The sequence below is a fragment of the Colossoma macropomum genome, unplaced genomic scaffold (assembly GCF_904425465.1).
Source record: "Colossoma macropomum unplaced genomic scaffold, Colossoma_macropomum, whole genome shotgun sequence".
Classification (NCBI taxonomy): Eukaryota; Metazoa; Chordata; class Actinopteri; order Characiformes; family Serrasalmidae; genus Colossoma; species Colossoma macropomum.
Genome location: NW_023494798.1, coordinates 5,641,400 through 5,776,096, shown reverse-complemented (window position 1 = coordinate 5,776,096; position 134,697 = coordinate 5,641,400). Strand labels below are relative to the sequence as shown.

Below are 134,697 nucleotides of genomic sequence, written 5' to 3'. Positions count from 1 at the left end.
AAAACGTTTTGTCTTTCCTCATTTTCTCCTTGTCTAAAGATTTAAAACCATTTAGTGTGACAAATATGCAGGTATAGGAAATCAGGAGAGGGCAAATACTTTATTAGGACACCTCAGCTCTGGTTTCCACCGCTATATTGATAAGGACATAAGAACTTACATCATTCTTTATGTCATTCATTTGGACTGCTAACTTTCAGCCAATGAACTCAAATGGCTGATTTTCCAAGATTAGGCTTAGTGTTAGCTTAAACTACACTCTTAGCAAAAATAGTTTACATAGTACCAAAAAAGGTTCTATGACATAACATTAGCAGAACCCTTTTGTGTGCTATAGAACCAAGTTTCTCTGAAGAACCATGTGTCAGCAGCTTCTCCATCATTGAAAAGAGCTGTTTTACCAGGCAAATAGTTATTTAAGTTGTCACAGCTCTATATTAAGTGACTTAGATTAGATTAAGTGACCCTTATTAGTCCCACAACGGGGAAATTTCACCTCTGCATTTAACCCATCCGTGCAGTGAAACACCACATACACACTAGTGAAGACACATGCTAGGGGGCAGTGAGCACACTGGCCTGGAGTGGTGGGCAGCCCTATCCACAGCGCCCAGGGAGCAGTTGGGGGTTAGGCGCCTTGCTCAGGGGCACCTCAGTCATGTACTTCAGCTCAGGGGATCAAACCTGCGATATTCTAGTCGCAAGGCTGGTTCCCTAAACTCCAGCCCATGACTGCCCCTAATATACAGTCCCATGCAAAAGTTTGGGCGCCCCAGTGAAATTTCACATTTTGTGGATTTTCTGAATGACAATAGGATAACACATCCTCTACAAAACGTCTGCACATTTTAATACACAATTACTGTTTATTTGCTGAATTTACCATATTAGGAACACAATAAAAATGTGTCCTGTACAGAGTTTTTTTGTTTAAATAAATAAATTGAGATAATAAATAGAAATTGAGCATTAAACTGATAGAAATATGACATTATTAAGTCTCTTTCCTGTGGCGGATGTGTTAACTTTCACTTACAAACTCAGCAAAACATGTCATTTGTTCAGTCTTTTGCATAAACCTGTGACCCAACCACTGCCTAAAAGAACCCCAACTTTATTAAGTATGTAGGCCTTCAATTGAAAATATGCCCAAAATATAAGCATGAACAGACAAACTAGAATAGAGGGGAAAAAATAATAATGGGTTATTATTACCAAGCCTAATGGTGCGTTTTATTTTCACCACCAGAGAGCGCTGATGTTCCAGTGTTTCAGTAACAGATAAGCAAGTGAGCTGAGCCCAAAACAAATAGGGGTGAATAAAGCATTTCAGGATCACATCATCACCTAATGGTGGTCTGCACAATATCCATCACCAGTAATAGCTGGCATTCATGAATGCTGGTGTTGCTCCAAAACCCTCCAGCATGTGTTTCACAAACTGTGAATTTTGTCCGAGAACTATTAAAAAAAGACATGCAAAAGACGAAAACATGCAAGTATAAGTTTATATAATTAATTCCTGATAACATATTAATCACTAATAATAATATATAATATATAATAATATATAATAATAATAATAATAATAATAATAATAATAATAATAATAATAATAATAATAATAATAATAATATCCCATGCCTAAAACCTAATCTAAACTCTTAGCTCTGACTTTCCTGAAGAGTGACGTGGCTGGGTCTGCTTATGTCAGAAATCATTTTCAATTTCCGCCATAGCTACATTGGTTGCTATGGTAACGACGGAAGCATGGACAACACTGCCTACTAATGTGTTTACCACATGGTAGAGAATATCACATCAAATAAATATAAATGATTAATGAAATATAAATGAAATATGATTAATGAAATATAAATGATTTTCAGCATATTTCAGCGATTGAGATATAAGAGGGTGCAATGTCTACAACACAAATACAGCCATTCTATTTACTGTACAAACAGAGCAGCTAACATTAATGCAGTTTTTACATCTAATGCTAATGATAATAAAATGTGTAAATCTGACATGTTTTCTTTGGGGACTGTTTTGCATGACAATGGCCTGCTTGTACTTCTCCACCACGAATGTATTTTGAGCCAAGAGCTTTTTTCTAAACTATCGTAAAACAGTGCCTCAGGCATCAGACAATGTATTTGTTACCATTTTGTGTAACAATTGTCTGTGAGGGAGCTTTTAAAGGCATGAAAAACTTTAGACATCGGGTTCCTATCACCACTACAGTGAACAATCCTGACTCAGTAAGATTGAATGAAGTGTTTCACATCAAACCACTCTGACTCACTTTTTTACCCCTTAATGATGGATGCAGAAAATCAGAGAAATTCTAAAAAGGTTGGTAGGAAACATTTTAGTAGCTCAGCTACTATCTTTCTCTTCTCACAGCACTCGACGGTATATGTAAAATACATAAGAGATATAAATAAACAAGACAGATTTTTAAAAATATATTAGGCCTAATCTTAATTTATAACATAAATTAGACCATCATGTTATCAAAAAAGTGCAAAGGAAACTAGTTAACATAAAAGAATGGACAAATTTTCATTTTTTTATATTTTATATTTTTATATGTCTTATGTTCAATTTTATTAGAGTGCAGTGTCCACACTGTTCACTCTGGGTGTGCCCTGGTGCTGTTACCCCTATGAAATCGTCAGCAATCTATTCTGAGAATTTGACGATGGCCCCTCAAACTCACAGAAAGAGGAGACACAGCATGTACACATCAAAGCTAATCAGAGTGAAACGTGTCGGCACGTACTATGTTTTCTATCACTGTTTTAAAGATGCACAAGGCTTGTTTTTATGCTGATAACTGATGTAGCCTTTACTGCATATATATGTATGTATATATATATATATATGTTGTCTGAAGAAAACCTTGTATCTCCATATCTCCATTTTTGTCATTTTTCAGTTTTTTACATAATTTGAAAATACCTGTTGCCCTTTACATTGTGTGTAAATTTCATGAAGAATGGAGTAAAAGAAACAGCCCAAAATGACAGAAATATATAAATATGTATATACATATATAAAAACCTGTCCAGGGTGTATCCTGCCTTCCAATCAATGACTGCTGGGATAGGCTCCAGCTCCCCCTGCGACCCAGAAGGATAAGCGGCTTGGAAGATGTGTATGTGTGTGTGTGTGTATATATATATATATTATATATATATATATATATATTAACACACAATGTAAAGGGTAACAGTCATTTTCAATTTATGTCAAAAACTAAAGAACAACAGGTTCTGTTGTGACAGCAGACGTGTATATTTGTGCTCTGTGGTGGTCCTGTAGGGGTCTACATCATTGAAAAAAGGGTATAAGGGGGCTGACAAAGTAAAATGGATATCAATGAGTGCAGATGCACGGATGATACAATTGGCAACATATGTTTACTGATACTATTACTCATTTCCAATTTGGGATTTATTATACAAAAAAAACCAAGATCTTAGTGAACCCCTACCATGTGTTTCTTAAAATGAGGTGTTACCACATGTTCAAAAAGTCACGGGTTTAGTGGGGCATCATAATGATTGGCTAGTGGGGCATGGTGACACTAAATGACCCCCTGTGAAATCAGTCCTGTGATACAAACTGAAAAAAATCATCCAGGGTTATCAGATCAGGCTCTTTATATATCAAACAGACACAACAACATCACTGAGAAATCGTATGATTAGCGAAGAAAAGCAGATTAAATAGCAGAAATAGCCACAGCGGCTCAAGAATCAGCCTAGACGGGTAACGCACTTCCTCCCACAGAACTGAAACATCAGGGTCGATTGCCTGTAACAAAGTCATTACACCCTCCCTGCACACATTTATTTCCAGCGGTCCAAGGCCTTGAGATGGCACTCATCATGCCAGTTCACAGGATGTCCACAAACGTGTAAAAACCCCATTTGACTGTTACATGAAGTGCCTTGCCTCAGGGTTTCCTATCGAGGTAAGAACACGTGTCAAAGCCACGGCCGCGTTCTCTTCACACCGCTCCGCAGCCGACTCCTCACACCTCTAATGGGTCGGAAAATGACTGTAAATAGCCCCGGGCGCCCCGCAGCCCTGATCCTGCTCCAGTAATGCACAGTAATCGCTCATGTGACCTCCCATTAGTCTCTGTGTGCATCCCATTATGCCTGCTCCCAATTTACATGCTTTTCTTTATATATTTATTTTCATTTTGCTGGAAAAGGGACATTGGAGTTACTGAAACTCAAATCCGTTAAACTATTAAGATATTGTTTACAGCTTTGTGGCTGCGGCAGGGCTGGGGATGTTGAACAGATGTGTGTGAGGCACTCTCCTCTGCCTAATTACCAACAAGGCCCTGCATTTCAGGAAAGCCGTGCCGGAGCGAGCTGACCCGTGCTCCGCATGTTAAATAAAGTGCCAGTGACTTTATTGCGTGACTGTTGTGTCTCATGTACCGGCCACAAAGCCTTGAAGCTTGGCTTTCATTGAAGTCTGTTTCTCAGCAGAACCAGCGGTGCCAGCGAGGTGGAACTTTGCTTTCCCGTCACCCCATAACTCTCTTAGTGCCTCTGAGAAACACATAGCCTATCTATTACCATAATCATCCTATGAAGGGGTGACACACACAACCCAGCTACAGTTACTCATAAAACTCAGCCGTACGACAGGGCATGTCCTGAGTACACAGCTTGGAATGCTGTAAGGGTGTTAAGTTGAGGGGGGGTTATTAAAGGGGAATTCCACTAATTTTTCACAACAGCTGCATAATTAAGCTGTTAAAATGGAAACAAAGTCATTCACAGTGGTTTAATGTGAAATGCGCCATTCTACACTCTTAGAAAGCGTTTCTACAGTAGGTTCTACAGTAAAGAAAATGGTTCTATATAGAACCATGAACACTCAAAGAACCCTCTTAATGATTGAAGGGTTCTTTGCATGGTGAAAGGGTTCTTCAGACTGATGAAGAGTGTGCCTGAATGTGCTGTAGACGGTTCTGCATTGAACCTTTTGGAATGGGTTTTATATATCAACCCAAAAGGGTTCTTCTACTGTTGCGAAGTCAAGCTTGTAACAATAGAAGAAACCCTTTTGGGTGCTATATAGAACCCTTTTCAAAAAGGTTCTATATGTAGAACCATGTAGAACCATATATAGCACTCAAAAGGGTTCTTCTGTTGTTATGATGTCAAGCTTGTAACAATAGAAGAGCCATTCTGGGTGTTATATAAACCCTTTTCAAAAAGGTTCTATATAAAACCATACTGAACCATGTATAGCACCCAAAAGGGTTCTTCCGTTGTTATGATGTCAAGCTTGTAACAATAGAAGAACCCTTTGGGTGTTATATAGAACCCTTTTCAAAAAGGTTCTATAGAGAACCATATTTAACCACATATAGCACCCAAAAGGGTTCTTCTATTGTTATGAAGTCAAGCTCGTAACAATAGAAGAACACTTTTGGGTGTTATATAGAACCCTTTTCAAAAAAGTTCTATGTAGAACCATGTAGAACTATATATAGCACTCAGGTGGTTATATGTAGACGTATTAGTCTTTATGACATCACTAAAATAGTTCAAAATAGGCTGCAGCTTAGTATCCGTACATGAACATTAATAACAGGGGAACGAATGGTACACTTTAAAAGCTTTAACATTCACATCACACATCAAACGTTATTTCAAAAAAGTGAGGAAATTACTTGATACGGGCCCCTAAAATACATGAGGCACAAGTGCCATGATTGATATTACATATCAAAGCTCAGAAGACACATGTAGGCTCACTGGTGATTTTAGATGGCTTATAAAATATATTGTGTTGTAGACGTGACGAGCTCTGGTTCCTAATCACCACCGCTGTAAAGAAATCTGAGCCATAAAGTTTCTCAGTGAACCATTTTACATCCTAACATTGTGACTTTGTTTACATCTCGACTGTTAAATTATGCAGAAATGTAAAATGACCAGTGAAATTCCTCTGATTTTGATGTCTCTCACATATTGGACAGATTGTTGGATACTATGTTGTGCGCACACATCCAGCTAATCAGTTCCCTCTGTGACAATCCCTTTAGGATTTCCCATGCATGCCGAGTCAGTGGCTTTCTCAGAGCGCAGTCCTGCGTATTTGCTCTCTTCCCATCTTTCATCCCTCTTATTTCCCCCCTGAAACTCCAGCAGAGATGAGTCTTACGTGAATTCCCTCCTTATTGTCTCCCACTAGAGATATTCTAACCGGGGGCAACAATGAGGCCATTCAGGGTGACTTTACTGGCGTCTTTGTTCAGCTCTGCCGGGTCAGTAATGACTGCGAAGCACTCAGGACCAGAGTGAGTCCTGATAACCCACAGCTCTCTCTGAAGTGGGGCTGAATAGACACTCTATCAGATCATGGCAGTGTGGAGGTGTTTAGTCTGTGTCAGCCAGGGACAACAGGACAAGAGGAGCGTTTGTGCAGTATCTGCCTGGCGTGTGGTTTTGGATGACAGTAGTGGGGGTGGGGGGAGTGGTCGATGAGAAACCAACAGAGGGATAAGAGCATTGCAGACCATGCCAGCATGTTATTTTTCGCTTTTCTTAAACACAAGAGATGTCTCTGGAAGAGCATAGCAGTTAGGGGTCCACGCACCCTGTAGGCCCACTTGCTCTTTTAATGTGAAACATTAGAAAAATTGGAGTAGTGCTACTCAGCCACTTAACAAACATCTTCTCTGTCTTTTGAGTTTTGAGTCAGTGGGCTTCTTTTAGTTTGAGATGTTTGTGTAAATGTGGATGGACTGTCCTGAACATGTCAAACCCAGCACAAAAGCTTTGCTTTAAAATGAATTTTCCGAGCTTTACATGACAAAAAGAGAACGTTTTTACAGCACATAGAGTTTACCCATAGTACTGTGCAAAAGTGATAGAGGTACCTGAACTTGAGGATTCTCAGACTTCTTAGTTTAGTCAAAAAAAGTCAACTACTGGTCAATTTCTAGTTGCTCAATTAAGTTGCCAACATACAAGTTTTTTTCTCCACTAGATTAAAACATGTCAAAATGTTTATATCTAAACAATGTGTCCCAGTTTAAATGTTTGTTTTAGTCATTCTTAAAATAGCTTATCAAAAATCTCAATTACTAAAATGAATATTTTTTTTTTCCAAAATATAAAACACTGACTTATTGGGAACTCAAGTCCAGATGACTTTTCTTTTTATTTGTTCTTTATTTCACTCTTTTTAAATTAAACATATAAAACATAAAACACTTCTATCTTTTATTTCATATATATTATTTTATTACATATATATTATTATTGGGGGGGCATTTCCCCCTACATCATGACAAATATGCAATAATTTCAAAAGTAAACAGACAATAAAATAAGATATATATATATATATATATATATACATATATACATATATATATATATATATATATACACATATATATATATATATACACATATATATATATATATATATATATATATATATATATATATATATATATATATTATGTAAACGTAATTGAAGTTTTACACCATGGCATTCAGTCTATAGTCTATACAGTCCATATGTGACAGTCCATAAGTCTGTTTTGCCTTCATTGTTGTTCAGCCGGCAGTGTTTAAGCTCCGCCTCTTCACACTGAGGTTACAAGGAGTGTTGAATGAGGCACAATTCAGGGCAGCCAATCAGAACAGAGCCCATTTGCATATCATCGCTGTCAGAATCTCCAAAATGACGACTTTACAGGAGGAGGAAAGAAAAAGTACTTCACTTTTGATGTAAGTCAATGGAACCAGACCATCACAGGGCAGACACACACTTTGACACCTAAGGGCAGTTTAGCATCTCCATCTGGCTGAACTGCATGTCTTTGGACTGTAGGAGGAACCCCACACAAACACGGGGTGAAACATGCAAACTCCACACAGAAATGACCCTGGTTATCCAGCAGGGGAATCAAACCCAGGCCCTTCTTGCTGGGAAACAACTGCGCTACCCACTGCCCCACAGTGCTGCCCCCAGCATCTTTAAATTATGTTAAAAAAAAAGACAATATGAGCTTCTGACAGGGACGATATATAAAAGCACAGTAAACAGCCTGTTTAATTCTAAAGGATTAAGAGAGGTTGGAAATACACACACACACACACACACACACACACACACACACATTTTCTAAGCCACTTATCCTTCTGGGTCGTGGGGGGAGCTGGAGCCTATCCCAGTGGTCAATGGGTGAAAGGCAGGAAGGTTGGAAATAGTCATGTATAAATAAATGATGACTGTCTTGCAAACCTCTATATTCACAGCTCTAGAAGTATAAAGACAAAGTCAAAGTCTTTGTGTAAAAGTCCTCTATTTGGCCATCATGTTCTTTTTTGTGTTCCTCTCTGGTCTGAGTAGTATTATGTAACACTTTGGGGCAAAGATGCACAGTAGAAGGCCGTAACTGGAGGCCAGGATAGCAAAGACCTCCACAGCCACGGTGTACTTCCCCGGAGAGCTGACGTATGCTGGCACAAAGGCGATCCACACTGCACAGAAGATCAGCATGCTGAAGGTGATGAATTTGGCCTCATTAAAATTGTCTGGAAGCTTCCGGGCGAAGAAGGCCAGCAGGAAGCAGATGGCAGCCAGCAGACCGATGTAGCCCAACACCAAGGAGAAGCACACGACCGAGCCCACCGCACAGAGCAGCACCACTCGAGCTCCAAGCTCACCTCCTGCAGTTTCTGTAGGCAAAGGTGGAGCAAGTGCCACCCACAGCACACAGATGCCCACCTGCACCAGTGTGCAGACGAAGATACCTGCCCTCTGCTGACCAGGGCCGAAGTACCTCATTACGTTTGAGCCAGGCAGAGTTGCTCTGAAGGCAACCAGGACCACCACTGTCTTACTGAGAACACAGGCCAGGCACACCACAAAACTGATCCCAAACAGCGTATGGCGCAGCATGCAGGACCATGGCACCGGCCGGCCAATGAAAGCCAGCGCACACAGGAAACACAGTGTAAGTGACAGCAGCAACAGGAAGCTCAGCTCTGAGTTGTTGGCACGGACTAAGGGGGTGTCTCTGTGGTGGAAAAAGGCACCCAGGACGCTTATGGTAAGGACTGCCCCAGCAACAGACAGCACAGAGAGGATGATGCCCATGTTATCTTGAAAGGACAGGAACTCTACCAACATCGGGATGCACTCTGTCCGGTCAGTGTTGGACCAGAACCGCTCTGGACATTTGATGCATTCTGTTGAGTCTGGAGGGAAACAGTTGCAACAATTGAAAATGGACATGTTTACATTTCAGTTAAACTGTTTTTGTAAATCAAACCTAATTGCATGTGTCAGATGTTTATTATCTGATGCTTTTCTTTGTTGATACAACTTAAAAAATGGCAATTTTAATTGAGTTTGGTAACAATTTATAATTACAACTTAATCATTACCAAATAGTTTGTTGATGCTAACAATGCAATGATTATACTATTGTTACTTGTGCATTAAAAAGTGCCACCATTTGAATTATTAACCATTTACTGACACATGAATAATTCAAGTACTGTGAGCGCTTTACATAAATGTCTTATATTTAAGTGTATATTTTTATAATGTATTCATAAAGAGATATTTGCAATAAAGTTTACATATAGAGTCAGAGGGAGAGAGAGAGATTGTATTGTACTTATATATTATCTATTATATACAGTATCTATATACTATTGTATGAATGATTTAAGCATATATTTTTAATGAAGTTATAAAGACATTTGTAATAATATTTTGAGAGAGAGAGAGAGAGAGAGAGAGAGAGATTATTGTATTGTACCTATATGTTAGTGTATAGATATAATGTGGTAGATAACTAAATGTGAAGGAGTGGCAAGTTACTGTGTATCAAACAGGACACAATTCTAAATAATTATTGATTATTTTTATGTCACTAAAGAAATGGCTAGTCAAATTGTACCATTTATGAATGTATATAGAACTGTTATATAATGATTAACATTCATTAACAAACTATTAGGTAATGATCAGTTTGCTGTTTATTAGGGCCAGTTATTAAGTTTTACCTTGAATTAAAGGGGATTTTTTTTTTTTATTTCTTCATAATTAAATATATATGCTGGTTAAAGTGTAATCAATGTCATTCAGAGGGGTTTGACTGCTCTGTTCTAGAAAAAAAAATACTTACAGAGTTCATAATTATTCATAGTGGTGAAGCTACCATGGAACCAGGCATCTGAAGAGTTTAAAGCTTCTAAAAGCTCACTGCTTACGTATATGTTGCCTAATGCCTGAGACACTACGATAGTCCGGGGACAAAATACAACAGTTCTGTACTTGAGCAAAAGTAGATGCACTCTAAAACTAGATGTACTCGTTTGTACACACAAGCACAAAAGTACTAAGTACTAAGTATCAAAAGTATAAGTACTTCGATTTATTGTAGACATCATTATATTATATTTTTTGATAAACAAGTTCTATTTAGGAGACTTAACCTTACACTTAATCAATACTTAATCATATAATAGTTTACAAAGATTACATATTTATTACAAAGATCACATCTTTTACTCAAGTACATAATATTTGTACTTTGTAATAGTTTTAGGTAAGGGTTTGGCCTAAAACTTATTTTTTTAAATGCATTCATGGCACAGAGGTACCTGCAGAGTGTTGTAAGGCAGTTTTTTTCAGATTTACCACTATTTTGCCATCATCAACATCACATCTAGAATCTCAGGAGACTTGTACCCTCACAGGTTGTGTTGCATAGTAAAGCTATACTCACAGTGAGGACATCACAACCACTGGTTCGCATCAACACCTCTCTACAAGTCTCTACAATGAACCATTATACATTAAACCACTCCAAATGACTTTGTTTACATCTCACCCATTGACTCATGCAAAGACTTTTTTAAATGAATAGAATCCCCTCTGATAAATGGGGTCAGATGTTCTGTAAAGAGGGTGAGAGATGACAAGCAAAAACCAAGACCCATAAACTTCTCCCTTTTTCAAGGTGGTTGTACTGTACCTGTAGCATTGCTGATCTCCCCTGTTGCGCATGGTATACAGTCATAGCAGCAGACTGGCTTTCCTTTCTGCACAGCCTTCCTGGTGCCCGGGGGACAGCTCTCACTGCACACAGACACCGGCACCTCGATCGCAAAAGAAGAAGTTTCCATCAGCTTCACAGAAACATTCCCAGTGCAGACAGGTGCACCAGAGGAGACCAGGACAGATTGCTTTATTTAGCTCCACAAGAATGAGATATGCAACTTCTTTCATGTGTAAGATCAACAGACATGCACACACAGGCTTGTGAGTACAGAACACCCTCTCCCACATCTGCAGGCACTCTACGCTAGGATGCTATCTATTTCCCAAACAGAGATGATAATTAGGTTTCCTCACCACACAGTACCCTCATATCATGGCTTTGTTATGTGTAGGCCAGTTCAATACAACCAACTCTTTGCTTGCTGATGGGTTGCCCTCTCCCTGACTCAAAACCACAGCGCAGCTCTGCTGTTCCCACTAGAGCTCTGAATATGTGAACAATGTGTCTATATAAATACAAGACCCTTCGCAACGAAGTGTGAGTGACGTGCTATGCTGCAGAAACCTCAAACTATTGTTCTCTGTTTATTTTGAGTCTTTTTTGCCAGTCGTTTGAAATGTGTTACATGGAACTGTCCTCTGCATTCTTACCTCATCATCCCAGCCGCCACCCCAGACCACTTTTCTGAGGTCCAGCTGAAAATCTTGCTCTGGTCCTCTTGCTGCATCAAATTGCCCAACCTGGACAAACTCCATTTTTCCTTCAGCCCCCATGTGCCAGTTAATTATGTCGTATGAGGCAGATGGGTCCCCATTTTCATCAAAATAGACTGGCTCACCCACTGGTGTTGTGAACTTTACTGCCTTGAGGTAGTACAGAAGCTGTAAACAAACAGTCCAATTAATTACATACTACAAGTTGAAAAATATGAGAAGGTTCCCTATCCCAGTCCTGGCACCAATTAAAAAGCTCCTCATAGATTGGGTCTAATGAGTAAAGTAGGGAAAAGACAAAAATATGCAATAATGGAGTCACCAGAACTGGAATTGGGAATCCTTATGTGGAAAAAAAGACTTTAAGGTCAATGTTTTTTTTTTTTTCCCTTTACCTGTTTGGGTCTAATCGGTTTAATATCAGGACACTCCCCATTCCCAAAAGGTCCTTTGCCAGGCTGACAGGTCAACATATTCTGAATAGCATTTGCAATAGCATACACAGCCTTATACACATTATAGTTGATGTCAGAGTAGATCTCCTCCCGTTCTTCCACTTTCTCCAAGCCTGGGCAAAGAGATCTTAGTGATCCTGACTGAGTTTCCTCCCCAAATCTGCACCCAAACAGTTCCTCCAAAACATTCTGTACCAGTGGTTCCTTTCGGTGTATGTCAGAGCCCAGTTGGGCCAGATAGGAGCCCAAACCCTTGATGTCAACCTTCCGCAGGGCGAAGCCAAGGGTGCCTGCCAAGCAGGTTCCACTCAAAGCAGAGTGCTGGCTGGAGGTGCTCCAGGCTTCAGTGGCAATCCACTGCCTGTCAGTCACATTCTGCTTCACCACTTCCCTCAACAAGACCTCCATGTCTGGGCTGATGGCAAAGGTCACCACCACCCGAGCCTTGGAGCTCTGGATTCTTTCTACAATTCGCCTGATCCTGTTCGGTGCAAAAGATTTGGGGATGACCTCGATGTAGTCCACGCACACATCTGATCCTTCTAGTTCCTGCAGCAGTAGCTGCACACCACTTTTGCCATATGCATCATCTCCAGAGATAACCCCAACCCAGGACCAGCCCATCAAGCGCAGGAGCCTAGCCATGGCTTTAGCTTGAAAGGCATCACTTGGAACTGTGCGCAAGAAGGTAGGGTACCTGGTGCGGTCACTGAGACATGCACAGGAAGCAAAGTAGCTAACCTGGAGCAGAGGAAAACAAACAGATCAACAGTCAGTACTCCCATCCTTGGGTCAGGTGGATAATAAAGATGAACAAATTAACAAAATATGTTTGCCATTTACCATGGGGATGCCAAAAACACCAAGTGTTTCAGCCACTACTATAGAAGCAGAGGAACGGGCATCACCAATTATGACCGGCACGTTGGGAGCCTCAGTACACTGTTCCCAGGACACTGTTTCCTCCTGCCCTGTCACTAGTGACAGTGCGGCACTCAGAGTGCTGCGCTCAGTCAGACAGGTGTCTGCAGCAAGGTAGCCCAGAGTCAGATTGGGCAACAGGGCTGGGTCCCGGTTGATTTCTTCCACAGTGAAGATCATTGTCTGGAGCCAGTGGTATGAGCGCAAGTCAGCACTGACCCAGAAAGAGAGGAACATTTTGAGGTTGCATCAGGAGAAAGGTTTAAGCAGCTTTGGTAAATTAAGCAAATATAAAATTATAAAGAGAATATCTGCAAGAAAACCAAGTCGGTCTATACCCACCTTTGACAGCGCCCTGCCTGTACTCTTTGTGTGAATGTGTGATCGGGTTCGGGACCTTCAAAGTGAACAGGAAACAAACCCCCAATAATCACGTCTCCCTCCTTATACAGGCTCCCGGATATTGACCTGCTCTGCAGAGCACAGGAGAGTCCCAGGGAGTGCACCCAGACCGGCCCAGCGAGGAGCCCCAGTGTCCACAGCCATGCATCTGTAGCCATCACTTGAGGAGAGGACAGTAATGGTGAGTGAAAGGAAGAGGAGATAAGGGGCTCAGAGAGAGAGAGAGGATGGAGATGTAGCTCCAATTTAAAGTAGTAAATTTGCCCAGAGCAAAAAAATATAATTGGGAGAAGTCCTGGTGGAGCAATTTTCCAGGCCCACAACAACAACTAAGCAAAAATGTATTATATGCATCATATGTACAGAAATACAAGTTATGCAAGTTATACAAGTGGACTAACCTTCACATGTACTTCTTTATCTGTAATGTCGGGGTTCATACAGATGGCGAATCTGATGTTTGGGCATTTATGATTAGCAGGTTGTACGTATTTGTGGGTGTATGTTTTCAGTGCTCTTTGATCTTAGCCCACCGGGAAAATAGAGACAATTAAACCAAATTAAACAATCACTGTGACATCAGGGTTAATCGGTCTGTTTTCCTGAGCTGTGAGCACATAATCTCGATAGTCCTCAACGGGTTCTCCTCCAGTTCACACACACAAACACACAGGACCATTGCAGCATGCATGATTTCAGCTTGAGAGCTAGTCTCACTGGGCCAAGCCTGGGGCAGAATTAAGTCATGAGCAGGGACATATGTAAACGGTGAAAAGGCTCAAAAAACAAGAGCTACATATTATTCAGAAGCGAATCAGCACCACAACCAGCGAGCAGAGAGACACATCAAATTTCTACATTAAAGTAAACTGTTTCTCAAGGTCTTTTTGCAAACCTCAATGGTAGCAATGTAGAGAACGGTATGCCAGTAAATAATGTTAATATCTATGAGCTGAAAATTTTTGTAATCGCACACTGTACAGTCCCGATTGTTCTTTCCAGTTCAATTTTACCCACAATCTTTTTTTGACTGTCTCTTAAAAAGTGACATTTAACCAGCAGAGCTTATGTGCTGAACTTTTTTCACCTCCATCCTTGATCGAGGACCCACGGCAGAACAAGCAGAACCCATGTCCTGCCATAGGATATAATGGCGTTTTGCTCTCTGAAAGCATTCTTAATCACAGAAGCCTATTTCACTTTCTATTTTGTTGTTTTTTGACACTAGAGAAGCATATATACACTGCAGTGCGTTTAGTGGGGCATGACTGGCAAGTGGGGCATTGCAGTAAATGACCTACTGATGCTAGGCCTGCACTGGGCCAGACACCATCTTCTGGGCAAAATATGGGTGGGAATGTCGACTGAAGATAGGGACAAGATTGAGTGGGACATTTCTAAACCAATCCCATGTCTTGAGAAGAAAGCAGGGGTCAATGGTGTGCTTGTCAACATTGTCTGACAGACAGTGAGCCTGTCATTAGCTCAAGGATGTAACGTAAGTTAGCATGGCTGAAAATGACCTTCAGCAACCTTCCCTCTGCAAGGGTTCTGTTAGGTAACAACGGCATTGTGCTAGATAGCTTGTACTTCGTATTGTTGATTGTACTCTGGACGCTAAAAGAACACTAACTAAAGAATTTTGGGGCATGCTTTAGATGGGGTGAACACCATTTGCCACAACCCAGTACCCCAGACTTGTATTCTCGTTAGACGATAATGTCTGGCCCCATGAGACCACTTGAGATCTTGTCATATAATGAAGCAATCTGTCAAGAGTTCATAAGAGGCAAGAAGGTAGATGACCTTCTCATCTAAGAAGAAAGGTTTAGCCCCAGAGTGCAGGGTCCTAACTATGGCACCACAAATGAAGTAGGACCCGTCTGAACAGGAAAGATAAGAGGAAGAAAAAAAAGGAAGAAGGTTCAGGTCTTTCTTTAGCTTGCTTTTCTGTTGCAGAAAATGACGCTGCTGATTGTAGTGCTCTCACAGGCAAGTGCACACTAACTGTGCTCTCCATTGATCTCCACTTGAGTTCATTTTGTGTGGAGAGCTGCTTTCATAACAAACTTACTTCCATTTATTTTTAGCCATAAAGGCAAAAGGTGAAAGAACAGCTCTGGACAATGCCAGATTCCTTTCACAGACTCCTTTCACATTCACACATGTTCAGTCGGAAATTGCAATCCAGCCTGAAGCTCGATCTCTGAATTTGACAAGTCATTTTCTGCTTTACAGTCAAATGTAAATGTTTGGGGGCTGCTGGCCAATTTCATGTTTTGTTGATTTAGTGCAAATAAATTCTCTACACTCTAGAAAAAAGATATAAAACTGTCACTGGGGCAGTGCCCCTCTTGTCACAGGGGTGGTACCCTCAAGGGTACATTTCAGTACCTCTAGTCAGGGAAAATATTTGTACCATAATCCATTGAAATTATATTATCTATGTTGTATTGACTCCACACACCCCGTCTCGTCTCCCGGCTTTTTATTTTGTTGTTCTGTTTTTAAACATTAGATTATGAAGTGGCCCAAATAAAACTTATTTAAGGTACAGAATTGGACTTCACAACCACTGTTGTACCTTTGAGGGCACATTTACATTGCTTGTACCTTGATGAACAAAAATATACCTGCACAGTACCTTTATTTGTCACAGTGTACAGAACAAATTTCTACACATTTCAATATAAAATTACTAGTTATTTGCCAAATTTGACATATTAGGAAAAAAACGTAACCTTAAAATGTGGCCTGTGCATAAATAATGGCACATAACTAACCTGCCCTGCTTGTGTTTTCTGAATGCCATTATTTTCAACACATATGTACAATACTTATAATACTATATTTACAATATAATACTGATTCTATGCTGGCTTATGCCATTAGTTATTAACTTCTTATTTGAGCTTAATTATCATCACATTCATCATTATTGAGCTATTTTGCTAAAATTTTTAGGCTTAATTGAAACTTTACTTTCACTAAAATAGAATATCTATACTAAAAACACTGTTAGAAACAAGGGTTCTGTGCAGGTACAGTTTATTGTTCATCAAAGTACAAACAACGTCAAAGGTACAACAGTGGTTTAAAGGTCCAATTCAGTACCTTAAATGAGTTTTTCCCAGTGAAAAAGCACAATTAGTACCTTTTCATAACCGATGTTTTAAAAACAGAACAATAAAATTAAAGCCTGGAGACGAGACGTGGGTGTGTGGAGACAATACAACTTAGAAAATATATTTTCAATGGATTATGGTACAATTATGTTCCCTGACTAAAGGTACTGAGATGTACCCTTGAAGGTCCGACCTTCTTGTCAGACCGAATTTGTACCCCTGATTGCTGTTATTGAGTAAAAACATTGGCCCCTGTTCAACTATTCACTGCTAGTTGACTTCCCACAGGGAGTGCAGACTAAAGCCCAGCTGGAGGAGCCTCCCCTGGGGGAAGGATGAGGATGAGCCCTTGGGCTCTGCACAGCTGAGACTGCAACCCTCCCCCAACTGAGCGATGCATTAACAGCCTCTCACACACACTGATATACAATTGCATTCAGACATCATTCAGCACTGTGCAAAAATCAGAGACCACCTTTCATTTACTGAATTTCCCATGCAAACTGCCATTAAGTTACTCATTTTCAGGAGATCCGCTTACGTAAGAAGGAGGAAAGAGGAAAATAGGTGATAAAAAACATCAAATCAAAAAAAAAATTAAAGATATAAAGGAAAACAAGACTCCTAACAACCATGCAAGGCTTGGGAGACCACTAAAATTGACTAAAACCTATTTAAAGCTTTCATCTTTGGAGAATATTAAGCTCCATTCTTGCTTAAACCTAAAAAAATCCACCATCTTTCCACTGTCAGGCGTCAGCTCTACGCCCTGGGTCTGAAAAGGACGTGTAGTTGTCAAGAAGCTGTTACTCAGAAAAGGAAATGGACAATGTGCAAAGTCCAGACCTCAACATCACTAATGTATTTAGGATTACTTACATAGCAAGAAGCAGAAAATGCAACCAGCTTCTCAGACTGAACTTTTGAGGTGTGGAAAAATATCTGCGGATTTCTTATTTGCCACTTTGAGTAGAAATTAAAATAATGAAGGGTGGTCTCTGACTTTTGCACTGTGCTGAATGTATCTGTTAAATGTGAACAGATGCCTATTTAGGCCTTGATAGCTGACCCTACAACACAAGGGCTTCTATGTTTTGTGATATAATCAGTGATACAGTCTTGAGTTATTGAGTTATCTCGTAATATGAGCCTCTTCAGGTGAATACTCACATGTTTGGACACATGTGTACACTGACAAACAGCTGATGGACAAGCCGCCAGCCTGGCACAAGACTGCTCCCCTGAGCAAGGCTTTTCCACTTGGCCTCACTGTGTGTGTGTGTGTGTGTGTGTGTGTGTGTGTGTGTGTGTGTGTGTGTGATCATAGGATATAGCATCCCCCTGAGCAGTGAGGCACATTTTGGGAATTAAACAAGGACATTAGGGACAGTGTTTAGAAGTCCCATATTTAATACTGCCGGGAGGGATATGCATCATTATTATGGACTCTTACATCTCTGTGTCCATTGACTGACCAGCACAGAAGAATGGGCCCAAAAGGTAGGCCAATCCTGCTTCACTAGCTTACAGCAAAGCTTGTACTGTGGCTTTAACTAGGGGTCAATTTAGCTTGAGAAGGTAGACCTAATCTATAACATTATCTTTTGAGAGGTGCTGTATGAATAAGACACATAGACATATGCAAAAGTTTGGACACCCCTGGTTGAATTACATATTTATCATATATCATATATCATTGTTGGCCAAGCTTAATGTTCAGATGGTTTTGAATCACATTTATGCCGGCATGTACAGTATAATGTGTCTCGGGGTCTTGTTCACGAGTGATGTGAAGAGGGATTGTGAGATCGGCTGCAGGTTGGGACAGTCGGCAGCAGTAATGCACTCACTGTACCGGACTGTAGTGGTGAAGAGGGAGCTGAGCCATAAGGCAACCTCTCTGTTTACCGGTCGGTCTACATCCTGACCCTCACCTATGGTCATGAACTGTGAGTAATGACCAAAAGAATGAGATGCGGTGGAAATAAACTTTCTTTGCAGGGTGGCTCTACTTGATAGTGTGAGGAGCTCAGTCATTCAGGAGGGACTTAGAGAAGAGCAGCTACTCCTCCACATTGAGAGGAGCCAGTTAAGGTCATTCAGGCATCTGATCGGGATGCCCCCTGGACGCCTCCAGGTTTGGGTGTACGAGGCACAGCCTAATGGGATGAAACCCAGAGGTCGTCCTAGGACCTGCTGGAGGATTATATCTCCAAATTGGCCTGGGAGCGGCTCAGCGTCCCCCAGAATGAGCTGGCGGAAGTTGCGGGGGACAGGGCTGTCTGGGATTCTCTGCTCTCCCAGCTGCTACTGCGACCCTATCTGGATCAAGCGGTTAACGATGATGAATGAATGATGAATTATAAGTCTCAGTTAGTAAACCTGGTCATTATCGCCGGTTAACTTTTCTCACAGCTACAAAAGAATAAAAGACGACTGTAGCTTGGAAGGCAAGAAATGAACACGACAGATTTTGCATTTGGAGAGTGTCCTAAATCTACCTTTGAGTGCTGTACACACCTTGACCTTGAGGAAGTGAATGTAATGTACCTTTTCCTGCACTGTGTACTTATTTGAAATGTATTTTTGTTTTGAATGTTAGATAGATAATTAACATGCATGTAAATGAAATTAAATTAAACTACATTTTTGCCCCATGTAGCTGCTACTCAGGACTCCCCCGCTTTGCTGTTGCCTATTCTGCTGCTAGTGGGCTGGATCGTGGGCTGTGTGGTGGTCCTCTACTTTGTCTTCTGCTAGGTTAGTGCACAAAGGGAACTGTAAACCGTTTTAATTATTAAAATGTAATGGCAAAATATTACTTAAAAACTCCAATATAATGGAAAAAAATATTTTCTTAATGAAATGATACACTTTTGTTAGAAATACCTAAACAAATGCATTCTAAATTTAGCATCTGGCCCGTATGCTGCACGGTTTGGGGTTTATGCATGTCCATTTTAAATGGGAATTCTGTCGATTTAGTGAAAATAGCATCAATCGGTGGCTGAGATGTAAGCAAAGTCATTCAGAGTGGTCTGATGTGAAATGGCTCATTGTAGAGAAACTTACAGACTTTGATTTCTTTGCAGTGGTGCTGATAGGAACCAGAGGGTCCAATGTCTACAACACAAATATAGCCATTTTATTTACCGTCCAAAACCACCTGAATGTGTCTTCATGAAATGTTGAGGGTAAAATAGTGAAAAATCTGACAAAAGGAAGTTTTCTTTGGGAACTATTTTGGCCCACAATGCCCTGCATGTACCTTTCTGCCATGTATGGCCTTTACAAACATACATACATCATCTAAACCGCTTATCCCTCTGGGTCGCGCTGGGGTGCTGGAGCCTATCCCAGCTGTCATTGGGCGGAAGGCAGGATACACCCTGGACAGGTCGCCAGTCCATCGCAGGGCAGACAGACAGACATACACAGTCACACCTAGGGGCAATTTAGCCTGTCCAATCAGCCTGACTGCATGTCTTTGGACCGTGGGAGGAAACCCACGCAGACACGGGGAGAACAGGCAAAGTCCACACAGAAATGACCCTGGTCACCCGGCCGGGAATCAAACCCAGGCCCTTCTTGCTGTGAGGCAACAGTGCTACCCACTGCACCACCGTGCCGCCCCTTTTAAAAACATGTTTAAAAAAAAAAAATCTCATCTCAGTGCTATCATAAAGCACAATCCCAATCATCAGGCAGTGTATTTATAACCACTTTGTGTTATATAAGACGTCTGGTTCCTATCACCACCACTCTGACTCTAGTTTCTCTAGAATGGAGCTTTTCACGTCAAACCACTCCGAATGACTTTGTTTACATCTTAACCCTGTAATTACGCAGACATTTTAAGAAAATGGGTGAAAAAAGCCTTCAGCTTCTTATTTGTACCTTCAGTGCAGCACAATGTGTCCTCAAAAGGCAAGTCTGCTTGCACTAACATTGCTGCATTTGAGGTGTGTTGGGGAAAAGTTAGCTTTGGTCTGTCGTTTGTTTGCTCTTGCTCACATATGCGAGGCATAAACTCAGTACCGTGTCAGCGGCAGAGCACTTTTCTCCAACAAGCAAAATAGCACACAGGCAGAAATGTAAATCAGATGGAAATTCGCACCCCACTGAAACGGCACCCACTCGCATTTTGCGCTGGTGTTTTCGCCGGTGACATGTTTTCCTCAGAGGTTAAAACGCAAGGTCAGTCCGGTATGAGTTATTTTTAGGTTAAGTGCCTCACTCAGCGGTGCAATTGCAACAGCCTCGGCCCTTTTATCTCTCAGAACAGGCTGAATAGAGAATTCGCTGTCAGTGTTTGAGAATAGCAGCCGCTGAGAGTGCTGACTACTGTAGGTCTCCAACTGCTCATCACTTGATGTGTGATTTATCATCAATCCTTTATCCTCTAACCACTGTTGTTGGTTCTCAACAGGGTGGACGAAGAACCTCCAAGCTGATGTTTCTCACGGTTTCTCAAAGGACAGCAAAGACCATGCTGAAGAGCTAATGTCCCTATTTGTCCACTGAGTAAAGTAAATTTGATTCTGCTTTTCTGATTAATGCCTTTACATGGAAAGAGGATTGTTTTTGGACAGATTGTAGTATATAGGAAAAAAGAGCACGATAAGAAAATAAGCCCTGGAGAACATCACAGAGCGAGCCTGCGGATCATGAAAGAACAAGAAGTTGGGCTACACTTCTTAAAAGAGATGGTTCTTCAAGGGCTCTTCAGTAAAGGGAATGTTTCTATTTAGGACCATGAGTTCTACATAGAACAATTTCTTGCTTAAATGGTTCTTTGCATGGTGAAATGTTTTTCCAGATTGATATCTATGGTTATCTATGTATGGTTCTACATAGCACCACAAAGGGTTCTTCTATTGCCATGATGTCAAGCTTGTAACAGAAGAAGAAGAACTCTCTTTGGTGTTATACAAAACCATTTCCAAAAGGTTCTACATAGAACCATATACAACACATTCACCATCAATCTGAAGAACGATTCCACCATGCAAAGAACCATTTAAGCATGCAATGGTTCTATATAGAACTCATGGTTGTAAATAGATTCATTTTCTTTGAAACATGAAATATGAAACAAAAAATGACCATTTAAAACAAAATTTAAATAATAATAATAAAAAAAAACAATAAAGATTCATTTTGGAAGTTACCGGCATTTTGTTGACTCATTTTATTTACTAAAGAACTCTTGAAGAACCATTTTTTTGTTAAAGAAAGTTATATATTCCACTTAAAAGAAACTTGTAACTCTGAAACATGAAATGACCGTTGGCGTTATCTGGTTTTGCCAAAAAAACAAAACTGAAATAAAACAAAATCAATAAAGTTTAACCTTTTCAACTCCTTGGGACCACCAGTGGTTCCAAAATGCACTTCGTCATATTCTTCATAACTTTCATATTTCATAAGCTACATTCTAAAGGTGGGGGTCGTATGAGAGCTGTGACTGTCGTCTTTCCAGACGAATAGATGGGTGATGTAATTTTAAACCCTTATAATAAAACTCACAATTTTGTTTTTTCTACTAAATGTTGACCCATTTTTCCACAAATCTGAGCTATAAACTATAAACAGATGGCGTCTCTTCAGTGATCTGCTCTGTAAAATTAATTTTATAAAATAATACGAAGAGCGTCTAAGATTTTTGGCTTTCAGCAGTAAATTGTAAGCATATAGCAATATGTGTGCTAATTTGAGGGGAACTTTTACAAAAAAAAAAAAAAAATCTGTTATTTCATGCAGTTACTGAATAATTTGCCTTATGATTTGGTCATGTAAATTCAGATGGACCAACCAAAATATACCCTGGTCAATTTTGTAAGTTACCTGCATTTTGTTGACTCATTTTATTTACTTAAAAACCCTTAAACAGCATCTTTTTAAGAGTTTACCTGTGAAGAGTTCACTTCAAAAACGAGCTGACTGTGGTGAGTTATTCTAACACACGGCACATTCTGAACCTTAAATACGTCCCAAAGGCCGTTATTGTTCATTGTCAAGGCATTGCAGGAGCACATTTTACAGCAGAAACAGTCAAACGCCAGTGCTGTTCTTGAGCACAACCTGATAAATCCGATCAGCGAATCAGTGCGCAGTATTCAGGCCAGGTGATGCAACATAACTAATTTAGGCAGAATCTCAAAATTGCCCCCCTTCCCCCTACAAAGTGCTGTATGTCTAAACAGAGCTCAGTGTGTCTAACAGAGAACCATTCTGGATTCAGCCGTGTGCATAAGGACCAATATTTGGGTGTAAAAGCCAAAATTTCATAACTCACATAGTGCACTATAGAGGGAGCAGTGAGCCATTTGAGATCCAGCCTTAGGATTTTCCAAAGTCTGATCATATAGATGTTTAATGTTGCTCATTAATGAGCTGTTTTTTTGCAATTTTCAGCTTTTTACCTACTTTTTTATCTTTAAGAATATTAAATATTGTACTTAAAAGAAGCTTGTGTCCATTACATGGCTTTGTTTAGCTGTGAAACAAGAAATGACCATTGGAGCTTCCTGTCAAATCAATAAAGTTTAATTTTGTAAGTTACCTGCATTTCTGTTGAGTTATTTTTACTTAACCCTTAGAAACCTAAAAGTTTGGGGATTTTTTTTTGGTATTTTTGGGTCAATTACAATTATAATTGCAATTATATTGCAAGTATTTACATGTGACAGTCACACAGGCTATATGATGTTATTTTCAGGAGACCCTGGGCTGCTCTGATATGCTATTGTTTGATGTGAATGCCAACAGAAATTTAATATCTGTATGCATTTGAGTCATTTTTGATCAAAAATTGACCTAGCACCTGCTAAATTTAGCATTTTTTTGCATATAGAGATCTTGAAAACAAGTTGCACCTCAGAAACCTTTTTAGAAATTGTTAGTCTGGAGTGTCTGTAAGCTGAAAGTGCAATAATTTTGATGGTGATTCATTCTGTTGGTTATTATGAGTGAAAATAAACAATTAGCATAAGATGGACATGTTTTTTATTGATTTTCTGTAAGAAAGGCTTTATTTTTAATTACAAATTGAGCTGCATATTTAATATCAGATATTTTAAATACACAAAATCAACATAAACTGAAAACCCTTTGTTTATAATATGAAGGCTAAAAGCAGAGATGTAATATAACAGTAGTGAGTGGGTTGTGTGTGATTTTGGAGCTGGATCTCTGGCTGATGGACGGTCACAGGTGGATGAAATCACTCTGGATGGTGAAGCAGAGTCTGACGATGATCTGATGTGTGAATCATGTCGCTGTTTTAACCCTTTATTGGAACATGAAGCCCAACAGCAGAGCAATAATATTAGGATTTTAGGTGATTTTCTGAGCCCAATTACTCACTGATGCTGATGTCACAGCTCGATGAGGTCACATGAGCTACTTAGGGGCGGGTCTGCTGAATGTCTTGATATGAGTATCATGTTTGTATCTTAAACCGTTCTGAAGTTATGAAGGCTGGAAGTGACCTAACGTTTTGCCTGCATATTGTCAAAATAACAACAGCAGTTTGATAGATATGACCTGAAAGGCACCATAAAAAAAACATGATTTATGAACATTCATAAAACTGGAGATCTCTGTTTTTGCAAACGAATTCTCAAAGTTTTTTTTGTTTTTGTTTTTTCATTATTAGGTAATTTACTGTATCATGAGAATGACATAATAACAGGAAACTGCTCATTTGCGTGTTACAATAACAATGTCAGTATGAATTGCCTGTTCTATTATTGAAACAAGCAAAAAAGAAAAAAGAGCTGTATCATTTAATAAAGAATTACTGGAACAAACATGTTAGTCATTATGCTGTTTATCACCAGAGCCCATAATTACTAATCACTCATCCATTAATCCAACATCACGTCAACCCTCAATAACCTGTTCCCATTGCGCTGCTGGCAAACGCTCATCCACAGTATTAAATCATTAAAGAGAAATTCCATTGAGACAAATTCCGTATATAATTCACTCACTGAGATGTAAGCAGAGTCATTCAGAGTGGTCTGATATAGAGAAACGTACAGACTCAGATGTCTTTACAGTGGTGGTGATATGAACCAGGGGTCACCATGTCTACAACACAAATATGGCCATTTTATTTACTATCCAAAAATACCTATGCATGTCTTCAGAGTTTCATACACTCTCATAAAATAAGGCCTGAATCTGTCACTGGGGCAGTGCCCCTCTTGTCACTGGGGTGGTACCCGCAAGGGTACATCTCAGTCATCTCAGTACCTTTAGTCAGGGAAGATAACTGCATTGTGTCCATTACATGGCTTTGTTTAGCTCTGAAACAAGAAATGATCATTGGAGCTTTCTGCCTTCGCCAAAAAAAACAAATCAATAAAGTTTAATTTTGTAAGTTACCTGCATTTTTGTTGAGTTATTTTTACTTAACCCTTAGAAACCTAAAAGTTTGGGGATTTTTTTGGTATTTTTTGGGTCAATTACAATTATAATTGCAATTATGAAGTATTTACATGTGACAGTCACACAGGCTATATGATGTTATTTTCAGGAGACCCTGGGCTGCTCTGATATGCTATTGTTTGATGTGAATGCTAACAGAAATTTAATATCTGTATGCATTTGAGTCATTTTTGATCAAAAATTGACCTAGCACCTGCTAAATTTAGCATTTTTTTGCATATAGAGATCTTGAAAACAAGTTGCACCTCAGAAACCTTTTTAGAAATTGTTAGTCTGGAGTGTCCGTGAGTGTCTGTGTGTTATTATGAGTGAAAATAAACAATTAGCATAAGATGGACATGTTTTTTATTGATTTTCTGTCCTCTTGGATTCAGACTGAGTGCTAAAACTCTGATACACAGCAAGAAAGCCTTTATTTTTAAATACAAATCGAATTGCATATTTAATATCAGATATTTTTAATACTCAAAATCAATGTAAACTGATAATATAATCCATTAAAATTATATTTTCTAAGTTGCACTGACTCCACACACCCCGTCTCGTCTCCAGGCTTTAATTTTATTGTTCTGTTTTAAAACATTCAGTTATGAAAAGGTACAAATCTGTACTTTTCACCTGGAAAAATGTATTAATGGTTCACAAATGAACCTTAAAACCACTGTTGTACCTTTGAGGGCACATTTGCATTGTTTGTACCCTGATGAACAAAAATGTATCTGGACAAAACCTTTATTTCTAACTTGTATGTAATGTTGATGATAAAATAGAGGTAAATCTGAAAAAAACAAGTTTTGTTTAAGGACTATTTTTCCTTACAACACGCTGCAGGTATCACTCCACCATATACGGCTTTTAAATATATACCTCTTTAGGCAAAATTCATGTCTTAATACTATGTAAAGCAACATCTCAGGCATCAGGCAGCAAATCCATCCAGGGAACTTTCTGAAGTGTTCAACTCTTCAGACGTCTGGTTCCTATCACCACCACTGTGAACAATTCTGACTGAGTAAGTGTTTCTAGAACAGAGTGTTTCACACCAAACCACTCTGAATGACTTTGTGTAAATGTGTGTTCTGTAGTATATAAGTATGCGTACATACATTGGCCCCAAAAACTATTTGGACAACTAAGCAACAAAATGACAGACTCATCATTTTTGAAGGCAAATTATTCCTTCAAAAGTTGGCGGATGTGTTTCAGATCGTTATTTCTTTGAGGACTTTGTTTGGTTTTCATCTAAAATGTCTCAGTATATTTCTGCATTCATGATCCCATTAATGAACACAAGCTCACTGACACTGCTGTAAGAAAAACAGCCCTAGACTTGGAGGTTTTTCCACCTCTGTGCTTTACTTCCTGCAGTCTGGATGGAATTCTTCTCCAGGCTTTCTCCAGAAAGGGTCTTCCCTCAGTTTGATGTTGTGCTAAAAGTGTTTTTTTCTCAAACATATATCATTTTGTTAAACATTTTATGAGGTAAACCTCAAGATCTTGAAAGATTAGCAGTGGTTAAAAGGTTAAAGTGTTCAAATACTTTTGGGGCCACTGCATGTCAACATGAAAGTAATATCTCAATTTTGAATTCCTCAGGCGAGCCACTCTGGCCTAATCTTCAAATTTCGAGAGGTTTGATTAACATGTTTTGCAAAACAGCCAAATCTTTCCACTGCTTTTCACTTACTGTGGTTTGATATTAAAATATTTTGGACCCACTTTATATTAAGGGTCTCTATAACTGTGTAGTTACACATGAATAACATATGCAACAACAATGTCTACCGATGATTTAGTCAGTGTTACAGATGGATTACAGAAGTACAGCCTGTGTAATTACACAAGTGTATCTTTTTAATACACTACAGATCAGAAGTATTTTCCAGCAGTAAAAGGAAGTATGTTTGGCATAATTTTACATTTATGTTTTACATAATAACTGTGGAATAACAGTGTTGTGGCAAGGTAACCATTGATTAATACCATTCTGTATTACCATTATGTAATTACACTGTACTTATATAACAACTACACGGGAAATTTCCTGTAGTGTAGTGTTAAAGTTACACTTTAAAATAAGTGGGCAGTTCATTAGTAGTTACAATATTTTTGCATATGTAGTTCATATATAACTACAGTTATTAGAGACACTTAATATAAAGTGGGACCAATATTTTTTATGAAAACAATAACATTTTGATTAGAGTTTACTTTGGTTTGGCTGCTAAAATGACACCAAAATTTCCTTTATTGACTCTTACGGACAAATGTTTTTCCTAGCGTATTTTATATTTGCATTACCATAATTTTTACATGATTTTAACAGTCCTAATTTCTCCTGTTTTTGCTAAATGTACTAAATTTTTCAAACATTCTATTAACCCTCAGAAAGCTTCTGTCGCCAAATCGTAAGAGCGTTCTGTTTAGGCCTACTTCTAACTCAATGTCAAGTCAAGACTGTAAACTTTTTCAAAGTATCATCTGTGGTGGAAAAATACAATATTCTGAATTTCACAACATACCAAACCACATGTTTACCTTTTACACTGCAAAAAATGGCATCTTGTCCAGTTTAATGATCTTAAATCTAGTCGATATGTCTAATATCTCCCGTTTTGAGATGGTTGTGCACTTATTATAAGATGATCTAGCTTATTTCTAGACACTATTTACTTGTTTAGGTAATTTATTATGTAAAATTATCTCACTATACTGGTAGATAATTTTGCTGGTTTCAAGCACATTTCTTAAAACATGCAAAATTATATGCCAATATAGTGAGATCATTTTACTAATAAAATTACTTAAAAACTGCCTAGAAGGGTTAAATTAGACTTGCTACAATCTAAATAGAACAAATATTAAATTTATTGACCATATTTAACAATTTTACTTGATAAGATGCTATTTTTTTGCAGTGTACAAACACACTTGCTCTGTGTTTTGGAGCAAACTCTATCATTCATGAAACTGATCTGTGATGTTTGTGGATGTGTTTGGTTTTTTAACATCTAACATGTTCAGTGATAAACATATTATGTAACCATGGGTCTAAATTTTCACCACGTTTTATGGTTTTTCACACGATGGTCCTATTTACTCCTTTTTAATCCACTACTCGACTTCCCCATATAATTTGTACTATTTTGCGTCACACCACACCTGATTTGATAATATATAATCCACCTTTGTGAGGTGGGTAATGTGTTTTGGTGCAGGGAATACATGAAGCTTCAGGATTTGTGTAGGTTTCCCTATTAAATGTTTAACATACAAATTTATACAATCATTTAATATGTTAAATGTATTACTTATATATAAAATAATGAATATGTACATTTTTGTGTGATAGACTCACTAATATCAGATAAATTTAAACTTTGTTCACATCATAAGTGAAAATTTTAAAACCCTTAGTTGCAATATTTCAACATTTTCCCCCAAAATCCATCCCACAAAAAATGTAGATATAAAAACTTTATACTATTTCATGTTTTGTGGCTTCCAAAAAACAAAAAAATCAATCAAAATCAAAGCTTGCATATATGGGGGGTCAAAGTAGAAAGCCAGCAATTTTTTCAAAGATTATGCCCAGTTGATGAGATCTGATCAGCTCAACATTTTTATGATGTTGGCTGTAATGTAAGTGAGTCTGTTTAATCCTTTAAACAGACGCAAGTGAACACACAGCAACACTGAAAATAAACGCTAAAATATTGAAATACATCATACAAACTCAATTAGCTTGGGTGATGGTGGTCAGGCTGGACTGAGAGGCACTAGTTAACCCCACTAATTCAGACTGGAGCAGCTACATTCAGGTGAGCTTTTCTAAATGGCACCTCAGGACTACTTTGAATTTGTATAGGATCATTATATATATATATATATATATATATATATATATATATATATATATATATATATATATATATTTATTAAATCAGGAAAACAGCTTTATGGAAAAGCTTGCTGGTAAGTGGTGCTGTAAAAAGAGTTTGTATTATTTTTTAAATGTTAATTCTACATATATTGCACCTACATGCTTTTGTAGCCCACATACAATTCTTTAGGCCCCTTCAATGGCAACAGTATGAACACCTATTCCTGTCATTTTTCCTGTTTCTGGTAGAAGTATGTAAAATTCTCAACATAGTATCTTGAAATAATGTTTTCCCAAAACATTAAATTACTGACTAATGACTTAGTGTAAGAATAGTGTAGCCTTTTTTTTTTTTTGAAAGTTTGACTTGGTGTCATAAAAATGACTTATTTTCTTAGTCTGACTTCCGTTAAAATATGACATTTTCTTTAAATATTGACTCACTATGTTGAAATAATGACTTAGTTTCTTGACATTTTTGCTTCCTACTGTCAAATTGAAATTGAAATTGAAATTGACTACTGTCAATTTTAATTTAAATGTGTTAAATTCCATTAAGCTGATTTTGAGAATTCTATTAAGTCAAAGCATTTTGAATTAATATTTTATAAAAAAAATAATTCAACATGAGCCAAATAAAGGTTAAGTAAGTCATTTTGAGATTCTAATTTAATATTTCCAAAAACACACGTCATTATTATGACATAGTAAGTCGTTCTTTTGAGAAAATATGTCATTATTTCAAGATACTATGCAAAATATAAGACAATTACTGATTTTGAGATACTAAATTAATATTTCCATGAAAATATGTCATAATTTTCAACATTGTAGGTCATTGTCTTAAAAATACTAAGTCAATATTTTGAGAAAGTAAGTTACTATATCGAGACTTTAAGTCAAATTTTTGATATACTAATGCCCGAAACAGAGGAGAGAACAAAAACAGCCCATTTTTCAACAACCCTTGTTTTGACATAGTAATTCTTTTGAGAAAATAAGTCACTATTTTAAGATACTATGCAAAATTTTAAGAAAATGACTGATTTTGAGATATTAAATTAACATTTCCAGAAAATATGTCATCATGTTCGACATTGTAGGTCATTGTCTTGAAATACTAAGTCAATATTTTGAGAAAGTAAGTCATTATGCCAAGACACTAAGTCAAATTTTTGAAATACTAATGCCCAAAACAGAAAAGGACAGAACAAAAACAGGCTATTTTTCAACAGCCCTTAACCTTAAAGAAAGAAGTGGCATGGATTTCCCCCTTTTTCTGCCATTTAAAAGACAAACAAATCTCGTCTGGGTCAAAACTCACCTTATCGGACCGTCTGCCTGCACCCATCCACGGAAATAACTGACGAAGAGGAAGACTCAAAAGTTCACCGCTGCTAATTGAGCTCGTTTTATATCGGTAAACAGAGCACGTGTGCACACGCCCAAATGCGTCATCTCAAATAACAAAAATCTCCCTGTTTTGTCACTTTACCAGAGGGAGATCGCTCAGAGTCAAAGCAGCTGCCACCTGCATTAGTCCTGTAATAATCTAGGCCTAATTGGCAACCTGTTACTCCTAAATTAGTATAGGCACCCTAGTGAATAGCCAAGTCGGCCTGTGGATTATTTTGGCAGCGGAGGAAGATTTTTGAGGTGGTGAATCAGACTTTTGCCACAGTAGATTACCGTGCGCATGAGAAACGGCTGTAAAATTGATTTATCAGAGCTGCCTCAGGCCTCAGCCTCATTATCTCTGCTTGTATGAGCTCCATTTCAAGTGGGGCTCAGATTTATTAAGGGAAGTCACTCTTGCGCCAAAACAAACTCCTCAAGCATGAGCGCCCCAGAACAATACAGGTGCACTGATGTCTCTCTCTCTCTCTCTCTCTCTCTCTCTCTCTCTCTCTTGCTCTTTCGCTCGCTCGCTCTTTTATTGAGTGCTTTGGTTGATGTGAAGTGCTTGCTGCTCGGCGTTGTGAGTGTACGGGGAGAGGAGCACTGGAGGGGTTGTGGAGAGCCAGACACTTCCCAAACATCAGGTGCTAGGAAGGATGCTGTTGCTATGGCAACCAGAGGAACTACTGGGCTCTTTTGGCAATTAGCAGTTCTGTAAGATGAGCCTGGCTTGTTTGGGGTGGTGTGGGTGTGAGATTTACCATGTGAGGTCTCCGGCAAGGTGAAGGCAAATGGGCTTTTGTAACTTGGCTTCAGTAAAGTGAGGCTTGGACTACATTTATGGCTAAATGCGGGATTGGCTGTTTGCAAAGTGAGGTGCCTTAGAACTCCAGCAGGGCAACAAATCCTACAAGTAGCTGAATATCTGTGCTTTTGGCTCAGATTAGTTTAATAGAATGCAATTCAATTGATCTTTATTATCAGTATACTTATGCACAAATGTACTGTGGCTTTTAGGTAGGTAAGCCCATTCTAATTCAGGCTAGGATGATTGGTGGCAACCAGAGTTGGACAAAATACTCTGAAAAAGTAGCCATGGCTGAATACTGAATACTGAGGACACTATCCTAAATCTATTTAGTAAAATATCCCATTACAATACATAAAAAAGTAACAAAGATCAATGTTTTAGAGTATTTCTATTGGTCCGTTCATCACTGACTTATTGCACAATGTAAAAGACAGGTGCTGCACTCAAATGATGTAGAAAAAAAATGGAGAGAAGTTTTATTGGACAGTGATATGTATTGGATGCTGATATGCTGGTCAACCAGCATGACCATGCTAGATGATGAGCTACGTCAGTACCAGATCAGTATAAACTAGCTTAGACCAGCATGGAATTCATGTGCCGTGCTTCCTTTTCAGCAGGGCAGCCAGCTACTTACCTAGTTATAGAATGAAGTGTGTAACACTTACCTAGTTAGCTATTTGCCTAGAACTAAGTACATAGTTATCAACTGATCTAGTTACCAAGCTGTGTACCTAGTACCTTGTTTGCAAGATAAGAACATAATACTTACCTAGTTAGTAAGTTAAGTGCCTAGTACTTACTTATTTCCTAGTTAGCCTAGTTAATTAAGTACATAATACTTACCTTACATGCCTGGTTATAGAACTATTAATAGCGAGCAAAGTTTCTAGTACTTACTTAGCTACTAACCTAGTTACCAAGCAAAGTATCTAATACTTACCTAGTTAACTACTTGCCTAGTTAGTGAGCTAGGTACCTAATACTTACTTAGCTACTTACCTAGTTAGCAAGCTAAGTATGTAATACTTACCTAGTTAGCTATTTGCCTGGTTAGTGAGCTAAGTACCTAGACTTACTTAGCTACTTGCCTAGTTAGTACGCTAAGTAAATAATACTTACCTAGTTAGCTACTTGCCTAGTTATAGAACTAAGTACTTACCTAGTTAGCTACTTACCTAGTTAGTACGCTAAGGAAATAATACTTATCTAGTTAGCTACTTGCCTAGTTAGTGTGATAAGTACCGAGTACCTAGTTAGCTACTTACTTAGTTAGCAAGCTAAGTATGTAATATTTAACTAATTAGCTATTTGCCCATTTAGTGAGCTAAGTACTTAGTACTTACTTAGCTACTTACCTAGTTTGCAAGCTAAGTACTTACCTATTTACTTAGAGAGCTTTGTACAAAGTAGAGAAGTACTAAAGAAAACAAGGTTCAGTACTGTGAAAGTTTCTATTCTATTCTATTCTATTCTATTCTATTTACCTAGACACATCTAATGCTTTAAAAGGTAGAACTCTGGTTACTTAGCCAATATTAACTGTGCTATTCTGTCAGTTGATATATATTATGTCTTTTCCTAGCTGGTCCCATCAACCAATAACCAGGCCTAAAATGAAATTCTGCCTACACCACTACGTTGACCTCTCAGAATTGGATCATCTACAGGCCTGTAAAACATCCACAGTTGTTAGGCCTGTAAATTCTTGTGAGTTTTTAAATGAATAGGGCTTGAAGCGTTTTCAAATCTTTTCAAATGGCGTCACTGTAAAAGTGTTTGCTGGCCCAGAAACATGGGATTAAAAATCATTTGAAACCGCAGATATTTGGAATGAAAAAATGACATATTCTACTTTCTGAGCTTAAATTATTTATCCCACAAAGCTCCTTTTTACAAAGGCTTAGAATAACAATGTGCTTATTCATGGAAATTTCAGTTATTGTAGAAAAACACTTATTTGTTTACCTAAAACTTGGGTCAAAGTGTTTTTATCTGCCAGCAACAGACATATGGCACTCATAAGCAGTCCTGTCTCTCATGCATTCCCAGCCTTACTGTCCTTTTCCCTGTAAACACACTCTGACATTTGGATGTTCAACCACTCTCCAGGTGTAGAGTCACATTTAACCACTCAGACAATTACCTGCTAATACCACACGACCTAAAAGCCCACCAATCTCTCCAACACATAGGAACAGAGTGGTGCAAAGCCACTTAGCCAAGTGCAGCTTAAAGGAACATCTGGTATGGCTTACAGGCCCATAGATCTTAATGAATACTCACGCTCTGGTTTAGAATGAGTGTTGTGTGAGTGCTGACTAGTTTGCCATCAGCCCTGCAAGTTAAATGGCCATTGTATTTGCGTAATGTTGCCCACAAATATCTGAGGAACGCGCTGTGCTGACCCTGAGGCATGACATGTTCTCTCCTCATGTACAGAGCATCAAGCGAGATGAAATATAGTGTTCATCTCTTATAGGTGGGAGTTGTAAGTGCTGCAGGTTTGGAACTGTGGAGAATGCCCTCCGGTATAAATTCCATAACGTTTTTAACGTCTACACACTAATCTAGGTCAGCAGTCACTGAATGGTTGATTTAAGAGGGACAGAGGCTCCTCAGCTAGGAAATATTGCTATGTTTTGTTATCAGGCTTTGCCTGCAATCCCTTACAGAACCACAAGAAAGCGCACTTTTGCACTGGGATTGTGCTTCTGGGGGTTACATGGCACATTTGTGGAAAGTTTATAATGAGAGCTAATAAAACACATCTTATCATGGTTTTTGCCATGCCTGCTGTATTTATCATTGCAAAACACGCAAGCTGGACGTTTGTCTTTTTTGACCCCTTAAATGTCCAGTGCCGACTGGCAGGACCAAAGTTTTATTACACACTTCTATATCCTATAGAATAGCTCACTGAGTTTGAATGAAAGTGCCTGTGGTTAAATAATAAGCCTTAGTATGAAATGAGACTGTAATGAGATTTCAAGGTGTTAGCTGAGCATTATCTTTTTTCAGTGTGTGAATCATCACTGGTGTTATTTATCTTTAGCTGGTGAAATAAAACTTTATATGTATATGCTATGATATTGGTTATGATCAGGAGGTGCTGCTTTTGTGAACTGTTCCTTCAGTATTCAGTATGCTATTCAATATGAATATGAAATATTGTGACATATATAGCGCTGCCCTTTATTTCTTTAACACCCAAAGCTACTTTTCCACTTCAGTATCCACGGTTTAATATCCATTTAAAACAGCCATTTTGTACATTACACATCTTTTATGCCCTTATTTTACTCATTGTCTTTTATTCTTAGCTTTTTAAGTTAAAATTTCCATTGCATTTTATTTTATTGTCTTTAATTATCATCTTTTATTTTTAGATACTTTATACCTTCTTTTAATTAACCACTGCACTTTATCTTAGCACCACTTTATTTTATTTTAACCTCCCATTTTATTTTGTTTGCTAGTTCATTATCCTTTTCATCATTTTTGACATCTAAATGTTCCACCTAAGCTTTTTCAACTCTTTGGAGTTTTTTAAAAGTTTGCTAGCATGGGTATTCAGTCTTCGACGTTGGTTGTGCTTTCTGCTTCTTACAATTCAAATAATTCCAATTACAACTTTAGCCTCTTTAAAACCTTGCTTCCCATTTCAGATGTCCGGTTTAGATATTTTAGTGCAAATATTTTTCTTTATTTTCTGTTTTCTTTTCTCAGTGAGGTTCTTCTTGACAGCTACACATCCTTTTGGACCCATAGCGCTGAGTCGTCTTCTCACAGTGGAAGGATGGACAGAAACACCTGTGGATGTTTTCAGATCTGAAGCAGCTTGATTTTCTCCTCTCTCTCAAAGATGGAAGTGCTGATTATCTGATGGGGACAATTTCAGTGGTCTACCAGGTCTTCCAGGTGGTTGTTAGGAGTCCTATTTTCTCTGTAGCTTTTAATCATTTTTTGAAATCCAGTTTTTGAAGCCCCTGTTTTTTCACTTACTTTCATTTTTCTCATATTTTCTGTTTACTTCTCAAAATATCACCTGAAACTTGTACTTAATGGTTGTTTTGGCCTTCAGTTCAGCCCCTGATGGCTTAACCAACAGGGAAGCTCACTTGGCCGTGTGTAACTAGACACCAAAGAGCGAATCCTGACGGGACAATTTTTAATTGGCCTGTTCATGATTTTAACCCTTTTGTTTTCAAACACAACCTAGCATTGAAATAAGAGTATTACTACAATACTTTCAGAGTTCAAATACAACAAGCACGATGATATTATTGAAGCAGTACTTTTTTTGTGAAATTGAAAGTAGTAAAATATTAAAAAAAATCATAAGTGTCAGATTAACATTATATTGATGAAGATATGATGACAATAGTAGATTTACATCCTCAAAAGACACATCCTTTACCAAGGTTTGACTGAGTTCTGATTGAATACTCGACATGCTCACAATCATCAGATTCATCCACTCGAGGAGGAAATCTGAAGCACAAGCTATGATAAAAAAATATTATGAACATTGCCTGCAGTTACACAAATCCACAAAACGTACACAGTGCATTTTACTTTAAATATAAATGAATTAAAAATAATATGTAGATTTTAAGTTTACAAAAATCATTAGACGTTCTCTGAAGTCCTAGAAGGCCCTGCGGGTTTAGATGTTAGTATACAAAGTGTAGAATATAAACCCGAGCTGCAAACATGAGCCTTCATTCGCAGTACACTTATGCCAATGTACTGGGCCTGTGTAAGTGAGTATATGTGTGTATGTTTGTGAGGAGGGTGGTGAGTGTGATAGAATGTGTGTGTGTTTGTGTGTGGATGGCTAAGTAGGTGTGCTGAGTGTTACAGTGAGTGTGTGTATGTGTGCCTGACGGATAACAGATTGCTGTGATTCGCAGAACGCCGTGAGCTGTGGACAACAAACCGCACTGCCTGGCCTTCCACACATGCCATGGCCTTGTGCCACCACATACCAGCAACCCTGCACCACAGGGGGTCACCAAAGGGTCAATCCACAGCAGGGGTCATATCAAGGGAAATAGCAAATGCTTGCGGAGAAGGTGTGGAGATCAGTTTTGGGCAGTTTTATTGCCCTGAGACATGGTCGCCTGCCCTGCGCACCCCTCAGTGTGCACCTCTCTCTTTCTGGGAAGTGTAAGGAAGGTACAGCTGAAACTTCAGCAGCCTCATTAGCGCCTGGACACTGCTGCTGCTGACTTCTGGACTAGGAAAGGTCATGCTGCTGGTATGGCAGGCTGCCCAAACTTTAACCCCACACTCAAATCCTCTCTGACACTCACTCTCTCTCCCTATCACTTGGTCTATCTATATAGCTACATACACACACACACACACACACATATATATATATATATAGTGCTGTGAAAAAGTCTAAATTTCTTGTTTTAATTAGGTTCAAACCTGAGAAGACCACTTCTGCATGGATTTTGAGGTGTGTTTGGGGTCATTATCTTACTGATAGGTCCATGTATGGCCAAGTTGCAGTCTTCTAGCAGAGGCAATCATGTTTGTCCTGGTATAAAACCTGGTGTCCAGTGCAATACATTACACAGTTGATTATCATAAAAGCCCCAGGACTACTAGCAGCCAAGCAGCCCCAATGCATCAGTTATCCACCACCATATTAGACTCTGGGTATCAGGTGTTGCATGCATGTGCTTTTCATTGTATGCAGCTTTCTGGAAGAGTTCTGCAAAAAAGTGCCTTTCCTAAGAGGCAGCCAAAAAAATGCAGTGCCTGACCTTTTACAAAATGTCTTTGGCACCTAAGCATATGGTTTAAACCATTTATCTTCGCAACAACTGTGCTTGTGCTGATAAAAAAACGCCATATGTCATTCGATTTACTGTGCTCATACTGCTATTTATGTAGCAAACTACTCTATCTGTCATGTATGCTGTAACTTGATCACTTTACTCTGCTAGCTTGCTAGTTTAGAAGCTACACACATAGCAAAAACAAAAATAAAGGCAGTCCACTATTCCAAGCTTATAGCCGGACAAAGCAATTGACTGCAAAATTATGATGGACACATTTTATCACAGTAGAACCTGCTTGGACAGCTAAACTACTTTACCAACATGCCCACAAAGCAGGTAACTGTTGGCAAGGCAGGCGTTGTGGTTCGCTGTAATGTAAATGCAATGTTAGTGGAGAAGGTATAATATCTCAAATGCCCTATGCTGATCATCTGGAAGGTGGTGCTGTTTTTATGTCATTCCTGAAGCCAAAAAAGACAGAGCTCCATGCTAAAACTAAGCTAAGCTGTGCTAAACCTTGTCTGGGTTACTGTACTTGCAATTTTAATGATGTCTAATAATAACATTACAGAAAAAGGTTAAGGTCTGTTAGCTAAAGGTACACTCTGTTCAGATTTCTCAAAGAGACAATTTGCATTATAAAGATGGATGGCAGGCTAATCAACTCATAGATGCTAACCTAGCCTAGAACAAGTGCAACATAAGTGTGATGTGCTTCCAAATTGGTGAGTCATAGCTGGCAAGAGCAAGGATCGGGAGGGTTGCTTTAAAAATGTATCCAATCACAGATTAATGATGACCTGTTTAAAAATGTAATCTGTAAATAATCTAATGGATTACTGTATTAAAGTAGCATAGTCTGATTACTGTCCAGTAATTTGGATTGCTTGCCTCTTTAAAGTAAAATAATTAAATACCAATGCTTTATCATCTCACAAAATAAAATAAACTAAAAAGACTTGCATTTAGCAGAAATTCAGCCCTCAGAGATGAGCAAAGCCAGAAAATTATTGTAATACTTTTTTTGTGTAATCTACGGAGGCCCTAAGGGGCCATGGTTAAAATAAAAAAAAGTTAATGACATTGCGTTCCCTCGCAAAGGATTTGCATTACGATGCAACAGTTTGCGTCCGCTTGCAAAAGCTGTGCTTTGCTTAAGCTCAGACATGAAGCAGCTCATTGAATTCTACGTTAATCTTGTATTGAAATATGAAGACACAGTATCGCTTCTCAAAATCAAACATGATTATGCTGTTAGTGACTCAAACTGAGACTGAGGTTGAGGGTCCTCGTACAGTAAAAACTACATTTACAGAGACTGCAGAGAATGATTGCTGAATAAACTCAGCACAGACGAAACTGGGAAAACAGCTTTTAACGTTAGCTATGCTAAAAGCAAAGCTCTGATGTAGACAATGTCGTTGGGCTCCTCTGGTCCTACGTTTGCTTGCTGTCTGACGAGCATATATTTTGCGAGGGAATGCAAAACATTTGCGAGGGAACGCAATGTCATTACATTTTTTTATTTTAACCACGGCCCCTTAGGGGCTCTGTAGTAATCAGCCAGTAATCACCCTATTTTTATAATGGATCTGTATTCTGATGACTGTCTGGTTACCATTAAGTGCGGTAAAGTTTTACTACCCTGCTAAAAGTCATATTGAATCAGAACCAAAAAAACTGCTTCTGCAGGTGGCCAGAAAATGAAAAACGTTTTTGGTGGAGAGTAATTGTTGAAATTTGGGAGCTCAGCAGGTAAAAGCAACTGCATGCGCAAGACGGTGAGTTGTGCTGAAGGGCACCGTGACCTGGCTCAGTTCCTCTCACTCTTTTGGATTTGGAGCACACTCCTGCAGTTCTGTGCACTCAGCTGCTTCTCACCTTCTCCTGTGTCAGTGATTGCTCATGAGAGCGCATCATCTACCCGTCATTTGCCCTTTCATTGACTTTGAACATGATAATCGCTTTAGCATGTATCAGTGCTCTCGCTAAATGATCTTGCTGACACAAAACTAGATCTCAACGACCCAAATCCTAATCTCCACCAGTATCACCTTTACAGGGATGGGGCAAACTTGTTCTACTGCAGCACAGAACTGAGAAAGAGAAAGAGGTGTGTAATTACAATGCCTGTAGGACTGTGGCGAGGGGCGCTGATCGGGTTTGAGTGGAATTGGCCCTCAGCCTTCTCTCCTTAGCAAAGCTGGCTCCCAAAAATGGGGGAATGTTCATGGGATTCAAATTAAAATGGGTTTTAGAATCATTAAACAGCCCTGCTGAGAGTCTGCACAGTTCTACCATCAGCCATAACATTAAAACAACTTCCTTGTTTCTACGCTCATTGTCCATTTTATCAGCTCAACTGACCATACAGGAGCACTTTGTAGTTCTACAGTTACAGATTTGAGTCCATCTGTTTCTCTGCATACTTTGTTACCCCCTTTTACCCTGTTCTTCACAGGTCAGGACCCCCACAGAGCTGGGATTATTTGGGTGGTGGATCATTCTCAGTAGTGACACTGATGTGGTGGTGTGTCAGTGTGTGTTGCACTGGTCTGAGTGGATCAGACACAGCAGTGCTGCTGGAGATTTTAAACACCTGAGTGTCACTGCTGGACTGAGAATAGTCCACCAACCAAGAATATCCAGTCAACAGTGTCCTGTGGGCAGCGTCCTGTGACCACTGATGAAGGATTAGAGGATGACCAACACAAACTGTGCAGCAGCAGATGAGCTATCGTCTCTGACTTTACATCTACAAGGAGAATCAACAAGGTAGGAGTGTCTAATAGAGTGGACAGTGAGTGGACACAGTGTTTAAAAACTCCAGCAGCACTGCTGTGTCTGATCCACTCGCACCAGCACAACACACACTAACACACCACCATCACGTCAGTGTTACTGCAGTGCTGAGAATGACCCACCACCCAAATAGTACCTGCTCTGTGGTGGTCCTTTGAGGGTCCTGAGCACTGAAGAACAGGGTAAAAGGGGGCTAACAAAGTATCAGAGAAACAGATGGACTACAGTCTGTAACTGTAGAACTACAAAGTGCACCTATATAGTAAGTGGAGCTGATAAAATGGATGAGTGTAAAAACAAGGATGTTATAGTTGATCTTATGTATGTGAAAATTCTGCATGTGATCTCTAAGTTTGTTATTCAGTTATTAAAGGGAAATTCTGCCATTTTTTCTAAGTATCTGCAGAACTAAATGGTTAAGATGCTCTGTTGTGGAGAAACTTACAGATTCAGAATTGTTCACAGTGGTGGTGTTTGGAACCAGACGTCTGAAGGGTTTAATGTCTGTAAAATCTCCCTCATTATGTATATTTATAACCTGAAATGGTTGAGAATTTGCTGCCTGATGCCTGATACAAAGGTTTTGAGTTGAAATTTTGGCCTGAAACATTTTATATATTAAATATTTTTATCTAAATGTATGGTGGAGGAGTACATGCAAGGTGTTGTAAGCCCAAATAGCTCCCCAAGAATTTTTTTTTCAGATTTATCACATTTTACCATCAACTTTACATATAAAAAAGAAGACGTGTAGATTTATTGGTGGTTTTGGTTGGCAAATAAGCTGGTTTTGTGTTGTAGACCTTGTGACCCCTGGTTCCTATCATCACCACTGTAAAGAAAACAAAGTCAGTAGAAGAAATCATTTCACATCAAACCATCCTAATGTTTTTATTTACATCACAACTATTGAATTATTCACACAGATTGAAAAATTGGTGAAACTCCCCTCTAATCTTAATCCTATTCAGTAACTGCTGTAAACTGTACAGTAACTAACATATATGTAGTTATGGGAGTAAAGAAGAAGTATTGACCCCCTGTTCCTAGAGTTCAGGGGATTATACAGTTAAAACACAAGCTATATTGGAAACTGAATCATGCCAGTTTGTGCGTGTTGGGGGAGTGAATATAAATTCTTGTGCATGTTCGTATATGCATACTTGTATTTATGAGCATATGTAAGAGACTGGGGCTGCATGCCATGCTGAGCTGTTGGTCAGGGGGGTATTACTGGCCTGCGGCTCAAATTTCAGCCCTCGCTGAGACCTGCCATCAGCATACCAGCAAAAGTTTTTCTAATCAGGTGTGGGGCAATGTGGAGTATATTTAACACCCCCCAGAGAGCCCCAATAAAGGAAAACGATTAAACTTTGTGCTGGTCCTGGCTGTTGGGAAGCAGATGCATCATTGCGGTCACATTCAAAACCTCATTTTTTTCTGTTATCCCTAAAGATTTCAGTCTTAAAATGCAAAATTTGGTAACAATTTATTTCGACTTCAGATGCTTTGTAGATACTTCATTTACTTTCGAGTTACATTCAACTAAATATCTACTAAATTTACCATAATTTTCTTGAACTCTAAACGTGGCTCTAATCCTAACCCTAACCTTAACCTCAACCCAAAACATAAACCCAACCCTCACCCTGGTCCTAACCCAACCCTAACCCAACCACTGTTTAGAATTGATTGGGTTTCAACAGACAGTTTGTTAACAATTTGAACATCTGTAGATGATCTATAGGGGACTATAGTGGACTATCCAAATAAAGTGAGACCTAACATTTTGGTTTACATTTTATCCTGGTGAAAGGAACCAGATGTCCAAATAGCCTAATGACTCTAAAAGCTACTTCACAAGAATCAATGGGAAACCCTCCAGGCCCTCTAGCTCTTCAGAAAGGCCGATGTTTTCCATGAAAATAAAAAGTATTTACTTTGCAGTTCATTTTCATTTAATATAAGAAACCATTTTTATTGTGTTTAAACTCTATCAAAGCTATTTTATTGTGAAGTTTTGGTTGGAAACAAAAGGTTTCTTGTGAAATTTAGGTAGATACAGCCAAGTGAGCTGGCTCCTGAATGCCTTACATGCCAGATCAACCATGAAAATAATTAGATACTGAATGTGGAATTGGCCATGTTTTGATTTCCAATGGCTGGGACCAAATTGTGAGAAAAGAATGAACTCTAGGCCATCTGGAAGATCTAGATATATCACTGACTGCAAATACAAGTAGTAGCCTAACCAAGGAAAATGGAAGTCCTTCAAAAGGACCTGCTGGCTAACGAGTAAAGACACTGACAGGCAGATTTTGCAATAACGATTTATTATTAAAACAAATTTCTCTTCTTGAAGATGCTTATTATTACAAAGTATCTAAATACAGGCATCTGAGGTATATCTGTCTGCGTGTGGACAAGTTGAGATGGATTTCGTCGGACTCAAGTGTTTGTGAGGATGAACAGAGGCTAAATGAATGGAAGCTAAATGTACTGAACAACATGAAGGCCCTTGAGGTGTATAAGTAAATAAATGAACAAATGCAAAAAGAAAGAGTAGCTTTTGTGGTTTTTGTTCCAGGTTGAGAAATCCAGTGGTAATTGATTCATAGCATTCCTTCAACAGAAGCCCATTGACTGCAGAGAGAGGAAGAAAATATACATCTTGTACAACTCATAAGCGAGTTATGCATCTCGTACAACTCAAGCAAGAGAAGCAAGCTAGCTGTACCTGGGGACTGTCTCACAAAGCAGGATTTCATGTTTTGCCAGCTAATTTTGAGCTTAGTTCGATCTAACCCTGGCTCACAGAAGAGATGGATCACTTTTAACTGGGCCACATCACCATGGCAACTTATCCTGATTGCCTAACCTGCTTCAGGGCCAGCCAAGTTTAAGATTTCAGATCATAAACAGCTCCTGGACCAATCAGGTTAGAGTTCCTGACCAAGCAAGCACAGCCTTGTGATGGAGACGGACTCCTTTGGTCATATGTCAGGCCACTGAAATACTATGACACAAGCTAATGTCAGAAAAACCTGACCAGACACACACTATATGGCCAATAGTATGTGGACACCTATGAGCTTGTTGGGCATCTCATTCCAAAACCATGGGCATTAAAACACAGTCCACCATTCACCCCGACTGTGGGAATTTGTGCCCATTAAGTCAAAAGAGGTCAGGGCTCTGTGCTGGCCACTGCAGTTCCTCCACACCGAACTCAGCAAGCCATGAATTTATGGAGCTCACTTTGTGCACAGGGGCTCAGCCATGCTTGAACAGGAAAGGTTCTTCCCCAAACTGCTGCCACAAAATTGAAGCATGTAATTGCCTAAAATGTCTTTGTGTGCTGTAGCATTAACCTTTAACATCACCCTTCACTGGAACTGAGGGGCCCAAACCCTGAAAAACAGCCCCAGCCCATTATCCCTCCTCCACCAAACTTTACTGTTGGCATTATGCATTCTGACAGGTAGTGTCCACTGGCATTTGCCAAACTCAGATTCATCCATCAAACTGCCAGATAGTGAAGCTTGATTCATCACTCCAGAGAACGTTTCTACTGCTTCAGTGTCCAGTGGTAGCATGACTTACACCACCCCAGCTGACACTTAGCATTGCGCATAGCGATCTTAAGCTTGTGGGCAGCTGTTCAGCCATAAAACCCACTTCATGAAGCTTCTTGTGCTGATGTTGCTTCCATGATGATACTCCTCTGTATGACCCATTCTACTGCCAGTGTTTGTCTATGGAGATTGCATGGCTATGTGCTTGATTAAATACACCTGTTAACAATGAGTGTGGCTAAAACACCTGGACTCAATAATTATGAAATGTGTCCGCATACTTTTGGCCATATTGTGTAGGTGTTGTGTCACTCTTTATGCCAGAATAATGCAATAAGCCTTTATACATGTTATATAAGTCCATGTTAGTTGCCAGTTGACAAGCTTATGTAGGTATTGTGTAGCATAATGAACACTGCCCTACAGCAAAGTGTTACCAAAAGTTGTTAACTGCTATTGTAGATCAAGTTAAGAGCATTCGCATTTATTAGGTTTTGTAAAGCTAAAACTCCCTTTTCAAGTTGAAAACATGCTTCATGAGACAGTCCCCCGATCACAAGTGAAACTGTTTGAATCATATTTGGCTATTTTTGTGATTGCGTGTGAGGTTGCACTCGAGAAGATGGAACTGTTTTGGACCAGCGGTTGGAAAAATAGCATTCGGGTTCAGTGAAATCCCTCAAGGTTGCAGGGTGACAGTGTAATTGTTAGCATCTTTGGCATGAATGGCAGTTGTTTATGTTGACGAAGCTGAATGTGTACAGAAGCTTGCAACTTTTGAAACAAACCATCGTGGCGAAAGCACTGGATTATCTTAAGGCATTCTCGCTTTGATGTTCAATAGGTAGAAGAACAATTTGTCACATACTCACACATACCTGCACACATCAAGGCCACCATACAGCTTAAAGGAAAAGATACCACACATACATCTCACTCACACATACACACACTGTGTGTATACCTATACATCTTGGCATATTAGATATATCCTTCCCTCTTTAAATCAATTACAGTGCTGTGAAAAAGTACCTGAGATACTCTCTATTACTGCATATTGTCACAGAGCTTTAATCAAAGATTTCAGACAAAGAAAACTGGGTAACACTTTCTATGAATGTCACGTTTGTAAGCATTTAAACACACATTTGTAACATGTTATAATGCCTTCATACGGCATTATGAACATGATTATAAACATTTATAAAAATGAATTGCACTGGATTACACTTTATAGCCATGTTTATTATACATTATGAATTGTTAATATAGTGCATTATAAGTAGTGTTGATAACATGTTATACTGTCAGTGCCAAAGAAGTCAGTCCCAGCTTGGAGAGTGCAAAGTAAAGTCAAATACCAAGCTAACGGTGGTGTACATTAACTGTCCCACATTGGGTAAAACACTGAGGGCAGCTCTAGTTTAAACTCTGTCATTTGAAGCCTGTAATGTGCTTTACTGTGAATGTTTTAGTGTTTTAGTAAATTCCTCAGTAAATATTTTAACTTGAAGCCTCACTCTTAACACTGGAGGAGGCTTTAGTACAGTACGCTTCACTTTACTTAGAGCAGACAAATACGACTTATGAGCTCTTATAATTTGTTATGATCAGTACTTATAATGTATTATGTTAACAATTCATAATGCATAATAAGCATGGCTATAACATGTAATGCATATTTATAAATATGTATAGCCATGTTTATAATGCCTTATGAATGCATTATAACATGTTATGAATGTGTTTATAGATGCTTATAAAGGTGACATTCATAGAAAACTGTTTCAAACACAAAACACATTTTTTAGAATTTGTTCAAACTTTTGACCTAACTGCAACCAACAGTTCCTATGATTTGATATCAGCCTTGCACACAGTTGCGGTGGAATTTGAGCCCACTCTTGCGTGCGGAACAGCTTTAATTCAGACATATTGGTAGGTTTTTGGGCAGGAACTACTTTTCCGAGGCTCTTCCACAGCATCTCTGCTGGTTCAAGTCAGGACTTTGACTAGGCCACTTCTGAACATTCACTGTGTTTCTTTTCAGCCTTTCAGATGTGGATTTTTTTTCTGTTTTCGATCATTTGTTTGCTGCATGACCTGATTATGTTTCAGCTTCAGCTCACGGACAAATAAACTGACACTCTCCTTAAGAATTCTCTGACACAGAACAGAATTCAAAGTTCCTTCAGTTATAGGAAGTCCCATGACAGCAAAACATATCCACACCTTCCCACTACCACCGCCATGCTTCAATGTTGGTACGATGTTCCCATTGTAGAATGCAGAACTTGCTTTACAGCAGATATGAAGGGACTTGTGTTGACCAAAATGTTGCACCATAGAACAAAAGTTAGTCCATAAAACATTATCTTTGGATTGTCCAGGTGCATTTTTGCAAATGAGAGATGAGCATTGATGTGTTAGTCCCTTATTGTGGAGTCATGGACACCGACCTGCCTAGCAAGGCCTGTAGTTCTTTTTATGTTCATCTGGAACTTTTGTTGACTGCCTGAATGTTTTCCTTTAATTTTGACAGGCCAGCTAATTCACTAATGTTCCTAAGGCTAACAGTTTGTTGATCCTTGCTCTCACTGTTGTAATGTTCTAGAAACTTAGAGGGATGGTGGTTGGTGAAGTGTAGTGCCCTCTACATGGCAGGATGTGGTTTAATTCCCACCTAGGCAAGCACACTATGCTACACCAATAAGGGTCCTTGGGCTAGACTCCCAAAGCTAAAAGTGCCTATGTAACATGATTAAAATGGATGTCCCTCTAAATGAGAGCGTCTGCCAAAATAAATGTTAATGTGTTACACTTTTCATCTTCCATTTGATCATGGCAAACTGCGCTTGGTAAAATTTTGTGCTTCATCACTCAGATGGTCAACTTCTACAATACAAACAAGGTTTATGTTTAACATAACTGGCTGCATTCAAATGTAACTGCGCTCAATGAGCTGAATCTCATTAACAATTACATTTGGTTCATCTTTTTGCTTGAGTACCAAAGTGGGGGGGCACTACTCACATGGGCGATTTACATGTTGGACAACCTCCCAAAATAAATGGAATAAAACATTTAAAAAATGTGTTTTGAGTTGGTTAAGATAATACTTCGTTGAAAGATCTTAAAGCACTCACCATGTCAAATATGCAATAATATAGAAAATCAGGCCCTTTTCACAGCACTGTATTTTGAAAAAAAAAAAATATACAGTTCTAAGTCAAATGTCATATACTGTGCAATGTACATATACCATTAAACATCCAGCATGTTTAAATCAATTGAAGAATCAAGAGACTAATATGGTTACAAATCTGCAGGTTTTCCAAATTTCTCATTTTGATTTTCAAATGACGTTCATAATCATACGATATTCACCTGCATCATTATTCATTTAACATACGACGCATCACACGCCATTCACTGATAAATATAACATTTCAGAGGCCTAATAAAATATATCCACATGTGATTTCAGCTCATTTTAAATCCTACTGCGTTGTTATCCTATTGGAATATACTCGTCTAAATGAACTAAGCTAAATTTACTGTACTGTATTTTCCTTATCATCTTCCTTGAGGCCAATAACATTACATTTTTTGGCATGTGCGAGAAGTATTTTATGTACGGGAAGTGTCTAATACTAAATCAGCTGACCAAAGATAATTAAAGTTGCTATATGTAGAAGTATTTACCATACAAAATGCTACTGATATCCCCCGTTCACAGTTTGACTTGATATTGACATGAATAGATTCAAATCTTAAAATAACTTTACATCGCCTTTAGATCTGATAGAACATCACCATAACATAAACAGCAATAACCACGGTTCCTGTGATGATCTCGCTGGCTAAAATCAACTAAGTAGACTGTTACATGTAGGATTAGACTGTGTCCCATAACTGTACATGATTGAAGTGCACTGGTGAAGTTGAGTGTTATGTACCCTGTGGAGAACATCAGAGAACATTTCCAGCCTGGACCATGGCAGTCACACAGTCAGAAGAGAGAACAGAGGGCATCAGGGTCATGAGGGTTCACTAAATGCCCCTATTCTCTCGATATGGGGAGTGATCACCACACCCGGCAAGTCTTTTCAGGCACCATGTAGTCGTTTCTCTGGCACTGGAAAGCTTTGGCAAACTCTGGGAAATTCTGCAAGGATCCTAGAACCCTGCAGGCAGGATTGAAAGCACTGATTATTCAGTAGCTGACCAAAAAAAACAACAAACTGCATTTGCCATTTCACATATGTGCTAATTGTCAGCAGTGGCAACCAATGATATTTAGAGCAACGCCTTTAGTTCACTCCTTTTAGTTCAACTTAGCACTCTTATTGGATTCAAGTATGTTAGCCTAAGGCTAACTGCTAGTTACATGAACACTGTCATATGTACATTTGAGCTTGTAAAGGACACTTGCTTTTTGGTTAAGTTAACATATGTAAAACATGAAATGTAATTTGTTCTAGCATCTCTTCCAGTATGTATGTTAGCATGAAGCTAACTTCCAGTCACGTGAACATTTTCACATGTACATGTGAAGCTTGTAAAAGACATTTACTTTTTCTTTGCTAAATTTAACAGATTGGGGAAAAAATAAAACATAAAATCGAATTTGTGCTAGCACTTCTATGGGATTCCAGTACGTATGTTAGCATAAGGCTAACTGCTTGTCACATTGACATTGTCAATACAATGACATTGTACACAAATACAATGACTTGTAAAAGACATTTACTGTTTCTGTGCTTAATTTAACAGACTGGGGGAGAAAATACACCTAAAATGTGGTATGTACTAAAGTTTTGGCACTACAACCTATTTTCACTTACAAAATCAACAAAACGAGTCATTTGACAAGACCAGTGAAGCTCAAACTTCGGCACACAATTGTATATTTAATCGAAAAAAGAAACAAAGTGCTGAAGTTGACCTGAAGATGACTCGTATTAGGTCAACATTTAAAACAAAGATGAGCAATTTCTGAGAAGGTTATCATACCTGAACTTCCCTGGACTGTGGACATCAGTTTTGATGGAATTAACAGCATGTTCCGGTCTATGTGTCCCACACCAAATCTGGAGAAAGAAAAGGTTAAGCTTGAAAAATGGTCAGAAATTTTATGTCATCACTGGGGACACATCTAATGTTTCGTCAATTTTTACAGCTTCCTGTTATTAATAAAAGCTAAAGTTGCAAAGACTAACATAAAAGAATCATTTTATACATTCTTCTGAAACCAAGTTGATTTTATATAACTGAAAAAACTAATTCTAAATTTTAAACAGTAGTACAAAAATTTTTTTCTCCAAATTCCTACATTTAGAGTGCATAAATCAGCATATCGGGAAACCTTTGGGTCCATTGGGTCAGTTGTTACAACATGCTGTCATTTTACCCAAAACAGTGTCATGACAAGCTAATGTTAAAAAACATTAATGTAGTCTGACATAGGCGTTATGTCAATGTGACATCGAAAGCAACTGACATCAACAGCCTAGAAACACCTTAGCAGCCACCTAGGATACCACAGCAACAGCCAAGCAACGCCTTAGCAGCTACCTGGGATACCATAGCAATGGCCTAGCAATGCCTTAGCAACTACCTGGGATACCACAGCAACAGCCAAGTGACACTTTAGCAAATATCTGGGATACTACAGCAACAGCCAAGCAATGCCTTAGCAACTACCTGGGATACTACAGCAACAGCCAAGCAACACCTTAGCAGCTACTTGGGATACTACAGCAACAGCCAAGCAACACCTTAGCAACTACCTGGGATAACACAGCAATGGCCAAGCAACACCTTAGCAACTACTTGGGATACTACAGCAACAGCCAAGCAACACCTTAGCAGCTACCTGGGATACCATAACAAAGGCCTAGCAATGCCTTAGCAACTACCTGGGATACCATAGCAACAGCCAAGCGACACTTTAGCAAATATCTGGGATACTACAGCAACAGCCAAGCAACACCTTAGCAACTACCTGGGATAACACAGCAATGGCCAAGCAACACCTTAGCAGCTACTTGGGATACTACAGCAACAGCCAAGCAACACCTTAGCAACTACCTGGGATAACACAGCAATGGCCAAGCAACACCTTAGCAACTACTTGGGATACTACAGCAACAGCCAAGCAACACCTTAGCAGCAACCTGGGATACCATGGCAATGGCCTAGAAGTGCCTTAGCAACTACTTGGGATAGTACAGCAACAGCCAAGCAACGCCTTAGCAACTACCTGGGATAACATAGTAATGGCCCAGCAATACATTAGCAACCACTTGGAATTCCATAGCAGCAGCTTTGTCAAGCCAACTTAGAGTTCCTTCACAAACTTTCCTTTTTAGTTTCATTTGGTTGTTTTATTTTGTCTCGTAATCTCACCCTGCCTTACAGCTACTGCACTTCATCAATCTCAAGCTTACACATCACAGTCTGTCATTTAATTGGTTGTCTAAGTAAAAAAAGAAGGAATTACAGTCACATCAGAAAGACCGTAGTTAAATTCTCACCTGGGCAAAGTTTAGGAAGAAAAGCTGCTCGTGGTTAAGGTCGAGTCCAGGCAAAGGAGCTTCCTTCCCATGCTTGTTGACGTATTTCTGGTATGCCTAGAACAAACATCCCGCATGTTTCTTTAATCAGTCTTCTCTCAGATCAGAATCGACACAAATCTGCAAAAGCTGGCAGGTTCTACTACACTGCTGTCAGAAATGGGACTGACCACAAACGCAAATTCCTCTTAAATTATTAAATAGGACACTTTTATGCATTATTTTGCAATTTTATGCAATTTTATTATTTGGGTATTTTCCTACAATTATGTTTTAAGGCCAAGTTCACCATCATAACCGGCCTGCAAGAATCTGTCCAAAAACAAGAGTAAACTAAACAGCTTTTTTCTGTGTTCTGGACATTATTAAAGCCACCCCTGCTTGATTTCTCACCATAACAAACATCAACATCGTGGACAAAGATGGAGCTAATAAAGTAGCTTGGCTGGAACGGCACTTTTTAACACATTTGAGCCCTGTCTGCTATTTTTTTGGGGGGTGGGGCGCGAATCTGGGGACCTAAGAGAAAGACAGAAGTGGCACCACCTGGATGCACATTTGTAAACTAGTTGAGGCTCTGAGATCCCGAATGATGCAACTGTCTACACACTGAAATAATCAATGTGTAATTAAAACTGATAAAATCTACAAAATAAACTATTTTTTATTATTTCACATTTACTGTTTATTTTGCTTGTTTTCAGTAGTTTTATTAAGTGAAATGATATCATTATACTGGCAGATATTTATGCTTGTTTTGACCCTAAATAATTTATTATCTTTCAAGGCCTTACGTCTCTAAATAAAAGATTGCTATTTTTGGTTCATTTTTAACAACTTTTCCTGATTTAATGGGAACAACTGGGTAAACATAAAATTAACATGATGATATGTTTTCAATGTTTCAATGGGGCTGTTTTAGCTGAGTAAAACATCAGAAATATTAATATTTTATGCACATTTGTTTGTTTGTTGTGCGTGATATTAAGGTCACTATAACATGCAATTTTATCATTTTCATTAAACTTCCCTCTGCTTTAGGGCCCCAATCTAACATAACCGTACCTGTAACATACCTGACCTAACACAACCGTACCTGTAACATACCTGACCTAACATAACAGTACCTGTAACATACCTGACCTAACATAACTGTCCCTGTAACATACCTGACCTAACAAACCGTACCTGTAACATACCTGACCTAACATAACTGTCCCTGTAACATACCTGACCTAACAAAACCGTACCTGTAACATACCTGACCTAACATAACAGTACCTGTAACATACCTGACCTAACATAACTGTCCCTGTAACATACCTGACCTAACACAACCGTACCTGTAACATACCTGACCTAACATAACTGTCCCTGTAACATACCTGACCTAACAAAACCGTACCTGTAACATACCTGACCTAACATAACAGTACCTGTAACATACCTGACCTAACATAACTGTCCCTGTAACATACCTGACCTAACAAAACCGTACCTGTAACATACCTGACCTAACATAACCGTACCTGTAACATACCTGACCTAACACAACCGTACCTGTAACATACCTGACCTAACATAGCTGTACCTGTAACATACCTGACCTAACTTAACCGTACCTGTAACATACCTGACCTAACATAGCTGTACCTGTAACATACCTGACCTAACATAACTGTACCTGTAACATACCTGACCTAACATAGCTGTACCTGTAACATACCTGACCTAACATAACTGTACCTGTAACATACCTGACCTAACATAGCTGTACCTGTAACATACCTGACCTAACATAACCATTCCTGTAACATACCTGACCTAACATAGCTGTACCTGTAACATACCTGACCTAACATAACCGTACCTGTAACATACCTGACCTAACACAACCGTACCTGTAACACATCTAAAAACTTGTACCAGCGCAACACGCACTAGCACAACATCACCACATCAGTGTCACTGCAGTGCTGAGAATGATCCACCACCCAAATAACCTGCTCTGTGGTGGTCCTTTGAGGGTCCTGACCACTGAAGAACAGGGTAACAAAGTACACAGAGAAACACATGGACTACAGTCTGTAACTGTAGAACCACAACGTGCTCCTATATGGTCAGTGGAGCTGATAAAATGGACAATGAGTGTAGAAACAAGTAGGTGGTTTTAATGTTATGGCAGATCAGTGTCATTTAGAATAGTTTATTAAAAAAATAAACATGTACAGTATATCTAATATGTATTTTTATGGGGCCCTTGGATCAGGGGGCCTCTAGGTGGCTGCTTACCTCTGCCTAATGCAACGACCACCCCTGATTGTTTGACTGGCATAAATCACAAGCCAGGCTTGATTCTGCATCTACTACGAAATGACTGAGCATGAAACGTTCACTGAATTCTCTGCAACACATTTCTGAGGCAATTTTCTCCGGCAGGATGAGCAGGACAACAAGGCACCGATGGACACAAAGGCCACGATGCTCTGCACTTACTTGATAAGCTTGGCGAATGCCCCCATTGTCCGCAATATTCTCTCCAAGCGTGTTATTCCCATTCAGCTGCTCATACAAAGGACAGGAGAGCGACAGAAAAGAGGAAAAAAAAGAGAAAATGATGAGAAAAGACAGAAAATAACAGTAATTTGAAGCTCTTTCTACTTCTTCTGAAAAATCGCAGCGTACTCGAGTTCCAGGAACGCGATTTGAGAAGACGACAGAAAAGAGCGCTGTTAACGGCTCAGCAGAAGGCGGCCGAGACACACTGACACAGACACAGACAAGAGGACCTGCTATAGCAACAAGAGCTGGAGTTCAAGAAAGTGAATATTTTTAAACCTTTTCAATTTTACCACAAACTTTTGCTCCAAATATGCGGCTTCAATATTATTAGGCTTTCTTACCATTGTCACTGTTAAAAACAGCTTTTTCTATTAATCCTTATTTATAAGCATTTATTCTGGAGTTTTTCTGCAATAACTTTGAATGACTTTGATGTTTTCTGTTCTTTATACCACTTTCTTTTAATTTTGAAAATGAATACATGTTACTTTCTACAAAGCAAAAAATTTGCTTGAATTTTGCCTTTGATTATTTATTTAACTTCTTTTTGATTTAAAAATCGGTTTGATTTCATTTCTTAAGGGTTCAAGCTGCTTTTTAAATGTATGAATTCTGTCATACTGTCAGAAAAATAGAATTTAAAAACAAAAGACTGGAGCCAAGATAGAACTTAACTGGATTGATTGATTGATTGATTGATTGATTGATTTTTAAATTTTACTCTTATTCTACTTAAATTGTACTAAAAGAGAACTGTACAATTATGACATAATTACATAACATACTAAATACCTAACTACATGTAATAAATGTGATGTTTGTACCCAAACAAAGTACCTTTTTTCATGCAGCATATATAATCGAAAACAAAAATATGGACAAATTCCATATTTTGTTGATTGTATACTTAAAAAAAATTAACTACAATGTACAATGCATTTCTTACAACGTGCTAGTAAATCAGTGTAGAGTCTTTGAGTTGCCATCAGCATTTTCCAATCATACGAAAGGATATCTTAAGTTAAGGGGGCTCCAGTTCCCCTGTGTTAAAATGACAATGTAATACCAAAATAATTATGATGGAAGGTCAGCACAAGCTTTAGATGGTTCAAAATGACTGGACCCTGATTTGGAAATAGGTCTGATGGTCTTCCTGAGGGTAGATATGAGTTGATGGAACGTTTTTGTCAATGTTTTACAACATGCGAATTTAGAATCATGGGTGGAAAGCGGCAGGAGAAAATGTGGATTGATAGTTTGGTAACACTTTATTTGGAGTGGTCCGTTGTAGATGATTAATAAACTCTTAACAGATTATCAGTAACACATAAACAGCATATCAGTGAAGTAGTAAATATGTTGTAGATGTGCTGTTGATATATTACTTACATTAGTATTGTTAGTGTTACTTCCATTACCCAAAACCTAACCCTAGCCCTCATATGCTTTTGACATGTTACCTGAGTGTTTGGGACCACTCAGGACCACTTGAAATAAAGTGTCACTGATAGTTTAAGCCTTTTTTAAAATGCAGCGATCAAAAGTAGCTTTCAACAAATTTACCCGTTATTCTATATGATTGTGCTCTCATTGAGTCACTGAATGCAGAATAGATAATATAACACCGTACATTCTGTCCGCTTGCCAGGTCCCAGGAGAAGCTGCTGTACTGGCCCACGATACATTTGGACAGATCCTGGAAATTCTGAGTGGAGGATGGAGTCCACCAGTCCTTCAGATCTCCATCTTTATCAAAGTTACGCCCTGTTGGAGTACAAGTCATTAGCATGATGTATAGTAGCTGAGGCAGGACTGAGTTTTGGATGTGCTTTATAAATCTGCAGGTAGGCCTGGCTGATCCAGGCAAACCATAATTGAGGTGTTTGCCAAGCATCATTCAAACAGTGCAGCAGGAGAGTAGGAGAGAAAGTCCACCAGAATATAAAAACTCAGAGCTCTTCTTTTATAATGACCAATATAACTTTTGGCAATTTATGCATTCAATGATAATGAGCTGGTAAATTACTGTCAAATGTTCAGACTTGGATAATAGTACTGACTGTGTTTGTCTAATGTAATATGACATGCTCACTATAAAACATTTCCAGAATTTCTACGATGATATGCTGTGTTTAAAGGTGCAGTGTATAAGATTTAGAGGGATCTATTAGCTGAAATTGAATATAGTATACAAAACTATGTTTTCATTAGCGTATAATCACAGGTAACTACAAAATGTGTCTTCGTTAGCTTAGAAAGAGCCCTTCATGTCTACACAGGGAGCGGGTCCTCTTCCAACAGAGGCTGCCGTGTTGCACCACCATGTTTCTATGGTAGCCCAGAATGGACAAACCAAACGCTGACTCTAAAGAGCACCTCTAATGTTTTTACATTGAAGCAGCAGCTTGATTTTGGCCATTGCACTGCTTGGAAGGTGTACAAAGAAAAAGAATCAGTGGTTACTGCCAGGGCAGGCTGACCATTTAGTGTTTGGAGAAGTTTGAGAATCCAAATTTTTATTATTTAGCACAAGAAAAAGCAAGAGAAGAGCAGAAACATGAAGGAGCAAAATGAAATTGGGACAAGCAATGGCAAAAAACAGGATAAACCCTGGTGGAGCCTTTCCAAGATGGAAGTCGCTAATAAAGAACAAATGTTTTCAGAGTGATGCAAAAGCTGCCTGTTTTCTTGCCGACGGTTATTTTAGCATACCAGTCTAAATGCAATGCACAGCCATAGGTTCTACTGAACATTTGGAAAGGGATGGATAAAGGAGGGGCATTCAGCTGGTTGCAATCTGCAGCCTCACCACTAGATGCCACCAAATCTTACACACTGCACCTTTAAGCTAGTCTGATGTTCCTGAGCTGCATTAATATCTATGAACTAGAGTAAATGCCACAAGTTTATGCTTAACTAGTGGTAAAGTTCTGATAGCATGCTAGGCGTCTGATAGCATGGTAGCTTACTGTGTACAACCTGTTCAAGTGAGTATATGAACTTTTTAATTTATTTTTTGTTTATGTTTTTGTTTTATTATTTATACATCATCATAGCAGATTTTTGCTCTGTAAGTATTACTTGTCTTTGTAAGTAACTGGTTATCAATGCTACGTTAATGCTCATTTCAGCTAGCTATGGGATTCAGCAGGGGTGTAGCCTGACCTGGGCCTCCAGGACTAAAGCCCTGAATATTTTTAAACAACCCCGAATCTAACATATCACACATTTCACTACGGCTCATTTGCACATCCATCTTATCGTCCATTGTTTCATTCAAGGGCACATTCACCCACTCCTCGAACTCCAGAGCTATTCCAACACGGCCACAGAGCAGATAGCGTGCTAGAGAGTGTGTGAGAGTGCACGAGAGTGCATGAAGTTTCTTTTTTAAAACAAAGAAAATCTACTACAGATTAAAATCACTTGTTAGAAAACAAGCCCAACTTAAGCCCAATTTTGTATATGAAATATAAAAATTGCAGAGATGGTATGCTTTGTTTTTGGTGTGTTTTTAATATTAAAATAATATATAAAATATTCATTCTAATTTACTGATATTCAGCATTTTTAAGTATCAGTAAAATAACTAAAAACAACAGATAAATAGCATCGTGTTAACAATTGCCAGTTAAATTTGGGTCATTTTGAGTGGGCTGATGATAAAAGTGGGTGGGCCTGCTTGAGGATATGCTGTTAGCTGCTTTTGTCCAGGAAATTCATGCATGTTTGTTCGCTACAGTAAATCAAACTAGACAAGAAAGCAAGCACCTGCTTAAGGAATCTTAAACCCTATTTTTACTTGTTTACAGAAGGCCATTAGGCATAATTGTACAGTGCATGTAAAACAAAACAGGTGTATTAAATCTCTACTGAGCTCCTGTACTTGTTATATCACAAAGTCAGCACTATCAGGCACAGAAGGGACCAGTTTTCTCACCATTATCGTCAAAGCCGTGGGTGATCTCGTGGCCAATCACCATGCCAATGCCACCATAGTTGAGTGCCCAAGGCTGGCCTTTACCAAAGAAAGGAGGCTGGAGGATTCCGGCAGGAAATACTGACAGAGCAGGAAAGACATTCAGTCAACCTTAACTTAAACAGTTCACCAATTCCAAAACTGCTTTTCATCAAATTTGCTTTCTTGTTACCTATTTGGTTTCTGCTGGATGAGTAGAACGCATTGACCACTGCTGCCCCTGAGATCCACCTTGGGTTAAAGGATGACACATTTCAAGTTAATGGAGTCCACATTCATGTTAATGTTTTACGACAGTTCTTCATTAATAAGGGTTTTATATAGCAGTGGCTAAACTTAGAGAATGACTTCCTATTTCTGAAAGAGCCATCTGTCATCAGTGTACATAGACAAGAAATGGCCAATTTTCCAGAAGCAGATTGGACTAAATTACACTCTCAGCAGGGACTTCATTTGTAGTCAAGGAGCCTTATTTATAAAAAATGCACTATAAGTTCTCACTGAATCATGTTATGTCCTGTTGGCTCTTTGGATTGAACCAGCGACCTTCCGTTTACGAGGCTGGTACCCTAACTTCTAGCCCACGACTGCCCCCAGTACTTATACACGAATTTGTCACATACAAAAATGTTCATACGTAAATATGACTTTTCATGTGTGACCATTATATGAAGGTTTCATAAATAAGGCCCCAGGACTAAGCCTAATCTGAGACTGGAAGTCAAAAAGGCAAGAAGTCTCTTACTCTTCTTTGTTCACTTTCACCCTCAACCTCTTCAGTCGTTTCTTCTGACCAAACTCCAGATTCTTCAGGATGTTCTCAAAGTACTCTTCTGATTTGTACTCCAGCTGGCAATGTTGAAAAGGGTATTTGCAAAAAGACTCTTAATTTGAAAAAGCATTTTTTCCCTTCTTTAAAAATAAAGGCTTGGTTTATGACCTTACTAAGTGGAGGTTTCCTAAAACTACAAAAGTTTTTCACGCTTATAATTTCACTCAAAAAGGTCAAAGACTTAAGGCTGTTTGAGATCAAAAGAGAAGTCCTACCCAGAGTACAGTGTACCTAATAAAGTGCTCGGTGAGTGTAGTTAGAACAGCTGATGAGTAATTGCCTATGTATGACTGACTATAACTTCTATGAGCACTTGTCTACCACAAGTCTGCTACCATGGTCTTGATTTGGCACAGTACTAGTTTCTCTTAGTGCATGCAATAATATTGTCCCATTGTGCAGCCCTGACATAATCTGTTGAGAGAACTTATGCCAGCAAATGACATCTGCCATGGTGTTTATGGCATAGTTTTGGCAAAGTTATGTAGCAGGGTTCAAGTAAAGTGTCACCAATATATCTCAAGTTCAAATAAAAGCTGACATTTTACTGTCTGATTTATGCAGACTGTTGTTTTTTTGCTTATCTATATTACACCAGCTAGTATCTTCTGTTTCCTGCTGTGGTTCTAACTTACGTCTTTATATTCCTCATCCAAGTACGTATTGTTCTTGATATTTTCCGAGAACCCAATTCTCTCTCGAATGGCTCGGGCCTGCAAGGAGTAAAAGTAAATATGAATCATCGACTTGTTTACTGAAAGTTCCACAAAGGCTGTGGTTGTTAGTGCTAAATCATACTGATTGCATTACAGGAACCTTGAACTCAGCAGCTGATGTTATCAAATGACAACTTCCATCACCATCTGCACAGCATTGTTTACGTTAAGCTTTCATTTGAGAAGCAATGATGAAGAACGAACTAACAGTGAGGGAGGGAAAGTGCTTAAATTAACCCCTGACACAGATCAGATTTGACTGAATGAGGCAGTTGAGGTATTATATTTTGTGCACAGGATCTTGCTAAGACATCATAATGACCAACTCACCTTCTCCTCAGCTGCTTTCTTGGTTTCGTCGTCCATCCAGGTGAGGTCATGAAGGTTGCTCACAAACACCTCTCTGATGTTGGCAATCATCTCATCCATCTGAGCCAATCAGAGAACAGCATACATTACATTAAAGCGGTTTTACCACAGTTAAAGGGTGTTGTTAGGCAATGCAAAGCATGATAAAGTTCACAATTTTCTGTTAAGAATTTAAAACTAACCATTCTTCCAGCAAGCAATGTAGTTCATTAAGAATAGGTTATGGTTGCCAAGCGACTCAACAATCAACAAGATTATTCTATTATAAGGTTGATGGTTTTTTAACTTGGTACATAAATACAAATTTAATACAACTGTTGTGTCCAGTTTGTTGATGTGTATGTATATTGAGTACGGCTTCAAACATAGCTCAGCCAATCGGAGGTAAACAAAGTCATTTAAAGTGATTTGATGTGAAACGCTCCATCCTAGAGAAACTAACAGAATCACAATTGTTTCCAGTGGTGGTCATAGGAACGTCTAAAGAGTTTAATGTCTCTAAACGCTCCCTCACAGAAAGTTATTATGTAAAACGGTTATGAATATGCCTGATGTTTGAGACATTCTCAACTCAAGACATGTGTAGGTTCACTGGTTGTTTTGAACAGTAAACAAAAATGGCTGATTTCTGTTGTAAACATTGTGACCCCTGGTTCCTATCGTCACTGTAGAGAAATCTGAGTGGATATTTTTTTCTACAATGATCCATTTCACACCAAACCACCCTGAATGACTCTGTTTACATCTCAAAGACAAAATTATATAAAACTTTGGGAAAATTTGAGCTTCCTTTTAACATACCAGTCTCCATAATCCAGTCTAAAACTCAAACAGCCTTTAATTAAAACATTCTTAAACCGTCTCATTTTGTCTTATTGGATGAGCGTGAACTGATTTTATGCAGGGGACTGATTGGCTTGTAATGTTCGAAAAAAAAAAAAGCTCGAGACAAAAGAGGAAATAAAGAGTGATGAAGAGACAAACATTCTACAGGGGTCTTATTCTATTCCAGCTAAGAAAACAGAGTTTGCAAAAAGAAGGACAGGAAGCACACATTGCAGCTGCATCATGCCTTTGTTCTCACCAGTGTTTTCTTATTTGGGATTTTTCTCAGGTAAGAACAGAATCTACATATTCAAGAGCACAAAGGTGTATCTGGCATAGACTCTTTGTTAGGACCCTTTACAAGATTCATGTTTCCTTCCAGGACATGTAAACGCCCCAGTACTGTTTGCGTAGAAGCTGGCCCCATATCATGATGCTCCCACCCTCATACTTCACTGTGGGTGTTCTTGGAATCATATGTGTGACCCTCTTTCTTTCTTTCTTTCTTTCTTTCTTTCTTTCTTTCTTTCGTCTGACCAGAGTACATTGCTCTCTAACAGTTCTGATATGTCTAAATGCTTGTGTGGACATTTTAGATGGACATCTCTGTGCTTCTTTTTGGTGAGGGGTATCATCCAGCAACTTTCTAAGTGACTTCTGGCTTTTCTCTTACCATCCTGAGAGAAATCTTGTTCTCTGTCTGTTGTGGTTCCATGAACTTTTCACTTGGATATTGTTGAACCAGTTGTTCTGGCAGATGTTGAAAGTCTCTGTATTTTTTCCTTTCAACACTCTTAGCAAAAAGAGCTGTATATAGTACCTGAAAGTGCTTCTCTGACTCTTTTTCAAAAGGGATCTGTGATGTACAACATGTTTCCATCGCAGACAAAAACCATTCGATCATGCAAATTATCTTTTTTTGTGTTCAAAAGGTCCTTTATGTGTTTTTATATAGAACCACTACCTTTACTCATGAACCCTTGAAGAACGGAAGCTCCTTCAACTTCACCATGCTTGCAATCAATGGCAGTGTCTTTCATAATGACCCCAGGTGCAATTATGCAGCATTAATGTGTGGAACTACATCAGGCCCTGAGAGTAACCAAGAAAAGTGAGTGGGATGTACAAAGTCCTGTCATATGAATATATGTGGTGGTAAAAGGGCAGATGTCGGTTTGTTGAGATGGATGGGACTTTTATGTCACATAAAACACATTGCTGAGTAAACAGACAATCGAGTAGTGCCCTATCTTATCTTGAGTAGTGTCTTAGCCTGGAGCAGCGAGCTATACTGACTAATGCTCTCACTTTGAACTTCCCCACCATATCAGTAAAAATATAGTGTAGAGTTTACGTCAGTGCCGTAGTGTTTTGTTTACATTTCTCAAAGGATTTCACGTGGCTCCCAGCGTAGGTGCCGGTTGAAACAGCAACTAGGAACCGAGCCAAGACTTGACGGAGACAGAGAGGAGATTACGGGAGAGTTTAGGCTTGTATATTTCTCTTAACACCGTTCCTTATCACACGGGGATAAGCTGTCACTTTAAATGTTATGAATTGCGCCGACGTGCTGTTAAGCGCGCAGTGTTCTTTGTCACCGGTTCAAAGGCGATTGTAGGCCACTATATCAATCCTAAAATAGCTGCGCATGCCTGGACTGCATTTGGAACCCGAAAGTCCTGCACGATCTATCGCTTATGATGGTGTACTACTTCATATCATGGGGTTGTTTTGATTGGACTCTCCTTCTCCAATTCGTAAAACCACTGGCAGCAGTTCAGACCTGGCAGTGTTCACCTTTAATGGAGGCCTGCATGTGGATATCTGTACTGATCCCCATGTGACCGAAGACATGGATGACAAGGATGGAGGGGTTGCAGCCAAAGGTGGCTTACAATTTGGCCAAAAAGAGGTCATTTGATCTCTTAGACACGTTCCCAAACCACACGCAAACAACAGAATATCCCATTACAGTGTACATGCTCTTACACATGCATCCAGGAGAACAGGAGAACACTTAAACCCCTTAAATACTCAGGCTTCTCACGTTTCACAGTGGCAGTGATAAGAACCAAATGTCTAAAGCATTTATGCCTCTTAAAAGTACATTTTTTGCATGCCATGGTTATGAATTTGCTGTTTGATGCCTGAGACACTGTTTTATGAGAGGCAGACAGGCACATGAAACACTCAATTTTAGCATCATACAAGCATTTTTTTGGTAATACTTTACTGTAGGGTAGGCTACTGTTTACTGTTCATAAGGCTTATCATGACAACTGATATAACCCTACATAAATGTTTATAAAGGCTTATTCCAATAGACGTCATCTGTCATACAGGCTACTTTAGCTAACTTTGATCAAAACTGGCAAATGTAACCTTTATAGTGAATGATGCCTTTTGGAATGAGCATTTATAAACATTTACATCAGTTGTCATGACATGCTTATGTAGATGTCATGTAGCCTTATGAACAGGACCCTAGTGCAGAGGTCGGCAACTCAAATGTTCAATTTTATTGAAATAACGTTTTACCATGCTGGCTGTAAATATGTCAGTATGTACTAATGCAGGCTAAAAATATAATAAATAAACAGACTGATGTTGCTCTGCTTTAAGCTTTAGCTCAGTTATAACCACTTTTCTTGCATCTCCGGCAGGAAACCTTTCCGCAAAAGTAGAATAGTTTCTTGTAAAATGTCTCTTAACGTTTGACTTTTTACGAGGCTGAGGTGAGCTTCTCATTCTTTTTGTTCGAATTTTCCCGTGCCACCTTAAATGGTGCAGCAGTTACATTCTGGCGCCTCAGGCACCATTTAAAAAAAAAATCTGAACAAGAAACTGACTTCAGTTTCGCAACTTTTTAGTCTTTGACAGTTTCTCCTTGCAGATTAAACTTGTCAGAAAACCAGCTGGAGTGATTATAAATGCAAATAAGTCCATTCGTCTATGAATTATCAATTCGTATGAATTATCGGTTCATATTAAATCTTTCTCTTTGCCTTTTCGTTAGCTACTAGGTGAGACTGGTGTCTGTGTTGCTATGGTGACCAGCAGTCTGCATGCTAACCTTCAGGGCTAAAGACCATTTATTGTTAAAACTGTGTTGAACGATCAGCAGAGCTTTATTTTACTGCCAAGGAGGATTATTTAATTTTTATCTAAAAATCTAATTCTGCTGTGGAGCCGCAACAAGGCAGTAAAAAAGCTCCAGAGTGGCAGGTTGCCAACCCCTGCCCTAGAGTAAAGTGTTATCCTTTTTTGAAACTATATTTTACACTATTCCCTGAGACTTAGATGTTAATATATAAGTAAGATAATAAAGTGAGCTGTTGCTAGTTTAGCTGCTTGGCTAAGCCTTGCAAAACACTTCAACCACTCACCTTTAGAGATTTGTTTACCCCAACTTTTACTTTGAACTTCAACTTTGACTACAAGATATCAGTGGAGGATTTTACGGAATATTTATTTATGAGCACCCATATATACACTGATCAGGCATAACATTATGACCACCTCCTTGTTTCTACGCTCATTGTCCATTTTATCAGCTCCACTTACTATATAGGTGCACTTTGTAGTTCTACAGTTACAGACTGTAGTCCATCTGTTTCTCTGCATACTTTGTTAGACCCCTTTTACCCTGTTCTTCAGTGGTCAGGACCCCCATGGACCCTCACAGAGCAGGTACTATTTGGGTGGTGGATCATTCTCAGCAATGCAGTAACACTGACGTGGTGGTGGTGTGTTCGTGTGTGCTGTGTTGGTCTGAGTGGATCAGACACAGCAGTGCTGCTGGAGTTTTTAAACACTGTGTCCACTCACTGTCCACTCTATTAGACACTCCTACCTTGTCAGTCCACATTGTAGATGTAAAGTCAGAGACGATAGCTCATCATTTGACTATTCTCAGTCCAGCAGTGACTCTGAGGTGTTTAAAAACCATGGGTCCATGGGGGTCCTGACCACTGAAGAACAGGGTAAAAGGGGGCTAACAAAGTATGCAGAGAAACAGATGGACTACAGTCTGTAACTGTAGAACTACAAAGTGCAAGTGGAGCTGATAAAATGGACAATGAGCGTAGAAACAAGGAGGTGGTCATAATGTTATGCCTGATCGGTGTATATAGAATATATAGAACCTTTACATCAAACCCTTAAAAAGTTCTTTACACTCATAATTCTCTTTTCAAACATGGTTATTTTGGGAACCAAAAGTGGTTCTTCTGACAGAACTCAAAGAATCTTCTGTGACACCTCACTGAAGAGTGTACAAGGAAAAAAATGCAATGATCAAACTCAGAAATGCATTTTAGTCCAGGCTTAAAAGCTTAGACTTAATCTGGGTCTGGGGAACTGGCCCAAAAGTATTAAACAGATGGTGAAAGCTATTGTCTCATGCCCTGTAATTGACTATGTGCCAAGTAGATTGTCGTTTGACATAATAAGCTCCTTGTTAAAATGATGAAATGCAAACAGGTCTGTCACCAGCAAGAAAGTCAAATATTAACAGCAGCATTTTACAGCCCCACAGCGATGATTAACCCCAGTGCTTCTGTAAGGTTTTTAATTAAGGTACTTGTGTACTTAAGGTGGACATGGGTTATTCTCCATTTGGAGTGGGAAACCATGTTGCAGGTCACAGGGTTTAAAAAGATGCTAAAATATTAGGCACAGCTCCAAAGGTCAGTAGGTACATTTACACAGTTGACCTAATATTAAATAATACTTTTCCCTTATGATTCTCTGATTTTTCATAGTCGCTCTGCATCTGTAAAACAGCTCATCACAAAACCAATTTTCAACCATTTTTAATATAAAACAATATAATATATATTAAAAGGTTTAACTTTGGAATTTGTATAAAACAGATTCATTTTTAATTTTCATATCATTAATGTTATATTACATTTTTATTTTATATTAGATTGTCGTCACTGATATTATCAGGACTCTTATATTTTAACACAGTATTTTCAGCTCTATTAAACTGCTTCTTTGGGTTGAGGCTTATCAGAGAGGAAGTGTCTCAATGCATGAGAAGGTGAGTCACACTCTCTCACTATGTGTCACAGGTGTTATGTGCTTTAATCTGGGTAATTAAAATTTTGTCAAAATAATGTCAAATATATAATTTTTATTACTCATTTTAATACACAAGGTCACCTGACCACCAATGAGTCAATTTACAAAATGCTCAGTTTTAACCAGAATGTCAGTGGAGTCATAGTCACTGGTTATACCATATTCATACAACACCAGTGACTGTAACATATGTTTGGAATTAAGCTCTCCTATTTGCATATATTATAACAGGAGATGTTAATGGACATATTAAGATTGTTTAGTTTTGGGATGAAAGAAATTGATTTTTTAAAAATGTAGCCACCTGAATTCCCACTCCAAGGAAAAGACCACCTGACATTTCGCACTAAAATACGTTTTCTCACTGTAATCTGACTACATCAGTATTACAGTGAAAACAACAGACACTCATATACACGTACACATGGACATGCCAGCTGTACTTGTTAAGATGTCTACACTCTGGAAAAATGGACACATATAGACGTATGCTACAGCAGGCCACGTCCGCTGCCCAGTCGAGAGGCCCAAAGGGGCCGGGTGATTAACGGGGTGTTAAGGGCTGTAGTTTACGACAGGTGCAGCAGATCCACCGCTCAGCTTCTCTTACAAGAATACGAGGAAACGTACGAGGAAAACATGAGCCCTCACATGACTGCGTGTGCTGCAAAGCCATGCGCTCCAAGAACTCTAAATCCTGCCTAGGCTGTCGTGGGCATTCACAAAATATAGACGGCTAAGTGAGCTCTCCCATGAACAGGAGTTCTATCCAGGTATGTCCTCGGCCGAGGCAATAAATTAATAATGATGAAACGGGACTCACCATGTCCTTGCTGTCTCCAGCGAAGGCCTCCTCCACATACAGCCTGCCCACAGCGTTCTCCATGTTGTTGTTGACGTAGATGGCACACTGTCTCCACACTGCTGCCTCTGAGGTGGTACCAGAGATAGCCTGAGAGAGGAGAGTGTGAAGGAGGATGTAGGAGTGAAGAGAGAAAGGGAAAAAGGAAGAAAGAGGAGAAGAGAAAAAAAGAGAAGAGAAAAGAAGAGAAGAGAAGACATAAGAAGAGAAGAGAAGAGATGAGATGATATAAGAAGAGAAGAGAAGAGAAGAGAAAAAGAGGAGAAGAGAAAGAAGAGAAGAGAAGAAGAGGAGAGATTGAATAAGAGCAAAAAAAGAGAAAAACAGAAGAGAAGATGAAAAGATGAGAAAAGAAAAAGAAGAGAGGAGAACATAAAAAAGAAGAGAAGAAGAGATCAGATGAGAAAAGAAAATGAAAAAGTAGAAGATGAGAAGAGAACAGAACAGAAGAGAAAAAGGAAAGAGAGAGAAGTGACAAGAGAAGAGAAAAGAAAAGAAGATATAAGAAGAGAAGAGAAGAGAAGAGAAGAAGAGAAGATATAAGAAGAGAAGAGAAGAGAAGAGAAGAGAAGAGAAGAGATGAGAAGAGAAGAAGAGAAGAGAAGATATAAGAAAAGAAGAGAAGAAGAGAAGAGAAGAGAAGATATAAGAAAAGAAGAGAAGAGATGATATAAGAAGAGAAGAGAAGAGATAAGAAGAGAAGATATAAGAAGAGAAGAGAAGAAGAGGAGAGATGATATAAAAGAGAAAAGAAGAGATAAGAAGAGAAGAGAAGATATAAGAAGAGAAGAGATGATACAAGAAGAGATGAGAAGAGAAGAAGAGGAGAGATGATATAAGAATAGAAGATATAAGAAAAGAAAATATAAGAAGAGAAGAGAAGATATAAGAAGAGAAGAGAGGAGAAGAGAAGATGAGAACAGAGAAGAAGAGAGGAGAAGAGAAGAGAAGAAAAGAGAAGAGAAGAGAGGAGAAGAGAAGAGATTATATGAGAAGAGAAGATATAAGAAAGAAAATACAAGACGAGAAGAGAAGAGAAGAAAAGAGAAGAGAAGAGATTATATAAGAAGAGAAGAGAAAAGAGAAGAGAAGAAAAGAGAAGAGAAGAGAGGAGAAGAGATGATATAAGAAGAGAGGAGAAGAGAAGAGATTATATAAGAAGAGAAGAGAAAAGGGGAGAAGAGAAGAAAAGAGAAGAGAAGAGAGGAGAAGAGATGATATAAGAAGAGAGGAGAAGAGAAGAGAAGAGAAAAGAGGAGAAGAGAAGAAAAGAGAAGGTAAGAGAGGAGAAGAGATGATATAAGAAGAGAAGAGAGGAGAAGAGAGATGATATGAAGAAAGAATGATGGAATGAAGTGCTGATGGCAGATTTCCAGTCAGTAAAACAGCTCACTGTCCACTGTTATTGATCTGCATCATCATTCATTTTAACCAAAATTTCTTTTCACTTTGAGAGAGAGAGAGAAAGAAAACAACACTGACTTTTCTGAAAGCTTTCCTGGTATCTCTGTACGGTCTGCTCAAGCCAACCACCATGTTCATGGCAAACCGCCACACCATGTAGTTCTGGATATCTCTGTGAATGCACACACAAAAACACAGTGGCTTTAGGTCAACTACCATCTCTTCATACTGTGCAGGGTAGTGCAGCAGACAGAAATATCTTTGCTGGCAACAAAAAAATTATAATAATAAATAAATAAAAACAAGAGGCATTGCAATCAACTGGTCTCCAGAAAAAAGTTATAAGTTCTCCCTACCCCTGAGGTCAAAAAAAGGCAAAGACTTTCAGTTCATGGTGTACAACACTCTCCAGTCCATACAGGCAAATAATCCACCCGTTTTGAATTTACTGTGGTTGTGAGGTCACAACCATCAGCTCATTCACATTTGAAAAAGGTTCATGAATTATGACTGTTTTTGGTACAAACAACACACAAACATTGTAAGCGGAAAGGCCAAGACTATCAATTCATGGTGTTAAGACTTGTGTACAACAACACCATCTACTTCACACACACACAAAAAAAAAAACACTCTAGAAATGCTTAACACACTCAAGGTAATGCTTAATAACATAGTAATAATCAGACTGTTAATTACCAACTACTGTTTTGACTCGACTTATTAAGTGCATTACAAGTGCTCTAGAAAAAGGTTTTGTTCAGCTATGTTACTACTTAGTAACATAGTTATAAGCAGACCGATAATTACCAATTTCTCTCGTAAATAAAATTAATAAATGCATTACAAGTACTCTGGAAAAGGCCTAATTTAGCTCAGTTACTGTTAATAACATAGTAATGACAAATAAGAACCCAACATTTTGATGCACCTTATCACCCTCAGCCCCTGGATCACATTACATTAGGGTTACACTGAACAATTCAGGTTAATATGTTCTCCAGGACCACCCTTAGGCACCCTTTCTGCAGACCCCTTTACTGTTTGAAGGGGGTTTCTGAATAACTCACCTCTTTGTGTACTTGATCAGGACTTGGTTGAGCTTCTTCAAGTAGTTGGGGGCATAAACGATCACTTGCTCAGTGTCTGTGATTGGAATGTTGACCGTATGCATGATCTTATTGGTGAAGAGGGTCCAGTTGAACACCTGAATGGGGCGAGGAAATTTTGAAAGTTTGTGTAAACTGAAGAAGAATCTGTAGAATTCTGTGAGGGGAAATGTAGGTCACTGATAAAGTTAACAAGCCAAAATACAGCCAAATGTGTGCTGATTTCGTAATTGAAACTTTGCCTTTAATAAGCAAGCTAGTGGTGAATCTTCTCATCGCTGCTGTCGGAAGAAAACCTTGTATCTCCATTTTTGTTGTTTTTCGGTTTTTGACATAATTTTAAAACACCTGTTGTCCTTTACATTGTCTATAAATTTCATGAAGAATGAACTAAAAGAAACGGCCCAAAATGACTTGGGAAAATGTCTGGTTCCATTGACTTACATTAAAATTAAAGTAGGTTTTTTCCTTCTCCTGTAAAGTTACCATTTTGGAGATATGGTGTTTTCTTCCAACAACAGCGTCATGCTTACTGTAGCGTGTTATGAGTAGGTAACACAATATAACTTTCATTTTTCATCTAACCACTCATATACCCAACTACAGAGCTTGTAGCTTGAAACTACACAGCTAGGCCAAAGCATGCTGATTCATGATTATGAGTTGTCCAAACAAAAAAAAAAACAAATTACAGAGTTAGAATTTGTTCATCATAACTATATTGTATGTCACCATATAGTATTTGTATTGCATAACTAAGGAAGTCAAAGCTGCTGTGGGTAGTGTAGCGATTTCGTACAGAGATAAACATAGCGGGCGGTTCAGTCGATGGCCAAACCAAGGCTATTCTGAGATCATCTGAGAATCCAGTCACTGCTGATTGGGCCTTGTCGATATTGTTCACTACTGAATCTCAGAAAACACCTCCAAAACTACTGAGGACCTAACTTAAGCTAGTTACGAATATGACAGTTGCTAATAATGAACTGAAGGCTTGAGGCAAAGTCGAATAGCAACGGCTGCTAAGCGGTGATTGGAGGCCCTCTTGTGCTTTATTGCTTCTATATAACAGTTTCGCAAAGTAAAGAGTAAATTCCTGAACACTGTTTTAAATATTTATGTTTATATGTTTGTCAAAACAACAAAAGTCATGATCATAATTTGTAGCATCCATTTGCGTGTGGCCGGTACAAAAGCTAAGGCACATTTTATTTCTTTCCTATGTATTAAACTCAGCAAATCGTGCAAAATGCCATATTTAAATTTGGTTCCATGAAGAGGATTCATTAACATATTTTCACTTAAAATATCAACAAAACATATGATTTGACTGAGAGTGTTCGAACACTTTGCATATGACTATAGATAAAAAATAATAATTCTGATAAGTTCAATAACTGAATAAATGTGAAATTGGTTGCATTTCGCAGTGTAGTGACATGGAATTTCCCAATTCCAATGCACCCATATCTGTATCCTTTTATTAAATAATTGCTGGCTGGTAGCTTTAAACATCATGTACCCACCCAGAAAAAAAGACTTTAAAAGAAGCTCAAGGCTTATTCAAGTACTTTTTTTTTTTGCAGCCCAGAACTTTGGCAGAACTCACGGGAGAATCAGTGTTGTTGATGCGGACGGCAGCTGATGTAAAATTCTCTTCTCTGGTTTCAGAGATTTGCTGTAAAACCCAGCAGGAATGTTTTATTCTAAAAATCAATCAAAACTGTTGTTCCCGCAAAGAGGTACAAGCATCTTACTGTGGATTCGAACTCCAGCGTGAAGTTGGTGTTGAGGGTCTCCAGGGGCATCTTGTTGTAGAGCAGAACAGGATTGTTCCTGTCTTCTGGCGTGTCTGTGGCCTGAGGGAGCAAGTGTCAGGAAATAAGAGAGGAAGGACTGAAATGCTGAAAGAGATATAAAAGATTTTGGTGATTACTGACATCTATTGTATCTACTTTAAGTGTGGCCTTAAAAGATGTGGAAGTCATTAACAACTCCCAGCGCTGCCTGTCTCTGAGCACCACTCATCACTGTGCCATTTACATATACAAATACGTAGGATGCCAAAAGGTGACCACAACAATCGACAGTAAAACATGTGAATTGAAATTATGTATCGTGAAGGACAATAAGTCAAATATTTAAAAGGAGCAAGTCACTTTCACCACAGCTGGGTTGGCCTAATAGTAGACATCTTGAAGCTACAAGACAGCTTCACAATCTTAAAGAAACAGTTTGTAAAGAGCCAGTTAGCTGTAGTTAAGTGATTTTCAGCAGTATTATTTAATCAAATATATATGAAGTCATGACTGAACCATGACTATTAAGGCGAAGCCTTCAGGTCAGGCCATAAATGTCAAAATGCAGTCAAAAAAGAGAAAACCCAAGGCTAATTTCTGCTAGGTTTCTAATAGTATGTCAGCACTAAGCTAATACTTGTGCACATGAACATAATACAACCAGTCTAGATTAAACTTAGACATTTTTAACTTGTAAAAGACATTTCAAATGTTTTACTTGCAGCTTGCGACAGGGATTAACATAGATTTTACCTCGTATGTATCAGTTTTACAGTGACTCTTTCACTAAAGACTCTTAGCACAGAGCTGCCGCCACTGCTTTTCACTCCAAACAACTTGAGTGAAACCAGGTTAGACTACTTGTATTCGCAGTCAGTGACATATTTAGAACTTCCAAAAGGGCTAATGTGGCTTTTGCTCTCACAAAATTGGTCTCAGGCATTGGAAATCATAATCGGTTGATTCCACTGTCATTTCCTAATTATGCTGGAGCCGAATGTGTTGTGTAAGGCCTTCAGTTTAGCTCCTGAAGTCCTAACCAATGAGAGAGCTCATTAGGCTGTATGTACCTGGATATTACAGAGAAAACAAATCCTGTTTGGACAATTTTTGGGTGGCTATTTCAAGATCTTAAGCAAAGCGTAACGATATCTAGAAGGTTCTCAGGGTTCTGCATTGATGAGTTTAGTGCAAAATTAGAACTATAAGTAAATAAAATAGTTCTATATAGAACTATGAACACTCAACTCTTTGCATGATTAAAGAGTTCTTTGCATCACAAATTGGTTCTTCAGATTGACGGAAAATGTGCTGTAGATGGTTGTATATAGTTTTTTTTTTAGGTAATCTTTTTTGAAAAAGGTTCTATATAGCACCAAAAAGGGTTCTTCTATTGTTAATATGTCAAGCTTTTAATAACAGAAGAACACTTTTTGGTGCTAAATAGAGCCATTTTCAGTAAGGCTCTATATAGAACCATCTACAACACATTCTCCATCATCTAAAGAACCTTTTCACAATGCAAAAAACGCTTTAATCATGCAAAGTCTTCTTTGAGTTTTCAGGGTTCTATATAGAACCATTTCCTTTACTGAAGTAACTCTTGAAGAACTCTCTTTTTTAAGAGTGTAGGACATGTTGGCCATTTTATTGTAATTTAGTTAAACTGTCTAACCCAAAATAATTACCTAGTACCTCGGAGTTTGTACCTCACACTCACCTGGTTAATACAGAGAAGCTGAGGGGCTGTAAAAGAAAGCATTGCCTTTATGGCCATAACTACGACTTTTCAGAGTTAATGTTTTATGATCAGGTGACGGTGAGCATCCACTGCACACTATGAACTGCAGCAGCTTGGCTATTAAGCTCTAATAAAGCTATAATTCAGTCTGTGTTAGTACGTGCACGTTCATAGCGCACGCCGACGACTCTCGGGCACAAAGTGTGCTTAGAGTGCACAGAGTACAGAGTTAGAGAGCTGCAGTTCGCCTGTGACATCACCTCCAACTCGAACAAACAGCTTTACAAGGCCTGCACTCCACACACTGTAAATGTCAGGACAGTCACGTGATCTCTGAATAATAAAACACAGCAGCATTACCGCATGTGGTGGGAAAACATGTCGCTGATTTTAGGACACAGATCTGATGACTTACAGCCTTTGGCGATTGTTTCAGTGCAGAGCACACACTGAACGTAACAGGCCGAATAAAAACACACTGTGCTGTTTTCCGTTATGAACCCACCTCATTCTTTAAGAACTTTTTGAACAAAATGATTGGTGTTTATTTATATATCCCTGCTGTTGGAAGAAAATCTCAAATCTTCAAAATGGTAACTTTACAGGAGAAGGAAAAAACATCATTTTCTTTCAATGTAAGTCAATGGAACCAGACTGTTTTCCAAGTTATTTTGGGCCATTTCTTTTGGTCCATTCATCCTGAAATTTACACACAAACTATGTCTAAAACTGAAAAACAAAAATGGAGATACAACGTTTTTGTTCCAACAGCAGCGATATATTTGTTTGGTCAGCTTTAGACTTTAAACATTTCACAATTGTCATTCTATACATAAAGTTAGTAACATTGCATAAAATGTAATAACATAGCTAGTTCTACAATTAATTACAATTACATTTGTAATTACATTTATTTTCAAACAGGGTGCCCAAACATTTTGCTTGAGGCCTTCAATGTAATATTTGTGGTGGTCAGAGGACCAGAAGGACAAAGTAGCTAGCTAACAGCTCATTAGCATTGTTTTCATGTATTGCCGTATACATGGAGAAGCTGTATTCTTTACATAATCCTGTAGGATTCCTTCATATAAAACAAACTGCCTTGACTTTAAATTCCATCTTCACACTGGTGGTCTCTAAATCTCCTCTTGTCCATGGATCACCACCTGTTACATTCGATAAACTCATAACTGCTAGCCGCACAATTGTTGTTTTATCTGTGCTGCAATGACTATTATATGATGTTGCGTGTTATAGTTTTTATGTGTTATTTTGTTGTCAAAGTACTTAAAAATAAAAATTAACAGAAATTTAAGAAGCTAAGGAATGAGTTACATGTTCTCTCATTGGCTGAGAGAGTGGAGGTTTGGGCAACTTTCCGGTGGGCCAAATCAAACATCTTTAAAGGCCAACTTTGACCATTGGGCCCCATTTTGGGCAGCCATCTTTTGTTTTAACAAGTTAGAATCAAGTTAGCAATGTTTTCTGAATGACTTTGCCTGCTTGCTAAGAAATGTTGCTGTGCGTCCAAAAATAAAAGGCAGATAGAATGCTTGTGTATGTCTGTATGTGTGTTTAGTAGTGCAGTTCTAAATGTATCCAGTAGGTGACAATAATGTAGTAATAGTGTAAAACGTGACTTCATTTTTTTATCTTTATTGGCCACATGGAAAACAGTGGCCAATAAACTAAATGGACCCTAAATTATTATTATTATTATTATGACCACTCACAGATGACATGAATAGTGAACAGTGGCACGTGTCAAGGTCTGGGATATATTTGATGGTTAGCTAGCAGTCAGTTCTCGTAGTCGGCTTGTTGGATGCAGAAGAAATAGCAAGGGCCAAATCAGAATGTCTGGGTTGCAGCATCTCCAAAATGGCAAGGCTTGTGTGGTGCTCCTGGTCAGCAGTGGTGAGTACCTACCAACCGTGGTCTAGGGTGGGACAAAACCATGAATCGGTGACAGGGTGCTGGGCACCCAAGGCTCATCGATGTGCAAGGGTAACAGAGGCCATCCTGTCTGGTCCAAACTGACAGGATGAACTACTTCACATTGGTCTGCATAGCTGCAGACCAGTCAGAGTGCCCATGCTACCCTATGTCCACCGTTGAAACCACCTGCAATGGGCATGTGAGCATCAGAACTAGTCCTTGGAGCAATGGAAGAAGGTCACCTGGTGCGATGGGTCCTGCTTTCTTTTACATCAGGTGAATGGCCAGGTGCATGAGCACCATTAACCGAAGTAAAGCAACCGGGATGTACTGTGAAAAGAAGACAAGCTGGTGGAGGGAGCATGTTGCTCTGGGCAATGTTCTGCTGGGAACCCTTAGACCAGGCATTCATGTGGACATCACTTTAACACGTGCCACCTAAATATCGATAGGGACCAAGCACAACCCTTCTTGGCAATGATGTTCCCTTGGATGCGTTGTGAGAAGGAGACAAGCTGGTGGAGGGAGTATGTTGCTCTGGGCAGTGTTCTGTTAGGAATCCCTGAGTCCAGGCATTCATGTGGACATCACTTTAACATGTGCCACCGACCTAAACATCGATACAGACCAGGCACACTCCCTGATATTCCCTGATTGACATCTTTGGCAAGAAGGGATGTACCTGGCTTTTCAGCAGGATAATGCACCCTGCCACACTGCACACATTGTTCAGGAATCTTGGCTCCAAAAATCCCCAGATCTTAATCCAATCAAGTATCTGTGAGATGTGCTTGAACCTTGCAATTTACAGGACTTAAAAGATCTCCTGCACATCTTGGTGCCAGGTAACACAGGGCATCTTCAGAGGTCCTGTAGAGTCCCTGCCTGGGGAGCTTGTCCTTTGCCAAAAAAGTATTTTTTGCAGTTTGGGCTACAAATAACAGTATAATGAACAAAAACTTGAATATTCAAATTAAGCTCCAAAGAAATTTAAAGCGACCTCCATTTCCTCATGCTGAGCCACTTTATTATGGCCAATGTGGACATGCACACGTGACTGACTTAAACAAGTTTAAGTGGTCAATGTATTGCCTCGTTTAACAGGGGTCAGTCACAACCAAGCACTTTCACCTAATCCCTCGACCTTGCTCCCATGTGGTTCTGAAGTTGCCCCAAAAATGCAAAATTAAAAATGCACTTTGCTACTTACATTAGCCAGCTCTTTCTCCAGCGCCATTACTCTGGTCACCTCCTGCCTGATGCTGCTCTCGTTGACCTCCAAGCCCTTGTCTCTTCGGACTAGCATAGCAAGGTCAACCATGAAGTTTTCATAAGTGGTGCAGGCCTGTGAATAAAGACCAGAACAGCTGTGACACATTAGCAAGAAGCTACACAGATTAGCTCTGTGTGGGTGGACGCAACTGTGTGTGAGACGGATCGAGAGTGAATGTATGTGTGTTAGAGAGTGTTTGCAGGAGTAGAAACACTGTTAAATTATGAACTAGTATGTGCCCTCCTGATGTTTCGCTCCCCAGTTATTTAGGAAGCATTCAGGGCCTCCTGGAACGCATTATCCAAGCTAATTGGGTTAATCTGTCTATCTCTCTACCTCCTCCCTCTCGATCTCTTCTCCATCCCCTGAGATCGTTCGATCTACCTTTGAATATTCATGCTTGCTGATTGGTTGGAGCTGGCAGAGGACAGGAAGTCCACTCCAAACGCTTCCATCTGCTGCAGTGCGTCCGGCCTCATTTCCACTCTGTGTTGGTTCTAATTACCCGCCAAATCTGGAAGGCATTACGGATGCGGAGCAGGCATGGCCTGATTTGAATAATAACCAGATGGGGCCTAACAATAGCTGTCCTCAGGGGCTGGACTGGACGCTAAAGTCCAAAGCGACAGGAACAATGGACGAGAGGGTTTGTTAATTATAGTTTACAGCAAGACTAAAGCAAGTCTAAATGCTGTTACAAACTATTATACTGTTATTATATTATAAATATAAATATAATAAATCAAAAATGTTCACATCAAGACTATAGATGCAGGATGCGACAGATGTTGTTATAGTCGTCCGGGCGACCCTATATGGGCGACCCTGGTCAAACGATGTTTTGGTGATTTTCTAAGAGAAAATAGGGTAACAATCCTCTACAGGACATTTTAACGGATAATTACTGTTTATTTGCTGAATTTAGCACATTGGGACATAATTGGGACACATAAGCAAAAGGTTGGAACAGTTATGGCACATTTTAGATTTTATATATAAATATGTCAAACTTAGTAAACAAATAGAAATTGCTAACTTAATTTCACTTACAAAATCAGCAAAACTGTAATTTGACCAGAGGTGTATTTATTTATTTATTTGTTTATTTTGCATATGCATATACACAGATCAGGCGCTTGTTTCTACGCTCATTGTCCATTTTATCAGCTCCACTTACTATATAGGTGCACTTTGTAGTTCTACAGTTACAGACTGTAGTCCATCTGTTTCTCTGCATACTTTGTTAGCCCCCTTTTACCCTGTTCTTCAGTGGTCAGGACCCCCATGGACCCTCACAGAGCAGGTACTATTTGGGTGGTGGATCATTCTCAGCACTTCAGTAACACTGACGTGGTGGTGTGTTAGTGTGTGTTGTGTTGGTATGAGTGGTTTATCAGTAATGCCTCTTTCTGTCTCTGAGTACTTTGATTTTAGCTCAAGGGAACAACTTAGAATTGACAATTCGCCTACAGCTATACATGATATGTTACTCTGCAAGTCAGAGATCACTTTTCATTTATTTTATTTCCAGTCAAAGCAGCCATCAAGTAATTTTTCAATATTTGCCATGTCCACCCTTTGCCTTTATTACAGCTTCCCTTCTTTTCTTTTAGTCTTGCACAGAAACCTGCAGGGATATTTTCCACACAACATTCAGTCTTAGAAGTTGGTTGCATTTTCTGCTTCTCACAATCCAAGTAATCTCAAATACATTTAGTGATGTTGAGATCTGGACTCTGGGGTGGCCAGTCAATGGTTCAGAGGACATCAGCAGCTTATTTGTTTGATAAATACGTCATGGTCTTATCAGCAGTGTGCTTGGGATTCCAGCACTCCTGCAATTTGCTCTCAATCAAACTGTTTCCTGAGGGTGTTACATGATGAATTAGTCCGTGCTTGTCTGCATTTATGATGCCTTCAATCAAAAGCAAATCACCGATTCCAGATGTTGCAGATCCTCAAACATGCACTATCCTGAGAATTGGGATTTTTTGCATGAATACAAAAGTAAATATTAAGATGTGTGCTACAGTTTCCCATTAGCTTGAATGACATTTTGCCCAGCAATCTTATTCAGTTATTAATCTGGTGACACTTTTGAGTCCTTTTAGATGAAATAAACACTGGTTCTCAATAACATATCAACAGAATATCAGTGAGGAAGCAGCAGTGAATACATTCAGTAGATTATCAAGAGACTTTTAATTAACTGTGTGAATAAAATTTGTTTATAATCTGCTGAATTCAGTTGTTTTTCACTTTATTTGGAGGGTCCAAGTTCATATCTGTAGATGTTTAACCTGAGAGGAACTGAACATGTAACAGGTTTAAAATAGGCCACCTCAACATCCTCAACACGCTGTGATAGACACACTGACACCATCCTGTGCTGGGAGCTTCACTGGATTAGGGTTAAGATTTAGGGCGGGGGTGAGGATTAGGATTAGGTATTTGAGTTAAAGTTAAGGTTAGGGTTAGGATTAGGATTAGATATATGAGTTGAGGTTAAGGTTAAGATTAGGATTAGGGCCAGGGTGAGGATTAGGATTAGATTTTGAGTTGAGGTTAAGGTTAAGGTTAGGATTAGGGCCAGGGTGAGGATTAGGATTAGATTTTGAGTTGAGGTTAAGGTTAGGGTTAAGAATGGGGTCAGAGTGAGGATTAGGTTTTGGGTTGAGGTTAATGTTATGGTCAGGATTAGGGCCAGGGTGAGGGTTAGGATTAGATTTTGGGTTGAGGTTAAGGTGAGTGTTAGGATTAGGTTTTGAGTTGAGGTTAAGATTAGGGTTAGGATTAGGGCCAGGGTTAAGGTTAGGTTTTTGGGTGGGGTTGGGTAAGGTTAGGTTTTGCTTAATGGAAGCAACATATAAACTCTTTCATGTAACATATCAACAATACATCTACTTAATGTAAGTAATCTATCAATAGTGCATCTTCAATTTTAATAAATCTTATTGTGCTCAGTTATTAATACTTATTTAGTAACTACTATGAAACTGATATGATAGTTCTGCAGTTATGAGATTTGAAGCATGGGCCGTCTGCATATGCAGTTTTAGCTACAGGGCAACATATATTTAACTAGACTTATCATCCTCCTAATGCATGTTTGGTTGTGGATGGAATCTGAGCCACAGGACTGGCTGGAGCAGTGTAACCTATACCTAAGCTTTGACAGCTAAAGAGATTTCCACTCTAAATGCAGTCCATTCAGGAAGAGTGACAGTTACCTTACTGTATAGGGACTTGTTGTACTGCCATAACTTTTATGAATGTACATCGCTATATGTTATCGCTGTTGTGATAAATTACATCACTGTGCACGTCTCTGAGTATATAATGGGTGTGGCTGGTACCACAACAACGAACAACTGCATGAATCTTAAAAAAGACAGATTTTGATCATTTATATAGAGGCTGTAAACAACAACAACCAGTGCACCGACATTATAAACTGCACAGTAACAAGTAGCTGAAGTTTATCAATTGTTTTCCACTTCTAAACTATTAAAAGTTGTACTGTTGTTTTGCTGGAAGAGTTTGCCTGTTCCAAGAGGAAAAAAAATAGGGGTGGGGGGGGGCTTTATAAAGCCCACCTGTGGCCTGAGTTGCTGTAATTGGCAGGTCTTACCTCCTCATAGGGCCCAGTGCAGACGTAGTAGTCTCGGGAGGGCAGGCCAAGGCTTTGCTGGTCGAACTGGAAGAGAGAATCAGAGCGACACATACAATCAGCCATTCATCCACTCAGCAGAAACCCAATCGTCCACACTACAGCCTGCCCCACTGAACCAGTATCAGTTACTGCGATTAAGATGGAAAAGCACTTTTAAGCCCCCGGTTAATCTCCCCACAGCTCCATAAACACTGGGACCGCTTGTTCCTAGAGATTTTGTGATTGTGGGTCTTTGGCTCATGTGTTCATTCGAACAGAACGGTTCCACTCGTTCAAAGAGTGCTTTCTGGAAATAAGAGCTCTGAAAGTGGGTGAGGTAGAGAGAGAGAGAGCGAGAGAGAGAGAGAGAGAGAGAGTGAGAGAGATTCTGGAAACAGCTGAAAGTAGGTGAGTAAGAGAGAAAGAAAAAGAGAGAGACTGATATGGATGGAGAAAGTGTAACAGAGACTGAGATGAAAAAGAAAGAAAGATAAAAGACAGAGAGAGCATGAGAGATGTTAAAAGTAAAGTCGAAAAAGGGAGAATGAGACTGAGAAAGAGACAGACAGAGAGAGAGAGACAGAGAGAGATAGAGAGAGAGAAAGAGAATAAGATGGACTACAATTGAAAGAAACAATACGATGAGGGTGTAGTAATTGCAGACACTGTGGTACAGTTTGAATCCAGTATGAATCTGCAGTGTGTGTAGTTTTACAGTCTGACAGTAATAATTGTGGAGTGATTTTAATCCATTATGAATCTGCAGTGTGTGTAGTTTTACAGTCTGACAGTAATAATTGTGGAGTGATTTTAATCCATTATGAATCTGCAGTGTGTGTAGTTTTACAGTCTGACAGTAATAATTGTGGAGTGATTTTAATCCATTATGAATCTGCAGTGTGTGTAGTTTTACAGTCTCACAGTAATAATTGTGGAGTGTTTTTAATCCAGTATGAATCTGCAGTGTGTGTAGTTTTACAGTCTGACGGTAATAATTGTGGAGTGATTTTAATCCAGTATGAATCTGCAGTGTGTGTAGTTTTACAGTCTGACTGTAATAATTATGGAGTGATTTTAATCCAGTATGAATCTGCAGTGTGTGTAGTTTTACAGTCTGACGGTAATAATTGTGGAGTGGTTTTAATCCAGTATGAATCTGCAGTGTGTGTAGTTTTACAGTCTGATGGTAATAATTATGGAGTGATTTTAATCCAGTATGAATCTGCAGTGTGTGTAGTTTTTTACAGTCTGACAGTAATAATTGTGGAGTGATTTTAATCCAGTATGAATCTGCAGTGTGTGTAGTTTTACAGTCTGATGGTAATAATTATGGAGTGATTTTAATCCAGTATGAATCTGCAGTGTGTGTAGTTTTACAGTCTGACGGTAATAATTGTGGAGTGGTTTTAATCCAGTATGAATCTGCAGTGTGTGTAGTTTTACAGTCTGATGGTAATAATTGTGGAGTGATTTTAATCCAGTATGAATCTGCAGTGTGTGTAGTTTTTGCAGCATGAGTGGTATAATTGTGAATTGAATGGACTTCTATATGCAGTTGAGCTCCCTCAATAATAGTAGTCCTCATGATAAATGAAATAACACAACCTGCTAGTAGCCGTGTTGTTATTGTTATTGAGGGTGACCTAATGTTCACATAAAAGGTGAGGCTATGACCTTTCCCTAGGAATTTGCACAGGAAATTACACAAATACATTATCCCATTTCTATCCATTCAAATCCTATAAATTACACTAGATCTTCCCAGCTCCAGCAGTGCTTAAGACTGAAACAGGATGCAGAGATGAAGAGCAGTTATGTGTGCGAGTGCACACCTACATGAATGATATGGGCGTTGGAGTCTCTGTCGTCCGTGCCGATGAAAAAGCTAATCAAGACCTGCTTTCCATATTTCTCATTCAGTCTGGCTATGGAGTCTTCTGCTCTCCAGCTTGCTCCTGAGCAGAAGATATGGCAGATATGGCAAAGACAGGATTAGGTCTTATTCGGTGGTGTTTGTTAGGATGATATGCATAACAAGTACACTCACATACCGTATGCGGTGTCCCAGTCATCCGTTGCTATGGGCCACTCAAAGACATCTGGCAGCATTGTAAGCAGAGGCGTTCCACCTCTCTGCTCAATGAGACCTGTCAGAAAAAGCAAAAATATTCCAGCGACACTCACTCATCTCAACGAGCCCTCAACAAGCTCATCTTCTGCCCTTCCTGAAGAGCCTTAGAATTATAACTCATGCTTAGAAATGTTTCACTTCATGAACGAGGGCATGTAGCATCTTGCTGTTACCTGACAAGCTGCTAATAGGAAGCAAAACCTACTTATTGAAGGTTATGCTTATAAAGAGAGCTCCTGGTCTTTGGTTACTGGACTCACTTTCATTGGTGCACGACCTGTAGAGGGTCTTGGCTTTGACTAAAGCGCTGCTCCCAGCACCAGTCCCATCATCCTCTCTCTCCAGCACTCCTGCAAAGATCAAGGAAAAACAGATTCAGATCAGCAGCTTCCAACTTTGACTTGCTTGCCTGAAGTTCTTGAATAGTATGTAGTATTAAAGGCTTAAATTATCATTGAAGTCATAATTGAAATCATGGAAAAGTCACCATTAACTGTTAAACCATAAATTGAATGACTACTGATAAATACTGAACAGTGCTCAGCAGAGCTCATTATGCTAACACTAGCTTAACAGGCTAACAACTTAGGTCAGCACACCAGATTAGACTCTGTCTTTTTGTCTCTCCAGCACCAGCCACTCAACTTCACTCGCTCATATTTGAGTTTTTATATCCCAAATTTGCAGATATTGAACTTGTGTTGTGGTGTATGAAACTGCTTTAGTCTGCTTGCTAAGCCTCGGATGCTACCATGAACCTTACAATGGAACAAGATTAGCGTAGCTAATGGCTAAACACACACAAAAAAAATCTGCCTTGGATTTCCTTAAAAGCGTCAATGAAGTTTCACTGAAGCCCAACTGAATGTGCTGCGAAGCTATTTTTTGGCCTAATTGTTAAGCTAATGTTAGCCTCTGGTGTTAATAAGGACAGTGATATAGCATTCTTAGCCGTTGCTACCTGCTACAAGGACAGTTGTATGGACACACCATATTTGACAAGGTCAAAATTTTAAATACTACCATTATGTATTTATTTTAGCCACCTATAACATCTAAACTTACATATATCAAAGTTGTGTTGTGGTGTATGAAACTGCTTTAGACTGCTTGCTAAGTCTCTAATGCAACCATGGACCATATATTGGAAAAATATTAGCATAGCTAATGGCTAAACACACACAAAAAAATGCCTTGGATTTGAATCTTTTTCCTTTAAAGCATCAATGAAGGCTTACTGAGCCGGAATTGAATGTGATGTGAAGCTATTTTTTTGGCCTATTTGTCAAGCAAACATTAGCCTCTGTTGTTATGAAGGACAATGGTGTAGCATTCTATGCCACGGCTACCTGATACAACGATAGTCCTACTCACTATTTGAAAGCGTCAAAATTTTAAGTGTTGGGGGTCCCAGACTTCAATTTCTCACACTCCTGACTACATTGTTTACTTTAGTTTCATAGTAAATACTAAGTAACTTACAGTAGCATCTACTAGACATTACTGAGTATCTACTACTTAGTTAATTGTAATTACTATTTATTGTGATAAATACTAGTAACCAAGGATAGGGGAAGGTTTTTTAAGTGGGCAGTGCTGAAATGTTAAGCAGCTTATATGTGAATGATGATGTCATGCAAAATGATGTGCCTTTTTTTTTCTTTTGTTAACATTAGAACGTGTCAGTGCAACAATTGGGCGAGACAGCAATATATATATATATATACATGAATTACACATCAAACCACTGACGAACAGCAGCACTTCACAATTAGTCTATAACTTTGCATAGACTTTCTCTCTTTGCACCTCAACTTGTGTGTGTTTTAGCACGTCCCTCAAACCAGCCAACAGTTGTTGATTTGTTGAGATAAATACAAAATAAGTAACATGATTGGGTATAAAAAGGCATCCCAGTCAGACATGATTCTGCAGTGGAAATCACTGCATGGACTCAGAAACACTGAATGTGAAAACAGTTTGTCACTGCATCCACAAATGCAATTCTTAAACACAAAGAAAAAATTGTATATAAACAGGATCCAGAAATGCTGCCACCTTCTCTGGGCCTGAGCTCATTTAAAATGGACTGAGGGAAAGTGGAAAAGTGTTCTGTGGTCCGACAAATCAAAATTTGAAATTCTTTTTGAAAATTATGGACACTGTGTCCTCCGGGTTAAAAACTGTCAGGCTTGTTAGCAGTGTACAGTCCAAAGCCAGTATTCATGATCGTATAGGGGATGCAGACCCGAACTGATGAGCAGCTGAAATCCTATATCAAACCAGAATGAGAAAAAAATTCAATTTCAAAACTACAGCAGTGTCTCCTCAGTTAAACGCTTAGAGTTGTTAAAAGAAGAGATGATGAAACACAGTGGTAAACAGGCCCCCGTCCCAACTTTTTTGGAACGTGTTGCTGGCATCAAATTTAAAACCGGCATGTATTTTTCAACAAACAATTAAATTTCTCAGTTTCAACATTTGATACATTGTCTTTGTAGTTTTTTCCTCTAAAAATATGGTTTCCAAGATTTGCATATCATTGTATTCTATTTTTATTTACATTCTGCATAGTATCCCAACTTTTTTGGAAATGGGGTTGTAGTTCAGCAAGTTTCGTTGTAGTAATTATTTTTAGCAGTTGCCTTCCTGAAATCTGGGGATGCTCCAGCACCCTTAGCACCCACACTTCCTAGATCCCTGCTATTAACTGAATCATTTATATCATTTATAATCCTTATCTAAAAAGTAGTTCACCAGCTAAGACATGTTTGTTGTCTAAGACATGTTTGGAGTTGCTACGAAGCTAATGAAGCTAAATAATGGAATATAATGATCACCCGCTTTAGTAAAACTGCATACCTAAATCATCACTTACCCCAAACTGTGGTGAGTTGTTTAGTAATCATTTGTTATCTATAGTTATTGGCATATTATTATCTATACAAAGCTGATCCTAAAATGTTATAATCCCTCAAAGTTTTATTACACGCTTCTATAACATAAGAACAGCTCAGCCAGTTTGCACTGAAGTCCCTGTAGTTACTGAATAATAAGCCTTGGTATTAAGTAATAAGCCTGAGATTATAAGGGGTTAAAAACAACATGAGTAACAGTCATCTTGAAACCTGAATTTTGTCCATATCTTTACTTTCAACCAGCGACCAACAACGATTAAACAGTAAAAAAAAAAAAAAGCTTGGACTTTGAGCCTAGCCTTGAACTAATCATCCTGTTAGTGGGACGTCTGAGTGGAAAATCATCATGATAAAAATCATCATTTGGGAAACAGAAGTGTTGTGAAACAGTCACGTAAGGAAAGGCTAAACTGAAAATGTCCTCAGAAAGGAAACTTTCTTCTTGTGAATAAAGTGCTGATCTCATACTAAGTCATTAAGCCCACAGTCACCAACATGGGGAACCCAGCCTGGTGTCACCTTAACACTTCAAGAATTGCTACACTGTTGGTGTTACCAACATAAACTTGGTTGCCAGCTGACTATTGACTTGAGAATGAAATATTTTAAAATAGACATATTTTAAATGGCCAGGGCCCAACGGCAGGCCCAAAGCTTTATTACACACTTGCATAATCTAGGAATAGCTCAACCAGTTAGCATTGAAGTCCCGGTAGTTACTGAATAATAAGCCTTAGTATGTAATGAGCCTGGGATTTTAAGGGGTTGATCACCATTGGCATATCTTGATACATTACTTATCCCACAATGTAATAGCTTGTAATAACAGTATGTAATTGGCTACATGCAACAACCTGCTTTTTTGTTAAATCAATAACTAATTTCTTAATCGGCAGCCTTGGCCTGGAGGTCTCACCTCTGTTTTCCTCGTAAAGCTGAGGGCTTTCTGTTGCTCTAAATCACTCCGGCGCCGTTTGCGGTGTTCGGGCTGTGATTTGGTTTTAATTAGGGCTTGCGTTTGAATGCTTCCTGAGAAAGGGCAGAGATCATGTGTGTAAGATCGGATTAGAGACCGCCTGGTGTGTGTGTGGCACGCTCCCCTACAGCTTCAAAACTATCTCTCTCTCTCTCGCTCTCTCCAAATCTCGATCTGTCTCTCCCTCACAGCCTGGCTCGCCCCGATTGCCTCTCGTTTTGACTTGCACAAGCCATTATTTTGTTGTAAGCTAAATCAAAGAGGTTTAAATGCTCATTTGGAAGCAGGAATTTCAAATCGTAATGATAAGGATGGCATGGAGGTTTGTAGACAGGCCTAGTTTACTATGTATCTTCATGTATTGTTGTGTACTATCAGGGCTGCATATGATGTTATAAGGTCAGGTTCTTATTGTTTACGTCTTCGTGATGGTCGACTGATTTACAAGTGGGTCGTTCTACAGAAACGTCCACTTTTCTATCTATCCATAGGAGTCACTGGTGTTACTGATCGTCATCAGTGTTACACATAAGAAAGGGTAACACCAGAGACATTTTTAATGAAAAATGCATTTTACAGAAATGGCTGCTACAGAGCATCAAACCGCATGTTGTCAATCATGGAATGTCCACTAAAATATGCAATTTAATACATTTGTATTCTATTTTTTCACAATGACCTAAGAATAAAGTCGGTCACACCAGTGACTTCAGCTAAAAGCTTCATATGAAATCATGAGCTAAATGAGAAAATCTCTGATAACTGAAAGACACAGTGGACTCACCATGTGCTTTTCTTCATAGATCCTCAGAGAACAGGTAAAAGGAAGTCAAGTGATGTCAAAAGACATTTTTTTGTTATGCACCAACACCAGTGACACGACTCCACAACTTTCAATATATATTTTATAATATTTATTTGCATTTGTTTTCTTTATGTCATTTAAATCATATATTCCATAGTCATGTATGGATTATTGTAGTTAAATATTGCAGAAAAATGTTTTTTTTTATTTCAAAATATGTCCTCACCCTTTACACGACTGTGGGGACAAGCACTTCTGTGAATTCTGTATCATTGATTTAAAAACCAATATTGCTAAATTGATGGCTGAACAAAGTGTAATTGTTAAAATAACTTCGTTTTATTTGAAAATGTAAAAAAAAAATTGAACCCTAACATGTTTTTCAAGTGTAATATATCTGTAAACGCTAAGAACACAAACATGGACATTTCTGTAGAAGTGTTATGACTATCATGCTGGACAGCCATGTTTTGAGCTGTCTTCGTTAACAAGGAATGGATTCAATCTTAGGTCGTCTGACTATCCTGACCTACTGTAGCCTCTTTCAGCAGCCCCCTGCTCCCCAGTGGCCATTCTGGTGTTTAAATATTTTTAATTAACATAATAATTTAGTGTCCCCATAACTCTGCTATCAGATTAATTAGGACATTGTTGGCGCTCTGTGTGTGGAACGTTGTGATGCTGTGTTGAGCTGCTAGCGAGCAATGGAAGATGAAACGGGAGGAGTAAATTAGGAGGGTACATCAGACATGTTTCCGAAATATCAGACATTTTTCCCGAAATATCAGACATGTTTCCAATATGGCTATGGTGAAAAATGGATTCAATGACCTTCTCATGTTTTCAAGAGTAGCTTTGTTGCAATATTTCTGGTACCAATACCTCCATACAATATTTTGTTGTCTAAACTTTTTGGTAACTTTTCGAAAGAAAACATTCTTAATTTTTTTGTGGGGGGGGGATTTTTCCCCATTTTTTCCCCAATTCAGACATATCCTGTTCCACCCACTAATTAGGAGTCAACCTGATACCACCAGCGCTAGGATGGTGAAAGCAAACAAAAGCCTTCTTCAAGACCTGTGAAGCGCCACCACATCTTTTCAAACTGCTGCTAACGCAACGTCACTGGCGCCAACCACCAGTTCTGTATCATCAGCTAACAGACACCTGCATAGACAGTGCGTAGTACCATGCTAAGTGATGGCGTGGAGGGGGGTGGGTGAGGTTAATTGTGCTTAATTGGACTCCCAGACACAGATGGCTATTGCATCACCAGAGATCGGACTCATGATCTGCTGATGTTGGGCCAACACAAGTTAATGTAACAAGAATTATTATTCTGAACCATTTTTATTGGTCCATTCTTCCAATGTTCCGGCTTTGTAAAAGCACCTAACATGTTCTAATGAGTTAAATATGAAAAATGAAAAGTTGTAAAGCTCTGATCTGACAGCGACAATTCAAAAATAAAGGCAACTAACTTGAAATCTGCATGATATCCAGGTCCAAAGTATCCAAAATTATGACAGGAAGGTCAAGAAACAGGATTAAAAACATTATATTTTTTCATTTGATGGATCAAAAGTGACAAAACATGAAGCATAGACCTTTACTAGTGGCAATGGTCTAGCAACACCTTAGCAACCACCAGGGATAGCATACCAATGGCCAGGAACACCATAGCAACCACCTGGAATAGCATAGCAATGGACTAGCAATGATCTTAGCAACCACCTGGAATAGCATAGCAATGGCCTAGTGACATCTTAGCAACTACATGGAAAAGCATAGCAATGGCCTTGCAACACCTTAGCAACCACCTGGAATAGCATAGCAATGGCCTAGCAACACCTTAGAAACCACTTGGAATAGCATAGCAATGGTCTAGCAACACCGTAGAAACCACTTGGAATAACATAGCAATAGCCTAGCAACACCTTAGCAACCACCTAGAATAGCATAGCAATGGCCTAGTGACATCTTAGCAACCACCAGAAGTAGCACAGCAGAGGCCTAGCAACACCTTAGCAACCACCTGGAATAGCATAACAATGGCCTATCAACACCTTAGCAACCACCTGGAGTAGCATAGCAGTGGCCTAGCAGCATCTTAGCAACCACATGGAACAGCATAGCAGCAGTCTAGCAACACCTAGCAACCACCTGGAATTGCATAGCAATGGCCTCGCAACACCTTAGTGTTGCTAAGGCCTAGTGACATCTTAGCAACCACTTTAACAAACTACTTTAAGTGATATTAGCTGGCTTTGTGAAGCCATCTTAAAGGTTTTTTACACTTTTTTTCTGGTTATGTATCATGAGTTATTGTATATATTAAGTATATACAAGAATAACGACGCTAACTAGCTGGTACCTGACACGTTCAAAGTGTTGCCCTGTGGCATTTGGCCAGTAATCATCTTGATTGAGAACCAGCCTGGGGACAGGAGGGGTTTAATCAAATGGTCAATAAGGCAGCAGTTTTTACACGTTCAAAACACTCCTTGCCCCAACATTAGCTAAACGGTGGAGTGACCTTTCACCTGAGGCATCACCACAACTAAAATTGTTGCATTCTATATAATCCAGGTCTCAGAACAAGTGTCAGCTATGAGGATTTAGTTGATCTTGTTGTTTAGACTGAACGAACAAGAACATTTTCACATTTCATCTAGAATGTTACATTCTTTTATTATAGGTGTTCTGCATTCACAAATATAGCATATACCACAACATTAACCACAGAGTTTCTGTGGCTCTAATTTTGTCCTCATATGTAGTAACTTTTGGAATGACCGTATCTGACCCACATCTCTTCACAAAGTCTTCTGTGTCCCAGGCCGGAAGCGGATCTTCCCTGGTGTGTCTCCACCATGTATATGCATGAGTTCTATCGCTGATTCTCCACCAGCTACCCTATTCCGCCACTCCCGCCGCCCGCTGGGCCCTGCACCCCCTCCAGTTCAGACACACTGAATGACTTGATGAGGGCCAGATTCAGCCACACTGTACAATCCTGTCAGTCACAGCCACGTCACACTTTGCCTGTATGCTTTCTGATAATCCAGGTAAAAGGATCGGGCGCGTCTCCAACTGCGGTCATTTCTTTGTCAGCTTGGTGCAGATCACGGAGGCGAAGGCTTAGCCCCTCACTGACAGGCTGTCATAGTCTGCAGGGGTAAAGGTGCAGGTCAAAAGCTGCATTTGAAGAAGGACACTGTGTTTTCCTGAGATGAAACGGCAGCAATTAGCATTTTGCTAACTAGTTAAGAAGTACTGTCGGTCAAAATCTGAGGAAAGTGTCTCTAAGGCCAGTTAGGAGGCCTGAATGGGGCACATGTTTTCTCTTTGTTTGTTTGTTTCTTTGTTTGTTTCTTTGTTTGTTCCTTCCTTTCTTTAATTCTTTCTTTCTTCCTTCCTTCTTTCCCTTCTTTCCCTCCTTTTCGTCCATCCTTTCTTGGTTGTTTGTTTATGCTTGTCAGTTTTGGTTGTCTTTCTTTCTTTTGTTTATTTTTCTTTCTTTCTTTCCTTCCTTCCACCCACCTTCTTTCTTTCTTTCTTTCTTTCTTTCTTTCTTTCTTTCTTTCTTTCTTTCTTTCTTCCTTCCATTCCTTCATTTCGCTTTCTTTCTTTCTTTCTTTCTTTCTTTCTTTCTTTCTTTCTTTCTCCCTTTCTTGTTCCTTCTGTCCATGCTTTCTTTTTTCTCTTCTTATTTCTTCCAACATCATACCTTCCTTTTAATTTTAAATCTTTTTTCTTTCCTTCTTTCTTTCTTCTTTCCACCCATGTTCCGTTTTCTTTCTTTCTTTCTTTCTTTCTCCTTCATTTCTTCCTTCCTTCCATGCTTTCTTTTTTCTCTCCCTTATTCTTTTCAACTTCCTTCCTTCCTTCCTACATTCCTTATTTTCTTCCTTCCATCTTTATCTTTCTTTCCTTTTTTTCTTTCTTAATTTCTTTCCCACCTTTTCCATTAATGCTAAAGTCCCCAGTTGATACCAAACATCATGGAATGCAAGATTCGTAGGGTCAACTGCTTAGTATTCCACATCTGGGAACAGCTGCATAACTCTCATCTGTCTCTTCCTCTACCTCCCCTCCCTCCCTCCCTCCCTCCCTCTCTCTCTCTCTCTCTCTCCCTCTCTCTCTCTGTGTAACTGTTTATTACTTATTTAGCACTCTTTGGCATGTGCAGCTGCACAATATCCTTCAGTAAGGCACCTACATGCTGGTGTTACGGCTCAGGTGTGTGTGTTTTATTGTGTTGACACCTCAGTATGGCAGTTATTACTAAAGCTAGTGTTTTCACATTGAATATCATCACAGTGCCAGTAGAAAGCATTAGCTTTGGCTGTTCAGCATCCAGAAAGTGAGTGGTCATGCTGAATACTGCACAATATGTACTTCATGACTGTGTGTTTATGCTCACTTCAGGCCCATTCAAGGTTTATAAGGCTATACTAACTGCCACTATTTAGCCATCAATCAGTGTTAGCTACATTAGCATTAGCCAAATGATCCATGTCATCATAAAAGGTACACCTGCAAGACCACGTGCATCTCTTGATATACTTGGATTTGAAGAGGTAAGACTCTTTTATGGACTTATGGGAAAAAGTGACTAGTCATATATACAGTATATATATATCTAAGCATATCGTTATCATCTGGCTCATGCAGTAAGTTGCGAGTCTAATCAAAGCTTTGACTGATTTATGATGTGTCAGCAGATATCAGCAAGTTTATTAATTTAACGAGCTGTTATCAGAAACCAGAAGACTCATTTCACGTGTACACATTTCAGTTCCCAGAGATCATCACACTAATAAAAACTCAATTTCACCTCGCAGTTTCCCAAGGAATCATTCTTATTTATAGCAGGTACAGTCATACAGCTGGTCCAGACCAGGCCTTTCACTTGCAGCCAGAAGCTGTCGTGATGCTAGTAACCGTGAACACATGCTGGCAGACACCAAGGACGGGCAGCCAAGGCAGCGGAGGCTCAAGTGCTAATTACATCCAAACCTCTAATCAAGCCTCCAAATATGCTCTTATTTTCACATCAACTTTTTATTCTATTCTTTCAAAGGTCAGCGCACTGGAAATGCTAACGAGGTCATTTGGCTTCAAAACGTTTGTTTCTCCTGGGGAAGTCGTGGCCCCTTTGGTTAATTCCCAGCCGCGGGTAATTATTTTCATTTCGCGCTGTTTGTCATGCACACTTGATGTGTATTCCTTTGACACACCAGTGATTAGCAGTAATAGACCGGTGGCACTCAAATTAAATTAATAAGAAGTGCTGATTTGCAAAACATCTCATTAATTTAATTACAACTTTGGGGGGTTGTGATGATAATCTTCCTCCCATTGTTGTTTAAATCAAACCTGATTGTTACCCCACCAAAAGCTCATCAAGATGCTGCTGATTGTGACGCATCGTCAGTGTCTGACAGGTCAGCTAAAGGCAAAAGGATGAAGAACGTGAAAAGGGTATACAAGGCAGATGTAATGGAACAGACATATACTACAGTATACACAAACCTTTTGGGATATATAGAGTAGACCAGTGGTCACCAACCCTCTTCCTGCAGATCTACTTTCCAGTAGAGTTTAGTTCCAAGCTACATCTAACATGCTACTTCCCATTTATCAAACTCCAATGCATCTGATCCAATCAAGGCCTTCCGAAGAAGCAAATGTGCTGGAGTACGTGTGGTAGATGGTGATTGGAACTAGACTCAACACAAAGGTAGACCTCTAGGACCAGGGTGGGTGGACATTACTGCAGACATATATTATACACCCAGAAGATTGGTAGATGCCTACTTCTCCAGCCCCCGTGACCCAGAAGGATAAGCGGCTTAGAAAACGTGCGTGTGTTTTTCTCCAGCATTTCTTCTGAAATCAAGGGAATTAATAGGGAGTTTGCCCCCCCTCTTCACTGCAGTAACAGCCTCTATGGTTCTGATAAGGCTTTAATGTGGACATTGGAACATGGCTGTGAGGATATGATTGCACTAAGCTACAAGTGCTGTGAGATACTGATGTCGGGATGATCAGTTCTGGATCACTCCAACTCATCCCAAAGGTATTGGATGGAGCTCCATCACTCCAGAGATTGCAGTTCCACTGCTCCACAGCCCAATGCTGGAGGCCTTGGCATTGGGCATTGTAACCTTAGGCTCATGTGCAGGTACACATGCAGGTGTCAGGGTCACATTCTATTGCCATTGCTTTTCTATGGAGATTGTATGTGGTGCCCCTTGTCATCTATAGTAGCCTTTACTGACCACTAAAGACAACATGCTATTATGTACGTGGAAGTGGGATGTCAGAGCTTGGAATTACATCATTCTCAACCTCTGTACATTCAAGTTACTAAGTGGAGATGCCTCCATGAAACAAGTATTGTTAGCAAAAAGCTCGCCAGCTAACGTTATATAACGTGATATGCATCATAACTTTCACATTCATGATGTATTTTCCTTCTTAAAACAGCAAACTTTTTGGTCAGTGTTATAGATTTAACCATCTACTGTGTCTGTATGTTGATTGATTCAAAGCAAGTCTTGGTGAATATTAGAGAAGTGCATTTTATTACTTCATTACTTTATGACTTTAGTACTTTATGACGGTGTGAGCAGCCAAGCTGATTTGAGGTCATGTACTGAACTTGGAGTTCAGAACACCAGAAGACTTTTCAAGTAGGCATTTCCACTTTAGGGGGCATTTTCTTTGATTTTACCCAGTTATATCTGAAAATAATTGGCAAATGCATTGTCACCACAAACAAAATGTGATGTTAGATAAAAACAAATATATTGTAGGCTGTTAAAGATAATCTATTAATGATAAAAAGCCATCTACCCAACAGACAAGGACGGGACTGAGAGTGTACACCATTGTAAAAATATATAGATACTGGCCACTGTTCTAGAGGTATCTGTCCATCATTGTTACATTGTTAGAAAGCACTACCATGGGTCTCTTCCAAAAACCTATTATCAGCCCAATTCCAGAGCTATTGCTACTTCGAGCTTTGCTCAGTCCACACAGTCCAAAGCCCTCCACTACCACATGTACCCTCCTCTCCCTGGGTTGCACCAGGACCATGCTTCTAATCAGGCCTCATGCTGGGGTTAATCAACCTCTTGGTCCTTCTGGCATGGTTGCCCCATCTCCATGTGCTGAAAGACCCCTGCTCTTCCTGCTGAGCAATCACACAGAGGCTCTGTCAATGCTCTAGTTTTGTGCTCTGTATGCTTTTTGTCTAAATGCAGTGGACAGGCATTGGACCTGGTCCAGTTTAGAAATCAATATGTCAATGTTATAACAGGCATATATATCTGACTGTCTTGGGAAATGTGTTGTTGGGGTCTTTCAGGAAGTGTGACATTGTGGTGATTCATGGCTGGTCAGAGTTGATTTAAGTTAAATCTGGTACTGCACCAGCAGCAATGAAGCTCATGGAACCAGAGTCAACCCCATAAGCTCTATTTCTAGGTGATGCTGAGCCTTGTCTTGCTGAAACAAGTCTTGAAGAACGGCCATATAAAACACAAATATCATACATGCCAACCAAGAGGGCACTTGTACAGTCTGAGGGCAACAGATCAGGGGCAGGAGCCCCCTCTGAGGCCTACATCTGAAGTAATGGATAAAGATTCAGCTCAGAATCTGCTCTATCATAAGGACAGGTTTGTTTGATTAGATGTATGCTTATAGAGGGTTTAGAATATTTAAAGCAAAGCACAATTCTGAGACCCGTGACCCAAACAGAGGTCCACTGTGCCATAAATAAATTAGCTTGCAGTAAACTATGGTCTATCAAATTGCTTAGTAAGCCAAAAGCCACCAAAGCAATGGTCCAAACTTGCATCTGTCCAAACCAGCAAACCACTCACTGCCGTTTCACCCATAAACCCAACAAGACCCTTAAATACAAGATGGGCATATAAAGTAAAGCTTAAATATACAGTATGACCTGTATCAAACTCGTTCTAATGAATAGCAATTTTTGCTTATTACCATTTTCAGTATCCAATTCCTCTTTCCTGAATTTAATTTGCTTCCTTTTCTCCTGACCACAAGATAGCATCTACATTTTGACCCGGCAAATCTGTGTTTGGCTTTCATCAGTTCCACAATAAAACTGTACTGGTTCCAGATGTCACTGTGAAACTCATAACAGCTGGTATTTGTTCAGAGAGGACAATGCTGTGGACTCATCACTGGCTTCTATTCACCATAAGAGGGGTTGTACCTTTGAGCACCACCTCCAGTTCGTCCCGGAGTATGTCAAAGGTGCTGTAGCGTGAGCTGGTCTCAGGGATGATGTTCTTCTTCAGCCAGCCTCCACAGGCATACTGGTAGAAGTTTTCACATGGGTCAACTGAAGTGTCCATGTTCTCAATGAGACGGGATGCTGTAATGCCAAAGACACATTAAAGCAGGGCTCTCAGAATGCTATCCTAGAAGGTTTCAGCACAGTGTAGAACATGTTCTCAGGAACGACTGAGAATATGTGAATAAGACCAAAGAAAGCATTGATCCTCATTTAAACTCTGAGCCAACTAAACCTTAGCCCTAAACAGGCCCTTTAAGACTATTCGGTGACTTGCCAACAAGAACAAATTTAATGTCCTAAATTCATTGATGTCATGTACTCTCAGAAATAAAGGTACATCACTGGGGCCGTCCCCCTCTTGCCAGTGGGTGGTACACTCAAGGGTACATGTCAGTACCTTTAGTCATGGAACAAATTTGTACCACAATCCATGAATTGGATTGAACGAATTGGAAACCATGAATTTATATTTTCTAAGTTGTACTGACTCCACACACCCCGTCTCGTCTCCCGGCTTTTTATTTTATTGTTCTGTTTTAAAATATTGTTATAAAATAGTACAAATATGTACTTTTCACCTGGGAAAACTTTATTTAAGGTACATAATTGGACCTTAAAACCACTGTTGTATCTTTGAGGGTACAGTTACATTGTTTGTATCTTGATGAATGAAAAATGTACCTGCACAGAACCTTTATATCTAACAGTGTGGTGGAAGAAGGGGTTCTGACCAATACTTCAAACTTTAACTTCATATTTTATATAACAGGTGCACCTAAATCTGCCTAAATTCTGCAGAATTTTGCTTTCTGGTACAAACAACGGCTAATATGACAGTTTGTTCGTCAAGAGGAAATCAGCCGGGCCCGGTGTATCTTTGCACATGAGCCCGCTCTTATAGATGTGTTCTCTGTTGTTCTCGTGAGTTCACTTTTGTGAGGTAGCTTGTCAAGAACATTCTTCCCAAAATTGCAAGTTGTTTTTCAGGTTCTTGGTGTTGAGATGTAAGCTGTGTGCTTGGAAAACGTTAAACTGTGTAGCACTGTGCCATCTTTTTAAAGAATCCTTTTAAATGTACTAGCTGACCATTACCCCTTCTCCCGAGATTCAAAGTCCAAAATCTCAAGTGCTTGCTTGACCACATTAGAATGCTCCTAAGTCTAATTTCATTCCCATGCATATATCTTTACGTGTCATACTAGGCTTTATTTGTGTTTAAAGTGTTTGCGCAAGTTTGCAAAATGTGCTTACCTGACTGTGTGCAGTCAGCTGTAGTGCAAACACCACCTACAATAGATCAAAACATGCAAGGGGTTAGTGCTTCAGAGGGCTAATGAGTTAATGTACAATGCTGAGTAGGCAATGTTCTTGAAAAACATTAATAATTTAGTGCAACCCCTAATCATGCTCTATGAATTATGATCATGAATAAGCAGGCTCCTCAGTGACACAACAATCAATCAAGCCGTGGGCTATTAGGAATGTTTTTTCCCCACATTCCCAACATTTTAATTGGCAGTAACTTATAGCGTGTTATTATATGGCATGAGGCACCTGGCAAAATCAGTGCTTGTTACACAACTGAAATACCGAGTTACTGCCCTTTCAGTCCACAGTCCTCTACCCTTGCCTCAACTCAACTGCCTCATTCTGACTGCCCCAACTTTATCCTTTTGGTCCATCTTAATCCCTTTGATCCTCACTCTCTACTCCATTCCTGCAATTCCGTTTACCTCCAAACCCCGCTCCTAATCTTCCACTCCCATCTCCATTCCCAGTATTCATTCTACCATTCCCAAATCTATTCCCAGTCCTCATTCTCTCACATCCAGTCACAATCTTGGTCTCCATTCTCTTGCTCCCAGCCCAATTTCCAGTCACAATTCTCTTGCTCCCATTCCCAATTCCAGTCTCCATTCTCCTAGTCTCAGTCTCATTCTCAGTTCCCATTCTCTTGCTCCCAACCCTTTTTCCCATCCCCAGTCTCTCGTTCCTACTCTTAATTTCAGGCCCCAGTCTCCCACCCCTTGCCACATCGCCAGTTCCCATTCTTTCACTCCCATTTCCAGTCTCAGTCTTCATCCCTCACTCCCAATCCAAGTCCCTGTTCTCTTGCTCCTGTCCTCAGTTTCAGTCCCCAGTCTTCTCATTCTCTCACACCCAATCCTGGTCTTAGTCCCCATTCTCCCACTCCTAATCTCATTCCCAGTCCTCATTCACTCACTACCATCCCCAGTCTCAGTACTCATTCCCTCATTCCCTATTGCATTCTCATTCCCTTATTCCCTATCTGTTCCCATTCTCCCACTCCCAACCTTTTCCCATTTCCAATACCCACTCTTTCCTTTACAGCTCTGCATTTAGCCTCTTAAATTTAGTCTTACCTTCCAACTCCCCCCTGCCCTCTCACCCCCAGCCAAGCATGGGAGGACAAGACCGTGCATGGAGATCATCTCCATCCCTGTGTATTCTGCCTTTCTGTTTAAACATTTATCCCATAGGATAATGACAGAGGAGTGAGATTTAGGACAAGGCTTAATCTCCACAGCTGCTGAGAACTGCCTGGAACTTGATTTTATTCATCAAAGTTTTATTTATTCAGGCTATCAATCTAAGAACAGATTGTTTATGGCCTGACAAGAAGCAAGAGACTAAGAGTCAGACAAGCATTAAGGAAAATAAAAACGTGACTACGCATCTCATCTCAAGGCAGCACATTGCACAGAAAAATAGCAGTCATTTTTAAGCTGAACCATTTAGAAAAGCGATTTCCAAATCTGACACTGCAGACATTTTGACATTGCTGGAAAATTGCTTGTCTGCCCAGTACAGAGTAAGATGTCAAATTTGGAAATTGCTTTTGAGGAAAGTTTCCACTTTTATAACATTTTGGAGTGGTGTGGGAAAGCACAGGAAAGAACTGCCACAAGCTAGAAATAGCATTTTTAGTGATTAATGATTCAAGAAAGTATATCCACAAATATTATATTTTAAATATAGTTTCCATCTATAGAAACATTCTCTACTATGTATTTGTACTGAATCATTCTCTAGTAGAGTAGGTCCTCCCAGAACCAATAGGTCAATCGCTGACTTTTAATGACTTTGAGGGTGTCCTTTATTGGTTATCCCAACATTGTTGGTCTGTACAGCCTAGAATAGCCTGAACAATTTCCAACAATCAGTTCTATTCCTCAGTACCTCATCAACTCATCCTAAAACACCTCAAAAGAAAGAAAAAACTTTAGACACCAAATGTCTTCACTGATTGGCCACTTTTGTGGTGAAAAGAGAATTGTGTCAGTTCAATTTTTTGCCAAGCTATGGTGTTTAAATGTAAGAAAAGGAATGCTATTTATTGAATTCTGGCATCTTTAAGCAAAGGCATGAAGAGCAGGGTCAGCAGAGATGTGACTGAAAGAACAGTTCAGGCAGATTGTTATGAACTGTGTTCACAAACAGTGGTTTTCCAAAGTGTCCCTGAGCCCATGCAGTGATTTCCACTGTAGAATCATGTCTGTTTTTAATGCAGTGCCACCTGAGGGCCCAAACATCATGGCCAGGCAGTATTGTTTTTCAGCCTTGTCCATTGCATACAGAGATTTCTCTGGATTCTCTGAATCTTTTAATGATATTATGTTCTGCAGATGATGAAATCACCAAGTTTGATTCTATCTTATGTCGAGCAACATTATTTTAAATTTGTTGCACTATTTGTCTGCGCAGTCTTTTACATCTCTTTCTGAAAGACTCAGCCTCTCTGTGATGCTCTTTTTATACTCAATCATGTTACTGACTTGTTGCCAATTAACCACCTGGTTTTTCTTTTTTAAGCATTACACAACAGGTTTTTTGTCGCCCTGCCCCAGCTTTTCTGAAATGTGTTGCTGGAATCAAATTCAAAATAGTTATATATGTTCAAAAAAACAATTTTCTCAGTTTCAGTACTTGATAAATGTTGTTTTTGTATAACCCCATTACACGCTGTGCAGAATGTGAATAAAAACAGAATGCAATGATGTGCAAATAATTTATACTCTATATTTAATTGAAAATAGCACAAAGATAACATATCAAATGTTGATACTGGGAAATTTTATTGTTTATTTGAAAAATCTGTGCCCATGTTGAATTTGATAACGTTCCAAAAAAGTTGGGACGGGGGCAACAAAAGGCTGGTAAAGTTGTGTAATGCTAAAAAAAACACCTGGTGGTTAATTGGCAACAGGTCAGTCACATGATTGGGTATGAAAATGCATCCCAGAGAGGCTGAGTCTTTCAGAAGTAAAGATGAGGAGGGTTCACCACTCTGTGAAAGACTGCATGATCAAATAGTGCGACAATTCAAGAAGAACATTTCTCAATGTAAATTAGCAAAGAACTTTTGCTTTTCATCATCTGCAGTACATAATAACTTTAAATGATTCAGAGAATCTCAAGGGACAAGGGACAAGGCAAAAAACAGTATTTGCTGGCCATAATATTTGGGCCCTCAGGTGGCACTGCATTAAAAACAGACATGATTCTGTTGTGTAAATCACTGCATGGGCTCAGAAACATTTCTAAAAAACCATTGTCTCTGAAAACAGTTCGTCGCTGCATCCACAAATGCATGTTAAAACTCTAAAACGCAAAGAAGAAACCGTATATAAACAGAACCCAGAAATGCTGCCACCTTCTCTGGGCCTGAGCTAATTTAAAAAGTGGGGAAGTGGAAAAATGTCCTGTGGTCTGACAAATCAACATTTGAAATTCTTTTTGGAAATCATGGACACTGTGTCCTCTGGGCTAAAGACCACTCTTTAGTGTTTATAAGATAACAGCTTGTTATCAGTGCACAGTTCAAAGGCCAGTATTCATGATAGTATAGGGGTGCATTAGTGCACATGGTATGGGTGACGTGCACATCTGTGAAGGCACCATTAATGCTGAATGATAAATACATGTTTTGGCAACATATGTTGCCATTCAGATGACGTCTTGTTTAGGGAAGACCTTGATTATTTCAGCAAGACAATGTCAAACCACATTCTGCATGTATTACAACAGCATGGCTTTGTAGTAAAAGAGTCCGGGTGCTAAACTGCTTTTTCAGTCCGGGTGCTAAAAAGGTCCCATCCATTGGAAATAAAAATGTGATTGAATTGATTCCTCTGCCAATTTGTAATTATGCTTATGGTTAATTGAACATGTGAGGCCTTTTCTTTAGCATTTGAAGTCTTAACCAGTAGGAGAGCTCGTTTAGCTATATTGTGTAAAGTACCACAAGGAAGAACAAATCACAAGAAGTATTCCATTGAATTAAATTACAAGACGTATTTATTACTTCTCAGAACGTGTTCAGCCATTTGTGAGGGTTTCCCTCTTCAAATTATATGTGAAATATAACCATCCATAAATTATTAGCTACACTAGACTTGTAGTTCCAATTCAAAACTAGTGAATCAAATGTTAGACACCAAACAAGTCTTGACTGACCAACTACATTTGGGGACTACATAAGGGCAAAAATCCTGCCTGACAGCAGCTGCACAGGTAACCACAAGCTACTACACTGTGTGCTTGTGTAATCCAGCAACACTAGCAAGCAGATGCTCAGACCTTTGCTCCCTCTTCTGTCCTTACACCTCCTGTACACGCCACGCTCTGCTGACTTTCTCCTCACTTTTTCAAAAACCCAACAAAATACACTGGGAAGTCACGCTGGACAGCAAATTCCTTGCTGTTCAAGGGGATTTGCTGCTTTCTGGGAATGTAAGCCTCCCCCCCCTAATCCTGCTAATATCCCGGCAAAGTTGCCTTGAAATTCATCTCAGTGGGTAAGGGACCGGAAAAGCTCCGGAGCAGCGGCTGCCAGGAAATCTGACTGTCTCCGAGCGTGCACTCACCGCTGCTGCTCTGCGTAGCGAAGAGGACAATGAGGGCCACCACAACGATGAAGAGCAGGGACACGATGGTCAAGAGGCCGATCTCCAGCGACGTCCAGCGAGACTTCTTCTTCTGCATGTTGTTGTCAGCCATGGCGCGCTGTCCTTCTGGAGCAGCCTGTAGCAACTCACCTGAGACGGAGAGAGAAGATAGTGTGAGAGGTAGAGAAAGCCAGAGACAGAGAGAGAGAGAGAGAGAGAGAGAGAGAGAGACTGAAGCACAGAGTTAAAAGCAAAAAGCTACACAGCAAGTTAACCTCAGCAGAGTTGCATGACTTTGTAGGACTCCTTGAAAGAGCATACCTCTGGAAAAGTAATGAAATGTTAAAGCTTCAGTCACGCAACTGTGTTGTTTTCTACCCCTCGGACAAACGAGGAGTCAGAACAGCTCTCGCTGCGCGCTGTTAAGTTTATCTCAACAGGCAATTAATCCTTGATCCCTCTGTGACATGTGAACGCGCACACACAGTTCGGGGCATCAGTGAAATGACCGTGCAGATGGGCAGGACCTGGTACATCCTGGCTGAGAGGAAAGGACCTAAGGCCTGGGGACAAAGTCTCTTGAAGACTCCCTTTGAAGGAGGAGTGAACACGAGGCCACAACACATTCTCTGTCTCTCACACACACAGCTTTTGTTTTATACAATGTGAGGACGTGGGGTTAGAAGTACGCCCTGTATACATTTTGTAAACATTTACAGAGCTGTGTAAAAGTCAGAGACCACCATTCATTTATTTAGAATGTCATTCTTTCAGTTTCTGAGAAAAGTAAACTAAGAAAACTAACTAACTAACTAACTAAATAAATAAATAAATAGTCATTTTAGATGAGAAAGCAACAAGGTTCTTAACTTGTAATGTAAAGAAATTTCATTTCAAGAATTTGGGGAGGATTTCTTTTAGTCTATTCATCATGAATTTTTCATACAATGAGAAGGAAGATTCCATGTTTAAATTATGGAGAAAAGAAAAATGCGAAAAATGCCTTTTTCATAAATAAAACCAGTTTAAATTTGATAAAATCATAAAATATGATTGTTGCCATGTGGCAACAGCATGCCAACTGCAATCTGCTGTGCACAGTGTATGTAAATTAATACACTCATAGGACACATTATATTAATAAATTACTTCCATACTTCTTTGTGTATGAAAAAAAAACAGTCTTATGCATTGATGGCCATTAATACACACAGTGTTGCCTTTAAGCCTAGATGTTGAATGTGGTAGTGTTTTATGGCAATGTACTTTTGCCATAAGATTAGATTGCAGATTGTAGATTGCAGTTCCATTGTTACATGCTGTTGCCATATAGCAACAAAATGCAAAGGAACCCCTAAAAATATATTTTTTTAAAAGACGAATTTGGATTTCTCATAAACATATCATTTTAAATAATAATACAAAATGAATTATGTGTATTTTATCATTTGACATCATTTGGATAGCAAAAGAGCAAAAAAATAGCCACTTTTCAACCTGTGCCTTTAAGACTGATATATGGAAATAACTCTTGTTCTGATTGGCCCAGTATTGTGCCTCATTTTAAGAGCAGTCCAGGCTGAAACACTCATTATAACATCAAAATCTATGAATGGGGCTAAACTGTAGCCTAAATAGACTTATATATGTAAATGAGTTGCTTCTTTATGACATCACAATGTCATAATTGTGTCTTAATTTCATTATCGTATGAACTGTGTATGTTTCGAAACATTACCAATGTTTACATCCTGCATCGTTCTTTAAAAAAGTAAGGAAAACTTAGTTTTCCACAAAACAGGCTCTTTAAGTTGACTATGATCCAGGAAGCAGGGGAAGATTGGCATTAGTCAGCTTATGCATCCCAGGCTGAGCTGGGCGTGTACGTTTGGGGGTATTTGAGTGTGTATGTGTGTGGGGGTCCGTCGTCTTTAGTCAAGACGGAGCGAGATGATTGCCCGGATGCCTCCTCGACGAGGCCTATCATTTCCCGTGAACGTGTAAGATATTAAAAGCCTCTAATCCTTCACTCTTAATCCCCTTCAAAAAGCACAGCCTGAAGTGAGCAATCAGTGGTCGGTTCCCTTAAAGTATGTATGAGTGTGGCTGTGCGTGTTCACACTGAAATGATTCTTCTGAGTGCAGATGTTTAACCCTTTTGAGTCCATCTAATCCTGTACATTGTAGATACAGCACGGCCGTCTATTTGGGCTGTGACATTAAACACATTAGCTCAGACTCTTTCCATTACTGAGAATGCTTTGGGCATTCAAATAAGTGAGATGCATTCCAGTGGGGGAAAAGTAGAGCTGATATAAGAATGCCGCAAGCTGGCCATGGTGAAATCGTTTAATTACGCCCTATAAATGCACAGTCGGTCGAAATGAGCTGCATGGGCTGGCACTGAACACCGCATTCACAGTTGCTTGTTAGCTGTTGTTGAATTTCATCCAATGACATTTGATACTGTACATACAGAAGCATGGCAGATTGAAAGCCTTTTAAATTGTATCCATTGGGCTTAAACACTGGGAAGGGAATCTCTCAGATGTTGCCAGCGCTCGTCTTTTAATGTTTGTTTACAGTGATACCATTATAATGTATTTTCACAAGACTACCTATTGACAGCAGCACATTACTGTTATGTTCTACCACTAATAAACATACAGGATGCAGCAAATGGTCTGAACTTTCAATGCAAGTCAATGGAAAAAAGTTTGGTAACACTTTATTTGGACGGTCCACTGTAGGTGCTTTGTAGTTACTCGGTCTGTCTTTAACTAACATTCATCTAAATATCAATGAAATGCAACTGAACTTGATATTGAGTCTGAAAGAATATATTAAATCTAACCCTAACCCTAAACCTAACCTTAACTTCAACCCTAAACCTAAACCTACTCCTAACCTTAATGTTGTTGAGACTCAACTGAGTATAGTGGAAAGTTTGTTAATAATTTAGGTATCTGTAGATCATCTACAGGGGACCATCCAAATAAAGAGTCCAAGTCAAGTTTTATTCCAAGTAATTTTGGAGCATTTCAAACTTGATATCCATATAGATCCATTCATTGTGAAATGTATGCACAATGTAAAGGACATTGGTTGTAAAGGAAATGGTTCTTCAGATGGATGGAGAATGTATTGTGTATGGTTCTATTTAGGACCTTTATGAAAATGGTTCTATATAGCACTGAAAAGGTTCTTCTCTGTTTACACTCTTAAAAAAGATGGTTTGTCAAGGGTTCTTTAGTAAAGGAAATGGTTCTACACAGAATCTTGAACGTTCAAAGAAGCATTCGTATGATTAAGGTTTTCTTGCATGATTAAAGAGTTCTTAAGAATGTGCTGTTGATGGTTCTATGTAGAACCTTTGTGAAAATGGTTCTATATAGTACCAAAAAGGTTTGTCTATTGTTACATTGTGAAAAAGATGGTTCTTCAAGGGTTCTTTAGTAAAGAAAATGGTTCTGTATAGAACCAGGAACACTTGCATAGCATCAAAATGCATACTTCTATTGTTACAATGTCAAGCTTGCAACAATAAAAGAACCCTTTTGGGTGCTTTATAGAAGCCTTTTCCAAAAGGTTCTACATAGAACTATATATAGAGCATTCTCCATCAATCTGAAGAACCCTTTCATGATGCAAAGAACCCTTTAAATCATTCTTTGAAAGTTCTTGGTTCTATACAGAAACATTTTCTTTACTAATGAAGCCTTGAAGAACCGTCTTTTTAAGTGTATACATGTTTGACATCGTAACAATAGCAGAACCATTTTTGGTGCTATACTGAACCATTTTCATAAAGGTTCTATATAGAATCATACACAACACGTTCTCCATCAACCTAAAGAACTCTTTCATGATGCAAAGGACCCTCTAATCATGCAAATGCTTCTATGAATGTTCATGGTTCTATATAGAACCATTTTCTTTATTAATGAACCCTTGAAGAACCGTCTTTTTTAAGGGTATAAGTTTGACATTGTAACAATAGCAGAACCATTTTTGGTGCTACATAGATTTTCATAGGTTCTATATAGAACCATACACAGCATATTCTCCATCAATCTGAAGAACCACTTCTCGATGCAAAGAACCCTTTAATCATGCATATAAGTGTTTATACAGTATATGTAACCCCTTATGCACACTTGCTCATAAACAACGGCTGTGCAACCACCTATAAACGCAGCGTGGGGCTTCTTTTGTACAGTGATAGAAAACATGGTAGAACATATAAAGCTCTGATTGGCCATCATGGACAGACACACCCACCAGCTACTCTGGAGGTAAATTTTAATGAGCTGAAGACAAAAAATTGGAGTTTATCGATTATGAGAAATTAATTAAGACAGAGTTAAAGGAGCTGCTTTATGGAATTAAACTATTTGTATAGCCGTAGCAAGCTCAGTTAGCCTGTGGCCATTACCAGATGGAGAGATTTGCTCCTTTCTGGGCACTTGAGCAACCGAACTGACCACATAGCCACCTCTGGGCATCTCCATGAGCTCATTTTTGTACAGTTTAACAAGCAAAACATGCTCTCAGTTTCATCTGAGTGAAAAAGTGTCCTCCTCACTGAAATATTTTTAGAGCCAGTAATCGTGTTGCTCTCATTGAATTTACTTTTATCCAGCGCAGTACATGCAGACAAACTTAGTTATGAGTTTATGAACAACTCGAACATGGCAATTATTTTCCATTATTATCTTCCTAGGACAGGCAGTGAACACATACACATCTGCCTTCTGCTAAGTCTTGTGGTTATCACTGACCACTGATGCTGCTGTCCATGGTTTTCCAAGGACAGCATGGTTCTCCATATTCTTCTCCAAGCTTAATAGAAAACAAAGGGGTAAAGTCACAATTTAAGCCATAAAAATAACCACTGTTGAAAAATACATTGTTAAATGTGGTTTTGTATTATTATCATGCTCAAGAAACCACTAAAAAATAGTCGAAATAAGAACGTTACATGCAAGCTAACACTGAATTGACATCATAAGACTGCCAACTATACAAAAATACCCTAAAACCACCAGCAAGCTCTGTCAAGTGTGGGAGTTAAGTAGCTTTGGCAGTAGTAGAGCACGTTAGGAGTAGCTAGGGTTACATGATAGTGTCGAAGTTTAATACACTTACTTTCATATTCTTGCTGTTAGCATTGATGTCGCAAAGTTTATAGTTCGACTCATTAAAGACCTCATCATTTAGAGGATCCAAAAACATTCAGTGGAAATATTGACCAGCACAGTCCAGCTTAGATTGTCACCAGCAAAATGGTTGCTGTCCAAAGAAAAACATGTATCTCCATTTTATTCTTTACTTTTCTACAACATTTGAGCGCAGCAGCTGTCCTTCACATTATGAGAAAAGTTCATGTTGAACCGACCAATAGAAATGCCTCAAATTTGCATGGAATAAAATCTATTTACATTAATTTACGTCAAAAGTAAAGAATGTTTTTGCCCTCTCCTGTAAATTTACCCATTTTGGAGATACTTACATTTTTCTTTGGACAGTGATGATATGTCATGTTTTGGGTTCTGGTGTGCTGGTCAGCAGCATTTGAAGCTGTTATGCTGAACACCACCAAAACCAATATATGTTGTGCTTTGGATGCCGGTATGCTGGTCAACCAGCATGACCATGCTGGGTGACAAGCTAAAGCAGCACCAGACCAGCATAAACCATGGAATCCACGCTGGTCTAAGCTGTTTTTTAGACAGTGAACATAGAACAAAACATACTGGGTTTGGGATCTTTTTGCAAAGCACAGGGCACAGTAATGTCAATTTTTGAAAATCTGATTAATTTTTATCTTAGAGAAATCCAGCCTAGACCAGGAGGTGCTACTATGGGCATGACATTAACTACAGAATGGCACTTGACTTCAGTGTGTTTGAACGGATCAGGCCAATGAGATAAAGCACAGTGGCAACTGAAAAAAGCTCTATAAAATCAATAATCAGAAAATAAACTAGTTAGACTGTTAATTCATCACCCAGTAAGTGTTGAACATTAACATAATTTAGCAACAACAATTGTTAATGCTGAACAGTGGTCAACCACAGTTCATACTGGTCAAAGCTGGCCTATGCTGGTCTGGTTCTGGTTTATCTGGTCAACCAGCATGACCGTGCTGCTACCATCCTCTTTGACACTATAGATGCTATTATGATGGTTTATTATCTTCACATACACCATAACACTGGTTCAGTTCCAGTGCTGCTGGTCTATGCTGGTTTTCTAGCAGGGCCTCTGGTTCAACACATCACAGAACAGGTTCATGTCTGTCTTTCTCTCACTTCAACAGCAGTCACTCCAATATTTTGCTTAGTTTTGAGTCTTTATTCTCTAAACTTGTCTTAGCTGAGCAGTGCACTGGAACTGAACAAGTGTTCTGGTGTATGTGAAGGTAATAAACCAGCATAATAGCATTTATAATGTCAAAGAGGATGAAAGCAAAGCAAGAGCTCAGCTAACAGCCCCACACACATCTGGGTGTGTCTGGGAGGTTTTCAACCTCAGATTTGATTCTCTGCCCTCTAAAATTTATCAAGTGCGGCCTTTTGCGAGAATCAAACCTGTGCTGTGGTGTTTGAAGCTGTTTTAGCCTGTTTGACAAGCTAAAATTAGCCTTGAATGCTAAAGAAAAGTAGGGAGACTAGGCTTGGACAGTACTTCACTAGCTTATTCAGGATGCTAACAGCTCTAGCACACATTTGACAGCTTTTTTGGCAGATAGGGAGCACAAATTAGACTAAGTTGCAAACTAAATACAACCATCTTTTTAGCTAACGGCTAACCGCACAGTCCAAACTCACACAGTCCCATTGTTATGTCCAAGATGTTTCTGTTGCTGCCCTCTGCTGGTCTTTTGTGTTTTTCCTTCTTTCTCTTTCTGTTTCCCAGGTGGAGATAATGGTGTCACTTGATCTTGAGATTGATGTCAGCTGATCTTGTCAGCTGATTACGACGCATGCTGTGATTGGTTGCTGCATGAGGAATCGCTGTTGAAAAGCAATAGTGATAAGTTTGGCCCACGGTGTTTTCACCCTCTGGTACATGGCGGTCTCTGGGAAAAGCTGTGGTAATGCTGCTCTAGTGATTTTGGCTCAGTGTTGTTTAGCTTCATCTGTCGATGCTTGTATCATGTTGCCTGTTTAACAGTTACTTTAACTTACTAGTCACAACTATGTAGGGGTGAGTGCTGTTTATGTTGATGTATCCTTTCCCCTGTTTACCTGTTCAGGAAGGTAGGCTAGCCGTTGCTGTATTGTGGACAGTAAAAGGGGGTCGTAACAGCCATCTCAAACATTAGAGCAGCAACATTAGCAACGTTAGCGCAGGCATGTTCTCTAGCTGTATGTTTCCTGTTTTGATGTTGTAATCCCCTCATTAGCATATTTTAGTATATTGGACTGTGATAGGCTCATGTTTGATCAAGATTTACTAGATGAGCTGCTACCTAAATCACTTTCACTAAGAAACCCTGTGTTTTCAAAAGAAAAATGACATTTGCACTGTGGTAATCCACTATGTAGTGGAATATATTTCCATAATGAGTCATCCATGAGCAGTTAGCCATTTTAAACCATTGAGGTCAGGGGTCCTAAATGAATTACTACAGGACATGAGTAATGATGCTGCATACCTGCCGCTCAAAATCAAGAGTGTAAAGCTGCAAACAGTCTAAATCAGCTTTATAATTGTTTGTTCATTTGTTCAAAATACTAAAACTCCTGGTTAAGGTCTTCATTTTTAGGGATTCTCTGTTTTACTAAACTAATTTGCATGTGCAGTACTGTACAGTGTAAGTGGCTGAGTTAGCACTGGCTAAATTTCTTCAGCATTTCCATGCTATCTTTAAGTACAGGTGCAGAGACAAGTTAAAGGAGCACTTTAATTGTGATTTCACTGAGAGGGCTAGTAAAAGAAAAACCTTTACCTCTGTTCAGAAATACTGCTGAGATTTGTCTGGTCATTCAGAAGCGTTTAAGGTTATTTCTGGAGCAGATCAGAAAGACATCATCAGAAACGAAAGACCCTGAGCTACAACGTTCTAGCCGCTGACTGAGCGGGGAAGTACTATGGAATCTGATAGGGTGGTGGGTGTGTGTGTGGCGTGTGTTGGTGGATGCGTCACTGTGTGCCAAGCCGTCATTCTGACAGAGTCCCGGCAGCCCTGGATAAGATATCACCTGAGGCATGCAAGCACAGGCCTGGCTTACAAGCTGTGGGGGGAGGCGGAGGCGGAGGGGAGGGTAGCCAGATAAAGTAGAAGTAATCAGCTCAACAGAACCAGTGTTTTTATTTTACTGCTATACAACGTCATACATGCTTAAAAAAGATGGTTCTTGGGTAAAGAAAATGGTTCTATATGGAACCATGAACACATGATCAATGGGTTCTCTGCATGGTGAAAGCATTCTTCAGATTGATGGAGAATGTTTTATATGGTTCTATTTAGAACCTGTTGGAAAATAGTTCTATATAGCACTAACAAGGGTTCTTCTGTTGTAACAGGCTGGACATTCTAAAAATAGAGGAACGCTTTTTGGTGCTGTATAGAACCCCATATCAAAAACGATCAAAGTTTAACGTCATTTCAGTGCATTATGGTTCTTTTCTTCATAGCAAGCATAAAATCACTAGTAGTATGCTGATGTCTTAGTAGCCAGTAAGCTACATGTCCTGTTCCACCTTAAATGGTGCAGCAGTTACATTCTGATGCCTCAGGTGTCAGAACTGCTGCACCATTTAAGGTGGAACGGGAGAATTCAAATAAGAAGCTGGCAAATAGCTGACATCAGCTTCATACCACTGAAGAATTAGGGGTTGGGTGACAATAAATAATTGTCCTCTCTTTGAAGGCATATGATGCCCTAAATGTAACTAAAGCCCAGCAGTGAGGAGCTGAACTTTACCCTCCTCTGCTGTCACTGCAGACTGGCAGGGTCACCTACAGAGCAGCGCTAGTAGCTGTTAATGAAGTAATGCTCTTTTATATTTGAGGGTCCCATTTCATACAGGACGATGTCCACCAGCACCCTTTGTAACTCAATGTCAAGGAGCAAGGCAACACAAAACAAGGGGTAGGGGTAAAAATAAGAAATGGGATTGGGCCAAAGTGCGCACTAAAAGTGCCATATTTAAGGCACAACTAGTTTACATTGAGGTCCTTGTAGTTACTGAATAGTAAGCCTTAGTGTGTAATAAGCCTGGGACTTTTAAGGGGATAAACTTTTGCATATGCCTTTATATTTACATCATAGACACTGCAGCTACTGGTTCCACCACTGTGAAAATTAGAGTCTGTAAGTTTCTCTACTATGAACCATGTCGCACCAAACCACTCTGACTCTGTTTACATCTCAACCACTGAATAACACAGAAACTTTTTGAAAATGAATGGAATTCCTCCTTTATTATGAGAAGTGATTCCAAACTTTTGAACAGAAGACATAAGAGGAAAATGATAACCCTCCAGTACATCATCATCAGACACAGAGAGAGAGAGAGAGACAGAGAAAGCTCTAGCTCTGACTCTCCTCCTCTCTGCGCTGGGTGAAGAGCTCAGCATGGGGCTGTAGTTGCTGCTTGCACATCACACATCACACATATACTGAGTGTCCGTGTGTAACGTCTCTCCCACAGACTTACTCACTGCCTTCAGAATGAATGACTGAGCCTCCAAATCATATCATGTTCAGCGAGTATGATCTCAGAGCGTACAGCAGAACGGACAGTTTCCACACACAGGCCTAGTGGAAGTGACACACTCCTCCACCACTCGCACAGTCAGCAACAGAAAGTCACACACCACCATCACACCCGCACAGGGATGTGGGGGAGGGGGGGGGCTGCAGCATCCCCAGTTTTCAGGCTTGTTTAACTACAACTGCTAAAAATAACAAATGGCCAGAACCTCTAAGCATAGCAAAGACCTACGTGTGCTCAGTGCAGGGATTTAGCATTTTTATGTTGTTTTATTTACAATTGCATACAAAAGTATGAACACCCCTGGGCAAATTAAAAGCTCTGTTGATTTTCTAAAGGACAATAAGTGAACATATCCTAAAGTAGAACTTAAATGTGGCATTTTCCAGCAAATTTTAGTGCATGATTTTAATTTATAGGGAAAAAATTAAACAAAGATAAAATGGGCCATAACTTTTGCACAGGCCACATTTTATTTTTATAAAAATGTTAAATACAACAAATAAACAGTTTTGTGCATTAAAATCTACAGAAGTCTGTTCTCTGTAGAGATTGTGTGCTTATCTTCACTAAGAAAGTCAACAAAAACATGTCATTCGTGGTGTTCAAACTTTTGCATGCAAAAAGTTCTGGTTTAGTAAATGGTGGGCTGCAGATTAGGGAACCAGCCTTGTGACTGGAAGGTCGCTGATTCGATCCAAACCGGCAAAAAGTTCTAAAACTCCATTAGTTCACAATGAAGTCCCTGTAGTTAATGAAAAATAAGCCTTTGTATGTAAAAAGCCTGGAAAGTTAAGGGGTTAAAACAGCATGGTATTTTGTATCACCAGCTGATTCTAAAGGGTTAACTAGGGCACCCTTTTATCTCTAAGTGTGAAATATTCTTACTCTATGTTGAGCTGCTAGTGAGCAATGATGGGTGAAAGGGGAGGAGAGCCCCTACTATGAAAACAATTTACACCTCTCCACAAAGACGGCCTTGCTGAGCTGAAACAAGGGTGTAACACCATCGATTTCTGCACTTCAATCCAACAATCTGATTGGTCAGACTGTTTTCATTTGCATATAGTTCACCCCGACTGAAAGACAGCACAGATCAGCAGTTGCTATATTACATGCAAAGAGCTGTATTATCATCTTTCAGCACGTTAAAGCACATTATGAAGTAGATTATCCAAACAATTCAAACAAAAAGCACATAGCATTTAGCACATTGTCACTCCCCACTGCCCCCCATGCTTTTTCCATTCCAAGAACCATCTCATACACAGATCCACTCTGGAGGACTCTATCTGTATGTCTCTGTTGCATGAAGATGATTACCACAGACAACTGGGCAAAAAAACCTGGTGACCCAAGACTCTCTCATGATAGAAGCGATGGGGTTGGAAAGTTGGATAAAACCTCTTAAGAACAGCTTTGGTAAGACGTTCTCTCATGTATGTCTCATCCTATTGTTAGAGTGTAATGACTGTAGTTTGAAATCAGCATTACACAGTCATCTATTTCAAACCTTTATGCACGGAATCCAGCAGCTGCCCGTTGGCTTCTATTATAAATTAGTTTCAGGTCAACAGGTTTTCTCTTCTTAACTTAGTACAGATAAACACAACAAAGCTGTTGAGTGTGGTGAGTGATGGTATAATACAGATGTGGCTACAGATGTGGCACATAGAGATTAGACTGGAAAACACTGTTCCATTCCTGCACTTCTGTACTGTGCACTGTGTATTACTCTGGCACAATGATAATGAAGCTGAGTTGGATTGAACTGAATTGAATTGAACTGCACTGAGTTTAACTGAACTGAACTGAACAGAATTGAACTTAACTGCATTGAGCTGAACTGAAATGGCTGAACGGAATCGAGTAGAGTCAAACTGAATTGAACTGAACTGAACTGATATAAAATGAACTGAACTGAAATTAACAGAATTGAACTGAACGTAGCCAAGCTGAACTGAACTGAATTGACTGAACAGAATCAAAGTAGAACCAAACTGAATTGAATTGAACTGAGTTGATCTGAAATTAACTGAATTGAAGGGAACTGAACTGATCTGAGATGAGCTGAACTGAACTGAACTTAACTGAATTGATCTGAAGTGAACTACACTGAACTAAACTGAACTGAATCTGATTGACTGAACAGAATCGAATAGAACCGAATTGAATTAAATTGAAATGAATTGATATGAAATGAATTGGAATGAAATGAAATTAAATGAACTGAAGGGAACTGAACTAAACTGATCTGAGCTGTACTGAACTGAACCGTGATCAGAATCGAGTAGAACCAAATTGAATTGAATTAAACTGAACTGATATAAAATGAACTGAACTGCAATAAACTGATCTGAATCGAATCTAACTGAATCAAGCCAAACAAAACCAAACTGAATTGATCCGAAGCGAACAGAATTTGCCTGAATTGAACTGAACTAAACGGAGTTGAGCTGAACTGAGCTGATCTGACCTGAACTGCAATGAACTGAATCGAACCAAACCAAATAGAAATGAAGTGAAACAAGTGGATCCGCATCAAACGGAACTGAACTGGATTGAGCTGAATTGCTTGGCCATGTGAAGCAGCTTCAAAGACCAAATTAGACTGAATCTCCTGAAGCGCCTCATCAGCAGCCCACGGCCAGTGAAGCCCACCGTATTACCCACCAAACTCAGCAGCCTTGCTTTCACCATTGCAAAGCAAAAAACGCCGGGTGGCCAGGAAAAGCTGACCTCCTCACTGCCCCTGTCTAAAGCCTAAGGACCTCAATTCCTCATTCTGAGAACTGTTGGTTTCAGAATAATTTCATCAGCTCCAGTAGTTTGTGGGTAATAATCTTCAGATTATTCAGATTCTTCAGATTAATCTTCACCCCGGACCTGCTTCCCTAAACGCGTGCAGAAACACTTGGGATGCGTTTGCGCGAGCGGCTGCATACATGCAGGCACCAGACAGCAAAGCGTAGAAAAACTTTAACGCTGCGTTTGCAAGCGCGTGCGTTTTGTGGCAAAGGCATTAAAAAGGTCACCCCAAGCGCCCCCCGCCCCAGCCCACCCCCAGCCATCCAGACTTACCAGGGGTCTCTGGAAATTTGCGGTCGATGATATAAATGGGCATCACCGAGCGGTCAGCCGTCCATCCAAAGCCGCGAGAAAGACGAGGAGAGCGCGCGCGCACCTCGTGCTCGGTGTTCTCGGCTCCGCTTCCCGCGCGCGCTCGGTGTTCGCGTTTGTGTGTTTGTGTGTGTGTGTGTGTGTGTGTGTGTGTGTATGTGACTGGTGCTCCTTCGCCACGGGCTCAGCTGGACCCTGCTGCTCACACAAGCCCACCACAAGCAGCGAGCGGAGCCAGATCTGATCTGATCTGATCGGGAGGGAGACAGTCGAAGCGGAGAGACTGAGTGTGTGTACGTGTGTGTGTGTAGAGAGAGAGAGAGAGAGAGAGAGTGTGCTGGTGTCTAATGCTGCCTCCCCCCACAGGAGCCTCTGAGGAGGGACCTGCGACCAGCGCGTGCGACTTAAAGAGGAGCAGGGAAGCACGAGCGGAGCAGAGAAGGGTTGGTTGGGTTAGGAGCGCCAACGCGCGTGTGCTTGTTGTGTGTGTGTGTGTGTGTGTGTGAGAGAGAGAGAGAGAGAGAGATAACGTGAACGTGAGAGAGCGTGTAACGGTGTGTGTGTGTGTGTGTGTGTGTGTGTGTGTGTGTGCAGGATGGGGAGATTCAGATTATTTGGCTTAGGGTCTTAAAGCCTAAACAGCAATCAAACAAATCTCAACAAAACATGTAATTTGACCATGGTGTTAATAATAGGACACACAGACACACACACACACACACACACACACACAACTTTTGTACCTCTATATGTGTCTATATGTAGTACAAAGTTGTATACGTACATACACACGTGTGTGCATATACATATATATATATATATATATATATATATATATATATATATAATGTGTGTGTGTGTGTGTGTGTGTGTGCATATTTATCGCTATCCTGCCTTCCGCCCAATGACAGCTGAGATAGGCTCCAGCACCCCCGATGACCCAGAAGGATAAGTGGTTTAGATGATGTGTGTGTGTGTGTGTGTGTGTGTGTGTCGCTGTTGTCAGAAGAAAACCTTGGTAACTTTACAGGAAAAGGAAAAAATCTACTTTACTTTTAATGTTAGTCAATAGAACCAGACATTTTGGGTCGTTTCATTTGGTTCATTCATCATGAATTTTACACACAATGTAAAGGGCAACAGGCATTTTCAAATTATGTCAAAAACTGAAAAATGTATTTTCTTCTGACAGCAGTGATATATATATATATAAATATATATATATATATATATATATATATATATATAAATATATATATACAAGATTTGGCTCTGACAGCAGTATATACATACATATATATACATATGTATATACATACATATGTGTATATATATATATATATGTGTGTGTGTGTGTATATATATATATATATATATATATATATATATATATATATATAGAGAGATAGATAGATATATATATATATATATATATATATATATATATATATATATATATATATATATACTTAAATACTATATACTTATATGTATGTATAAATGGTAACTTTACAGAAGAAGGAAAAACCATACTTCACTTTTAATGTCAGACTGTTTTCCCAGTCATTTTGGGCCATTTATATATACATACATACCTATACATAAATATCCTTCTAGATCACTTTCCTCCTGCTTTTGAGCTGCTGGAACCATCATAATAACCTCAGTGATGATCTAATTAATGATCTTTTTGGTTATGTTATGCTTACGGATCTTAAGCAATTTTGCCTGTTAGTGTTTGTTCTATCTTGCACTTACACAAATGTCCACGATTACACAGCATGATGTGTAGAATCAAACAAACCACACATTGATATCTGTGAAGAGTGAAAATATGAGTTAAACACTCGTTCTGTAGAAGCTACGTTGGCAGAGTCATAATTCGAGAAATAGTTACACATCAACATACTGTACTCGATTACATTCTGGTGCACTGATTACTGTTATTTTGTCTTCACTTGGAAAAGTAGAGAATAAACTAAATTGTCTAAAATATGGAATATAGAATTAAATATGGAATACAGAGTAAAAAAAATATATACCGTATAAAGCAGTGCAGTAGTCATGATCAGTGTCAGCCCATCATGTGAATCTAGTCTAAGAAGACTTTTATAAACAGTTAGTTTTTATTGGCTAATTTGTTTATTTGTTTGTTTTGACATTTTGTCTGCCTGCTTGCTGAAAGCACACACACAGTGCCCCATTATCTTAGGCATGCCGTGACCCAGGTGGAGGGAGTGTGGGGGGTTGCTGATCATTTCCCACATCCTTCACAAATGCTCCATCCCTGTGGTGCAGCAGGGGCCACCAAAGCCTGCCACATGCCACGGATTCAACACACCGAACAGAGTGCGAGAAGCACGCAGAGCACATCATTTCCGCATTGTCCCTCAGTGGTCAGCTCCTACACCATCATTACGGTTCTATCCTGGATCCTGCTGCCTTGTGATGTAAACCCCATCTACCTAAAATGGCTGATTTATTAGACTGAATCATCAAAGGCTTCATTTTTCTGTATTAGTGGTTTTGTTCTTAATTAACGAGTAGATGGTGAGTTCGTTTCTATTGTTATTCCGTTCTGTTATTAGATCCCTTTGACTATAAATGAATCAGGCCCAGAATTAGCATGCAAGGATGAGGTTAGCCTGAATTCGACAGCAGGAAAACTTTGTAGATGTTGTCACCAATTAGAGTGAAGTTGCGAGGCACTTAAAAGTGCTGAGAAAAACTGTATCAAGTGCTACAAACTACATTCTGAAAAATAAAGATTCCTGGTTCATGATTTGGACAAACTTTTAATTGGTATAGAGTATATTGTTCTTTGAAGTGGTTTTAAAGAGGCTCTCAGTTCAGCTAGCTAGCTAGCATTTTGTGCATTGTGTCTAAAGCACCACTGAATTACAGTGCCAGGCAGTATACCGCTGCTGTCGGAAGAAAACCTCGTATCTCCGTTTTTGTCATTTTTTAGTTTTTGTCATAATCTGAAAATGGCTGTTGCCCTTGTAAATTTCATGAAGAATGGACCAAAAGAAACGTCCCAAAATCACTTGGATAAAAGTCTGATTCCATTGACTTACATTAAAAGTAAAGTAGGTTTTTTCCTTCTCCTGTAAAGTTACCATTTTGGAAATACAAGGTTTTTTTTCCGACAACAGCGATATGCTTACATACATGCATGTCACAAACTTATACTTACTTAAAATGTATTAAATTGCATACATTTTTGTACATGACGAGCCAAAATACAAGATATTCGCTGCATATCTGTCATCAGAAGTTCAAAGTTAAAGGTGGTAGGGATGACAAACTGGGATAAGTGTGGATAATTGTCTATATACATGTATATACATAAGGCTCTGATGAGTAGATTAAGCCCACCTGTACTTTCTTCATAATTTCTGAGCTAGCCTAAAGTAGCCAGCAAATGCTAATGTTGCTTTAAGGTTTTTTGCGTATCATAGCCCCCTAGCCACTTTAGCATGGCGTTTACCTGCTTGGCCAAATTTCTACTTGTGTTGGTCACTAACATGTACCACCTTGGTTTAACATAACATAATCCAGACTCATGCGGATTCAACGTCAAACATCTGCCAGAAAACAAAAGCTGTCAAAAAGAAAAGCTGGGGTTGATTATGTTGGCGTGGCTACATCCTTATCAATCACCGTCCGGTCTTAAATGCCATCATCAGCCAAAGTGATAGAGTTTTTCTAGTCTTTTTAAATCTCCAACTGTAACTATTAGAGCTAAGCCTTGCAGGCAGTAACTGCTAGTGGTGTTGTGGGATTCTGCTAGAGGCACTGTGGGATTTCTAATAGAATATTAGCGCCAAGCTAAGGCTGATGCACATGAAAATGTTTGGACACTCTAGATTAAACATTGAAAAAAAATGGTTACACTCATTGTAAATCAAAATATGATTCCACTGTCAGTCCTGAATTACACTGGTAGGTAATCTAATATGTAAGGCCTTCAGTTCAGCTCCTGAAGGCCTAACCAGTGGGAGAGCTCACTTGGCTGTATCTACCTAGATTCCATAGGAAAAACATTCAGACTGCACAGTATTTTGTTAGGCATGCTAAGATTTTTCCAACTAAATGATGAAAAAATGATGAAATAAGAGTAGCACTATACTAATTGCAGGGTTAAGTAAAATTACAGACATGTTCTCAAACTCCAGGGGGTTCACCAGTATTTTAAGTTATGGTTTTAAGGTTTATATTTCTCAAATCTAACTTTGGCTAATGATCATCAAGTCACATATCTTTAGTATCACTCAGTTTTTGTATGGAAAGCCTCTTTAAGCTATCATCAAGCGTGTTTTTCACCCTCAGACATCCCGGTTCTCTTAAGGACTATCCATCAAAAGGTTCTTTAGGGAATCATAAGTTGTTCTTATATGGCATTACCTCAAAGAACCCATTATAAACAGCTTTAAAAAGTGTTCATCACAACTCACAGTCTATATTTCTGTATTCAGAACATAATGACCTCTCATGACCTCTTCGAGTAGTGTTGAACAGTTAGATCATGGTGAGAAACATTCTCTGACCTTTAGAGGAATCTGTGAATTCTCTGCTAGGTATTTGTCCCCTCTGGACACAACTCCAAGCAGTGGAGTGGTGGGCATCTGACTAGATACAGGCCAGAATGTTCCTGGATGGATCCTTGGGTAAGCCAGTTCTGGAATGGGTCAGTGTATCATTCCTTTTGCCGCTGGCCCTGAGCAAACCTCAGCCATTACAGGGGTGTTACAACATAAAGTGTTGCATCATGGCCCCCAGTCTTCTACATCCACACATGGGCCTTGAGAAAGACCAAGAAGTGCCCCCGTGGCTTTGCCATACATGGATTAAGGGGCTTTCTAAAAAAAAAAAAACACAGTTTTTAAAAATTCAAAACAGACACTGGAAAAAACGTTCTCTGACTCAAGCTGACCAAACCTCAGCTGCAAAATGAGTAACACATCCACACCAAGATTAGCTCAACACAACCCAAAACAGCTCAAACCGTACAGTTTTTAGAGGGTTACTTTTCTTTGTACCTCTGAAAAGGTAACATTTTCGGAGATGGAAAAATATTCATATATGCATACAAGTGGCTCAGATCAGGTTTGAACAGAATTTTTCAGGACTCAGGGCTGGAGTTGGCATTGGGCTCAAAACTTAAAATGGTTTGAGTCGGGTTAGGACAAAATTTTGTCGGGCGTGGGTCAGGTTCCGACTTAAAGCTTGATATGACTCGGGTGAGGTCAGGTCAGGTTCAGACATACTTTCTTGATGTGGTTTGGGTCGGGTTTGGCCAGTTTTTTTTCAGAATTCAGGTTTGCACTGAAACTTTGATATGATCTGGTCAGGTTGGTTTCAGACAGAAATTTCTTGGGCCTTGGCTGGATTCAGACTCAAAACTTGATATGGTTTGGATCAGGTCTGGTCAGGTTTAGATAACATTTTTTCTTGATGTGGTTTAGGTCAGTTTTGGTCATTTTTTTCAGGTATTGGGTCAGGTTTGGACTGTAACCTCAATATGATTTGGGTGAGGTCGGATCAGGTCGGTTTCAGACAGAATTTTTTTGGGCTTGTGTTTGGACTCAAATCTTGATGTGGTTTGGGTTTGGCCAATTTTTTTCAGCATTGGGTCAGGTTCAGACACAAAGCTTGATGTGTTTTGGGTTGGGTTGGGTTCGGACAAAATATTATTGACCTCGGGACCAGTTCCATCTCATAACTTGATGTGGTTTGGCCTGTGTTGGGTTCGGACAAAATTTTTAAGGGTTGGATCACGTTTGGATTCAAAGGTTGATATGGTTTGGGATGGGTTGGGTTCTGACAGAATTTTTTTGGGCTTGGGTCAGTTTTGGACTGAAAGGTTGAGCTGTGTTTGGACAGATTTTTTTTAGGGCTCAGCTTGGCATCAGACTCAAGGCTTGATGTGTTTTGTGTTGTGTCAGATTCGGACAGAATTCGGTCAGGTTCAGATTCAAAGCTTGAAGACGTGGTCCAGGTAAGGCCAGCTTTGGACAGAATTGTTTCAGACTGTGGTCAGGTTCAGACCCAAAATCTAATACAACGTGTCAGGTTGGGCTCTAACAAAATAATTTTAGGCTGTATTTGGGTTTGGATGAATCCTACAGGCTGAATTAAAGCTCTAGCTGACACTAATATCATTGTGTAATACACTCTCAAAAAGATTCTGAGAACGAGAAAAATACTAACCTGTTTCAATGAACTGAACAGACAAATATAAAAGCAAAGTTATCACCAGTGTGTGGTCAGGTGGCCACCAGCTCACACCTGCTGGAAGGAACCAGTTACAGTAAGGTGGTATCGCATGTTTAGCACATGACAGCTGCTAATGGTTTTGGTCTTGGCCTGTGCTTCCTTGGAAATTTACTAAGTAATGATTTATCACCACTAAGATGTACTGCTGTGCAGTCCGAGGTGCTGGATCCCTTGAGACCAAGACCCAGATTAAACGTTATGGCTTCTATTTTAGAAACTCTTCTATTTTAGACTGTCACGACAAGATCCTGACCAATCCTCTTTATATGTGTGGCCTGCTCTACACTGAAGTACTTCTAACATTTTTTCATTCCATTGGAGATCAAGAAATGTCTAATACATAGAAAAGGATACTTTTGATTCTACAAAACAAGACTGTACAAAATAACTTAATTAAATTCTAGTCACACTAAATTATCTTCTTTATACTTAAAAATAAATGTGGTAGGGGCTGGAACTTTTAAATATGCAAATTCATCAAAATTCCTCTGCTTGTTTCAGTGAGTTATGAGCAGAATGTCTCTAATAACTGTGTGATTAGATGTTGATAATATGTGCAACACTAACCACTGGTGATGTGTTCACTGTTACAGACGGATTAGTACCATCAAGATAACCAAAACTGAGAGTCATTTGTATTTACATAAGCTATACCACTATAATCTATTTGTGACAGTGAACACATCACCAGTAGTTCCATAGTTGTTGCATGTTACTACACAGCTGTTACTGACTTTAAACATAATGTGGGACCTACAACTTGCTATTGCCATTGCTGGTGCCTACATTGCCAGTAGTTACATTGTTGTTTCAATGTAACTACACAGTTATTACAGACTTTTAATATAAAGTGAGACCTACAATATGCTTTTGCTATTGCTGGTGCCTACTTTGCCAGTAGTTACATTGTTGTTTCAATGTAACTACACAGTTGTTACTAACATTTAATATAAAGTGGGACCTACAACATGCTTTTGCTATTGCTGGTGCCTAATTAACCAGTAGTTTCATTGTTATTTCAGTGTAACTGCACAGTTATTACTGACTGTTAATATGAAGTGGGACCTATAACATGTTTTTGCCATTGCTGGTGCCTACATCACCAGTAGTTACAATGTTGTTTCAATGTAACTACACAATTATTACTGACCTTTAATACAACTTAATACAAGTTTTTGCTATTGCCGTTGCCTTCTGAGCAGTAAGTCACCTGAATCAGGTGTGTCAGGTGAGGGAAAACAGCAAACCCAGCAGTGCAGTGACCCACTGCACTAAAACATTCTCCGTTTCTTTCTTCTGACTCTAAAGTGCCCCATCTCTTGGAGTGTCTCCCGCTCTAATCGTGCAGGCATTCTTTTAGGGAGCTGTGGTATTCAGGCTTTGGCCAGGGCTCAGCGCTCTTCCCATGCCTTCGTCTGGATGATCTGTTTGGTATTAGCATGCTGGCATGGCCTCCTCTTCCTCCAGGTCCCCAGAGGAAGATTTCTCAATGCGCCTTTCCGTCTTCGGATTACCGCAGGCAACGAGGAAGCATCGTGCCAGCCCCAATTTACCGCTACACTGACAACCGGCCGCCCCCAACTCCGCCACCCCAAGTGCAGTCAAGGTAAAATTCACCATAGGAAACCACAACAATGGCAAGTTACAGATACTTATGCTGATTTATGTCTTATGATTTCTGTTCTTGTTTAAATAGCTCTGATTAGAAATGGAAAAAAGGGTCTAAGCATGGGGGTAGAAGTATTCCGAGGCAAGAATGATCAAAGGGCTCTGGATTGATCGCTTAGAAAAGTCTGGGCTGCCTTTAGAATGGAACATTCTGTACATTTCTGTGATATGTGCCTCTGACTTACTGCCTAATGCTGGGATATAAATGAGAATTAGTTGCTGGTTGCATTTGTTATTCTCACTAACTGCTTCAAAATGACTTCAATTCATGGTTTCTGAGTAAGTCACTGCGTCTACAGTGCAGCACTGAGCTCTTGACTCTTAAAAATAGAGGTCCCATTGGACCCTTGTCATAGACAAACACTCTTCACTCCCCTAAAGAACCTTTCAGTGGATGGTTCTTCAGAGAACCATTTTTGTAAATGAGACTTGAGAGCGTAAAGAACCTTTGTCAATCTTAAAAATACAGGTGCTATGTTTTTTCCTTTTTTTCTAAGTTTTTGTTTGGATCAATGTCTTAAAAAGGGGTTCTTAGGACCCTTGTCATAGATGAAAACATTTTTCTTCCCTAAAGAACCTTTTAATGGAAGGTTCTTCAGAGAACCATTTTTGTAATTGAAACTTGAAAGTGGAAAGAACATTTTCAAAGTGTAAAGAACCTCTTTATAATGTAAAAGTTCTATTTCCTTTTCCTAGAATCATATGTTCAATCCAATAACTTTAAAAAGAACCATTACCTTCATTCATTTACATGAATGATGCCATAGAAGCCCTGCTTTTATGGACTTAATGCATTGGTTAAAGAACCTCCTCATAATGTAAAGGTTCTATAACAATGAAAGGGTTTTCCTTAAACCTTATGTCAAATCCAAGAACAATTCAAGAACCAAAATGGCCTTTTTGGATTCATAAAAGAACCGTTTTAGTAAAGGAGATGTGCGAGTGTGACATTTAAATAACCTCTCCATACTGTAAAGATTATATGTACCAAGCAAAGATTTATCCTAGAACCACATGTCCAGTCCAAGAACCTTTTAGAAACTTTGTCAATCTTAAAAATACAGATGCTGAAAGTTTGTGTTTGGACCAATGTCTTAAAAATTGGTTCTTTGGACCCTTGTCATAGACAAAACATTTTTCTTCCCTAAAGAACCTTTTAATGGATGGTTCTTCAGAGAACCATTTTTGTAATTGAGACTTGAGAGTGGGAAGAACATTTTCAAAGTGTAAAAAACCTCCACAAGTTCTATACCAAGTATTATTTTCCTAGACATGGAAAAAATATTTTGGCTCCCTAAAGAACCTTTCAATGGATGGTTCTTTAAAGAACTATATTTGTAAACATGTGAAAGTGTGAAGAACCTTATTAAAGATTAAAGATTCCCCACATGTATTGATCATAGAACCTTCTCATAATGTAAAGGTTCTAAAACAATGAAAGGGTTTTCCTTAAACCACATGTCAAACAACAATGTAGGAATTATAATGTGTTCTTTGAAGAATTGCCATGAAAGAACCATTTTTGGGTCCCAAAAGAACCTCTTAAAGGATGGTTCTTTAATGAACCATTTTTATAAATCAATGTTTCAGTTTGAAGAGTATTTTTTTTAAAGTATAAAGAATCTCCACATAACGTAAAGGATCTAAACCAAGCAAAATATTTTACTAGAACTATACGGCCAATTCAAGAAACTTTACATTCTTAAAAGCAAAGCCACTTTTGGTGGTTTAAAGAACCTCTCAGTTGACGGTTCTCTCACTTTTATAAACGAGATGTCCAAGCATGAAGATCGTGAGATTTTCTGGTTGTTCGTAAGTGGACATTGCGGCTGTACAGATAATAAAAAGTCCATTACTGTACTGTGACTAAGGGTCATAAAGCAATACTGCTGTGGGCCATAACTGTATTTGCTGTTTGGCTGATGAGATCATATCGGCTTGATGTGCCGTATGATTAAATGTGTTTTCACTGCAACCAAACTGCGCTGTTTTCAATGATCCAAGCAATTTGTAGGGGGTGTCTGGCGTTTGCCCTTTAGAGTGTCCTTTGAGTGTGGAATCATGAGAAACAGAGAAAAGGCTTGTATGACTACGATTATCTGCTGTACATTTACCTGTTTATGGCCCATTTTTCTTAACGCAGACTTGAGGCTGTCGTCATCTAAAAGTGGTTTTGCAGCAGAAAATTACCATCACTGGTGTAATTTAGTCCAAAACTTGGCTTCATTACTGCTCAGAAAACCAGGCCCACATGTTTAAGTTAATGTAGGCCAATTGGAGGCAATTACTGTTCTTTTCACGTTTTCCTATTTGAATCGCTGGTTGCAGAATGTTGTGAGCAACGTCTAATGGGGTTTAACAGCAGGAGAGACTAGCAGGCCCTGCTAGCAGACCGTGTAGAGAACTCCACTATAAGCTGCTCCAGTCTGTTGCACGAACAAGCTAACAAGCGATATAAAAAAACCATAATGCTTTTTTATTGGCTTGTTTTGTCATTATGCTATTTGCAGTAAGCTGTTTTGTCCCTAATGGTAATAAGACAGATGGTGTAGATTCAGAGAGGCCGCTAATTAGTGAAGTGTTATGAGCTCGTATTCAATAAATCTGGCTGAACAAAACCTTGCACACCAAGTCTTGTTTATGACATCTGCCTGGCATGGACACTGTAAGTGTTTTCACAGCCACTTTTATTACATTTGAAAGGTGAAGATTGCAGCTTGTTCTGAAAACATGACCTGCACAGCCAAGACAGCAGTTCATACAGAATTAGTAGAGACTCTTAAACAAAACTTTAGTTTAAACAGTTTAGTCACTGTTTAAAATAGCATATTCAAAGCATATGAAACAACTTCAAAGAATTTGTCTAATATGTACACCTGGATCGGACTCACACCCCAGAGACTCGAGGTCTGACTCGGACTAGCCCCCCAGAGACTCAAGGTCTGACTCGGACTTGCACCCCAGAGACTCTAGGCCCAACTCGGACTCACACCCCAGAGACCTGAGGCCTGACTCGGACTCACACCCCAGAGACTCAAGACTTGACTTGGATTCACACCCTAAAGACTTGAGACCTGACTCGAATTCGCACCCCAGTGGCTCTACACTCCACATGGGCTCACAACGCCACAGACTCTTGCAACAAGAAATTTGAGGCTTAACTTAAACTTGTTTCCCAAAGACTTGAGACTCAATTCTGATTTACACCCTAAGGCTTGTCTCAGTTTTGGACTCACATGAAAAACATCTCTGATATAAAATATACATATATTCATAAAGTAGTGTGCCGCAAGACGTCGTGCTTTACAGTAATTTTATGGATGTAGGGTGTTGTTAGGCACAAAGCTACTCACACTACTTATGGCAGATCTACAAAAAACATAGTCATATGAAGCTTGGAAGACAATCAAGTAACATTTTGCAGTGAATCCTTCAGTAAACACTTCGATTCACAGAAATAACACAGAAACCTGCTAGCTATCTGCAGTCTAGTTCTAGTTAAAGCTGGTCCCTTCTGTCAAAATGATTCAGGCCAGTAATATAACAGTGTATTGATACAGAATTTAGTTGTTGTGAGGTGGGCATAGATGTGCATATTGTTGCTGTCCAATTAGTAACTTTGCAGAAGAGGGCAAAAACATTCTTTACTTTTAGTGTAAGTCAATATAAAACAGATTTTATTCTCAGTAACTTTGGAGCATTTCTATTTGTCCACTCATCATAGAAGGTTTACATAGTAAAAAAGACAGCTGATGTGTTCAAAAGATGTAGAAAAATAACAAGTGAAATTTTTTTTTTTTTTGGAAACTGACATTTTACTGATATTTTACAGAGGCTTCGAATGCAGCTCTGCCAATCAAAATTTTAGGACCCGAACGACCTGTTTTATTTGAGCAATAGAACACGAGAGCGAGTGTGTTATCATGAAATAACATCACGTAGATCATCACAGCTGTGATGTTTTTCGCAATAACCCACAACCTCGAGTGTTCTATTGCTTTTATACAACAGTTAAATAAATAAAGTAATAAATTAATAAACTGGGCCGTGAACGCGGCGTTTAATGTGTTTTAATGTCAGCAATTCCTTCTGACAAATTATAGTTCCTTAAAAAGCAACTTTTTTCTATGTCAGAGTAACAAACCCCGCTTACTCGCTGCACAGCCAGCAGTTCGTTCTCCAGCTCCTTACACTAAATTCCCAAACTGTCATCACCACTGAGGAAGCTTTTCAGTCGGCAGCTGTGACAGAAGAACAGCTAAACAACCTGCAATTAGCCAGAAATCAACCGGATATCATTTGACAAACGTGTAGTCTGACCAAATCGGACTGAGCCATAAAACTGCCGCAATATCAAGTTTATCTCATTTTTGTTCCTTTTTTTTGCTGGATGAATATAAATGTTGTTTGTTCCAGCCAGTCTGTAAAGCATCTTACAGCTCATTCTGTTTGGTGAATGGCATTCGGTTCATACATACATCATCTAAACCGCTTATCCTTCTGGGTCGCGGTGGGGTGCTGGAGCCTATCCCAGCTGTCATTGGGCGAAAGGCACGATACACCCTGGACAGATCGCCAGTCCATCGCAGGGCAGACAAACAGACATACATACACATTCACTCACACCTAGGAGCAATTTTAGCATGTCCAATTGGCCTGACTGCATGTTTTTGGACTGTGGGAGGAAACCGGAGTACCCGGAGGAAACCCACGCAGACACGGGGAGAACAGGCAAACTCCACACAGAAATGACCCTGGTCGCCCGGCCAGGAATCGAACCCAGGCCATTCTTGCTGTGAGGCGACAGCGCTACCCACTGCGCCACTGTGCAGTGGGTTCATTTCTGGCTGATTCCAGGTTGTTTCTGTTCTTCTGTCACAGCTGCCGACTGAAAAGCTGCTCAGCGGTGATGACAGTTTGGGAATTTAGTGTCGTCTCATCTTCAGAGTCTGACCAAATCGGCTGTCGGTCAAATGTGATCTTAAAAGTGTCCATTTTTTTGTTTGTGTGCAAAATGAGAAGTAAAAACGTTTAAGTGGCTTGAGCGTCTCCTACAGCTGTCAAAGTCATTGCTTAGCAGGGTTAGAACACAATAACAGCACGGGTAGAACACTTCTCAACCAATCAGCTTGTGTGGCCGGAACTAACTGTCGTATAAAAATATTTTAGCATGTTCAAGAAATGTTGTTAACATTCTTAATTCTGAGTAATTTGTTCTACAGCATTTATTTTCTAAGGACTCTTATTGTGAAGGCAGAGCTTGTGTGCGGAGGAACTGAGAGTATGTCTAGTGCTGATGGCTGTGACAGTAAGATGTAGTGAGGCTAAAGCAAACTGACAACATTCTGCTAATGTACAGTGTGGCTGTGGCCAACAACAGCTGGTTAATAAAGCACTATGACTCACGTGAAAGCTCTTTTAATAGCGATGAGCGCTACAATATATATGTACGTAAGTGTAGGTGTTTATGTTTTTGTCTTGTTTTTCTGTGTCTATAGACATGTTGTCATAGACTCTTCAGAAAAAATCCAATAAGTAAGCCATGGAGTATTCTGACCCTCTTCCCTGTACACCCTTCCTCCCTTGTCTAGACATCCAGGGGTCTGGACAAATGGCTTTTATTGGCAATTTGCCTCTAAACCTCACAAAACAAAAACATGCTCGCACATATTTGTCCTTTTGTCCCAGATCCCACACTCAAAATGCATAGTGTTAACACCACTCACATCCAACACACACACACATTTACACATACACCACCTGCCCGGGCCTATAAATCCTTTAAGTACCATAGGAAGCTGGAGTTTGCCTTTGTCTGAGTGAGTAGTGCCCTGTAATAATGCGCTATGTTATTTTAACCAGTCAAATGCCAAAGGTCCCTATTTTATGGGGGTAGAGTTCGATGGAATGTGGAATAGCAGCCTAAGAGAGAGATAGAAACACGCACATGCACACAGATTTTAAACGTCGGCCCACTGTACTGCGCCACAGCCGCTAGGATCTGTGCCGGGATTTAGATGTTATGGTGTTGAAGCCACAGAGCAGATTCTGACTCCGTCAATAAAGCAAACAGAGATTTTCCAAATTGCTCAAGATTTTCCTCCAGCTTGAGTGAGCACAAAAGGATGAATGAATCAGACAGCCTGAGCAAAACAAGCACGGACAGTCCATTCAGACAACTAATATTGTGTCATCGCTGTCATAAGAAAACACAGACCATATCTTTAGACCATGTAAACCTCCTTAATGCTGTTATTGCATGACCAATAGACTTTAGTACTAAATGGTTATGTACACCAATCAGGCATAACATTATGACCACCTCCTTGTTTCTACGCTCACTGTCCATTTTATCAGCTCCACTTACTATATAGGTGCACTTTGTAGTTCTACAGTTACAGACTGTAGTCCATCTGTTTCTCTGATACTTTGTTAGCCCCCTTTTACCCTGTTCTTCAGTGGTCAGGACCCCAATGGACCCTCACAGAGCTGGTACTATTTGGGTGGTGGATCATTCTCAGCACTGCAGTAACACTGATGTGGTGGTGGTGTGTTAGTGTGTGTTGCACTGGTCTTAGTGGATCAGACACAGCAGTGCTGCTGGAGTTTTTAAACACCTCAGTGTTGCTGCTGGACTGAGCATAGTCCACCAACCAAAAATATCCAGCCAACAGTGCACCTATATAGTAAGTGGAGCTGATAAAATGGACAATGAGCATAGAAACAAGGAGGTGGTCATAATGTTATGCCCGATCAGTGTAAAGTCTCAATTAATCATTAACTAATAATAGTAATGATAACTATAATGACAATCGGTTTAGACTTTATTAAGTGACCAACGTGTTAATGAGTTTTACTCAATATTTGGGGTGATAAGAACTAAGCACTAATGACCAGTTCATTGAAGTCTATGGTAATGTATAAATAAAGTCTTATAAACCAAAAAAATCAATGTAATTGTTGAATGGAATTAAGAACTGTCAGATGTAGAAATCAGTTGCCTAAACTGAGTTGCGCCCAGTTTCCCTCTTAGATTTAAGATCACCATAACCAGTAGAGAGAGTGTACAGTGTAATACTCACTCTACCATTTAACAATCTACAACCTAAAGTTTGTGAGAGACATATTAACATGTTTCATGTTTTACCTTGCAGCAGTTTCACTGTGATGCTTTCAGTAGTGCGGTCTGGTATACAGCTGCTGTTTTCCATTCCTTGCAGCCAATTAGACACTATCTAGACACATCTACAACTTCTAGAAGGCATAGCGAGACCTTTTTGGTGGTCCCACCCCCTGGAAATCAAACTTGATCTGTCACTTAGTAAATGTGCATTAACACATTAGGCCTTCTCTTCAGCTCCCAACCAATAGCAGAGCTCATGTTTTAGTGTACTTTTTGATCTTATCCTCCTTTTATTTATTTTGATTTAATTTTATTTGATCAACTTTTACATTTTAGCTACATTTTAATTATTGTTTTATATTTTCTACTGTATTTTTATGTATTTTTATTGTTAATGTTAAATTTTTATATGCTTGGGTCATTGAGTCATATTTGATATGTTTTTACACATTATCAATCCCTTTTCCTGTGTCAACTCAGCAACATTGTAAATGAGGGTCACCCTCAATGTTCTCTGAGGTTAAATAAAGGTTGATTGATTGATTAGCTATGTCTACCTAGATAATTCCTGATTTTCCACTCCACTTCATTCAACATTCCAAAACATTCTAAAACTAGCACAATTCCACTGAATAAAAATGAATTTAAATGACAGGCATGTATTTTTTAGTTCCCAGAAATCATTTTTTCTGAGGTTCCCAGAAATCTCTGAGGATTCCTCTGTGATGCTAGCTATCCCAATAGCTTCTTTGGCTGAAGATGTCAGCTAATCTCATTAACTTTGGCTGAATTAGCTATTATGGTATCTAGCTATCACAAATAACACAAACTACATAAACTACACTAATTGAAAACCACATTTACTGCATGTAGCACTTCAGTTCTGTCATTCAGACTGAAGGTTTTTCAGTAATACAATGCTTGTTATTTGAAGCCATGTTAAACCTGACAGGGTTTTAGAGTAATGCTGTGCCAGCAGCTAATAATGAAGCTAAACTTCAACACGAAACACTCAACTAAGACTTGCACCCTAGAGACTGAAAACTCAGCTCAGACTAACATCATGCGACTTGTGAACATTAACTGCCTCCACACAACAATAAAAATCATCTCTTTTAGCTCCCAAATGCCAGATTTGCTCAGTAGCATTGGCAGTTTTTTTCCAAATATGCAAAATTTGCCATTTGCAAATCTAAAATCGTACTCTACCTTCTAATTAACAAAATACATAATTTAAAAACGGGTAGACTCTTATCCAGAGCGACTCACAATTTGATCACATCATAGAGGCATTAGGAGTCTTGCCCAAGGACACTTATTGTTATAGTGTGGTGTGCTTGTCCATGCTGGGGAGCAAGCTCTAGTCTGGCATGTAGAGGGCATCTGTTTTTTTCCCACAATGCTATACTGAGTGCTACATTGTGAGTGTTATTAAACAAAAACATGACCGGGGGCAGTCATGGGCTGGAGTTTAGGCGACCAGCCTTGTGACCGGAAGGTCATCGGTTTGATCCCCTGAGCCAACAGTACGTGACTAAAGTGCTCTTGAACAAGCCACCTAAGCCCAAACTGCTCCCCGGGTGCCATGGATAGGGCTGCCCACTGCTCTGGGCAAGTGTGCTCACTGCCCCCTAGTGTGTGTGTTCACTAGTGTGTAAGTGGTGTTTCACTACATGGATGGGTTAAATGGGGAGGTGAAATTTCCCCGTTGTGGGACTAATATGGGTCTGTTAATCTTAATCTCTTAAATAGGTGTAACAAACACCTGTTTAGGTTACAAAAGTGTCAAAACAGCAACATGCAACACAACATACATTGTGATAAAAAGCATAGCAAACAACGTGGTTGAATCGTGCTCATGTTGCCTAGGTTACAGACAGATGAGAGTCAAATATAAATATCTCACCATTCTTGCTAGATTTGGCTATATTTTGCTATATTTGGCTATATTTTGCTACAGAACGAGTCAGGTGTTGATAAGGTTGAGAACTGAATGCATAAAGTTGCACTGCATGTGATTAACAGCAGAACACTGACAGGTTTTCAGCAAGAGTGTCATAGTTTCTAATTTTTTGAATGCTCCACAGATATGATCATCTAAATGAGCCAACACTAAGAGCTGCATATATATACTATATGGACAAAGGTATTGGGACACCTACACATTACACCTACAGGAGCTTTTATGACTCTATGATTCTAAATTGGTTCCCTTTGCAGCTTTAATAGCTTTCTACAAGATTTTGAAATGTGTCTGTGGGAAATTTTTGTTCATTTATCCAGAAGAGCATATGTGAGGTCAGACACTGATGTTGGGCGAGAGGGCCTGGTTCACAGTCTCCATTCTAGTTCATCCTAAAGGTGTTCAGTGGGGTTGAGGTCAGGGCTCTGTGAGGGCCAGTCAAGTTCTTCCACACCAAACTCACACTGCCAGGCCTTTATGGACCTTGCTTTATGTACTGGGGCTCAGTCACCCTGGAACAGAAAAGGCTCTTCCCCAAACTGGTCTCACAAAGTTGGAAGCATTCAGTTGTCCAAGATGTCTTGGTTGGCTGAAGCATTAAGATTTCCCTTCAGTAGAACTAAGGGTTCTAGATCAACCCCTGAAAAACAGCCCCATAGCATTATCCCTCCTCACCAAACTTTACAGTTACAATGCAGTCAGGCAGGTAACGTTCTCCTGGTATTCACCAAACCCAGACTCGTTCATCAGACGGCCAGATAGAGAAGTGTGAGTCCAGTTGTGGTGTGCTTTAGTTCCAACCTGTAACTAAGAAGCTGCCTCACCCCTTACTTAACTCTAATACATCTGATCCTGCCAATCAGGAAGGTTGATTAGCTGGAGCAGGTGCAGCAATTTTTGGTTGGAACCAGGCTCTACAGGGGGGTAGCTTTCCTGGACCAGGATTGGAGACAACTGGCCTAGCAACACCTTACTAACCATTTGGGATCCCATAGCAATTGGCCTAGGAACAACTTACCAACCATCTGGGATCTCATAGCAACTGGCCTAGTAACACTTTACCAACTATCTGGGTTCCCATAGCAAATAGCCTAGCAACACTTTACCAACTATCTGGGATCCCATAGCAAATAATCTAGCAACACCTTACCAACCAACTGGAATCCCATAGCAACTGGCCTAGCAACACCTTACCAACTATCTGGAATCCCATAGCAACTGGCCTAGCAACACTTTGCCAACTATCTGGGATTTCATAGCAACTGGCCTAGCAACACTTTACCAACTATGTGGAATCCCATAGCAACTGCCTTAGCAACACCTTACCAACCATCTAGGACCCCATAGCAAATGACCTAGCAACACCTTACCAACCACCTGGATTCCCATAGCAACTGGCCCAGTAAGACTTTATGAACTTTCCTCTTCTAGTTAAGCATTTAATTATCTTATTGTGTTGTATTTTGTCACCATTTTACGATGGCAATAAGCCACATAAGACCATTTGTGATAGTGATTTTACCAGGGTAAATGGGGTTTTACTCTGCTTTGTATTGTGCCTAAGACTTGAGGTCTCTTTTCGAGATTACACAACCCCAAAGGCAGACATTCTCTCGAGTAGTTTGTTTTTACCCACGAAGTAATGGAAGATTGTGAATGCATCTGTGTGGTACACCTCAAGGTTTTTCAACCACAGAGCAAAACTCGAAGTGGACTGGGGTGCTTTGTTTTCATGAACCAATCAGACCACAAAATAAACCTCAAAGCTACCCAAAATGAGACCACCTCAGGAGGCGGTCTGAGTTGGGTTTGTTTGTGGGTTCATTTAGAGGGCTATGAGTTTGTTTGACATGTTCACATATGCATAAAAATGCTGAGTCATTGGTCTGAGACCACTTGAAATACTGAAATGGTCCACACTTACAAGCCATGAACAGAGAGCCAAAAACATAAAGTCTTAGGATATTTTCCACTCTTTATATACCACAGTGTGTTGCAGGGGTGTGGAAGGTAATCAGTATTGACAATGAAGACCTAATATGCTTAAAAAGTAAACTACGCTGGGCCTTTGTGCCCTGTATTATGGGTCACTATGGTCACTCTGTTCTCAGGCCTTTCATTGTATGATAGTGACCAAAAGTCTTAGGACACCTTCCTCTCTTTATATACCACAGTTTGTTGCAGGGGTGTGGAAGGTAATCAGTAATGACAATGAAAACCTAATATGCTTAAAAGGTAAACAACACTGGGCCTTTGTGCCCTGTATTATGGGTCACTATGGTCACTCTGTTCTCAGGCCTTGTCCCCTGTATGACAGTGACCAAAAGACCATTAAAGTCTGTTGCTGGTAAACAGAACACAATCCTCCATCTTAAGAAAGGTCAGTACATTCCTGAAAAAGAATGAGGGGCCCAGTGTTTCCCAACCCTGCACTGTCCAATTGCTGTGATATGGTCATTTTAACCTCACTAAGGACTTGCTGATCATGTCAATCACATCAAATCTCCAAACCAAAGTAACCTCCCACACTTGCAGCACAAGCAACCACAAACATGCTTTAATGCTCTTAGCTGTCAAACTAGCTAATTGTACTGAATCCCATTCATGGATTGGATTGTTTCACTGAAGGATAAAACATTTTTTCTTTTTATTGAGAGCTATTACTTTTGTTAAACAAGTGTAATTATGTAATTATGTACATAAGTACAGAATTATGCAAGGAATTACGTCAATATTTGCATTCCCTTTTACAGTGACAAGCTTGGCAGGTTTACTATGATAATAGAACACAATAGGTAGTGTGTTATTGTAAATAACATCATGGTCTGATTCGGTCGCAAGCATAAGCCGTGCCACAGACCAGCGGTCCTCAAACTAGTCCTCAGGACCCCCAGGTGGTCCAACCTAACTTGCAACATATAGGGACAGAGCTAAAATGAGTTCCATGTGGTGTTCCATGAGGACCAGATCTGAAGAACTACAATAATACATGACCTTGAGATTTCTATCTCTTTTATACAACATAACTGCAAAATCAATAAAAAGGTAAAGCAAAGCAGCCCTGAACATTGTATCAAGTGTTCTTCAATATCGGTGATTCCTTCCGCCAAATAAAGATAGAGCTATACAACTGTCGCAATATCAGGTTAAGCTCAGCTTTTTCATTAGTTGCGAGATTAACCTGTCCTGACCATTTTCTGTTGTTCTACCTTGCATACTCAGTCAAAAACTGACCCCTATTAGAAAAGTGTTTTGACCCAAGGGTACACCCTCAAAAAAGAGTTCTCCAAGAGTTCTGTAGTAAAAGCAATGGTAGACAGAGGTGGAAACAAGTCACTAAGTTGCAAGTAACAAGTAAGTCTCAAGTCTTCACACTCAAGTCCTGAGTCAAGTACCAAGTCAAGAGATTCAAATCTCGATTCAAGTCCCGAGTCAGTACAGGCAAGTCTCAAGTCGAGTTCCAAGTAAATAGTCCTAATCGAGTATTAAACCAGCCAGTCTTCCAACTAAAATACAAAATCCTTGGTGTGGAAGGTAATCAGTATTGACAATGAAGACCTAATATGCTTAAAAAGTAAACCACGCTGGGCCTTTGTGCCCTGTATGATGGGTCATTATGGTCACTCTCTTCTCAGGCCTTGTCCCCTGTATGACAGCGACCAAAAGACCATTAAAGTCTGTCCTGACCGTTTTCTGCTGTTCTACCTTGCATGCTCAGTCAAAAACTGACCCCTATTAGAAAAGTGTTTTGACCCAAGGGTATACCCTCAAAAAAGGGTTCTCCAAGAGTTCTATAGTAAAAGCAATGGTAGACAGAGATCAAGTCACTAAGTTGCAAGTAACAAGTAAGTCTCAAGTCTTTACACTCAAGTCCTGAGTCAAGTCCAAAGTCAAGAGAGTCGAGTCTTGATTCAAGTCCGGAGTCAGAAAAGGCAAGTCTCAAGTCAGGTCCCAAGTAAATAGTCCTAATCTTCGAGTCTTAAACTAGTCAGTCTTCCAACTAAAATAAAAAATCCTTGGTACTCTGATAACCAGACTCTTAAAAAAGGATGGTTTGCCAAGAGTTCTTTAGTAAAGAAAATGGTCCCATAAAGAACCACGAACATTCAAAGAACTCTATGCATATTAAAGGGTTCTTTGCATCATGAATGGGTTCTTAAGAATGTGCTGTAGATGATTATATATAGAACCTTATTAAAAATGGTTCTCTATATCACCCAAAAGCATTCCTCTGTTGTTACAATGTCAAGCTTGTAATAATAGAAGAACAGTCTTAGAACCGTTTTCTTTACTAAAGTACGTTTAAAGAAACATCTTTTGTAAAAGTGCATGACACATGAGGACAAGTCATATGAATTGAGTCCACACCTCTGTTGGTAGAACCACAAACACTCAAAAACATTTGAATAAAGGTGGTTTAATTAATAGACAAATAAAAACGTTTCCCATCATTCATCAGCTATTATGGGTACAAATGAATATATAGCATTCTAGAATGAAACTCTTTATCTTGTCAGGACAAAACCTTTTATGTTTATTTCAAAATACCTGCTGCTCTTTAAACTGTGTTAAAATTTCATGATGAATGGATTGACATTGCTCCAAAATTACTTGGAAAAATCTGATTTTTATATATATATATATATATATATATATAATATATATATATATAAAAAATACATTTTAGTAATACAGCAAAATGACTAAAATAACTGCCTATATTGAAGGGTTAAAGTGCCCCAGAGGGCCAGACATGCCCTCCTTTCTCATCAAAGTGAGCATCTTAAGTGGCTGGTACCTTGAGGACAGCTATCCGAGGGCATTCCTGTGGGTGCGTCACTGCTTGGCAACCACAAGCATCGATATCGTCTCTTGCAGACTGCAGAGTGATGAGTTAGCTAATCCGCTTTAGATACAGATCAATGATAGAGTAAGAGACCACACACGTGTGCACATGTACACCTGAGAGTGAGAGAGCGAACGTGCATTCACACATACACCACACGCCAAATAGTGTTGTCTGTGAGTTACGCCTTAATTCTTGGCCCATATTATCTCTCTCAGGCCTGCAAGGCAACAGCATTCGCACAGTTCAATATGGCTGTAATACAAGCACCCACAAATATATGATATAAATATAATACACCGATCAGGCATAACATTACATAAGTGTTGTTTCTAGGCTCATTGTCCATTTTATCAGCTCCACTTACTATATAGGTGCACTTTGTAGTTCTACAGTTACAGACTGTAGTCCATCTGTTTCTCTGATACTTTGTTAGCCCCCTTTTACCCTGTTCTTCAGTGGTCAGGACCCCCGTGGACCCTCACAGAGCAGGTACTATTTGGGTGGTGGATCATTCTCAGCACTGCAGTAACACTGACGTGGTGGTGGTGTGTTAGTGTGTGTTGTGCTGGTACGAGTGGATCAGACACAGCAGTGCTGCTGGAGTTTTTAAACACTGTGTCCACTCACTGTCCACTCTATTAGACACTCCTACCTTGTCAGTCCACCTTGTAGATGTAAAGTCAGAGACGATAGCTCATCTGCTGCTGCACAGTTTGTGTTGGTCATCCTCTAGTCC

The 134,697-nt window shown here is 39.4% G+C and overlaps 2 protein-coding genes across 3 annotated transcripts; both read right to left on the bottom strand.

Annotated features, from left to right (window-relative positions):
• Positions 1-8,241: 8,241 nt before the first annotated feature.
• On the bottom strand, positions 8,242-30,391 carry LOC118818147 (extracellular calcium-sensing receptor-like). The gene is made up of 7 exons (XM_036585298.1): positions 30,361-30,391; positions 13,512-13,731; positions 13,092-13,383; positions 12,189-12,989; positions 11,731-11,961; positions 11,054-11,177; positions 8,242-9,263 (listed from the first exon to the last, which is right to left on the bottom strand). The coding sequence occupies exons 2-7, from the start codon at positions 13,727-13,729 to the stop codon at positions 8,365-8,367; spliced, it is 2,565 nt and encodes an 854-aa protein (XP_036441191.1). The 5' UTR covers positions 13,730-13,731; positions 30,361-30,391; the 3' UTR covers positions 8,242-8,364.
• A 14,752-nt stretch (positions 30,392-45,143) lies between these two features.
• LOC118817870 (neprilysin-like) lies at positions 45,144-112,406 on the bottom strand. 2 transcript variants are annotated; one of them, XM_036584847.1, is made up of 23 exons: positions 112,041-112,406; positions 99,210-99,380; positions 94,573-94,608; positions 93,238-93,399; positions 80,539-80,628; positions 80,199-80,294; positions 79,984-80,102; positions 78,127-78,192; positions 74,433-74,567; positions 69,502-69,603; positions 67,706-67,842; positions 66,714-66,807; positions 65,193-65,321; positions 58,418-58,516; positions 58,007-58,084; positions 57,285-57,388; positions 56,712-56,770; positions 56,501-56,620; positions 54,191-54,324; positions 52,495-52,560; positions 49,960-50,055; positions 48,437-48,513; positions 45,144-47,607 (listed from the first exon to the last, which is right to left on the bottom strand). In XM_036584847.1, the coding sequence occupies exons 1-23, from the start codon at positions 112,081-112,083 to the stop codon at positions 47,508-47,510; spliced, it is 2,313 nt and encodes a 770-aa protein (XP_036440740.1). In that variant the 5' UTR covers positions 112,084-112,406; the 3' UTR covers positions 45,144-47,507. The 2 variants fall into 2 exon arrangements, with proteins under 2 accessions (XP_036440740.1, XP_036440741.1); XM_036584848.1 differs by lacking the exon at positions 112,041-112,406 and adding an exon at positions 99,552-99,768 and having other exon boundaries at positions 45,145-47,607.
• Positions 112,407-134,697: the final 22,291 nt, after the last annotated feature.

Bases quoted from the DNA above. Each gene is read 5' to 3' on its own strand.
- LOC118818147 (XM_036585298.1), bottom strand. From the start codon at position 13,729: ATGGCTACAGATGCATGGCTGTGGACACTGGGGCTCCTCGCTGGGCCG. The intron at 13,384-13,511 runs GTGGGTATAGAC...TTTCTGGGTCAG, and splicing joins CAGGCAGGGCGCTGTCAAAG to TGCTGACTTGCGCTCATACC. The intron at 11,178-11,730 runs GTAAGAATGCAG...TTTGCGATCGAG, and splicing joins GTGGCGGCTGGGATGATGAG to GTGCCGGTGTCTGTGTGCAG.
- LOC118817870 (XM_036584847.1), bottom strand. From the start codon at position 112,083: ATGCCCATTTATATCATCGACCGCAAATTTCCAGAGACCCCTG. The intron at 78,193-79,983 runs GTAGGTGTGCAC...TCTCTCTTCCAG, and splicing joins CCAACGCCCATATCATTCAT to TTCGACCAGCAAAGCCTTGG. The intron at 66,808-67,705 runs GTGAGTTATTCA...GTGCATTCACAG, and splicing joins CTGATCAAGTACACAAAGAG to AGATATCCAGAACTACATGG.